This window comes from Mauremys reevesii, linkage group 2 (genome assembly GCF_016161935.1).
Source record: "Mauremys reevesii isolate NIE-2019 linkage group 2, ASM1616193v1, whole genome shotgun sequence".
NCBI classification, from domain to species: domain Eukaryota; kingdom Metazoa; phylum Chordata; order Testudines; family Geoemydidae; genus Mauremys; species Mauremys reevesii.
The window spans coordinates 250,644,497-250,788,675 of NC_052624.1; the positions used below are offsets into that span (position 1 = coordinate 250,644,497).

Consider the following 144,179-nt stretch of genomic DNA (forward strand, 5'->3'; position numbering starts at 1 on the left):
AATAAAATCACTTTTTACTTATTAATTAACTCAGAGTATGTATTAATACCTGGGGGAGCAAACGACTGTGCATATCTCTCTATCGGTGTTATAGAGGACAAACAATTTATGAGTTTACCCTGCCTAAGCTTTATACAGGGTAAAACGGATTTATTTGAGTTTAGACCCCATTGGGAGTTGGGTATCTGAGTGCTAAAGACAAGCACACTTCTGTGGGCTGTTTTCAGGTAAACCTGCAGCTTTGGGGCAAGTAATTCAGACCCTGGGTCTTTATTGGAGCAGATGGGAGTGTCTGGCTCAGCAAGACAGGGTGCTGGAGTCCTGAGCTGGCAGGGAAAACAGAAGCAGAGGTAGTCTTGGCACATCAGGTGGCAGCTCCCAAGGGGGTTTCTGTGAACCAACCTGTCACAGAGTGCATCATAACTTCACGCATAAAATTCTCCTTAGTTCTTCTTGGCTGCTTTCTAATTCTGCTCAGCCATTCTGCCGCTGATAACGAAGAGGGAGGCTGGGCTCCCAAGGTTATATCTGTGATGTTTAAATGCAACATTTTACAGAAGTAGTATTGTTTGCAACAAAGACAACACTGATTCAGTGCTTTAAAACACAGCCAGTACTCACACACCTGTCACTAACTGGCTGACCCCAGGCAAGCACACATGAGCCACAAGACCCCCAAAATGGTGAGTAGCCTCAGGGGCAGGGTAAATCACTGTTCCTGGACACTGCTGTACACTGGGCATGTGGCTCTTGGGCACTTGGGGAGAGCCAGCACTGTAGGTTGCGCCGGATAATCATTCCTGTCCCCACACTTTCCACAGGAGGTGATCATTATGGAAAATATCTCGCTGCTGAGGGTGAGCAGGGAATCAAGGGATGGTCTTCTCCAAGCCTGAGGCTTCTGCCCTGGCGCCTATGCAGCTAGCCTGTGTGCAGCATTGGTCCCCACACCCGTCATGGCAAAGTGGAGCGGGAAAGTTACCATTAATCAGGCAAGAAACAAAGCAGCTCTGCCAAGGAACCTGCGGCAGCGGATTGCCCAGTATGTCCACAAGAGTTTCCTGGAGATCTCTGAGGGAGATTCCCATGAAGTGAGGGAGTCAATCAACATCCTGTTCTGCCGCTCAGGCTACACATGAGGTCGGAGACAAGCCTGCTTTCTGCAACCCTCCTGCCCACAACAACTCACTTCAGCAATTCCCAAAATCAGATCCACTTACCAGGGGTCTCCTCTCCTGTTTGTGCTTTGCCAAGCTCCGATTGCTGTGACTGGCTAGGCTTCTCCAGGGTAGAAAAGAGTTCCTGACTGCATACATCTCTGGCCTCTGAGTGATCCTCTGCCTCTGGGTCCCCCTCCCACTCTTTGTCCAAGATTGCCTCCTTCTGACTCGGTCCACTCTTGACTGGCACGCAAGCCAATGAAGTATCCAGAGGGTCCTTCCAAGTGGAGGTGAGGTCGCCACCGAGTATCGTGTCCAGCTCTTTGTAGAACTGGCAGCTCGTGGGTGCAGCACCAGAGTGGCAGTTTGCCTCCCGCGCTTTGTGGTAGGTATTCCACAGCTCCTTCACTTTGAGTCTGCACTGCAGTATGTCCCGGTCATGGCCCCTTTCTATCATGCATCTAGAAATCTGTCCGTAGGTATCATAATTCCGATGGCTGGAGCGCAGCTGTGTCTGCACTGCCTCCTCTCCCCAAATGCTGATGAGGTCCAGCAACTCGGCATTGCTCCAAGAGAGGGATCACCTGGGGTGTGGAGCAGGCATAGCCACCTGGAAAGATGCGCTGAGACCACTTCATGCATCATCGAGCAAACGGGAAAGGGACTTTCAAAGTTGCAAAGAAATGAACGGAGTGGGGCTGATGATTGGTCACCTGAGGACAGGGCAGTAGAGTCAAACCAATGGCCATAGAGGTAAGAACTGGCATTGTGGGACACCTCCCGGAGACCAATTGCAGCATTGTAATCACCACGGTGTCTACACTGGCACAGAAGCACTGTAGCCCTGGTGGAGAAAGCTCTACGCCTCTCGTCGGGGTGGTTTTTTTAAGAGCGCTGCAACTGCGCAGTTTCTGTGCACTAAGTGGCTTGGCAGTGCACCTCGGGACTTACAGCGCTCAAAGCTGCTTTACTGAGCACAAACTTGCCAGTGTAGACAGGGCCTAAGACACTGCAGGGTCATGTGATCATGTCACCTGGTAGTGGACACCATCTTTGACTACAGGTATTTTTCCACTAGGAGAGGGTGGGGGTCAAACTGGGAACCAAATTATTCCTGCCATATGCAAATCCTATTTAAGGCTGGGGAGTGAGTGAGTTAATCTGGGTTCTTCTCCACTGCCTCCCCACCCAGGAAGGAAGACTGCTGAAAACACCTGAATAAATGAACTAAGCTGGGGTGTGGGGCTGAACCCAGGTGAGAAAGGTCTAGTCTGTGAAAGGAATATCTTGATATTTTAGCTGCATAGTGAACAACAACATAAAGGATGTGTAGAGACTGACACTAAACACTACACAGAAGTCATGAAAGAGAACACGTGGTCTGGGAGTACTAACAGAGACAAACTCTAATATCATAATGTGGGCTGTTCAGGGCTTGTTCCAAAGCCTAGCAAAGTCAATGGGAAGCCATTCTTAAAGAAAACAGAGTGAAGTAACAATCTGAATAACTCAAGAGGAGGGCTGATCAGATGCTGCATTTATATGGTTATGGGAACACAGCAGAGGCAGATTAAGATTTATTGGAGCCCTGGGCACAAAGAACATGTGGGCCTCCCCACAGCTTGGGGGCCTAGGAGCATCAGAACCAGGCAGGGACATGGGTCGGGGCTGCTCTCTGGCATCTGGCCCCCGACCCAGGGCAGGCGGAGGGTCTGAGAATCCCCACAGAAGCCCAGGCTCCCTGGGGGGCTCTTACCATGGCTCGGCTCCAGCTTCTCGCCTGGCCAGGGGCAGAGCCTCAGTGGGAAGAGGAGGAGCATGTTATATCCTTGGGGGCAGCCGGTTTAGGAAGAAATCACTTGAGGCCAGACAGCAGACAGCTAACAAAACTACCATTTTATTTACAGACACAGAGCTCACCCAACCGGACGAAACTGGCTGGGCTATCCCCTAATAATCTAACTCAGTTGCCATAGCAACAAAAACCATGACAACCAAATACACAACATATTGCTCCCCCCCCAATAAGAACATCCCCTAAATAAAACACACACTAGACTAGAGAAGGATGGTAGACTGCCTCCATTCCCGGCTAAACCCTGGGGATTATTTTGCCCCATAACCGTGGGTTTGCCCTAACTAAAGATCCAGCCGATGAGGAGGCCTTCTGTCTCTAGGTGGATTATGGCGAACTTCTGGTGTTGTTGCACCCGAAAGTACCATGGGCTCAGGGTCTGCAGCACGAACAGGTGAAGAGGTGGTATCAGCTCGTGCTGGGCAAAGGGGTATCTCAGCCACCGGCAGTAATGGAGGAGAACAGTCAGGAACAGGTGATTCATGATTCGGTGTCTCACCAGAAGAGGTGAAGTCAGACCCCTCAACTGCAGATGTGTCCTGAGGACTGGCATGACCTGGCAACAGCTGATCTACATGTCGCCGCCAGGTAAGATTCTCTGCAGTCCGGACTGTGTAGGAAACAGGTCCTGTTTGAGTGATGATTGTGGCAGGGACCCATTTAGCTCTGGAAGTATAATTCCGAGCCAAAATTGGCTGTCCCGGGCTAAAGGTTCGCTCTTTTGCTCTGGGTGCCCGTCTGATGACTTGATATTGCTGCTGATGTTGCACAATTTGTTGGGGTTCAGAAGGCTTCAGCAGATCAAAGCAAGTGCGCAGCTGTCGTCCCATCATTAGAAAGGCCGAGGATGCCTGGGTCATAGCATGAGGTGTGTTTCTGTAGGAAAGTAAGAAGGTATCCAGACGCTTTTGAATGGAGTGTTGTCCCCTTGCTGATTTCAAAGCGTGTTTCATTGTCTGCACAAATCTTTCAGCTAATCCATTGGTGGATGGATGATATGGTGCTGACGTGATGTGGTGTATTCTCTACCTGTTCAAAGTAGAAGATTTCCTTTTGGGCACTATCTTGATGTTTGACCGGCAAAGGCAACCTTGAGAGGCCATCTGCATTGCCGTGCAGAGTGGATTTCTGATATTTGATTTCATATGTGTGTGCTGAAAGTAACAATGCCCAACGTTGCATACGACTAGCAGCTAATGGGGGAATGCCTGTGTAGGGTCCAAAAATTGACGTCAGAGGTCGATGGTCTGTGAGAAGAGTAAACTTTCGCCCAAACAGGTACTGATGAAACTTCCGAATTCCAAAAACAATTCCTAATGCCTCACGTTCGAGGTCTCTCTTCTCCCAAAGGCATAATGTGTGACACGACTGCTCCCACTCCATAAGGGGAGGCATCGCAGGCCAATTGTAGGGGTAAGGATGGATCAAAGTGCGTTAGAACTTGAGAATTTAGCAATGCATCCTTAGCTTTGTTAAATGCAACATCACAGGCTTCAGTCCACTTCCAGGCCTTGTTCTGCCCAAGGAGCTCATGAAGTGGTTTTAGCAGTGTGGCTAACTGTGAGATGAACTTTCCATAATAGTTCAGTAGTCCTAGAAACGAGCGCAGCTGGCTTACATTTCGAGGTCGGGGAGCCTCCACAATAGCTTTAACTTTTGCAGGGGCCTTATGAAGACCTGCAGAATCAATGATGTGTCCCAAATATTCAACAGCGGGCTTGAAGAATTCACACTTTTCTTTGCGAACTCGTAAGCCATACTCTTCCAGTCTTTGTAGGGTAGCCTCTAAATTCTTTAAGTGATCCTCTTCATTTCTTCCAGTGACCAGGATATCATCCAGATAGCACTGAACTCCTGACAAGCCACACAAGATCTGGTCCATAGCCCTCTGGAACAGGGCGGGAGCAGACGTTATTCCGAAGGGTAGGCGACAGTATCGATAAAGCCCCTTATGAGTCACAATAGTCAACAGCTCTTGGGACTTTTCATCGACGTGCATCTGTAAATATGCTTGACTCAGATCAATCTTACTGAACTTTTGTCCCCCAGCCAGGCCTGCGAAGAGGTCATCGATGCGGGGAAGCGGGTATTGCTCTGCACACAACACTGGGTTGACAGTGACTTTAAAATCACCGCAAATCCGGAGAGAGCCATCTTTCTTCACTATTGGAACGATAGGAGTGGCCCATGAGCTATGGGTAACTGGTATTAGGACTCCATTGGTGACCAGGCGCTCCAGGTCTGCTTCAACTTTTGGCCTGATGGCATATGGCACAGTTCGGGCTTTCAGATATTTTGGTGGACTGTCAGGTTTAATGTTCAATGTCACAGTGATTCCCTTCATACTTTCCAAATCATCTCCAAAAACAGCAGCATGTTTCCTTAGTATAGGGGTTAGACTGGTTTCTTCTTTAGTCATCCAGTGCACTTCTGCCCAGTTCAGTAGAATCTTCCCAAGCCAAGACCTACCCATTAAGGCTGGATAGTTACCTCTCACCACAAACAGTGGCAATTTAGCAGCCTGTCCATTGAGCTCCACCTTAACATCAATAGTGCCCAACATGGGCACAGCTTCTCCCGTATACGTCTTCAGAACAGTTTTTGTTGCCTTAAGTGGAAGATGCTGTAGCTTTTCTTTATACACAGTCTCGGAGACCAGCGAGACGGCTGCACCGGTGTCCAGTTCCATGCATATAGGTTTGCCATCCAACAACGTGGTTACCCAGTATTCATGTGAGCCCACTGCCAAAGACAAAACATGCAGTGGCACTTCAACTTGCGATGAGGTGTCACCTTGATCATCCTGGGTCTGCTCTAGGGTATTCCTCTTTTTGTCAGCCAGACCACCGGCCTCTTTTTCTTTTGTTTACAGGCACACTCAATGTGTCCTTTTTTGCCACAGTGTCAACACACCAGGTCCTTACACCAGCATTCTGATGCCTGGTGACCCGGCTTACCACAGCGGTAACATTCTTGACTCTGCACAGTTTTGTGGGTCTGTTCTTGTGACACTTTTTGCACCCTAGGGGATGCATCGATGTATTGCACCTCCCTTGTAGCCAGTTCCATGGAGACAGCAATATCAACAGCCTTCTGTAATGTAAGCTGAGCCTCTATCAGTAGGCACTTCCGTATAGCTTCACTGTAGAGGCCGCACACTAACCTGTCACGCAGGGCATCATTTAACATCTCTTTAAATTCACAGTGTTCTGCTAGCTTTTTTAAAATTGCTACAAATTGTACAACTGTTTTATCTTCCTTTTGGTCTCTTTTGTGGAACCTATATCTTTCAGCAATTACCAGTGGTTTTGGGGAAAAATGGGACCCCAGGATTTCCACAATGTCACTGTAAGATTTAGTCTTAGGCTTAACAGGGTGTAGTAAGCTGCATAGCAGGGAGTAGGTTTTAGCCCCTACAACACTTAAGAATATTGGCACCTTCTTCGCTTCTATAATGTCATTTGCAAAAACAAAAAGCTCAAAATGCTCAGTATATACATGCCACTGCTCTATATTCTCATCAAAAGGTTCCAGTGGCCTGGTCAGAGTAGCCATGATTTTTAGTTTCACTTTCACAGTCAGTGCAAAAAAGCAGGTTTTTTGTTTGTTTGTTCTTTACCTTGACTTCTACTTCCTTCTGTTACTGGAGCAGCACCAGAATCCCATCCATCGTCACCACTTGTTATATCCTTGGGGGCAGCCGGTTTAGGAAGAAATCACTTGAGGCCAGACAGCAGACAGCTAACAAAACTACCATTTTATTTACAGACACAGAGCTCACCCAACCGGCCGAAACAGGCTCGGCTATCCCCTAATAATCTAACTCAGTTGCCATAGCAACAAAAAACATGACAACCAAATACACAACAGAGCAGGGTACAGGGATACAGTTCTGGCACTGGTGGGCCCCACACTTCTACCCAGGTTCTGGCACTCCTGAGAGGCCCCCAATTTGGCTGAGGTCCCTGGGCACATGTCCCATGGGTCTGTGCATTAATCCACCACTGGAACATAAAGTTACAGTAGCGAGGTTTAAAAATACCAACAGATTTCATAAGCCAATGGTCTGAGCCACTGTGTTAGTTCCCATGCCCCTAAAAGAGTGTTCGCAGACATAATTTGAATTCCATACTGCCTTTGTGACCTGCTGTTGATCAAGCTGGAGGGGTTACAAGCTCTTTTGGAGCCCAGTATTAGAATTCAAATTGACCTTGACAAATTGGAGAAATGGTCTGAAATCAACAAGATGCCATTCAAAGTGCAAAGTACTTCACTTAGGAAAGAAAAAAAATCGAACGCACAAACTACAAAATGAGGAATAAGTGGCTAGGCTGTAGTACTGCAGAAGAGGATCTGGGGGTTATAGTAGATCAGTGATTGAATATGAGTCAACAGTGATGTGGTTGTGAAAAGGGCAAAATAATTCTGGTGTGTATTAAGAGAAGTGTAATATGTAAGACACGGGAGGTAATGGCCCCACTCTACTTGACAGTGGTTGGGCCTCAGATGGAGTAGTGTGTCCAGTTCTGGGTGCCACACTTTATGAAAGATGTGGATAAATTGGAGAGCCTCCAGAGGACAGCAACAAAAGTGAGAAGTAGTTTAGGAAATACAACCTGTGAGGAAAGGTTGAAAGAACTGGCCATGTTTAGTCTAGACAATGGAAGGCTGAAGGGGGAAATCTGTTAACAGTCTTCAAATATGTAAAAGGTGAGGCTGACCAACTCTTCTTCATGTCAACTTAAAGTAGGACAAGAAGTATTGGGCTTTATCTACAGTAAAGGAGATTTAGGTTAGCTACACCTCTACCCCGATATAACACTGTCCTTGGGAGCCAAAAAATCTTACCACGTTATAGGTGAAACCGCATTATATCCAACTTGCTTTGATCCGCTGTAGCGTGCAGTCCGCCCCCCCCCCCCCCCGTTCCCCCGGAGTGCTGCTTTACTGCGTTATATCCAAATTTGTGTTATATCAGGTCGCGTTATATTGGGGTTGAGGCATATTAGGAAAACCTTGTGTTGATTCCTATTATGGATTTCAGTCACTTTGTCTTACAGTCGTTAATTAAAGTATTGGGTGTCTGTGTGCAAATACATTTTAAAAAAATCCTGGGAATTAATGTAGGGCCTTGACCAGCCAATTAATTTATTTATTCCTCCTTTCCTTTTGAAAATGGAGAGAGATGACACAAGTTTTATATCACATTTTTATATTACACTATGAGGGAAGGCTTCCCAGGGGAAATAAGTAGTTGCATCATGCTTTTTGCGAACATCTCCTGTTTATTAAAATATATTCGTTATGACTAGCTCTGAGGAGTAAATCCATAATTTTATTGCTTAAGGGTCAGAGATTTCATCAGAGTATTGTTAAGTTTAGTGTTGAATAACAATATGACATGAGTATAAGACAGAATTCTTAGTGAAAATATTTTTCCATACACTATCATAGAGCAGGGAAAATATAAAATTTATTATGCTTTTCATGTCTGTGATATGGCTCGGGATGCCCAGGACTGTGAGTCACCTGGTTGCCCTGTCCCTCCAAGGAAAAGGGGAGACTTGCCTGTGCTTAACTGGGTGTCAGCTCCCTGACACCATCAGCCCATTACCCACCCAAACAGTCTCCTCTGGCTTATGCTAGCCCTTACTTTGCTTTGGTTGCAGATCTCGCAAGACTTTTAGACAGACTTCTGTGTAGTGCTGGGGAGGAGCCGGTGGTCACAGTACATGTAGGTACCAATGACATAGGGAAGGATAGGAGAGAGGTCCTAGAGGCCAAATTTAGGCTGCTAGGTAAGAGATTGAAGTCCAAGACCTCCATGGTAGCATTCTCTGAAATGCTTCCAGTTCCACACACTGGGCCAGTTAGACAGGCAGAATTGTGGGGTCTCAATGCATGGATGAGATGATGGTGTAGGGAGGAAGGGGTTAGATTTATTAAGAACTGAGAAACCTTTTGGGAAAGGAGGAGCCTATACAGGAAGGATAGGATCCACCTAAATCAAAATGGAACCAGATTGCTGGCACATAAAATTAAAAAGGTCATACAGGAGTTTTAAAACTAAGGGCTGAGGGAAAGTTAACATGTGGAAGAGCATATAGTTAGGACAGAGACATCTCTTAGGGGAGGATCTATTAATGGAGATTCTTTATATCCTAGTAAGGAGGAGAGGATGAAAGATGATAAAGTACAGGTAGGATCTGACAAGAAATAGTCAAATGAAAAGGAGTCTCATTCAATTACATCACATAATGGCAGACAGCTAAAAAGTGACAAATGTTATAAGTGCTTATATACAAATGATAGAAGATGGGTGAACTTGAGTGCCTCATATTAAATAAGGATATTGATATAATAGGCATCACAGAAACTATATGGATGATGATAATCAATGGGACATGGTAATATCAGGGTACAAAATATATAGGAATGACAGAATAGGTCATGCTGGTGGGGGAGGTGCACTATATGTGAAAGAAAGCATAGAACCAAATATAGTAAAAAATCTTAACTAAACCAAACTGTACCATAGAATCTCTATGGATAGAAATTCCATGCTTGAACAATAAGAATAGGGATATACTACCAACCACCTGACCAGGATGGTGATGGTGACTGTAAAATCCTCAGGGAGATTAGATAGGCTATAAAAATAAAACACTCAGTAATAATGGGGGATTTCAACTGTCCTCATATTGACATGTTGCCTCAGGATAGGATGCAGAGATAAAGTGTTTTGACATCATAAATGACTGCTTCTTGGAGCGGCTAGTCCTGGAACCCACAAGAGGAGAGACAATTCTTGATTTAGTCCAAAATGGAGCATAGGATCTGATCCAAGAGGTGAATATATCTGAACCACTTGATAATAGCGAACATAATATAATTAAATTTAACACCCCTGTGAGGGGAACACCAAAGAAGCTCACCACAGTAGCATTTAACTTCAGAAAAGGGAACTACACAAAAATGAGGAAGCTAGTTAAATGTAAATTAAAAGGTAAAACTGGATGTAGTACTCCAGCTGTGTCCTCACCAGTGTCAAATAGAGGGGAATAATCACTTCCCTCGATCTGCTGGCAATGCTCCTACTAATGCAACCCAATATGCCGTTAGCCTTCTTGGCACTGTTGACTCATATCCAGCTTCTCATCCACTATAATTGCCAGGTCCTTTTCTGCAGAACTGCCCCTTAGCCAGTCAGTCCCCAGCCTGTAGCAGTGCCTGGGATTCTTCCGTCCTAAGTGCAGGACTCTGAACTTGTCCTTGTTGAACCTCAGAGTTCTTTTGGCTCAATCTTCAATTTGTCTAGGTTACTCTGGACCCCATCCCTACCCTCCAGCTTATCTACCTCTCTCTCCAGCTTAGTGTGTGACATTTCACTCCATATTCTTTATGAATATATGCTTATGATATGAATATGACATAACTGAGATGTACTTTATGCAAGATGGCTCATGTAAAGTATCATTGGAAATGTTATAATTTACTGAATGTGTTTATCCAATTTGTATGCATGCATCATTTTTGTACCTGAAACTGGGAATATTGACCATGTCTCTGTATTTCAGATATGCTACATTGGATGAGGCCAAACAATGTTAGTGGCTTATTGACGAAATACACACAAGCATAAGGGTCACCCCAGGAATTGTGTGCAATAGAAACCTCTCAGAGATAGCTCTACACAATGGGAACTGTTTGACCCAGGTCAGATAGCTCTACACAATGGGAACTGTTTGACCCGGGTCAGATAGCTCTACACAATGGGAACTGTTTGGCCCGGGTCAGATAGCTCTATACAGTGGGAACTGTTTGACCCAGGTCACAGCAAAAAAGCTTTTCAGCAAGTGAGGGGAAGATATAAAAGAGGGACAATGACAACATGAGGGGTCCTCACTCTCCCTATGACAACACACCTGATAACACCTGAGGAACAAAGACTGAACTGGGAGAAGTGATGGTTCCACTCTAAGATCTGTAGCCTGTGTAAGAAAACCTGGGAAAGCCAAGGCAACTTCTGCCTTAAGAACCTGCCAGTCTGTTTATCACTCAGGGTGAGAACTGGTTAATTTGTATCCTACCTATCTCGTGTGTTAAGCTCAGTCTTATATTTTGTTTATTTACTAAGATAATCTGCTTTGTTCTGTTTGTTATCCTTTGAACCACTTAAAATCCACCTTTTGTAGTTAATAAACTTATTTTTTGTTTATAATATAACCCAGTTTATGTAATTTCTAACTGGGGGGGGCAAGAAGTTGTGCACATCTCTCTTCACATTGAGGAAGAGGGCAGATTTTTATGAAGCTTGTGCTGTATGGATATTTCTATACAATGCAAGACAGTATTATCTTGGGTTTGTCTCCCAAAAGGGGTGGGCACATGGGAGGGGGGGTGTGCTTAGCTGCCACGGGTGGGCGGGGTTAGCTGGGGAGGGGGGCTCAAGGTGGAAGTTTCACCTAGGGCGCGAAACTCCCTTGCACCGGCCCTGCATTTGTTACTGGCTTGGTGAAATCTAATTGTAGAACACACCAGCAGTTTGGGGTCTCTGCCCTGTTTTTTTTGACCATCTGCCTTGAGGTAGGCACTCACAGACATGAGCCACTTCATACAGTGTGACAACATGTTTACTGCTACCAATAACACCACTCAGCTCCTGGAGGGAAGCTGATTCCTCTAATTAGCTCAGAGAGTCCTGTATCTCCTTGCCACTCTGAGAAGCAGTATAGATATAGTCATTACTTCTCCATCATGTTTAAACTCCAGCAGTATGACTGGACATGCGTTGAAGATTGAGCTAGTCATGCACAGCAGTTCTTTTCCGCAATAAATAAACTGCAAAATTAAATTCTGTTTCTTCACTCTAAAATCCATAATATTTGAAATTTTTTAAAACCTGGATTTTACTTCTCTCTCTAAAATGTCCCTGTCATAAGTCTCACCCCCACTTGAAGCTGTTGGGTTCCAATGTGGGGACCTGCCTTGGTTTCCCTCTAAACTAAAATCCTAGTTTAGATCTGGTTCTCACTGCCACCAGTCAGTTTTTAAGTGTCTGACACACTCCCTGTTCCCCCAAAAACTTCCCCTGGGGAACACAGATCCAAACACCTTGAATCTCACCAGAGAGAGAGAGAAACAGCCAGTTCCCCTCCCCCCTTCCCTCTCTCCAGCCTGCTTTGGAGAGATTACACCGAGTCAAATCCTTGACTCAACACAAAGAGGGACTCACCTCCCCCTCCCCTTCCCTTGAATCTCCACAAAAGAAGGAATTAACCAAATCCAAAGAAAAGAAAAGAATTTATTAAAGAATAAAAAGAAAGTAACTGTCTCTGTGATACCAAGCTGGAACAATACACAGGGTCTAAACATATCAATCTCTGGAGAGAATTCCCCCTCCCCCTTTCTCAGTAAAAGCAATATCAGTACAGACTTAAAGAAATTCTATAGCAAAACACAGAATTGCAAATACAGAAATAAAAGTATAAGAATACTAGTTCCTTGCTAATACTCACTAGCTTGAATAGAAGAATTTATTGTAGAAACCTGGGAGGACTTGATTAAGATGTCTGGACTCTCTTAATTCCCAAGAGAGACACTCTAAGAAAACAAAGAACAGGGGGAAAAAAACTTCCCTCCACAGGGATTTGAAAATATCTTGTTCCTCATTGGTCCTCTGGTCAGGTGTCCACAGGTACTGCTTGTTAACCCTTTACAGGTAGACAAAAACCTTAACCCTTAACTAACTGTTTATGACAGTCCCTGAAATTACTTTGCATTATTTCATACAATTTTTCAATCTGATTTTTAAAAGAATAGGGCTAGATCTTCAGCTGGGGTAAATTGGTGTAGTTTTACTTATCTATACTAGCTGAGGATCTAACCCATTGTTTTCAAATAGCTTGGTATAAAATCTGTTTACTAGTAAATTTTAAATCTACAATATATTAGTGATTTGGGATCTTAGCTATTTATTCAAATAAAATAAATTAAATATTTGCAATTTATCTTTAAGATTATGACACTAACTAATAAAAGTGTGTGTGTGTTAAGGTAGTCTCCCCTCAGCTCACTTCATAGTGCCTAAGTATTGCAGCACATTAGGTACATGAAGCTCACACTTTACTTGGACCCTTACATTACCTAAGCACTAACCTCTTGTGAGTTATCAGTCTCCTCTCTCATAACAATAGATGAGTTATAACCAGGGGTAGGACCAAGCCAGCCTGAGGTAATATGGCATATCAGACGTCTTTTGGGGCCCCCATCAATTTCTGCAAAATCTAAGCTTTCATTTCAAAACAAAAAAGCATCATTTGGTGTTCATTCTGAAGCCTAATGACAGAAATTGGAATACTAGCATTGTCCATTATGTTGTTTTTGCAGAAAGATCCAGTCACTCAGGGAGAGTGGGTAGAGTATAAATAGAATACAAACACGTCTTTTTTTCCTTCTGTGATCCATCTTTATAAAACACTTCACTTGCTTTTGCTCTGTTAGCAAGAGAAATACAAGAGACCATGGCACAATAAGAAATCCTAAAACAAGCTACATGAAAGAAAAGACATAATTAAAGAGAATCTGAAGCAATAAAAAGTGATATTATGATTCAGGCTGCAGAGTTGACAGTTAAAAGAACAAAGTAACATTATTGTGTAACAGACATTGCTGGAATCAAGAAAAGGTCATTGAGCTCATTCCTTTTGGACATCTCATTTCCTTTTGGAAGCCCTCTAACTGGTTCTTTAATTGTGTCTCAAGAATCTTGCTCTGGGGAGCGTGCGGTGGTTCTCATTCGGGGTATTACATGTGGCATAAAGTCTACTCTGCATGTGTCTCTCTTTCATTTCCTCAAATGCATTCATGTTTTTTCTTTGTGCTTAAAATAGCATCTTGACATTCCTTAAACTGTTCTATATTAAACGTTTTAATCAAATAGTCACTTAATTTAAAAAAAACCCAACCTTGTGTGCATCTAGTGCTAGTGAAAGATACTAGGATGGCAGCGCTGGAAACCAGCATCCTCCTTTGAACCACAGAATAGGAACAACACATGCAGGGCTGCACTGCAAACCTCCTCATATTCCCCAGCCAACCTGCCTTAGCCCTGATCTTGAGGCATCATTTCTAGGGATGAGAGAGTTCAGTCTTCACCCTCCTGTTCTTCTCAGAAAACTCGATACGGCCATGTCACAGCTCAGAGCAACTGCACCTGTATTCCCCTCTGTGGTTCACCCAGGGCACCTATGTTTAGGCTTCTGGCTCTCAGCCATCACCTCTCTTGGCTGGAAAACTGTGTGTGAGTCTCTCTCTCTTCTGACAAGACTTCACAGTTCCCTGCCTACACTGTGATATTCCTAGCCAGCCAGATTGTCAAGGCAGGCCAGGGCCTGCACTTTGTTTTCTCCGCGGAGACTATAAACAGCGGAATTGCCCACGGTTATGAGTTACTACACAGCTTTTTTTTTTTTTAAGTACTTTTATTCTTAAGGGGAAAGCATTACAGAGAAAACATATTAGAAACAATAAAAGAACCTATACGCATGCTGAAAAGCTTGTCAGAGATCACCCCCAACTCCAGCAGGGCTCTTGTGGGAGTCAGTCTTTCAAACTCCACCTAGGGTTTCTTATGTGGCTACAAGTTCAGAACCGCCTCAGCTCAGAACATGGACACAGACTGCGCAGGTCAGCCTGTTTCTTTATATAGCTTAGGCCTTTGATCTCCAACCAGCAGATGATGGTTCTCTCCTCAAAGCATAGCTGCAAAAGGCTGGGTTTTTGAATAGTCGAGGACAAGGAATTTCCCTTCACCTCCCCCTAGATATTCCCCAGGAAATCCACTCACATGTTCAAAGATCATTCTTGCCTGCCACATTGTTCAATATAGTCTTAATACAGTGGACTCCAAAGATACTTAAACTTAATTCAAGAAGGTTTATTTCCAGGGTATTGCAGGAAATTGCCACAAGCCAGCTACTGGAGATGTGGATACAAACCCAGTGGGAGCTGAACTGAGACCATCCAGCTCCTTTCATACAGGCCACCAAATGGTAAACATTCATAGTCACTACCAACCTGGACTAGACATGAACCTGCAACCTAGGAGTAAAAGGCTCTCACCTGTCACCAAGCCTCCAAATCCCTCCCATCCCCCTTAATGCATTTTTGCTTTCACCAACTGGATACTGCCGAACAGGGTCAGACCCAGTTCCAGCCTGACTTGGGGACCCTTCCTATGCCTGACTCAGAGATGCTAACAAAATTCTCCAACTTCACTGAAGAGTGGAAAGCTAATGACATGGTGAGCTGGGCCTGTACCCACATAGTGGTTGTCAGTGTGGGAAATGGTGGAATCTCGACTAAAGTCTTCCTTCATTTTGAGATTGAGGGCCACTGCCTATATTGCCTTGGAAAAGACTGCTAGAGCAAGGAAATCTGAACTGAGCTTCTTGGTGCCCAGGCCTTACTGGAGGAAGGTCATGCAGCTGGCCCATGCCATATATGGTTCAGGTCACCTGGGGAGGAACAAAACACTAGCCTGAATACTAGCCCAAGTTTTTTTAGCCTGCAGTCTATAAAGATGCCCCCAATTTTTGTGGCTTATGCCCAGAGTGCCAGTTTATGGCACCCTGACCAATGGAGAAGGCTCCCTGGTTCCCCTCCTGCTCATGAACATCCCCTTTGAATGTATTGGGATGGTCACAGTCGGCCCTGCCAAAAGCCCTTGGTTGGATACGGCTACATTTTTGTGCTTGTGGACAAAGGATACTGGCAGATCCCCTTCATACCTGAATTCTGAGAAAAAACAGCCTTTTCCACCCCCTTTAGCCTTTTTCAATTCCAGACTACGCTGATTGGATTACATGGGGCTCAGCCACATTCCAAAGGTTGATGTACCAGGTCCCTCAGCCCCATAATAGCCATGCTGTCACATACTTGGACTATGTTGTATTCTGTAGTCAGGTCTGGGAAGACTACCTAAAACATGCAACTGCCATACTCCAGTCCCTCAAGGTGGCCAGCCTGACTGTGAACCCTACTAAATGCCACCTGAGCAAATATGAGATGACCTACCTCCAATATACTCCGGGGATGGGTAAGGTACAATTCTTGCTGGATAAAGTCCAGGCCCTACAGACATGCTCCCATGCCAACCGCAAAGAAAGAGGGACACCACTTCTTAGGACTGGCAGTCTACTACTGCCAATTCTCCTTAGCCACTGCCCCACTCCCTGCCACTTACAGATTTCATTAAGAACAATAGCCCAAAGAAAATTCAGTGGACCATTGATTGTGAAAAGGCCTTTCAAACCCTTAAGGCTCACCTCTGCTGAGACTTGTCTTGTATAGCCCCAATTTAACCAGTGCATTCCTGATACAGACCAATGCCTCCGATGCTGGATTAGGGGCCATCTTAACCTAATTGGTGGAAGGCAAAGAATATCCCATCCTCTACTTTAGTCAGAAATTATTTCCAAGGAAGAAGGCCTAGTCCGTAATTGAAAAAGAGGTTTTGGTGATGTGGTGGGCAATGGACTCACTCAGATACTACCTTCCTGGCAGTCATTTCAACTTAGTCACCAACCATGCCTCACTATGTTGTCTCCACACCTTTAAGACACCACCCCACAAATTATGAGGTGGGGTACCTATCTCTCCAGCCCTTCTCCATCTGCATCCAGCACAGGGCCAGGAGAGCTAACTGAATACTGATTTTTTTTATCAGGATGGGGGAGAATCAGCAGGGGAGGGTCATACCCCAAATGGGGTCATGCAGGCGTGTGTGTGAGATGGAGCAGAGGGGCCCCATACGAGCAAAGAAGGAATTAAGGAGAGCCTATGGGCCCAGTTAGCCCCACCTCACTATACCTGCAGCCAGTGCCAAGCCTGGAGGGAGAATAAAAGGAGAGATCCTAGCTCAGTTGAGGGATGGCTGGCCAGGAAGAAGGACTGAGCTCTGCCTCAAGGGTGCTTTGCTTGCAGAGTCGCAGAGGAACAGGCCTGCAAGCTGGAGTAGCCACTTGGGAGAAGCAGTTAAACCCCAGAAGTAAGCAACATGAGTAAGATACTGTTTGGGAAACAAGCCCAAAGGGAAGGATGTAGCACCCCACTGGAAGAATGGAGGATGGCTCAGTACTGAGTTGAGTTTGCTTTTGTTTTGGAACTTTTCGGGGCTTTGCTCCCTCCCAAAGGTAGAGACCTTCCCAGGATGGAGACTTCCCTCCCTTCTGGAGACCCATGGCTGTATTGGAGCAGCTGGAAGGACCACAAGGGGGCACTGTTACCACCATGCTACCACAGCAGATCACATCCTTTTTCTGAGTTCAGTCTCATTGGACTTTCTGGGAGACATTCGTGAGCAAAATATTTGCAGTAGTGATCACAGCCATGAAGATCCCGTCCTAACGAGGTGTCAGTGGCAGGCATTCTGTTTGACTAGCCTAGGCTCCCATACCTGCTAGTTAGAGGCTCCTACAGTTGCTGGACAGGATTTTCAAGCTGCGAACCCATGCTGACTGTAAGTGTTGGTTTGGCCAAACTGTTAGAATTTAAAATATTTGGATCATATATTTTTGCTGCAAGAAGAGATTTATGTCTGTGTTCCCTAAAGTGAATTAGTTTGATCAGTGTGTCAAAGCAGCTGAACTCAGATAGGGAATGTGGAGTTTATAGCATCGCTGCATTAAACAATGTGCAGACTGATCAAAAAACATGCTTACTCTGACAGAAAACTGGGATAGCTTGAGAATCAGGTACTGGACATGCCAGAAATGCAGAGCTTTTGAACTTTCTACAGAACAGTATAGATTACATGGAAGAATACCAAAGAAGTTCATCTCTCTATTGCCCGAAGATATCAAATGCATTGTCAGAGGGAAATGAATAGACAGGATGGTTCTTTGTTACCTTATCTCACCTGTCTTAGAAAGAGATATTGGGGGCAGGGGTGAATTGAAATGTGGAGTTGATAAAATCTGCATTATTCTCTAGTTTTGGTCTCCTCCCTTAACCTTGAAGAAAGGAGCCATAGACTTTGAAGCAAAACTTCTTGGCTGCAACTGGCTTGGCATCTATTTTTTACTCTCAAGCTGCCAGTAATAATTGGGAGGAGAAGGAGATTGTTTAGCAGGAACTGTGGATCTTCAAGCAGATTGTCAGCATAGATGAGCACTCTTGGGTGAGCATGCACACTTGGCACCAAAGTCAGAACCCTTTAGGTCATGACTGTTAAGGCTGCACACACACTCCCTGGCTCTAGCAAATGTTTCTAGAGCCAGAACCCTGATCCCTCTAATTTCCTTTCACTTAATCAGCATCCCTTGCCTCAGTTTCTTCTTCTTCTCCCTGCCTTGTGATACTGAAAGGGAAGCTGGCAGTAAGCTGTTCTGGGCCTTAGACTATTTTATTTTTATGAAAAACAGTAAATGGTGGCTCAGCCATAGGGCATGCAATTCACTTATACGTCTTGCTGAAGTAATAGCTATCAGAAATATGGTCTTACTGGACAGATGGAATGTACAGATTCTCATTGTTTCAAACAGAGGTTTCACCAATTGCTTCTGCCTGTAAAGACTGTGAGTCATGCATAGACATGTGACTTGCCCAGGTGACTCCAGAACTCCATCTTGGAGCTGGACTTTGCATAGGAGTAAGGAGGGGGGGGGTCTCCACCCACAAGAGAAAGTCTGTTTAAATCCCTGGGAGACCCCTCCATTTTGTCTTCAGTTGGCTAAAGAGGGAGCCTCTTCATCCTCCAGGGTACTTGAAAGTAACTGGAACAAAGGACAGTAACTACAGAGGGTGTGAGTGATTGCTGGACCCAGGCTAAAAGGAGATTAGCCTGTAAAAGGGAGCATTCTGGAACTGGTGAGGATCTTTTCTGTATTCAGTTTGATTAGACATAGATTTGCGCATTTTATTTTATTTTGCTTGGTGACTTACTTTGTTCTGTCTGTTACTACTTGGAACCACTTAAATCCTACTTTCTGTATTTAATAAAATCACTTTTTACTTATTAATTAACTCAGAGTATGTATTAATAGCTGGGGGAGCAAACAGACATGCATCTCTCTCTATCAGTGTTATAGACGGCGACAATTTATGAGTTTACCCTGTATAAGCTTTATACAGGGTAAAACAGATTTATTTGAGTTTAGACCCCATTGGGAGTTGGGTATCTGAGTGTTAAAGACAGGAACACTTCTGTTAGCTGCTTTCAGGTAAACCTGCAGGTTTGGGGCAAGTAATTCAGACCCTAGGTCTGTGTTGGAGCAGACAGGAGTGTCTGGCTCAGTAAGACAGGGTGCTGGAGTCCTGAGCTGTCAGGGAAAGCAAGGATAGAAGTAGTCTTTGCACATCAGGTGGCAGCTCCCAAGGGGGTTTCTGTGATCCAACCCATCACAGGAGGACCTAGTACTGCAAATGGTCCTTTCCTACCGTGAAACAGAGATATTTCAGAAGACATGGCTGTACTGAAATGTGGAAATACACATCTTTTAAATCCAGGATTTAAATTAGATTATACAAATTAGAGATAACATGAGGCAACAAAACTTTTTTTTATAAAGATGTTTCATTTCCTGAGATCCAAAATGGGGCAAAGGCCCTCATCTTTTTTTTGGAATTAGAAATTAACATGAATAGAAACCTCTTGCTTGATATTTCCGAGCTACTTCCTCTATCATCCCTGATTTTAATAGGGATTGAACCTCTTCTCTGAGCAAACCCAAATGAACCAGGTCCTTGATTGATGATAGGATAGGGAGGGTGGGACTGGTGAGAGGAAGGGGTTTGAACTGTATCAAACAATAATCTCTAGAATTAATGCAATTATCTCTAGAATCTACCTGTCTGATGTTATTAGTTCCCACTGATGGTAAAAATGGGACAGGTGAGACAACAGAATCTAACAAGACTGGTTTGAAGCTCTGTGTCCTTATGTCAAATATGTGATCTTGGAGGAGTAGCAGCAGAAGATGAAATTGAAGATTTTCCAATTATGGTGAGGTTTAAATGATCTCTTATTTTGCCGCTGCTGTTGTTGAGAGGAATGATTTTTTTTATAATAATATTGGTAATATTATTGGTATTATTTGGTAATAATAATTCCTTCTCTAATAGGAGTAAGGTGCTGATGACAAAGAAGGTGGGTATTGTCTCTGGTATCGGAAAAATAGAACAGAAGATGATCTTATTGCATTAAACATCCCTAAAGATCTAGCTGTAGAGTGACATTCTTCATTTTCTCTAGCATGTTGTCTGGCTGTATACTAAATGAACCATTTCCCTCAAAGGGAAGATCCTCAGTTCTCATCCTTATCTCCCGAGGAAGACCCACTGATTTCAGCCAAGCATGTCTTCTTAATACAATTGCTGCAGCTACTGCTCTAGTTGATACAACTGAAGACTCAAATGCTGCTCTCAACTGGTATTTAGTGACATTTTGCCCTTCCACTAGAAGAGCACTTTTATGCTCCTCCAGTAGAGGATTCAGGAACATTACAATTTACCCCCCTAAATGATATTGCTATCTAGCCACGACAGCTTTGTAATTTGCTATTCGCATACCTAAAGAAGCCAAAGAAAATATTTTCCTCCCAAACACATCCAGTCTTCTTCTTTCTTTATCAGAAGGAGTAGAGTGAACTTGTATACCCTTTGACCTGTGCAGTGCAACCTCTACTGCTAACAGATTAGATGAGGATGAGTATGGAACATAGCAAGACCTTCCTGAGGAAATTGGTACAATTTGCCAGTGTTTTGGACAAAGGCTGAACAGATGAGGTGCATTCCAGATTGTTTTAGGCGGTTAAGACAATCCTTCCACTAAAGGGAGCCTGACCCTCTGTCTAGGAACTGCCCTCAAAATATTGAAACCAGAGTGAAAAGATTCTACAACAGAAACAGAGGGAATAACCAATGTTTTTACCATGAGATCCATGAGCCCATGAAATAATACTGCATCCTCTGATGGCCACAAGGCTGGCGTGATCACCACATTCTCCTCCAGTCATTCCTCCAGAGTCTGGATCCCATTCTTGTACGTCTGCTGATTCTTCCTCTTCTGACAGTACATCTCTTACCACAGGAGGAGATCTACCTTGACTTCAGGGCATTATTGGATCTATGTCTTTCAGATTAGGCACTTGAATATCCTCTTGGTACCACATCAGTGGATATCTATTCCCATTCATAGGGACATCTGACTGAGGAGCTGGAGATGACCAAAATGAGATCATCATACCCAAGGAGGGACTTGCTATTAAAGCCAAAAGCCCATACTCTGCTAGGAATAAGGCTCTGCAGCTGCACCTGTTCAATCTCCTTGTGGCCTAACAAGCACAGCTGGGTCACATCTGCTAGGCCACCTGAGGGATTGCCCTGCTTTATTGACTGAGGAAGCTAGCAGACCTGTTCTTAATCCCAACTGCAGTGGTAGCTCACTGGATGCTCAATGCACATGCCCACAGATTCTCTGTCTGCCTATGTTTGCCTTGCTTCTGCCCTGCTGCAGTCTAGACCCTTCTTGGCATCCAGACTTGTCCAAGTCATGTCCCAGCATTGCTCCTGCCTTGAAACCACCCCTGCTCCTTCCTTTCCTGACTCCATGTAATCCAGTTCTGACCTTCGGTTCTAATTCCTGACTCTGACTCTTATTCTGACCTTTGCCCCCCACTCACTACACCTGCCTCCTGCTCCAACCACTAGGCCAGACCACTCAAGAGCCAGTCTTTTGATAGCTGGAAATATCTTTGTCCATATGGATCCAACGCAAATGCATGAAATTGCTATAATGGTCTTTTTTCCAGATCCAACCTCTAATCTGTACCCATATTCTGCCATCTGAGCCCATTCTTGTTTGGATGGAAATGGAGATATTCTTCTAGGTTGAATAAAGGAGAGTGGAGAAAAACCTTTTTCTGGAGATCCAGAAGGAGGTTTAGGTAACAGGAGTAATGGAGAAATCCTGACATCCTCAACACTACTACTCTTCCCAGGGGATGCATCCAGTTGAATCAGTGCCAAAAAAAGTCTGATTCCTGCTCAGTCGCAACACATAGGTTAATCTCCGATAGAATTGGAGAAGCATTTGATTTATATTCTGCACTATAACTCTGTTGTTTGCAGTGCGGTGTCAGTACTGGTTATCAGATCCTTATATTTCCCTAAAACCATCGATTCCTGAGCTTTAATTTTTGGAACTGGCTCAGCTGGATTCAACAGGATTGGACCCAAAGAAGCAAGTCTCCTGATTCTACCATGAGAATCTGTACTCTCGGTAGATTCCTTGAAGATCCTCTGGTCAGGTGCCTCCTCGCATGGATTGGCTTTTTTCAAAGAGGTTGCAACTGATAAGGATGGAGCTTTTGTACTCCCCAGAACATCTGAGTCCTTTTCTCATGGATTGGCTCTAGAAACAGAAGCTGACGTCATGGTGAGAGGCTTTCGTCTTTGGATCCTTCCTGCTTCTGGATCCTTTAGTGCTGAGTACTGAGGAGGAGGCTTTAGCTTTCTTCCTTGCTGGTTCACTCAGAGCCGAAGTCAGTCTCTGAGATGTGTTTGAACCTTGCACTCACTCGGTTCCAGATAGTTTTGCTGACAGAATTTATAATAAAATCGCTTGAAGCACCGTCTGCCTCTCTTGTTTTGCTCATATTGTAAAGGTTGAGCAACTTGAGCATTTTGACAGTGTGTGTCCCTCACCCAAACATCCCAGGAACCTGGCACATGTGTCAGATGCTGGGAAAAAAGCCAGGCATGAAATGCACCTTTTAAATCTGCGCTTTTCAGTCTTCAGTTCCACCATCTTTTCATCAAAGAACTTATAAGTAACTTGATCAAAATCTAAAACTATTAATGAACTACCAAAATATTAACTAAGATCAAACAAGCTGTGGATCTGGGAACAACGCAGAGTGGTTCCTAATCCATTCAGCTGGTCATTGGCTGGAAGTAACCTAGGTGTCTGGCACACCACGCCTGTTATACCCTCACCCTGGAACATCTGACGTTCACTGAAGGGAGGGGCAAGGGAGGGGCATGAATGCTCCAACAGCTACTACTAGCTAGAGTTTTTTGACACCTTGCTCAGGTCACCAGAAACTGAGTTACCATGTACTGCTCTGCCTCAGCAAAAGTGAGCTTTGCTGCTGCTAAGCTGTGTGCCACTACCCTGACACACCAGCTCATCTGCCTTGCCAGCAAACTGTACAGTCTGGGTTCTCAACCTTTTTTTTTTTTTTTTGAGGACCCCCAACGTGCTATAAAAACTCCACGGCTCACCTGTGCCACAACAACTGTTTTTCTACATATAAAAGCCAGAGCCCACATTAGTGGGTAGCAAGCAGGGCTATTGCCCAGTGTCCCATGCCATAGGGGGACCCACAAAGCTAAGTTGCTTAGGTTTTGGCTTCAGCCCAGATGGCAGGTCTTGGGGCCCTGGGCTTCAGCCCCATGTGCTGGGGCTTCAGCTTTCTGCCCTGGGCCCCAGCAAGTCTAATCCCGGCCCTTCTTGGCTGACCCCATGAAACCTGCTCGCAGTCCCCCAGGGGGGCCCCAGACCCCTGGTTGAGAACCACTGCTCTACAGGACTCTGCCATTCCAAACCTTGCCTTGCACGTAACAATCAGTGAACCCCAGTTCCTGAGTTCACCAGAGATGTCTCCCTGCAGTGTCCAGTCCCTCCCACTGGACACTGAAGCCAGGTCTGCACCACAGACCTACATCGGTATAACTATGTTGCTCGGGGATGTGAAAAATCCAGACCCCGAGTGGTGTAGTTATACCGACCTAACCGCTTGTTTAGACAGCGCTATGGTGACAATTGGAGAGCTTCTCCCGTTGACATAGCTACCACCTCTCAGGGAGGTGGATTAACTACGCCAATGGAAGAAGCTCTCCCATTGGAGTAGTAGTGTCTTGACTAAAGCACTACAGCAGTGCAGCTACACCACTATAGTGCTGAGCATGAAAGCAAGCCCTTACTGAAGTTGTCAAGTTTCCTCCCTCCAAAGAGACAGAGTACACACCAGCCTGTTAGGTTAGCTGAAGACCCAGACTTCAATCCAATATGACAGCACTGAGATGGTTTTGTAATAAAACAAGGACAAGTTTATTAACATAGAACCTAGGATTAAGGGATTTAAAGTAAGCAATATGAAATTTTACAAACAAAACACACTTTCTAGTGACTAACACTTAACTTCAGCAAATTACAATCTTTGTCTAAGCAGGTTTCTCACCTATAGTCAGTTCTGAGAGACTTCAACTCCTTGGTTGAAGGATCCATCTATAAAGTTGCCTGCAGTGACTCAAGAGCCTGAGTACCACCCTCAGGGCAGACTGTTAAGAACCAGGGCACAAATCCCAAACTGGTTGTGAGTTCTATACTTAGATTTCACCAACCACCAAGTGTAAACTCGTCAGGCACTATAACAGACTGAATGTGGACTCACAGACAGTCCCCTTGTGTACTTTGATCTATCTTGCCATCCAGGAGACAATACCTTTGTGATAGTCACTTACACCAAGAATCACAGCAATATTTAGGTTACTCCCTGTCCCAAAGGACTAGTCACTTACGCCAGGTCAATTGCATGTTAGATCTTAAAACAAGGACAATGCTTGTAGCTAATCCTATAATAAACTATATAAAGATTTATTAGTTGGAAATGAAACAAGAGAGTTATTTACAAGGCTAAAGCAGGTACATATATACACACAAATGAATTATAATCTTAAATTTCAGAAAGTACTAGAAACTTCTAGAATAAGCAAGCTCTATATGTCCTTTAAGGCTAACCCTGGCTAAGCACTGGGGATCTCTTGTTTATGCCTAGTAAACCTTGTCCCCCAGAGTCCAAGCAGCACAGATATCCAGTTCCTTCTTATTAGGGGTTTTTAGTCCACTCCTCTCTTTGTGACTCTGTGCTGCAAACTCAGCTGATGGGAGGAATCCACTTGCATGACTCATATTCTTGAGGGGGAGGGCAGAACAACAAAGTCTTTTGCCCTCTGTAGTGTCCCACAATAGGCTGTCTGGTGTGGATAGACCTCTTTTGTTGGGCAGGACATAACACCTTTTGTTGAAGATCAGCACTTCACAGTAATTAATGTCTTTCTCCTGTCTGGTGATTTACAAAGTCACAGAGGCTCACGATACAACCATTCACATATTACCTTGCAGTATGGGATACAGAAGTTATAACTGAGATTAATGCATGCAGCAACACACAAGCATTCAATAAAGTCTAAACACTAACCACATTCATATAATTTTAATACCTATTTTAACAATTTTAACACACAGGTGAGCCAGACTGCTTCCAGCTACGAATTGGTCAGTGTTCAGTTGAGATTGGGCATGCACTGGTCCCTGGTCTGCCAGCATCATACCACCCTTCTCAGATTTCAAGACCTCTGGCCTCAAGTGATAGATGCCAAAATGGTTTTCTGTTTCTGCATAAGTCCATTGTCTCTGTTTCAAGATCCAGGGAGTTTCCTGCAAGTGCAGCCTCCATTTCCCAGCGTGATCACTAAGGCCTGGTCTACACTACAAGTTTATGTCGAATTTAGCAGCGTTAAATCGAATTAACCCTGCATCCGTCCACACAATGAAGCCATTTTTGTTGACATAAAGGGCTCTTAATATCAATATCTGTACTCCTCCCCGATGAGCGGAGTAGCGCTGAAATCGACATTGCCATTTCAAATTAGGGTTAGTGTCGCTGCAATTCGACGGTATTGGCCTCCGGGAGCTATCCCACAGTGCACCATTGTGACCACTCTGGACAGCAATCTGAACTCAGATGCACTGGCCAGGTAGGTGGGAAAAGCCTCGTGAACTTTTGAATGTTATTTCCTGTTTGCCCAGCGTGGAAAGCTGATCAGCACGGGTGACCATGCAGTCCCAGAATCAAAAAAGAGCTCCAGCATGGACCATACGGGAGATACTGAATCTGATCTCTGTATGGGGAGATGAATCTGTTCTATCAGAACTCCGTTCCAAAAGACGAAATGCCAAAACATTTGAAAAAATCTCCAAGGCCATGATGGACAGAGGCCACAACAAGGACTCAACACAGTGCTGCGTGACACTTAAGACACTGAGACAAGTGTACCAGAAAGCCAAAGAATCAAATGGACGCTCACGGAGGGAGAGGTGACTGACGACTATAGCTATCCCACAGTTCCTGCACTCTCCGAAAACCATTTGAATTCTGGGTTGAGCTCCCAATGCCTGAAGGGTCAAAAACATTGTCACGGGTGGTTCAGGGTATATGTCGTCAGCTCCCCCGTAAAAGCAAAGGGAAAAAAAATCATTTCTCGCCTTTTTTCACTGTCACCGTTTGTCTACTGGATGCTGCTGGCAGACACGGTGCTGCAGCGTTACACAGCAGCATCCCTTTGCCTTGCCTTGCCTTGCCTTGCGGATGGCAGACAGTGCCATCTTACCTTTAGATACGGATTATGACAACAGTGAGGTGGGACAATGGGTGTGTCAGGCCTGATGTGGGTTATGGCATAGTGTGCCCTCAGCCAGTTGGCAGTGAACAGCTTCCTGGGTCACAAATTCTACCATTCAGGCCTCACCAGTTGGAGCAACCCAAGAATGGGCATATGCAGAGGATACTCGAAGAAGAATATCTTATCAACGGTTTGTTATAATATTTTACAACACCATAAAGGAGGCCTGATAAGACTTTATTTTTAAAAATTAGACAACAAAAGAGCACAGGTTCTCTCTGCAGGCCACCTTTAAAGATCCCACAGCACTCTTTGCAAGTTTCCTGGTCAATTTCCACTTTTTCATTACATTCTTCCTGATTGAAATCCCCATGAAGTTTCAAATAGATATATTATTTTTTCATTTCATTTCAATAGCCCTCATCATATAGTGTTGCTTATGCACTTTTTAGCAGCTGCTAGACCCCAGAGGTGGATGCATTTCAGTGATGGATGAACCTATTCCCACTTTGGTATAGTTTGTGAAGTACTTTTAGGCCCTTCAAGATACCAGGGGCTTGGATAAATATATTATTACAGTTACCCTAATTAAAGTGTTCAGAATGGTTGTCTTAGAAGCAGTATGGTGTAATCTACTGTGTGCTTTGAGGTTTCATGCTGGCTGCCTAACTTCCCTATCATTCTCAGCATGTTTGCTGATTTCCTGCTTGTTATATTCTTGGTTGTAACCCTTCCCTTACTCACCTCTTCAGCTATTTCAAAGAATAAGTGTTTGTATATTTATTGTCAAAGAATGCATCTTCCAGCATGCATAGTTCTACACACTCATTTTCTAACCCTTAAAAATAAACTTTGTTTCCACATCATACACACTTAAATCATGTTGTAATTACTTGACCCACTGCTAAATCTTCCATTCTGTCTGGTTGGGCTTTAACATGCAATTCCAAGTCCGTCAAGCTAGCACAGCAAAAAATTGATCTTACACACAATTCTTTACTCAAAAATAATATTTTTCTGGCTTGAAGTTCATTGGAGGCCATAAGTGCACTGAAACCTTTCACCCAGGGTAGATCAGGACTCAAGTGCCAGCAATGCTAGAAATAGACTTGCCCCAAGACAGTTAGATCACCTATTGCCAATATTAGCTGCTGTAGATAATACTCCCACCCTTTGCTCTCCTATAACGAACATGGGGACCACTGTCTTTCTCTCAAGTGTGTGATCCTCTCACCCTCTAGTGGCTGTAACCTAGAGAACAAATAGCTCTAATGGTTTTCTGTGAATTTTTTCGTGTGCTCAATTGCATTTCTCTTAATTAAAGTCACATATATGTGTTTCTGAACAATTAAGCATACGCTCCAGGCTCAAACTATAACAAGAGTTGAATCCTTAGTGCTGAAGTGTTCACATTAGTACAAATGCACTTTTCATTATCTTTTAGTGCTGGTGAAATTTCTCCTCCAGCCACCAAGGAATTAAGTTTTCTTTTCATTTAGAAACATACTAGGCCAACCACCAGGGCCGGCTCCAGACCCCAGCGCGCCAAGCGCGCGCGTGGGGCGGCATTTTAACAGGAGGGCGGCAGGCGGGTCCGGCGGACCTTCCGCAGTCATGCCTGCGGGAGGTCCAACGGAGTCGCGGGACGACCGGACCTCCCGCAGGCATGACTGCGGCGGGTGCGCTGGTCCCGCGGCTCGTGTGGACCTCCCGCAGGCATGCCTGCGGATGCTCCACCGGAGCCGCGGGACCAGCGGCACGTCTGCGGGAGGTCCCGCCGAGGCGCGGGACCGGCGCCCGGCAGCGCAAGCGGCGCAGCGCGCCACCCTGCTTGGGGCGGCGGAATTCGTAGAGCCGCCCCTGCCAACCACAGATTGTACAACTGAATTTTAACACGTTTCAACAATTACAGGAGTACCCTTGGGTCTGAAACAGAGTTTCTATAAGCATATTCCAAGTTTTAGTTTGAAGATGATGATGAGGAGGAGGTTGAAGATAGCTCACAGCAAGCAAGCGGAGAAACTGTTTTCCCTGACAGCCAGGAATTGTTTTTCACCCTGGATCTAGTCCCCTCCCAACCCACCGAAGGCGGGCTCCCGGCCCTAGAAGGCAGAGAAGGGACCTCTGGTGAGTGTACCTTTGTAAATATTGTACAGGGTTTAAAAGCAAGTGTGTTTAATGATTAATTTGCCCTGAAGACTTGGGATGCACTCGCAGCCAGTACAGCTACTGGAAAAGTCTGTTAACGTGTATGGGGATGGAGCGTAAATCCTCCAGGGACATGTCCTGGAAAAAGCCCTTGAAAAAGGTTTCTGGGGAGGGCAGCCTTCTTCTGTCCTCTATTACCATGCCAGGCCAGTAGCACATAGTCTGGAATCATTGCATAATAAAGCATGGCAGCATGAGCCATGGCATTAAGGGGTAGGCTGGGTCCCCTAGGATAACTATAAGGATTTCAACATCCCCAATGGTTATTTTCTGGTCTGGAAAGTAAGTCCCTTTCTCCAGCTGTTCAAACAGACCAGAGTTCCTGAAGATGTGAGCGTCATGTACCTTTTCCAGCCATCCCACATTGATGTTGGTGAAACGTCCCTTGTGATCCACCAGTGCTTGCAGCACCATTGAAAAGGACCCCTTTTGGTTTATGTACTGGCTGCCTTGGTGGTCCGGTGCCAAGATAGGGATATGCGTTCTGTCTATCGCCCCGCTGCAGCCATCCACTATAACCTGCACATTTCTCAGAGTCACTACCCTTGATAGCAGCAGCTCAGTGATTGCATTGGCTACTTGGATCACAGCAGCCCCCACAGTAGATTTGCCTACTCCAAATTGATTCCCGACTGACTGGTAGCTGTCTGGCATTGCAAGCTTCCAGAGGGCTATTGCCACTCGCTTCTCAACTGTGAGGGCTGCTCTCATCTTGGTATTCTTGTGCTTCAGGGCAGGGGAAAGCAAGTCACAAAGTTCCATGGAAGTGCCCTTATGCATGCGAAAGTTTCACAGCCACTGTGAATCATCCCAGACCTGCAACACTATGCAGTCTCACCAGTCTGTGCTTGTTTCCTGGGCCCAGAATCAGCGTTCCATGGCATGAGCCTGCCCCATTGCTACCAGGATGGCCAAATTGCCAGGGCCCGCACTTTGAGAGAAGTCTGTGTCCATGTCCTCATCACTGCACTGCCGTCGCCTCCTCACCTGCTTTTGCAGGTTCTGGTGCTGCATACACTGCAGGATAATGTGCATGGTGTTTACAGTGCTCATAACTGCCACGGCGATCTGAGCGGGCTCCATGCTTGCTGTGGTATGGCATCTGTGCGGAAAAAAGGCGCAAAACGATTCTCAGCAATTGCTCTCACTGAGGGGCGACTGGCGACATGGCTTACAGGGTTGGCTTACTCTACTGTTCCTGCAGTCTCCGCTGCCCATTGGAATTCTGGATTGCACGCCCAGTGCCTGATGGGGCAAAAATATTGTCGCGGGTGGTTCTGGGTATATGTCGTCAGTCTCCCTCCCCCCCCCCCCCCATGAAAGCAATGGCAAAAAATCGTTTCTTGCCTTTTTTCCTGGGTTACCTATGCAGACGACATACCACGGCAAGCATGGAGCCTGCTCAGCTCAGTGTCACTGTATGTCTCCTGGGTGCTGCTGGCAGATGCAGTACTGCAGCGCTACACAGCAGCATCCCCTTGCCTTGTTCTGTGGACGGCAGACAGTACAATACGATTGCTAGCCATCGTCGTCGTCCCGTGAGTGCTCCTGGTCGACCTTGGTTATGTTGGTCGGGGGCGCCTGGGCAGACATGGGTGCCCTGACCAGCCTTGGTGAGGTCGGTCGGGGGCGTATGGACAAAAATGGGAATGACTCCAGGTCATTCTTTTCTTTCAGTTTTTCTCATGGAGATTCAGTCCTGCCTGGAATATCATGCCAGCTGGAGGCTTCTGCCTCAGGCTGCTCTCCAGGTTGGCAGCACCGTGCGGATGCGCCTACCCCTTGCTCCCATGACTCATGAAGCCTGGACAGTAGTAAGGAGCAGTTCAGCTATAGGCTGAGCAAGTGCAGAATGGTGGTTCACTCTACTTCCCTGTAAGCTAACCACCCTTCCCTTCCCTCCCCCCTTTGATCTCTGCTTGCAGAGGCAATAAAGTCAGTGTTGTTTCAAATTCATGCATTCTTTATTAATTCATCACACAAATGGGGGGATAACTGCCAAGGTAGCCTGGGAGGGTTGGGGAAGGAGGGAAGCACAGGGGTGGAGTAGTTGTAGGGGGCCCCTCCTAGAATGGCATGCAGCTCATCATAGAAGCGGGACATCTGGGGCTTTGACCCGGAGCGGCCGTTTGCCTCTCTGGTTCTTTGGTAGGCTTGCCTGATATTCCAGGCAGGACTGAATCTCCATTAGACGAAACTTAAAGAAGGGAATGACCTGGAGTCACTCCCATTTATGTCTAGGCGCCCCTGACCGACCTCACCAAGGCCAGCCAAGAGCACCCATGTCTGCCCAGGAGCTCCCGACCAACCTAGGAACTAGGAGACAGTAGCAGACAGTACAATACAGCTGCTAACCATCTTTGCTAACTTGCAAAGGCAAGGAACTGTTGCTGTGTAGCACTGCAGTACCACGTCTGCCAGCAGCACCCAGGAGACGTACAGTGACAGTGAGCTGAGCGGGCTCCATGCTTGCCGTGGTATGTCGTCCTCACAGGTAACCCACGAAAAAAGGTGAGAAACAATTTTTTGCCGTTGCTTTCATGGAGGGAGTGGGGGGGCTGACATGTACCCAGAACCACCCGCGACAATGTTTTTGCCCCATCAGGCACTGGAGCTCAACCCAGAATTCCAATGGACGGCAGAGACTGCGGGAATTGTTGGATAGCTACCCACAGTGCACCGCTCTGAAAGTCGATGCTAGCCTCTGTACTGCGGACGCACCCCGCCGACTTAATGCGCTTAGTGTGGTCATACACAATTGACTATCAAATCGATTTCTAAAAAAATCGACTTGTATTAAATCCACCTAATTTCATAGTGTAGCTATACCCTGAGAAACAGAAAATGGCCAGTAAAAGAAACAAGAAGAAGAGAGTGCAAGGTGAGATGATATGGGGGGGAGAAAGGGATAGTAGAATGGGAAGGAAAGAGGCAGAGAGAAGCAGCAGAAGGGCAATGGGAGGAGGATGTATTGTGCAGCATAACTGCACTCTGGGCCAATGATATGTCAAAGACTTTAAGTGGAAAAAGTCTCATTTACGAAAAGGGGTTGCTGGAACTTTATAGGCAATACTACCTATCTACTTAGACAAGATTCTCCAGTTCCTTTTGGCAGTGGGAGCTGGAATTAAACATACTAGTGCTAAAACATTTAGCATTAGCAGCAAGGCAGCTTAACTGCCCAGTCCCAAAAGGTTAAACTTCAATGAGTCTCTTAAAAAGACAGTTACTTACCTTTGTAACTGTTGTTCTTCGAGATGTGTTGCTCATATTCATTCCAATTAGGTGTGCGCGCACCGCGTGCACGTTCGTCGGAACATTTTTACCCTAGCAACACTCGGTGGGTCGGCTGGGCGCCCCCTGGAGTGGCGCCGCTATGGCACCGGATATATACCCCTGCTGACCCATCCACCCCTCAGTTCCTTCTTGCCGGCTACTCCGACAGTGGGGAAGGAGGGCGGGTTTGGAATGGATATGAGCAACACATCTCGAAGAACAACAGTTACAACGGTGAGTAACCGTCTTTTCTTCTTCGAGTGCTTGCTCATATCGATTCCAATTAGGTGATTCCCAAGCCTTACCTAGGCGGTGGGGTCAGAATGAGATGTTGCAGAATGCAAAACTGCTGCGCCAAAGGCTGCATCATCTCTGGACTGTTGAACCAGAGCATAATGTGAAGCAAAGGTGTGGACCGAAGACCAGGTAGCTGCACGACATATCTCCTGGATAGGTACAAAAGCCAGGAAGGCGGCAGATGAAGCCTGAGCCCTGGTAGAATGTGCGGTGAGGTGGCTCACTATCAGAGTACATGAGCCAAGTCGTAACAAGTACGGATACATGCCGTTACCCATGACGAGATTCTCTGGGATGAGACAGGTAGACCCTTCATTCGGTCTGCCACTGCGACAAAGAGCTGGGGCGTTTTACGAAATGATTTTATCCGCTCGATATAAAAAGCGAGCACTCTACGGACGACCAGGGAGTGCAATTGTTGCTCCCGTCATGATGAGTGTGGCTTTGGGAAGAAGACCGGAAAAGACGGTTACTCACCGTTGTAACTGTTCTTCGAGATGTGTTGCTCATATCCATTCCAGTTAGGTGTGTGCGCGCCGCGTGCACGCTCGTCAGAAGATTTTTACCTTAGCAACACTCGGTAGGTTGGCTGGGCGCCCCCTGGAGTGGCGCCGCTATAGCGCCAGATATATACCCCTGCCGACCCATCCGCCCCTCAGTTCCTTCTTGCCGGCTACTCCGACAGTGGGGAAGGAGGGCGGGTCTGGAATGGATATGAGCAACACATCTCGAAGAACAACAGTTACAACGGTGAGTAACCGTCTTTTCTTCTTAGAGTGATTGCTCATATGCATTCCAGTTAGGTGATTCCCAAGGCTTACCTAGGCAGTGGGGTTGAAGTGAGACGTGGCAGAATGCAAGACTGCTGAGCCGAAGACTGCATTGTCTCTGGATTGTTGGACCAATGCGTAGTGTGAAGCAAAGGTGTGAATTGATGACCAGGTAGTCGCCCGACATATTTCCTGGATGGGGACATGAGCCAGGAAGGCGGCAGAAGAGGCCTGCGCTCTTGTAGAATGGGCAGTGATGTGGCTAGCAGGAACGTGAGCCAGTTCATAGCACGATCTGATGCAGGATGTCACCCAAGATGAGATTCTCTGGGAAGCGACCGGCATGCCCTTCATGCGGTCTGCTACCGCTACAAATAGTTGAGGCGAATGCCGAAAGGGTCTCGTTCTCTCTACATAAAAAGCGAGAGCCCTACGGACATCCAAAGTATGTAGCTGTTATTCCCGGTGCGATAAGTGCGGCTTCGGGAAGAAAACTGGAAGGAAGATGTCCTGATTGACATGGAAAGTAGACACCACCTTAGGGAGGATGGAGGGGTGTGGCCGCAGTTGCACTTTGTCCTTATGGAAGACCGTATAAGGGGGATGAGCCGTTAAGGCACGAAGCTCGGAGACTCGCCTCGCTGAGGTGATAGCGACGAGGAAGGCCATCTTCCAGGAAAGGTATAGCAGGGAACAGGTGGCCATAGGCTCGAAGGGGGCCCCCATAAGCTTGGTCAACACAAGGTTTAAGTCCCAGGTAGGGGTTGGGCGTCGGACCTGCGGGTACAGCCGTTCCAGTCCCTTAAGGAACCTGGAAACCATAGGGTGGGAAAAAATAGAATGGCCACTTTCGCCTGGGTGGAAGGCAGAAATAGCCGCCAGGTGCACCTTTAAAGAAGAGACCACCAGGCCCTGCTCCTTCAGGGATCAGAGGTAATCTAGGACAGTAGGGATAGATACCAGTCCGGGGACCAAGTTGTTCTGATCACACCAGTGTGAGAAACGCTTCCACTTGGTGAGATAAGTCATTCTAGTGGAAGGCTTCCTGCTTCCCAAAAGAACCTGCTGCACCGAGGTGGAGCAACGTAACTCAGCTTGGTTCAACCACATAGGAGCCATGCTGTGAGATGAAGGGACTGCAGGTCCGGGTGGTGAAGCCTGCCGAAGTCCTGCATTATGAGGTTTGGCCACAGTGGCAGGGAAATCAGATCCGCCATTGAGAGGTCGAACAGCAGGGTGTACCAATGCTGCCTCGGCCATGCTGGAGCAATGAGGATGAGGTTGGTTCTGTCCCTCTGGAGCTTGAGCAGCACTCTGTGAATGAGGGGAAATGGCAGAAAGGCATAGAACAGGTGCCTCGTCCACGGGAGGAGAAACGCATCTGAAAGGGAGCCCAGGGAGCATCCCTGGTAGGAGCAGAACATGTGGCATTTCCTGTTCTCTCTGGAGGCAAAGAGGTCTACGCGGGGAAAGCCCCACCTCCGGAAAACGGAATGGACGACGTCGGGACGGATCGACCACTCGTGAGACAGGAATGACCTGCTGAGACGATCTGCCAGAGTGTTCTGTACTCCTGGGAGAAAAGACGCTACTAAATGAATAGAGTGGGCTATGCAAAAGTCCCACAGGCGAATGGCTTCTTGGCAAAGTAGGGAGGAACGCGCCCCGCCCTGTTTGTTTATGTAGAACATTGTTGTTGTGTTGTCCGTGAACACGGATACACAGCGGCCTTGTAGATGGACTCAAAACGCCTGGCACACTAGGCGGACTGCCCTCAGCTCCCTCACGTTGATATGCAAGGCCAGCTCCTGCGGTAACCAGAGGCCTTGAGTGTGTAGGTTCCGGAGATGGGCACCCCAACCCAGAGATGATGCGTCCATAGTCAGCGCCACTGAGGGTTGGGGAGGGTGGAACAGTACCCCTGCGCAGACTACCGCGGGGTCCAACCACCAAGTGAGGGAGTCGAGGATTGGCCTGGGGATCATGACCACTGAGTCTATATTGTCCCTGTGTGGGCGGTATAGTGAAGCGAGCCATGTTTGGAAGTGCTGAAGCCGCAGTCTGGTGTACATGGTCACAAAGGTGCATGATGCCATGTGACCTAAGAGGCCGAGGCAGATGCACACCGACGTTGTTGGGTAGGATTGGAAACTTCGAATGATCGAAGACACTGCCTGAAAGCGTGTCAGAGGGAGGCAGGCCCTGGACAGATTGGAGTCCAGAACTGCTCCAATAAAGTCGGTCCTCTGCGTTGGAGTCAGAGTAGACTTTTCGACGTTGACCATGAGGCCTAGCCTCCTGAAGAGGCCTTTGACTACACGAAGGTGCTGGGATACTTGCAGCTGGGAAGTCCCTCGAATGAGCCAATCGTCGAGGTATGGGTAGACGTATATTCAACGACGGCGGAGGGCGGCAGCGACTACGGCCATGCATTTGGTAAAGAGTCTCGGGGCAGTAGAAAGGCCGAAGGGAAGCACCGTGAACTGGTAGTGCTGTTGGTTGACCACAAAGCGCAGATACCATCTGTGCGGCGGGTAAATGGCAATATGGAAGTACGCGTCCTTCATATCGAGGGCGGCATACCAGTCTCCCGGATCCAGGGATGGGACGAGAAGCTAGGGTTGTGGAGGTCAGCGAAGCCGCTCTCCACAGTTCCAACGACCATCACGGGCGGTAAGAAGGAACTGAGGGGCGGATGGGTCAGCAGGGGTATATATCTGGCGCTATAGCGGCGCCACTCCAGGGGGCGCCCAGCCGACCCACCGAGTGTTGCTAGGGTAAAAATCTTCCGACGAGCGTGCACGCGGCGCGCACACACCTAACTGGAATGCATATGAGCAATCACTTGAAGAAGAAGGAAGATATCCTGGTTGACATGAAATGCCGAAACCACTATAGGGAGGAATGCCGGGTGTGGCCGTTACTGCACCTTGTCCTTGTGGAACACAGTATATGGTGGGTGCACCATTAGAGCACGAAGCTCGGAAACTCGTCTGGCCGATGTAATGGCTATGAGAAAAGCTGTCTTCCAGGACAGGTATAGCAACGAGCATGTTGCCAACGGCTCAAATGGGGGAGACATAAGCCTGGTTAGAACCAGGTTGAGGTCCCATGTTGGGGTGGGGCGTCGTACTTGTGGGTATAGGCGCTCCAGGCCCTTGAGAAATCTAGAGACCATAGGGTGTGAGAACACGGAGCGGCCACTCTCCCCTGGATGGAAGGTAGAGATGACCGCCAAGTGCACCCTCAATGATGATACCGCCAGGCCCTGCTGTTTGAGAAACAAGAGGTAGTCCAAGATGGTAGGGATCGAGGCCTCAGTGGGGGTAACACTGTGTGTCCCGCACCAGCAGGAGAAACGCTTCCATTTGGCCAGATACGTTGACCGGGTGGAAGGCTTCCTGCTACCCAGGAGTACTTGCTGTACTGAGGCAGAGCAACGCAGCTCTGACTGGTTCAGCCATGCAGCAGCCACGCCTTGAGGTGGAGGGCCTGCAGGTCTGGGTGGCGAAGTCTGCCGTGGTCCTGCATTATGAGGTCTGGGTGGAGTGGCAGGGTAATCGGGCTGGCTAGTGACAGGTCGAGCAGCGTGGTGTACCAGTGCTGCCTGGGCCACGCTGGAGCGATCAAGATTAGGTGCGCTCTGTCCCAGCGGAGTTTTAGCAGGACCTTGTGAACCAGCGGGAACGGCGGGAAGGCATAAAGCAGCTGGTTCGTCCACGGCATCAGGAATGCGTCCGAGATTGACCCCAGTGAGAGGCCTTGGAAGGAGCAGAACATCTGGCATTTCCTGTTCTCGCGGGAAGCAAACAGGTCTATGTGGGGAAATCCCCACCTCTGGAAAACCGAATGAATAACATCCGGGCGTATCGACCACTCGTGGTAGAGGAATGACCTGCTCAGTCGATCCGCCAGAGTGTTCTGAACTCCTGGGAGAAAGGACGCTACCAGGTCTATCGAGTGGGCTATACAAAAGTCCCAGAGTCTGATGGTCTCCTGACAAAGGAGGGGGAAGATCGAGTCCCTCCCTGTTTGTTTATATAGTACATGGCGGTTGTGTTGTCCATAAACACTGAGACACCGCGGCCTTGTAAATGTTGCAGGAACGCCTGGCACGCTAGGCGGACTGCTCTCAGTTCTCGGACATTTATGTGTAGCGTCAGCTCCTGAGGTGACCAGAGGCCTTGCGTACGAAGGCTTCCGAGGTGCGCGCCCCAGCCGAGAGAAGACGCGTCCGTCGTCAGGGACACTGAGGGCTGAGGCGGATGGACCGTTAGCCCTGCACACACAAGGGAGGGAGTCAGCCACCAGTCTAGAGAGCCTAGAGTGCTCGGGGGAATGGTGACTATTGTGTCTATTGAGTCCCTGCTCGGGCGGTATACCGAGTTGAGCCAAGTTTGTAACGGACAGAGGCAGAGCCTGGCATGCTTGGTTACGAACGTGCATACAGCTATGTGACCCAAGAGACCGAGACAAGTGCGAACCGAGGTCGTCGGGAAATTCTGCAGACCGCGGATGATTGTTGCCATTGCTTGAAACCGCGGCTGTGGTAAGCAGGCCCTGGCTAGATTGGAGTCTAGGGTCGCTCCTATGAAGCTGTTGTGACCTGCACAGGATGCGCCATGTTCGTCTTCCTTCCACAGGATAGGAGCGACTTTGTCTGTACAAAGGGCAAGCTGATCTCCATATTGGAAGAGAAGATTCAAGGTCTGGAGAAACGAATATCAACCCTGCGTTCCATAAAAGAAAATGAGGATTTCCTGGATAGACGTCAGGATCAGCTTCAGCGGGCACAATGTTCTGAAGATTCAGAGCAGGCTACGCAGAGGGGACAGAAGGCCAGTGAGGATAATTGGCGGCATGTGACTTCCAAGAGGAAAGAGTACCAGAAATGTCCATGTACCAGTAACACAGATGCAGGTGAGCAACCGTTTTCATGTTCTCTCCGCAGGTACTAGTGCAGAGGGTGGAGTGGATGATACATCTGAGGGAACAGAGCAGAAGGAGACTCCACTGATTGGAAGGCATGAGATGCACCGTCCTAGGGATGGGGGTTCCACGACCACCACTCCCAAGAGGAGGAGGAGGGTGGTGGTGGTCGGGGACTCTCTCCTCAGGGGGACTGAGTCATCTATCTGCCGCCCTGACCAGGAAAACCGAGAGGTGTGCTGCTTGCCAGGGGCTAGGATTCACGATCTGACGGAGAGACTGCCGAGACTCATCAAGCCCTCAGATCGCTACCCCTTCCTGCTTCTCCATGTGGGCACCAATGATACTGCCAAGAATCAGGGGCGGCTCTACAAAGTAGGCTGCCCCAAGCAGCGCGGAGCGCTGCGCCGCCCTTCCCCAGTCCCGCGGCGGGTCCCCTGTTCCCGCGGCTCCGGCATCCTGGGGAGGGCGTCATTTGGCTCCGGTGGAGCTCCCGCCGGCATGCCTGCGGCAGGTCCACCGGAGCCCGGGACGAGCGGTGCTGCCGCAGGCATGCCTGCGGGAGCTCAACCGGGGCCGCGGGCAGTCGGGACCCGCCGCAGGCATGACTGCGGCAGGTCCGGTCGTCCCGGGCTCCGGTGGACCTGCCGCAGGCATGCCGGCGGGAGCTCCACCGGAGCCAAATGACGCCCTCCCCAGGATGCCGCCCCAAGCAGGCGCTTGGCCCGCTGGTGCCTAGAGCCGCCCCTGCCAAGAATGACCTTGAGCGTATCACTGCAGACTACGTGGCTCTGGGAAGAAGGATAAAGGAGTTTGAGGCACAAGTGGTGTTCTCGTCTATCCTCCCTGTGGCAGGAAAAGGCCAGGGTAGAGACCGTTGAATCGTGGAAATCAATGAATGGCTACGCAGATGGTGTCGGAGAGAAGGGTTTGGATTCTTTGACCATGGGATGGTCTTCCAAGAAGAAGGATTGCTAGGCAGAGACGGGCTCCACCTCACGAAGAGAGGGAAGAGCATCTTTGCAAGCAGGCTGGCTAACCTAGTGAGGAGGGCTTTAAACTAGGTTCACCGGGGGAAGGAGACCAAAGCCCCGAGGTAAGTGGGGAAGTGGGATATTGGGAGAAAGCACAAGTAGGTGAGTGCAAGAGGGGAGGGCTCCAGCCCCATACTGGGACACTAGGACGATCAGTGAGTTATCTTACATGCCTATACACAAATGCAAGAAGCCTGGGGAACAAGCAGGGAGAATTAGAAGTCCTGGCACAGTCAAGGAATTATGATATAATTGGAATAACAGAGACTTGGTGGGATAACTCACATGATTGGAGTACTGTCATGGATGGATATAAACTGTTCAGGAAGGATAGGCAGGGCAGAAAAGGTGGGGGAGTTGCGTTGTATGTGAGAGAGCAGTATGACTGCTCAGAGCTCCAGTATGAAACTGCAGAAAAACCTGAGAGACTCTGGATTAAATTTAGAAGTATGAACAACAAGGGTGATGTCGTGGTGGGAGTCTGCTACAGACCACCAGACCAGGGGGATGAGGTGGACGAGGCTTTCTTCCAGCAACTAACAGAAGTTGCTAGATCACAGGCCCTGGTTCTCATGGGTGACTTTAATCACCCTGATATCTGCTGGGAGAGCAATACATCAGTGCACAGACAATCCAGGAAGTTTCTGGAAAGTGTAGGGGACAATTTCCTGGTGCAAGTGCTGGAGGAACCAACTAGGGGAAAAGCTCTTCTTGACCTGCTGCTCATAAACAGGGAAGAAATAGTAGAGGAAGCAATAGTGGATGGGAACCTGGGAGGCAGTGACCATGAGATGGTAGAGTTCAGGATCCTGATACAAGGAAGAAAGGAGAGCAGTAGAACAGAGACCCTGGACTTCAGAAAAGCAGACTTCGACTCCCTCAGGGAACTGATGGGCAAGGTCCCCTGGGAGAATAACATGACGGGGAAAGGAGTCGAGGAAAGCTGGCTGTATTTTAAAGAATCCTTATTGAGGTTGCAGAAACAAACCATCCCGATGTGTAGGAAGAAAAGTAAATATGGCAGGTGACCAGCTTGGCTTAACAGTGAAATCCTTGCTCTTCTTAAACACAAAAAAACAGCTTACAAGAAGTGGAAGATTGGACAAATAACCAGGGAGGAGTATAAAAGTATTGCTCAGGCATGCAGGAGTGAAATTAGGAAGGCCAAATCACACTTGGAGTTGCAGCTAGCTGGAGATGTTAGGAGTAACAAGAAGGGTTTCTTCAGGTATGTTAGCAACAAGAAGAAAGTCAAGGAAAGTGTGGGCCCCTTGCTGAATGAGGGAGGGAACCTAGTGACAGAGGATGTGGAGAAAGCTAGCGCTCAATGCTTTTTTTGCCTCTGTCTTCACAGACAAGGTCAGCTCCCAGACAGCTGCACTCTGCAGCACGGTATGGGGAGGAGGTGACCAGCTCTCTGTGGAGAAAGAAGTAGTTCGGGACTATTTAGAAAAGCTGGACGAGCACAAGTCCATGGGGCCGGATGCGCTGCATCCGAGGGTGCTAAAGGAGTTGGCCGATGAGATTGCAGAGCCATTGGCCATTATCTTTGAAAAATCATGGCGATCGGGGGAGGTCCCGGATGACTGGAAAAAAGCTAATGTAGTGCCCATCTTTAAAAAAGGGAAGAAGGAAGATCCAGGGAACTACAGGCCAGTCAGTCTCACTTCAGTCCCTGGAAAAATCATGGAACAGGTCCTCAAGGAATCAATTCTGAGCCACTTAAAGAAGGGGAAAGTGATCAGGAACAGTCAGCATGGATTCACCAAGGGCAAGTATGCCTGACTAACCTAATTGCCTTCTATGATGAGATAACCGGCTCTGTGGATGAGGGGAAAGCAGTGGATGTGCTATTTCTGGACTTTAGCAAAGCTTTTGATACAGTCTCCCACAGTATTCTTGCCAGCAAGTTAAAGAAGTATGGGCTGGATGAATGGATGGTAAGGTGGATAGAAAACTGGCTAGATGGTCGGGCTCAATGGGTAGTGATCAATGGTTCCATGTCTAGTTGGCAGCCGGTATCAAGTGGAGTGCCCCAAGGGTCGTTGCTGGGGCCGGTTTTGTTCAATATCTTCATTAACGATCTGGAGGATGGTGTGGACTGCACCCTTAGCAAGTTTGCAGATGACACTAAACTGGGAGGAGTGGTTGATATGCTGGAGGGTAGGGATAGGATACAGAGGAACCTAGACAAATTAGAGGATTGGGCCAAAAGAGATATGATGAGGTTCAACAAGGACAAGTGCAGAGTCCTGCACTTAGGATGGAAGAATCCCATGCACTGCTACAGACTAGGGACCGAATGGCTGGGCAGCAGTTCTGCAGAAAAGGACCTAGGGGTTATGGTGGATGAAAAGCTGGATATGAGTCAACAGTGTGCCCTTGTTGCCAAGAAGGCTAATGGTATTTTGGGTTGTATAAGTAGGGGCATTTCCAGCAGATCGAGGGATGTGATCATTCCCCTCTATTCAGCACTGGTGAGGCCTCATCTGGAGTACTGTGTCCAGTTTTGGGCCCCACACTACACGAAGGATGTGGATAAATTGGAGAGAGTCCAGCGGAGGGCAACAAAAATAATTAGGGGGCTGGAGCACATGACTTATGAGGAGAGGCTGAGGGAACTGGGATTGTTTAGTCTGCAGAAGAGAAGAATGAGGGGGGGATTTGATAGCTGCTTTCAACTACCTGAAAGGGGGGTCCAAAGAGGATGGATCTAGACTGTTCTCAGTGGTAGAAGATGACAGAACAAGGAGTAATGGTCTCAGGTTGCAGAGGGGGAGGTTTAGGTTGGACATTAGGAAAAAAAATTTCACTAGTAGGGTGGTGAAGCACTGGAATGGGTTACCTAGGGAGGTGGTGGAATCTCCTTCCTTAGAGGTTTTTAAGGTCAGGCTTGACAAAGCCCTGGCTGGGATGATTTAGTTGGGTTTGATCCTGCTTTGAGCAGGGGGTTGGACTAGATGACCTCCTGAGGTCCCTTCCAACCCTGAGATTCTAAGTCTAACCTCTGTGTGGGAACCAGAGAGGACTTCTCCATGTTGATCATCCGGCCTAGACGAGTGAATAGATCCTTGATGATGCCCACATGCTGGGTAACTTGTCTCTCGGAGGTCCCCCGGATAAGCCAATCGTCCAGATACGGAAACACGTGTATCCGACGTCGGCAGAGACATGCGGCGACCACAGCCATGCACTTCGTGAATACCCTTGGGGCTGTGGAAAGTCCGAAGGGTAGGACTGTGAACTGAACTGGAAGTACTGATGGCCGGCTACAAAGTGGAGCTACCTCCTGTGCGGAGGAAAAATGGCGATATGAAAATATGTGTCCTTCATATCGAGGGCGGCATACCAGTCTCCAGGATCCAAGGAGGGGATAATGGTCCCCAGGGATACCATACGGAATTTCAACTTTACCATAAACTGGTTGAGTCCTCGCAGGTCTAGGATGGGTCTGAGACCACCCTTCGACTTGGGGATTAGGAAATAATGGGATTAAAACCCCTTGCCCTTTTCATTCTTTGGCACCTCCTTTATAGCCCCCATGGTGAGGAGCGACCGCACCTCCTGCAAGAGGAATTGCTCATGAGAGGGGCCCCTGAAGAGGGACGGGGTGGGAGGGTGGGGTTGAAACAAATTGGAGGTGGTATCCATATTCCACCGTGCGTAGGACCCAGAGATCTGAAGTCAACTGGGACCATGCAGAGAGGAAGTAGGAGAGACGGTTGGAAAAGGGAGTAGAAGGATCCTGGTCTGTAACTGGTACGCTGTCCTCGGGCGCACCTTCAAAAGTTAGATTTCGGTCCCGCTGGTGGTTTCGAGGGACCTTGATTTTGGCCCCTTTGGGGTCCTGACTGGCGTCTACGCCCACCTCGTCTGTGCCGTCTGTCAAAGTCCTGTCTATGTCTAGGCACAAATTATGGGCAGGGAGGTTGGGGGTGGAAGGGTCTGCGTTGGGTCACTGGCGTGTGCATGCCTAGAGAACGCATTATGACCCTATTGTCCTTCAGGCTTTGCAGCCTAGTGTCAGTCTTCTCCGAGAAGAAGCCTTTACTATTGAACAGCAAGTCCTGGATGGTGTACTGCAGCTCGGGCGGGAGGTTGGAAACCTGAAGTCATGAGATACACCTCATGGCAACACCTGAGGTCAGAGTCCTGGCTGCTGAGTCGGCTGCATCGAGCGAGGCTTAGAGGGAAGTTCTGGCCACCTTTTTTCCTTCCTCCAAGAAGGCTGCGAACTCCTGGCAGGAATCCTGAGGGAGTAGTTCTGTAAATTTCCCCACCTCCGCCCATGTGTTGTAACTATAGTGGCCGAGGAGGGCTTGTTGATTCACCACCCAGAGCTGTAAGGCACCTGCCGAGTACACTTTACGGCCTAGCAGGTCCATTCGCTTAGCCTCCTTCGATTTTGGGGCTGCAGCCTGCTGGCCATGGCGTTCCCTCTCATTAACTGACTGAACAACCAGTGAGCAGGAAGGAGGATGGACATACAAATATTCGTACCCCTTAGAGGGCACCATATATTTACGCTCGACTCCCCTGGCCGTAGGTAGGATGGAGGTCGGCGATTGCCATATAGTGTTGGCATTGGCCTGGATGGTGCGAATAAATGGTAGGGCCACTCTGGTGGGAGCATCTGCCGACAGAATGCTCACTACCGGGTCCTCTACCTCTGGGACCTCCTCCACCTGGAGGTTCATGTTGAGTGCTACCCTCCTGAGGAGGTCCTGGTGGGCCCTCAGGTCGATTGGAGGAGGGCCCAAGGGCCCTCCCTGCCACCGCCTCATCTGGAGAAGAGGAAAAGGAGACACCTGGGACGAGAGGGTCCTGCGTGGCGACTTGCTCCTGAGCAACCTCCTGCTCCAGTGGGACCAGGGAGTCCGGTGGGTGGACTGGAGCGTCCTCCGCACCAGTCGGAGGGGGACAGCTGATTGTCGCCTCTGGCACCCAGTGCTCTGATGGTGCCGAGCGGGACGGGAGTACTGGTGCACCTTGGGCCTGGTGGTATGCCCAGGGTGTCCAGAAGGACCAGTGGTGTGGGCCTAGGTCCTGGGCCTGTGCCTCTTGGAAGACCCCTGTGGGCACATCGGACTCGCGGTCCTGCACATAATAGCTGTCTGCGCGGGACGACACTGAAGCGTGCCTGGATGGCCACGGAGGAGCGGAGAGGCCCTGAACAGAGTCCCTGTTGCTAGCTGGCCTTGCACTACTCGGCACCGGAGACCGGTACCGGGAGGTATACCGGTACCGGGAGCGGTGCCGGGAGGTCGACCGGGTCTCGAGGCTTGACATCAGGAGCGGCTACGGGAATCTCGATGCCTGTAGTGGTGCCGGGAGCTGGAGCGGTGCTGAGAATAGCGGGCCGGCGAACGGGATGCCGACTGGGGCCACGAGTGCGACCGGTACCGAAGAGGAGAACGGTGCCGGAACTGCGAGCGGTGACGGGAGCAGGATCGCTGTCAGGACCTGGAACGTCTGCGGGACCGTGATCTTGAACAGTGCCAGTCCGCTGTGCCGACAGAGGGTGGCTGTATCAAGGCCGGCTTGCCTATAGACTGTATCACCTGCACCGGCGGTGCCGGGGGTGGAGGCAGTGCTGACTCTGTCATTGCAATGAGATCCCTCACCGTTGAGAACGTCTCCGGCGTGGACGGGATAGTAAGCTCTACCACGGGTCTAGCTGGGGAGCTGACAGGCATCGGACTCGACGGCCCTTGTGGGACCGGAATCGACGGTGCCGACGTCGTCGGTGCCGCGGCGGGCGCTGGCGCCGGGCGGTCTGACTTGGACGAGCTCTCTTGCTGCGGTGCCAGTGGCACGGAAACAGCAGGAGTCTTAGTCTTTCTCGACCTCGAGGAGAGGGAGCTGCGTCGAGCCGGCCTCGGTGCCGGTTGGTGCCGAGGAGCCTTGGCCGTACCGGTGCGGTCCGGTGCCGAGTAGGTGCTTCTGCTCGTAGATTGACCAGCGCTCGGTGCTGAAGGCGGAGGGGTGAGAGCCACCTCCATGAGTAGCTGCTTTAGCCTAATGTCCCGCTTCTTTTTTGTTCTTGGCTTAAAAGCCTTGCAAATGTGGCACTTAGCTGTCATGTACGATTCCCCGAGGCACTTCAGACAGGAGTCGTGTGGGTCTCCTGTCGGCATCGGCTTGCGGCAGGCCGAGCACGGTTTGAAACCCGGTGAACCAGGCATGGGCCCTGGCACCGGGTGTGGGGAAGGGGCTATTCCCCGACCCCTCTTAACTATATTATACTAAATATACTATAAAGTGATAACTAAGTTGAACTATATAAAAAGTTTTTAACTATATACACAACAAGGAACGAGAGAACGAGTAGCTAGGGAAGTGGAGGTCAGCTAAGCCGTGCTCCACTGTTCCAACGACCGACACAGGCAGCAAGAAGGAACTGAGGGGCGGATGGGTCAGCAGGGGTATATATCCGATGCCATAGCGGCGCCACTCCAGGGGGCGCCCAGCCGACCCACCGAGTGTTGCTAGGGTAAAAATCTTCCAACGAACATGCACGTGGCGTGCGCACACCTAATTGGAATCGATATGAGCAAGCACTCGAAGAAGAAAAAATAGTGACAATTGAGTTTTGCTGTAAGGTTAGACTGGGGGAAGAGAGGGCAGTTCCTCCTTTTCTCTCAAGGGTCTCATTGTGGGTATCTGCAATACAGCCAGAAACCAGGACTCCAGCTCAGAACATGTTTAAATAGTAAAATTTGACACTAAACTATGAATAGTATCATTTCAACGTGACAACTATTTATGTTTACATATTGCCTCCCTCTGCCCCCCCAAGGATACCAAAGCACTTGGCAAACTTGGGACCTGATTTTTTGCAATTTCTTGTATACAAACAGCTGCAGTTGCACTGAAGTCATCCAAAGCTCACCAGTCTGCCTATGAGCAAGAAGTTGCAGGACTGGGGCCCTGGTGGTGGAAGGGGTGGACTAACGACTCTCAGAGGTCTGTTCTGGTGTGGAGTTCTGGTGCCTGGATTCTACAGCAAACTTCCCAACATTTAAAGTAGCTAAAGCAGGATGGGTGGGTCCTGCCCCTGTGCAGGGGTTGGGGGGGGGGGGGGAAGTCAGGGAGGAAGTTGCAGAGCGAGCCTGCCCCGCACTTTTCTTGCGGAGGCAGCTCCTACGGCTCCAGTCCCCTGGGGCTGGCTGAGTGTGGCTGCCTGCTCTAGATGCTGCAACTGAGGTCACAGTGCTGCTCAGGATTGGCCTGTGCACCTCTAGCCAGAGTGGAAAGCCAAGCCCAGCCAGCCCCACAAGACAGAGTTTTTTATGGATCAAAGCAGAACAGACATGTGAAACTGTTGGGAGATCTGCTATACTGATAGATGCCTTTTAAACAAATGCTTTAAATGTACAGAAATCACTTTGCCCATCACTGAAACGTAGCTCCTTCTGGGGTGAAATGCTACAAATTTTAGAGAGCTGTGTAGGGTTACAGGACACGAAACAGATTAGAAGGGGGAAGAATGGAGCCGGGAAATAGTGGAAAAAGAGGAAAACCAAGATGAAAACAAAACAAGATAGGAAGAATGAATGAAAGTCCCTCCCACCAAAAATATCATTTCCTCCCAGGAAGCATTGTGTAGATTGTTAGGCTGTTTCAGGGGGACACAAGTCCACTTAGGCAGGAAAAATGCAAAAAGGTGATCATAGACATAAAAGGGGCAGTAAAAGGGGAGAGGCCTTCCCTGGTATTAAAACGCTTCCAGTGTGACTAGTTTTCAAGCATTTTTTGGCAGGGCTGCAAGGGACTCCTCTCCTCAGACCAGGAATTCAGAATGTAGCATATTTGACTCTGCCCTTGGAATCTCTGCATCTCCCTACCTTTTGCCTGTGAATCCCAGAGAGCAATAAGGTCTGTGCCAGACTACAGCTCTCCATCACTGTTCTAACAGAGGACTTCAGTATAGGGCCTCAGTGGCTGCCAGCTCCCACGCTCTCCAGGAAAGGCTACTTTCACCCACTATGGGCCTGCAATAACTAGGTTTCCCTGACAAGCTTGGCCACCCCAGTCTAAGCAGTTGCACAAGGAACTGAATTCCCAGTTACTATATATATTTATTTTTTAAACAAACAGTTCTATAGAAAAGGCCTATGAAACATTTTCATAAAAGCAGACCCATTTGTCACAGTTCTAGGGAAAGGTTTTGTAAAATGGAATTCCTTGAGGGCCGACACCAAAGGCAGCTGCTTTTGTGTGTTGCATCTCAACCGGAATGTCACACAGCCTTCCTTTTCCAGCTGTTTAGACTCTTGCTGCTTCTCCCTTGGGAACATTATCTGTAAAGTTGCCCGTTTCCCTCTAGTTTTAAATTAGCTATATAGGCACCTAATATAATTGAGTCAAACTTACTTTACGTCTCATTGTCAGGACACTAGACCATGAAGCTGCTGTGACCATTCTGCGCAGTGCAGACCTCCGTAGTCAATCACAGTGTTGTCACCTCCAGTCTAGACTATTATAGTGCTTTCTACTTTGGGCAAACTCTGAAGACCAACAGGCTTCAACTGGTGAAAAACACAATGGTCTGTCTAATGAGTAGGGTAGATTGCTCTGTGCACATACCACTACGGGGCGCAATTCAAAGTATTGATAATGTAAAATGTTGGTGAAAGTCTTGCTTACCTGACATAAGACCTCTTACTTTAGATCCCATCATAGCACACCAGCTGGGAAGGATGCTTTTGCTTTCAGCTGAGCGCATTGAAGTTTGCAGGACTGGAGACAGGATTTCCAGCAGATTCTTCTGAGTTTTGGGACTATGACCCTTTGATAGCCTGCTAGAAGCAGAGTTTGGGGGCCTTCACGTACAGTGCAAGGCATACAGTATCTGGCTTAGTTTAGAATTCTGAATGATTGTTTTCCAGTGATGTAGCAATATGCAATTTGTGCTCCTAAAATACTTCAATAGCACTTAGTTGCTATGGCGATTGACACTCAGCCCATCCACTGCATGGTTCATGACTGGTGGAGCACCTTAAGTTTTACTCATCAAAATCAGCAGTTGCACCTGAGACTTCTTACTGCTTTTCATCTGAGCAGAGGAATAGGGAGAAAGGGTAGGGCAGATGAAAGGTATTTCCTCCATTTCACCTAGTAGAAGGCAAATTTGAAGGCTTTGAGCACTTGCTCAAACAGTACTGCTCTACATCATTTCTACTACTGTTCAAAATATTTTACACTTCCAGCAACTTCCATACAAGAATCTCAAAGTATTTTGCAAAATTAATCTCACATTGAGCATGGTAGGTGAAAACACCTTTTTAGAGAAAACAGCTTAAATGACCAGATTTTCAAAGGGTGTAGGGCACCCCCATCTCTCACTGATATCAGTTGAAGCTGAGAGTGCTGAGCACTTCTGAAAAAATCAGGCCAACTAAGGTCACAGAATAAAAATCTACAAGAGAGCACAGGTCTCCTGATTTCTAACCTTTTGCCATACTAGAACACCACCTTCCCTACTATTCAGAAGCTGGTCATGTTAACCTGAAGGAAATTTGTCACAAGGGACTAAAAATTATTGCAAACAGGGACATGCACCCAACCAGGAGGTGTCAGCTCTCCAGAAGTAATTTTCTCTCACAGTAGCCTCATCTTCCTACGTGGGAGGATCTGAAATCCAAGGCAAGAGGGGCTATGGGGAGATGCCACTGGCTAGCTTAAAGATGAGCTTCTGATAAGCAGGTACTGAGAGCTGATGCAGAAAGGAACTTAACCAGATTCTTTTCCTAGAAGAGAGAGATGCTTTAATGTGCCTATTGCCATTGTAGGAATCTTTCTGTAGCCTGTCAGTCCCAAACTGTAGCTGATGAATGGCCAGTCCAGCCTGTACTATCTTCATTGCAATGTTTCAACTTAATTTAAGCACCTTGCTCCATAATTAACTTTATAATTACTTTATTTAAATTGAGCTGTCCCATCTGTAATTTAAGCATCCTATTAGCTGTACAGCCTTCACCATAACATGTAGTTAACACACCTCTCTTTGTAGACAATTCTCCCCTTTCATTGTCTTCTCCATGCCCAATTGTTTAGGGACCCTTCTTCACCATGTCCCTCTGCATACACAACAGAACATTCAGCTGATGGGATTCTGGATTCCTGGATGCTGTAGCTGCATGGGTTCTGCTTGTAACACAAGCACCCTTGCAAATTACTGTTCTAATTAGGCAATATGCAGTGAAAATAAAAAATTAAATAGCTAAATAAGAAAAGAGCCTTAGATTGGTGTTAGAATTTACTTGCACTAACAGGCAGGAGACTCATTCCATAAAACCAATTAAATTTTTAATTGAGTGCTGTGGAGAACTCTAGCATCAAGAGTTGGGTGGGGTTGGGGATCAAGACTCCAGGATGAGCAATCTGTGCTAAAGGTATTTAGAAAATAGTTTCACATCTAAAAACATTGGATACAATTTCCTATGAATAATGAACTCTTTTATAAAGCTCTTTGAGATCTATGGATGAAAAACATTATATAAAACCAGGAATATTTACACTGTATTTCCTAAATGATAAAATGGTCTCATTCTAAGTTACTTGTAACTAGAATATTAAACAAGAAATTGAAGGACTTACTAGTTTAGCAGCCTACTTACATTTAACAGGGAGTGGCAACTTTCCTTTGAAAGTTCAATGCAGAGTTAGATGAAAAAAATTTAAAACAACTATTTCAAAGTCTAAATTAATTCTATTTGTATATTGGAAAAAAACCAAAACCCATGCAACTCTGATGTTAAATTCTACTGCTTTCACACCATCTTCATCAAAAGTGGATTCCTGCTCAGAAATAGAGTGACCACATACTGCAGATACCTATCCTTGGTTCATTGTTAAGAACGTGGTTTTGAAAGTCCTCTTAATGTATTAGCCACCATCTGCCAGATATCCAAGTGTGTAAACTGAGCTTTCAGGATAGAATTGGGCCCTTTATTTAGTCACGGCGGGAAGCTTAGCCAATTACTGCCTTTTCCTTTAGACAGGTACTTGGTTTTTATACAGTTAGTCATAATGGTACAGAAAAGAATGGAATTGTAATAAGTTCTCTTGGCAGTGATCTTGGGTGATTTGTCAGCTTTTCCTTTTAATAAGGGAACTTGTTCACACTTACTTTCCCCTGCTGTCTATTTGCTCTCATTTGCATTCTCCCACCTTTGTATGATTTTGTTCTGAACCCTAATTAGAAAAAGTAGATTCTTAACCTGTGAGCCTAGATACTCATAACATTTATAAATTTAACATGGAAATTATCCCTCTCCACCCTCTTCCATTAGTTGTGTTTGTTATACTGTTGGGTGTGTGTCTCAGCTATTTCTAGAGATTTCTCAGGGCATTTTGAATTTGCTATTCAGTTGACTAGGATAGAAGACAACAAAGTAATTTGTAAGAGGGAAAGATGGGAAGATACTTCTACATAGACTCTGTCATTTGATAAAATCCAGTGTATTCTGGAAAGTATATGTCTAATCTAGCAACTCAGTTCACTTCATCCTTCAAGATCTCACTGTTTCTACCACAGTGAGGCATCCATTATTTGTGTAAAAAATGCTACAAAAAGTGAATATAAATAGCAAGTTAAGCTGTGCCTAAAGATACAGTACTGTTGAGTTTTCTGTGTAGTGCAGTTTTCATCCCCATTTGATTTTAGTTTTTACCCAGCTTCACTCTAAAATATTTTCATTTACTCTATAATTCCACAGAATGTTAGAAATGAAATTAATGTGGTTTCTGCCCTCAGTGGAACAGCAAATGTGGATCAAGAGGTGCTCCTCCTGTCTCAATTATGTCAAGTTCAGACTGACATCCCTGAGGGTAATGAAGATACTTGCCAGAGGTATGCTGTCAATGCAGCTCTTACAGGGGGCCTATGCTAGGGGAAGGAAGAGAAAGAATTAGACTCCAGATCCTTTCCCAGAATCAAATAGTAAAGTGCTCTGAGGATTCCGAGTAACTGTCAAGACTCTCCAAGGCTCCATTTAAGAGCGAGAACACAAAAGCAAATGGAGGGATTCAATGTGATGGTCAGATTCTGGATCTGCTCCAAAGATCAGTTCTGGTCATGCCCTGGTGTACATGGAATTTTTGGGTCTTGAAGATAGTGTCCCCACTCCCCCAGGTGTTCTCTGTATTGGTTGTACTTTTGTAATACTCTCTTCCATGGCTTTAAATGCCTTTATGGGCGTACCATCTGGACACTCACAAGCCTTCTGCAGCCCCAGCCACAACCTTTTCAAGTGTGTATTATATATTTTAGCATTTACACCTCTACCCCGATATAACGCGGCCCTTAGGAGCCAAAAAAATCTCACCATGTTATAGGTGAGACCACGTTATATCGGGCTAGGGAGAGGAACCGCTCCCCGCCCCAGCTCACCTCTGCCTCCTCCCTGAGCACGCCGCCGCCGCTTCTCCCTCCCTCAGAGGCTTGCTGTGCCAATCAGCTGTTTGGTGCAGCAAGCCTGGGAGGGAGGAGAAGCAGCACTGCGGCGCGCTTGTGGGAGGAGGCAGAGCAGAGGTGAGCTGGGGCAGGAGGGCCCCGGGAAAGGCTGCAGCAAGTAACAGGTGGGTGCAGAGGAACCACTTGCGATAACATGAATTCGGATATAACGAGGTAAAGCAGCCCCATCCCCCAGAGCGCTGCTTTACCGCATTATATCCAAATTTGCGTTATATCGGACTGTATTATAACAGGGTAAAGGTGTATATAGTTTCAGCTTTCAAGATAGTTAAGACGAGCTCTTAATCTTGCTACTTCATTTCCTGTGGAAAGTGAACCAAAATCTGGATGCAGAGAATCATTTAATCAGGGGAAAACTGACATTGGAATAGTGAAGATATTTCACCATGCCTCTTGTTTTAGTGAAGTTTCTCTAGAATCCCTATTGATACTCTTAAAAAAAATTCAGAGCAGGAAGACAGATTTACATGAAAGCTACAGAGAAGGTAGTTGAAAAGTCCATTCATAAAACTTTTATTCCACTTACATCAACTTAATACACATGTTCTTAACAGTTATGCTTGGATTGTTCATGAAAATTTCATAAGACATTAAACAAAGCTAGCCATCATCTCAAGTTATTTCCCTGTTAACTATTTTTACAGCACATGCATGTTAGGCAAGTATCAAAAAAAATCACAAAAGCAAAAAACCTAAAAAAGTTAAATACATGGGTTTTTGTTTTACTGCTGTGCTCAATATACAGTGTAGTTATGGATATCAAGCATTTCATTTTTACTGCATCTTTACTTGTACATTTGTTCTTAGGTTGCCTAAACCATTTAAATACAAATAAAATGTGTAGCAAAAATAATGAAAGCAACAGCAGGTAACTTTACAAATAATGGAATGTGAACCGTTTCTGCCCTTCTCTAGAGAAAGTTGACTGGGTGATCAAAACTATCTTAAGGAACGCTTTTCAGCTGCAATCAAAGATGTACACTTGATTATATATTCCATAGGATTTCACATGCTTGACATGCAATATCCATGGGACATCTGTTTCCCCACAGCCATGGTATGCTTCAGCTTTGAAGTACTCACACTAACTACACCTGTGGCTGCAACTGATTATCCCTTTTTTCCCCCATCATGACAGACCAATACGCAAGCAGTTTTCTTTGCTCAACATAGGAAGTTGTTTAACCCTGGCCACCTTGTGGGAAGCCACAGTGTACCAAAAGTACTATGCCAAACATGTAAAACTTGTATAAAAATTTCACAACCCTATATTGGCCACCTCAGATGAAAACAGATAAATTCCCCAAATGTTAACTGGCTCTATTCCCCTAATATTAAACATAAAACCACATGGGAAATATAGAAATCCAAATAGAAGTAACATAAACCTGTCATAAATCGTAAACAAAAACTATTTGTGGGACAGCATGAATGACAAATGGTCTACTGTGTAAATTTTAGAATGAGGCAGACGAAAGTTGGAAGGCTGGTTAATTCTCCCCTCCTTCTCCTGCTTCAGCTTCATCTCCTTGGGTATCCGATGTCCACAACTGTTTGAGAGAAAATGGAGTAAAGTGTTTGCATTTGCAAGAATGCTGAAAACCCACTCCGATTCTGGTTTCTTCTACTCATAATATTTAGTAAGAGGATATCAGTAGTATTTCTACTTTTCTTCAAGGGGTAAGCTCTTCCCACCTTGAATGGTATTACTTTTTAAAGGCTTTGTCATTGGGAGTTTGCTGCTCCTCTGGGAGTTTAACTATCGGCTGGTCAGCAAACCCTCCCCCGCAACCCACTGAAACATGTAGCATTAAGCCTGTAACAAACATCCTCTCAAATTCAGTTCAGGCAGAATTATCCCTCCCTTTAAGACCTTTAATTTGAAGTCAGATGTCTTTCCTATTACGGAAGGCCAAGAGGAAAATTAGACTTAAGTTATCACCAGGCCCACATTCAAGACTAAGTGTGGATGTGCTTCCTTATGAGATTCAATGCCACAGACAAACATCCCCTCAAATTGGTCCTTTTCAAGGGAGAAGCAATCAGGTCCTGCCCTGAAAGGAAGTGCCAGGTACAGAAAGTTCTCCTCCTAGTTACAGGATAAAGGAGTAAGCATCACAAATCTACACAGAAATGTCTCTCAGAGTCCAGAATTCAGGACCGTAGCTAGACACCAATGCTTTCAGACATAGAACCAGAACAGAGATCACCAACATATTTTGAGTCACAAAGTTTAAATGCATCTATTTTCCACCAGGGATAAGAGATTATCTCACCCACTCTCTCTCATTTCCTCTACAGGCAGTCTTTCAAAGTCATTGCTAGCGCAATGTGATTTGGAGCATCTCTCTGCCTCAAAAGGTGGAGCTCCAATCACATCCCTTGGTTGCCAAGGCCCTCTCAAGTAGAAAGACCTTAAGGGGTTTAATTCTTCACTGCTTTGCACACATCTTAAATCAACATTCACTCTTGTGCAAAGACAGTATAAAATGCTACAAATTCAGAACAGTAGAAGTTTACACTCTCTTTGCATATGTGTAAGTGGCGCAAGGCAGTGGAGAATCCTATGCAGGATCTGCAGCCTTGTTCCTGGCCTGAATGCTGTGCAGATGCCACACGGTGAATGCTCCTTGCTTAAACTTTAAGCAGCAGGAAAATACCTAAAACTGACCAGAAAATATATAACAGATGTGCTGAGTCATGATATCTACCAGGAAACAATTTCAGAAAACTCGCAAGCCAATCTAGATTCATGCTGTGGATAGCAGTCAGTTTGAGTAACCATGAATTAGAAGTTGCTGTCCTGTGGCTCACCTGAAAATCTTCTGGATAGCATTGAATCTAGAGAAGTTTCAAATCAAAAACCAACATGACCAAAAAAGGAAACAAGCTTATTTATACTGGTCTTAGTACTAAGTTCTAGTATATCTACCTCACAAAATATTTGTTTGCATAAATATCAAGTAAGCGGGGGGACCTTCTGGAACATGAGCAAGAAAGAACTATTTGGTGGATATAAAAAAAAATCTTACTGCTGAGGCAACTGACACTAGATGATATTTAGCCATTTAAAATTACACTAGGGACCCTCTCTTTTTGGGTCCAAGCCTTATGCATGTGATCAGGGTGGACCTATTACACAAAGGTGAAGAGTAGCTCTAAAAAGTTTTTCCAAAAGGATGTAAAGATTGCACTTAGTCAAAGCTAACAATACCATTTTTAGGTGATATAACAAGGGATATAACTTAGTAAGTGAAAGTTAACCTACATTGCAGCTTGTTTTTAAAAATGCTAGATTCCTTACATAAGCCAGAAAGTGTAGTTATTCAATGATGTAGTGGATTTGCCAATTGTGGAGCACAGAAAACTGAAAGTTGTGTCAATTGACCTTGGGAGGCAAAAGTGTGAACAAAATTTAAGTTCAGGAGTATTACAACTTACTACTAACAAACATGATTTACTTACATGTTAGACATAAAATAGTAGCCACCAGCTAACTGTTCATATGCTTTAGTTAGAGTCAAGCAATGAACAAAATGCTCTATTCATGGTGACATGCAATAAAATTCCTTGCTTAACAAGCAAGTTTTAATGGTACTTACTGTCAAGTTGTCTCTCAGTAATTGCATTATTAGCGTGCTGTCTTTGTATGACTCTTCGCTTAACGTATCAAGTTCAGCGATGGCTTCATCAAAAGCCTAGAGGGTTTAAAGAAAAAGTTATTGCCCATATAGTATAGATTACATAAAGCATTTAAGCTTTTGATTCTTTTTAAAAAAAACTTACAGTCTTTGCAAGGGAACAGGCTTTCTCCGGGGAATTCAGAATCTCATAGTAAAACACAGAGAAGTTCAGAGCCAGACCTAATCTGATTGGATGTGTTGGTTGCATCTCCTTTTTACTGATTTCAAAAGCTTCTTGATACGCCTGTTGTGACTGCTCCACTATCCCTTCAAGAAAAACAACATGTAAATAATTTAGATACATTTACACAGCTGTGTTCAAGACTTATGTTTTATCATGTACCTAACATGAGTAATATGGTAGGGTTTAGTTTCCTCATTAATAAGGAGATCTTAGCTTTACAAATATTTTCACAGCATAGTACTGTTTTTAAAACAGTTTTGCAGAATTAGCCAGTTATCAAAGAAACATGGCCAAATAAGCTTTGGCCCAAAATAAGCATTAAAACTTGATGGAGATAGCTGGTCAATATGTAAAGCTGAATTTGCCACCCAAGCATTGCAGCATTTTAATAGTTCTTAGTAAAGAATGAAGAGGCAAGGTACAAAAAGTTTAGCATAAGTTTAAGAATTCTGGTATCTAACCTATATGTATAAGACTACAATTTCATCTGATAGTGTCTCTTTAATGCTGCATTAAATCTACCTTTTATTACAGACAGGGCTGGCAGCATTGCAGATTAATGTTGCTCCCACATTTACCATAAGCCCCTGTTTGCAATTGCTTATAAAACTTTGTGAAACTATTTCTCCTACACAAATAACTAATATGCTACTATTATGTAACGTGGGTACTAATATGTAACTTGGGGAATCTTCTCTTTGTTGAGGGAAGCCAGTCAGTCTCTGGGTACTGTTTTGGTGCCTTTGCACTGGACCCATACACTATTCAGTTAGGGTTCAATGCAAAGTCAGTTCTGAATAGTTTGCAAACAAAGCAGAAGAGACTTACCATGAACTTTTAGGGTACAAGTTTAGAATTAGAAGGACAACCTTTTCTTGGCTAGACTTACTACAATTCTACAGTATTTTAAAAAATAGCTGACAAACTAGGTGTTTGGACCCTCAAGGACTAAGACTAAGCTATAGGGGTACTGCTTACGCTTGCTAATATGTCTACTAGGTTGTTACATGTTATCATCTATATAGATAGAGTAAATAGGTAAAATTAGTTTCTAAAACAATAAGCAATCCAATTTATGGGATCACAATACAATTCCTAGATCTGGACACTTCACTCTGGTGCTGCTACTTGGTTCCCAGTGGTTGAAAGAATTATTTGGAATTCTGAGACTACTAATAGTGTTTGATGGCAATTGATCATGATCATTAAGTTCCCCAGGCTTAATTCTCACAAGTCAACATAATATATGGAGAGCCTGTGACAGATGAAATGAATGTACCTAGGCTTTAAATTTAATTCACAGATGCAAAATTGTCAAACAAGTTTTAACACTGAAGATAAAACTGGTAGGTTCATGAATTGAAGGATACAGAGAAGAATCTGAACATTTTTGTACGTCTGGTAGAAACGGCCAGCTATATGTACAATTCTACAACTTCCAAGGGTGGGACAATCTGATCTGAGCACCCCATCCAAGGAGTCTATGTTGAAATAATCAAAGCAACTCAGGCCTTGTTCTGTCAAGCCTTTAGACCTTTTAGGCAATAGCTCTGGTACCCTTCACAGGTATTTAGTTAATACATTCCAGTGTTTATACTGAAGTTCAGGTGAAGGTAGCCAACTACCTGCAGTTTGAGGGGACAAACCAGTTTCATCTGAAGACTCAAGGTTGCTGAGTCATTAAAGGTGGCCAAATAAATTGGAGGTTAGGTCTGTCTTAGCTCAAGAAGACAATTCTCATTCCAGTATATCATGAGTCTGGGTCATTAGCCCCTTCTATTCCAAGGTGGGTTCCAGCCTCCTTGAGGGTCAATACCTAGTTTCTCTGCTATTTTTTTAAATACTGTAGAAGTGTAGTAAGTCTAGCAATAAAACTAAATATTAAGCCTTGCGGAGAAAGGGTAGGGTACTGACCCTCCACCCAAAGGCAGAAATATGAACAGAGATGGCTGGGGCAAAGGGAACTCATCTCTCAATTCTGAAACTAGGGATAAACACATATAGAAGCATAATGGTTGACTGCTTCAGGAGTGTTCCATAACCAAACACACGTATGCCACAGTGGGGGTCTGCAAAGCACACTTGTAAGGGAGAATCCCTGGTGACACTTGTTTGAGACCTATTGACCTACCACATTTAGGCAATAAACTGGGAATTTCTATAACCACAGAGCTAAACCACCTTTTAATTCTATTTAACATTAATCATCTTCCAGAATCAGAGAAGGGCACTATCCCATTTAAAGCAAGCCCATTTTTTGACAAATTTAACAAGAAGCTGACATACTGTACCTTTCTTGTCATCCCCAGCAGCAACCTCAGCCAAGTAACGGTAGTAGTCTCCTTTCATTTTCAAATAGAAAACTTTACTTTCTGCTTGAGAAGCGTTAGGAATCAAGAACTTTTCCAACAGAGACTAAAATCAAAACAAAGAGTACTCGGTTTTACACAATATTGTAGAGCCATCAAATTAGTTATATTGCAGGTTTTTCAAAAAGTCAAGAAAACTTGGTTCTGATAAGCTTTAGTTAGCCTAGCTTTTATCCACTTCTTTGCTGAATATGCCATGTTGCCATCTACAGAAGGAATTGTTTTAGGTACAGAATGTTCAACAGTACAACACACCTAAATAACTGAAATGTAGGGTAACTGTAATGCTTATTCTTCCAGAAAGTGGAGTGTCATAGGCAAACTGGGAAATTTTTCTTCAGCTACGGTAGTGTTAGCGCTTACATAGCGACAATGTGGCATCTAACTCCCAGGCTACATAACAATTTTACATTTGTTTGAAGTCACTTATTAGAGTACCTAAAACTTATCTGTGTAACATGCCATACTTAATTCTTGACTGTTGTTCTAGCATATTCTTCCTTAACTCTTTGATTTAAAATGGGTTATCTGGGAAGGAATGAGTAACAGTGCCTTGAAGAGGAGCAATATATTTATACTTCACATAAGACAATGATTACAAAAAAATTTTAGTTAATCCTCGGTTTATAATCTCTCTACTTCAATCTGAATACAATTCCATTTAGCTAGTTGTAAATTATTCTCATAATGGAATCTTAAACTGAGGACAGTATGTCTGCATACGCAGCCTAAAATTTTAATAGAAAGATAGAAACAATGTTACAAACATTGGTTCTCAAATGTTGTTCCAGACATCACTAAAACCTCCAAGTTTAGAGTAAATTAGATTTTGATCAGTAGTGGAATAGAAGCACTATTTAAAAACACTACAGTACTTGGCTCAATGCAACTATTCAGCTTGACACTTCTGTACCTAGTAGTATTAACTGTATGTTACACTGGGACATTATTATCCTAGCAATATCTTACATCATTTAATGGTGCATGTTTATAATTATGTTAATAAAACACTGTAGCATGTTTTTGGCTGAAGTGTAGCCACTTTGCTTTTCCACCATAATAAAACTGGCTAAGACAAATTAGTCATCTCTAGTACTTGTCTCTTGACTTTTCAGGACATTTCAGATTTAGCATGGTAGTCAAGTTCCCTCCCCCAAACTGGGTGCTTAAAGTTAGGCACCTACATAAACGACTCAGTTTTCTTCCAAAAGTGAAGCCCACTTCTTTAGGTGTATAACACCCAAGTTGAAAAAGTTGGGCATAGCGTGTGTCTAAAGTGGAGTGAGATTTTAGAGGCAGTTACACATGTTATAATTTAAGGATATCTGTGGTACATAATGTTAAAGTTTGGCAAGAGACTATTCATTAACGGTAACTCTTCTGCTACCTAACTTCTACAAAAAACTAACATTTCAACTTTATCTCACACTGTTCTTAGATTATCCTTTCAAACTCATGATAGAATTGGGTGGGTGTGTGTTCAAGACTCCAGAACTACGGACAGTTTTGCAGCACTTACTACTACATGGCTGCGCTAGGAGATTAGTTGGAGCAGAAGCAACATGCATGTTTCCTTCTTGGGAGGGGCATTAATCCCCATATTCACAACACACTTGTAACAAATTCTTATACTGGCTCCTGTGGTACCAGATTTGGCAAACAGCATGTGAAGTAGCAGGAAAAACCATGCGTGTCATTGAGTAAAGTGATATGGGAAGAGTGAACCAATTAAAGGATGTAGCAATACTCTTAAAAAGGGTCGCTGTTAATTTTCATAAGTCATTTAATACGACTTGAAGACCAACTCCACCCAAATTCAAGATGAAAAACTACTTTAAGCCAAATGTCTCTCCATCCCCCAGTAGATGGGGATAGCCAGGATGTTGGGTGGGTGGGTGGAAGCAAGACTCAGACCAGAAGAAATGTCAATTGTCTATACTCTAACAAAGTTAAAGAAAGCCCAGTAGTATAGTTTTAGTACTGCATACTGCTAGCATCTTTCATAATATTAGTGATTTGCACAGCATCTTAACTCCTGTGAAGTAGGTATCAACTCCTACAGATGCGTAACAAAACACGAGATAACTGATCGGTGGGTTCTTGCCTCTGGCACGAATGGTCGCAGCAGGGCCAATCCTTGGACAGAGACTATCCAAAAGCAAGTTAATGTCACAGCGAGGGAAAACACCCTAATCTTTGTTCTAACCAAGCACCCTTCAAAATTTTAGCCTTATGACCTGCTTTTCACAAGTGCCAAGAATTTGCAGCTTTCATTAAATTCAGTGGCGATTCCAGGTATTCCAAGAACTAAAAAAAAAAAAAAAAATAGCCAGTCCACTCATTCTTAATTATAGCCCTGAAAAGAATGTCTACCAGATTAGTTAGTATGCACATAACCCTTAGGAACAAGTCCTCACCCTCAGATAAGCCATATCTACACATTCTCAGTTACAAATGTCAGGAAATAGAAATTACCCCCCAGAAGTTTTCTGCAACATGGTTCCCGCTATGCAGAAGAATAACTAGCTTCTCTTATGAAGTCTGGCAGTTGGCAACCAGTACCATTCATATCCCTTTATTAACAAATCTCCACTGCCACAGCTCCAGGTGAAATTCTAAATCTATAAAAATACCCATTGCTTAATACAGGCCTGCACAACTTGTAAAGCGGCGAGGGCCACATTACTCCAAAGAAAACAGCTGAGGGCCACCACCCCCCGGCCCTGCAGACCCCCCCCCCCCCCCGCAAGCACCTCCCGGCTCTGCCGAAACACCCCGCTCCAGCACCGCCCAGCCCTGCAAAACAAACCTTCCTTCCCCAGCACCGCCCCACCAAAACAGCTGTGGGCCAAAAAGGAAGATTGGGGGTGGGGAGGTGATGGGGAGCCCTCAGGGGCAAATTAAAGGGCCCGGGGCTCCGGCAGCTGGGGGAACCCCGAGCTTTGCGGGCTGGGGCAGGGATTTAAAGGGCCCAGAGCTCCTGCCCCTGAGAGGAGCCCAAGCCCTTTAAATCCCAGCCCCAGCCCATCCGCTGGAGCTGCGGACCGGATTCAAAGGGCTCTGGGCTGCCCGCAGCCGTGGGGAGCCCTGAGCCCTTTAAATCCCAGCCGTGGCCGGGATTCAAAGGGCTCTGGGCTGCCCGCAAAGCGCCGTGTGCACGGGATTCAAAATCCCCCCCCGCGGGCCGCACAGTGAGCCTCCGCAGGCTGCATGTTGTGCAGACCTGGCTTAGTAGTTTTGTTTGCTGGCTGCCAAGTGAAGGGACATATTTGCACTGGTTGTAGAAAGTATTACTAATTAAGAAAGCCTCTTCTACAGCTGAGATGTTGGCAGCGCAGCCAGCTGCTCGGAAAATGAAAATCCTGTATCATGAAAAAATTACCCAAGTAAGAGAGGATATTGTTCAAACTATTTTTTTAAAAAGAATCTTATGCTAATGAGAGAAGTTATTTAGCTACCAGCGCTCTGGAACAGCACAAGGTTAAAAAGTCTGTCCATGTCTCTAATGGTGAGGTTGAGTGCCTTTCTTAACATCAAGTAGGATGGGCAAAGTATTGCCCAATATACTTCAAGGAAGGCTTCGCTCATGACAAGTACATTAAAGACCACTTAACATACTGATCATTTTCTAAAAATGTTCATAAGTAGCATTTATGGTTAGAAAAACTATTCTCCATTTTAGTAATCTTTCAGTGTTATCAAATGTCTAGGAAGCGTCACTATTTATACACCTCTACCCCGATAAAACGCGACCCGATATAACACAAATTCGGCTATAATGCGGTAAAGCAGCGCTCCTGGAGGGTGGGGCTGCGCGCTCCGGTGGATCAAAGCAAGTTCAATATAACGCGGTTTCACCTATAACGCGGTAAGATTTTTTGGCACCCAAGGACAGCGTTCTATCGGGGTAGAGGTGTAGTCTGTATAGTAAGTGTATCCTGTTTCTGTGGGTCTTTCACAGAAACAAAGGGAGGGAATTTTAAGTTACGTGTTAGTAAAACAGAAGTTAGCAACAGGACTCAGGACAGATATGATATCTAAAGCTTTTTAAAAAACGATTAAGCTTTGAGTTTCTTGCCAGTTGATCTATGCCACCATTTTATGACCATGAAGTAGACCTTGTCCAATCTACTAATGAGGCTCTGATAATGACAGGCCTGGAGAGGCTCTGCCAGGATTATCGAAAATGCCAATGACAAAATTTGCAATTTAAGCATTTGACAGACGAGCCAGCTCACTAACATATACAACAGTCTGCTCAATGAAGAAAGGCTGTTACAGCAGTTTAATAAATATTTAAGTTGCAAAAGCAATGCCTTTTGCCTAGGTTTTTCTCTGTTTAGTGCCTCAACATTAATTGCTCAACATTGTGAACTACCGTCCCTTCAGAATCTCATCTTGTGGCCACAAAATACGTCTGTAATTAAAAGTGCTATTCTTAGGACACAGCAAAGAGTTTGTCTAGCAGCCAGGAGTTTTATGAAAGGCAGGCAGAGAACAGAAGACATTGCACCATTCTTTCGGTTAGCACTGCAAGACCCATGAAAGTTTACCATCCCAGGCTCAAGATCTACTTATATACTCTTACTATGATACAAAATATTGTTTGTCCATGGTGAGTATCTTTAGATAAAAGGAATTCCTTTTTCAAGGCTGAGCTAGGTAGAAGTACAAGATTACACCTCATCAGCCCACTGAACACACAGTTTATCTAAAAGGGATACAATACTCTGGTATGAAAATTCTTTAGTTCTGGTTCAGGACAGTGGCCATTATAAAATGCCTCAGAAGGTGTAATAATTCCCTCAACACACCTTGAACATGAGAGTTATGCATTGCTCCCCAACCCCTGGCAGTTAATGGGCGAGCACATACTGAAGCAAGGTCATTTATCCCTTATAAGTTATCCTAGCTAAATAATTTAGCCATGGAGCTTATTCTGGGTAAAGCAGCTAATCCTTTGGCTTCAATATCTTGGGGCAGTGAGTTCCACATTTAAGTACAGATAGTACTTCCTTCCATCTGTTTTAAATGTGTTGCACTTCAATTTCATTTATGTCCCCTTGTTCTTTTATTATGAGAAGAGAATCAGGTGCTCCACCACTGTTGATTCTGTAGACCTCTAACATGGTCCTTATCAGTCTCCAAGGAAACAACCTAATCTTTCCAATTTCTCATATGACTGGGGTTTGTTCCTGCCTGATGGTTCTGAGATGGTTCCTGGATAACAAAGTAGTATCTTCTGGTTTAGAAATGTCCTTCAAGAGGGCTGCACCAGAGAAGAGTGGAGACTGCAGATAGAAGGAGTAAGATATCCTCCAATACCACGTAGATCTCTTTGCACTCCAGTGTGTGGGGGTCTTGGTGGTCAGCACTGACGGTACAGGAGCATCTTTAGACGTGGTGTCTTCTTTGGGCAGATGAGTTGGTACTTGAGATTCTGGGGCCACATTCATTGACAGGACCAGTGGATCACGGACCTTACGCTTTGGTACCTGCTTCTTCTTCCAGTCTCAGGGGTTGTTTTTTTTTTTGCAGAATGTTCCTTGGGGTCTACAAGTAAGGGGTCATCCGACTTTAGTGGGCTCAGGGAAGGAGCACTTCTCTTATGGGTGGTTTTCAACTAAGTTTGTCCTTGTGCCCATGAAAGTGTCCCTTGCTTTCATGGGAATCCCTGGGGAAAAAAGTCTTTATGCTTAGAAACTGAGGGCTCCACTCTTAAGCATGTGCTCAGAGGGGCACTGCTCAGTTGGTGAGGCTGATGTATTTGGTGTGTGTGCACGCGCACACACGTACTGCCTGGCCCAAATCGGAGACACGCCTCATGGCCTTCTCCACTAAGTGTTTTCTAAGGCTTAGCCAATGGACTTTGAGAGTTCTCAGTGGAAACTGGCAACAAATGCTGCACTTTGTTGAAATATGCATCAGGCAGCAGAGTCAACATTGGTGTTCATCCCTGATGGAGGAGGACACAGGGCAGGAGACAGTTTTTGAAGCCCAGAACTCTGGACATTGCCTCCCCACTGTCAGGGACTATACCCAGTCTGGGGAAACTACACAAGCTATACTGAAAACTAACTATACTACGGTAAAAGAATAACTATTTAAAATCTTATTTACAGGATTTTCTGAAAGGCTGGAGCAGGAGAGGATGCTGGATTCCCAGTCAGGCCATGGGATGGTAAGAAGGAACTGAGCGGGCATCAACCCGCACTGCCTCTTATGCCTGTACTTAGAAATGCAAGGAGATCTACTATGCATGTGAGGCCAATGGACACTGCTTGCCAAAATCTTCAGACTTGGGCACATGGTATGCGTGGGTACCTCACATGTGGAATACACATAGGGACCAGCACTTAAAGAGGTAACTTGGCACATTTCTATCCCAACCCCAGGGAGTTTCATTAACACACGCGCACACACACACAAATTTAAGACAGATTAAAAAAAATACAATATAGACAACTTCAGCACAAGCTTCACTAATCTGCCAGTGAATCTCAGTCCTGATCTACTTCTAGGCTTATGATGAAACAGCCAAGAACATGTGTTATAGTAAGGAGTAATATCCAGTAATCTGCAGTGGCACGCTGTCACTGCATCTTTTTTGCCTATTAGCTTAGGCTAGATTGGAACTAGTGATCTTAAAGATATTTATTGTTCCACTCTGAGAAGTGACCAAAGCAAGAGATTTTTCCACTATTCCAGCTGTTGAGAAACCACCAGATAGTTAGAAGATCAAGGCAAATATGCACATTCAATTTGCACTACTAAAACATCTACACATTGTAAGTTTACATGGTGGTTTACAAATGTAGCAGATATGTTCTTTCCCCTGAGGGACTACAGTCATTTAACGCATTGGTTCCTGTGGTCCAGCAACATGAAGTTTATCCCAGAGATGCTTACTGTTCTTCTTAAATGACTAAATAAAAAACTTACATTTTGCAACGTAAGTGCTTTTCCTTCATGTAGGCAGTGTACATACTGGAGTTATGAAGTTGTGGTCTGGACTTCAACTGAAGACTGGAATGCAATCCATGGAGATTAAAATAGTTCTTTGCTGGCATCTGGTGCCTGAACTACCTTTCTAGAAAAGTGTGTTCATTCACATCTTTTGGTGAAACTAACCTGGTAGGAACAGGTTACTTAATTCAACAGAAGATGTTAAACCAATGTCCTACTTAGGCCAGCTGCTTCTAGTTCCAAGTGTGTACACTGATGAAATTGTTGATGAAGCTTTCAGTAAAAGTGAACGTTGCCACCTGGGGATTCTGAATAATTAATACTGTACCTGAGAAAGGTTACTGCAATACAGTGTTCTATTTAAAAGTATTTCCCTTCTGACAAACAAGGGCAGGTCATTAGGAGTGGGCTCACTTGTCCCAAAGATATCAGCTGCTCATTAACAGCAATATATCTAATTTAAGAAAAAGAATACAGAAGAACTCAGGAAGAATAAAAAAAAAATCAATGATTTAAAAAAAATGGATTTTTTTTTAAATTTAAATAGTTTTTTTCCTCAAAGCATTTTATCAAAAAAATCCAATCTAAAGATAGTTTTAATTAAGATACATTATAGCTCAAAGATATCTCATCATGGAATAGGGATTATAAATTCTAATTCTATAGCATGAGACAATATATTCATGTAATGATTAAGAAAAGTTTTGTGAATGAGTTCCAATAGTTCATAGATTGGGGACCCAATCTATGGTGTTTCAGGGGCTTCTCCATAGGATTATTTAGGTTAATCTTTCTATCTACCCAATGGGACTCAGTGCTCAGTCTAGAAGATACCATCAGAGATGCTTAGTTTTGCAGTTCTCAAACTGTGGATTTGTGTCTCCAGAGATAACATGCTTGTTAACTGAAAAAATGTTCTAAAATAAATTAATATATAGAGGTGAGAAATAACAGACCTCAACCCTATTGTCCCCCTGCAAATTTGTGTTCTCAGAGTCAATCCCTTACCTCTGTCTAAAAGTGCAACATTTCAAAAAGTTCAATGAATAGAAGATTCTTGGGGGTGGAATAGATCTGGACAAGGAGAAGAAGTCTGGAGATAAATGTGGGAAGGGAGGGACAAGCAGTGGAAACAAAGTGAAACTGTTTGAGCAGCATATTCCAGAAGTCTTGAGGTCTTTCTGAGTGTAGCCTTCATTTATTTGAGATCTACCATACCATTGTCTCACTAGAAGGGAAAACCTATAGTGGCAGCAGGCCATAAGAGAGACCCAGTTTAGGAATATTTGAATGAAGTTCCACTACCTGTGGATAAGACAGACATGCGTGCAAAATGCAAACCCTGCAACAAAGAAATGCAAGGCCCAGTTGCCTGAATGAAACATCATGAGAAATGTTCCTTCTCAGGAGGAAGCTGCGTTGATAATGATGAAAGGAACATGTCTGAACATGCAGCATCTTCAGGTTGGTAAACTTTTTTATTTCGTTCTTCTGTCTTAAGGACTGCCTGTCTTCCTTCTAGACTATTCTTGAATTCTCATGTTTGAGCAAAAAATATAGTTTTTACTCTATGGTACTATCATTTTAGATGCAGTTGTGATAAAAAAAATAAATAGCTGAAAAGGACTGATCTTCCTTTTACAATTTCACCTTTAAAGTAATACTGAGTGTCAGTGAATGCAATGAGTAATACTAAATGAGCAGTACAGTAATAATAATTAAATAACTGCATTGACTTATTTTGTTTAGGAGAATCCATCCTCAACATACAGGATTCTGAAGACTATCCACCTCCAAGATCATCATTTTCTATAGTTTCAGAGTTATCTGCCAATGATAGTTTCTCAGTGACATCATGTATGTCAGATGGCCACAGTTATCACCTGTAGCAAAAAGAAAAAAAATCTCCATCATCTAGAAACAACCACAGATAAGAACCAGCAGATTACAAAAAGAGGTAATTGATGAAAAAAATGCCTGGTTTGTTTATGCAACAAACTCGCCTTTTCGTATGATTGAAAACCCACACTTCATTAACATGGTTCAGTCATTAAGACCAGGATACAGTCCACCCAACAGAGCAGATATCGCAGGTGAATTGCTTGATAAAGTGTATGAAAGAGAAATTGAGCAGTGTGCAAAAGGTCTAGAGGGTAAAATTGTTAACCTGAGTCTTGATGGGTGGAGCAATGTCCACAATGATCCTGTTGTACGTGCTTGTGTGAAAACGGAAGAAGGGAACAATTGATACATCAGGAAATGCACACACAGCAGAATATTTACAAGTAGCAGAAGTAAAAGCTATAACAAACTGTGAAAAAAAAAAGCAAATGTCTAGTACACAGCTTGGTCACAGACAATGCTGCAAATGTATCCAAGCTGAGAAGAAATTTAGAAGAGAGAGAAGTGAGTCCCAAGCTAACAACATACAGTTGCAGTGCTCATTTGATGCACCTCCTAGCCAAAGGCTTCAGTGTTCCACAAATAAAGGCTAATGTTGAAATTGCAAAATACTTCCATAACAACCATTTTGCAGCAGCTGCTCTGAAAAAAGTGGGAGGAACCAAGCTAACTCTCCCACAAGACATGTGATGGAACTCAGTAGTGGACTGTTTTGAGCACTATATCGAGCACTGGCCAAATCTGATGACAGTTTGTGAATAAAATTGTGAAAAAAAAATAGATGGCCCGGTCACAGCCAAAGTTCTCAACACTGGGCCTAAGAGAAATGTTGAACACATGCTGAGTACCCTGAAGCCTATTTCTGTAGCCTTGAACAAAATGCTGGGAAATAGCTGTTTTATTGCTGACGCTGTTGAAATTTGGAAGGAACCGAGTGAGATCTTAAAAAGAGAAATATGCAATGACAGAGTTAAATTACAGGCATTAACAAACAAATGGAACAAGCACTATTTCCAGCTCATTTTCTTGCAAATATTCTCAATACTCGGTCAAACCTTAACTGCTGAAAGAAGAGGAGTTGACTATGACATGGACATCCAGCAATCATCCCTCCATAATGCCAACTATAATAAACTTCAGAGCTAAGGGTGAACCATTCAAGAAATATGTTTGCTGATGATGTTTTAAAGAAAGCTTAAGCACTTGTATTCAGAGACTGTTGAAGTGACCATCTCACTTTTAACAAGTATCAGAGGGGTAGCCGTGTTAGTCTGGATCTGTAAAAGCAGCAAAGAGTCCAGTGGCACCTTATAGACTAACAGATGTATTGGAGCATGAGCTTTCATGGGTGAATTCCCACTTCGTCATGCATCCGAAGAAGTGGGTATTCACCCACGAAAGCTCATGCTCCAATACGTCTGTTAATCTATAAGGTGCCACAGGACTCTGTCACTTTTAACAGTAGCTTCTTCCGCCGGTATAAGAAAGAATATTTTCTTCCTTTGGACTAATTCATTCAAAATTGAGAAATCGCTTGAGACCTGAAAAAGCAGGAAAGCTTGTTTTTCTTTTCCAGAAAACAGGAAAATGAAGGTGAAGACGACTGAGTTATCTGCAGAAGCCAGTATTTTAAGTTTCTCATGTTGACCTGGCTGACACAGTAGATTTTTTTTTAATATTTCGTTTAACTATTTTAATTAAAAACAATTTTAACAAAAACAAACCTGATTTTAAAAAATTTGAACGTTTAACTAAATTCAAAAATGTATATGCTTGTTTTGTTAAAATAGTATATGTTTGCTATTGAAGAAAAAAACCCAGACTATAACACGTTGTTGTTTTAGTTAAATAAAACAACGTAAATGTCTGTCTGGTGAGGTTCTTCTCCTAATACAGCATGGCAAGAAAATCCTCCAAATATTAATGATTAACCTGTTGAATTGGAGATTGTTTACCTCCCAATGACTTCATAAATATCTGCTTCAGTTACCTTTGGTAAATTAAATAACCAATCATTCATTTTCTGATATAGCTGTAAAACTAATCTGAAAAGTTTTCAAAATAAATCACTTAAATGCATAGAGTGTACCTTCTAAAAAATGACACCTACCTCTATCTCCAAGTTGTGAAGAATATTTATTAAGGTTATAACCACCAACAAGAATGCACTTTTATGCAGAAATCCATGCTTAAATCGAGTCTTCCTGACTAGTGATTTAAATCAAATCCACCCTGAAAGAACTTATCCTTACTTATGAAAGGTTTCCTAGAAGTACTAAAATAAAACTCAGACCTTATGTTGGAAAGACATCAAACTTTAGGACCAAAAATTTGAAGGCCTGCATCTGTAAATGTGTTGGACTGAAAATAAAAAAAGCTAGTTTAAGAACTCATATCAGTGTCATGTTAGTTTATAGCAAGATCAATGCAATTTTTTTACCATTAATACCAAACTTATTTTATAATGTTATATTCAAAATTAATTTTGCTAAGGAATGAAAGGGATTAAAAGTATCGGAGGATAATTTACTGCATTTTACTGATTAAGTCTTACCAGACTTGTCGTTTATGCAACCTATTTCTGAAATGGACCTCCCTATCCCAGGACACTGCGGTCTCATCTTCAATTAAAGCCCTCTTGAAAACCCATTTCAATAAGGCCTACAGACATTACCACACTTTTCCTTTATATAAACAAGTGCTCTATTACCACCTTCTGAGTCTTATTTGATTCTGTATTATAAACTTCTGCAGGCAGGCAATCAGATCTGTGTCTTGTATAGCATCAAACATTGGTACTTAAAACTGGCTATATTTTGTAGAAACTGCCAAGATTATTTCAGTATTATCTAAGTTGCAGTAGCACTTAAGCCCCAATCAGGATCAGGGCCCTGTTATAAGCGGTACTGTAACAGGAAGAGTGCCTGCCTAAAAAATGCTTTTAGTCTAAAAAGGGATACAAGTAAAACTACCACACTTGATGGTAGACTCTTGTCGTCATATTAATTCCATATGCAAGATATCGTCTACTACAAAGAAGTGTCGTGTTTCTTTAAGTCAGAATAGTAGGGACTGGAGTAAGAAAGGAACATAAAGAGAGACAGGAAAAAGAGCAAGAAACACAGCAGATAGAAAAAATAAGGGTGGCTGGTTGATGGGCGATTAGTGGCTCTCCATTTGCCCTTCTACACTGCAAATCAGTGACAGTCAATCAAATCTTTTATAAGATGTAGCACATTTTGGTCTCATTTAAATTTACTTATGTAGTTTTGAGAGATTACAGTTCAGAGCTGTAAGACACTTCCCCAATTTCCAGTGTTATTTATGTTGCAAAATGTACTTTTTTAATAAGTGCTTTCCCTTCATGTAGACAGTGTACATCAATAACTGGCCATGCATAAGATCAAGTGCAACATTATCCAATCTGCCTGAAAACTGGACTCCTCTGAAAGCAACAGCAACTCGGCATTCTACAATAGGCAAGGGTGCCATTAACTGCCTTGCAGCTTAGTGCAGGTTATATTTTACAGCATTATGGATGTGATGTTTCAAATGCACTGCTTAAGAGGTTTTTCTCCCCACCAATGAAGTTGGGAAAGAACATATGTTAGACAATCTGAGTTGAGTTATTTTTCTGTGCACAAACAGCACAAGGAGAAAAGATCTCGAGCTAGTCTGTGTTCCAAATGGAATTTTATATTAAATCTAAACTTATGAGCATGCCAACAGTGCAGGACTATCCAAGTGATCTCCCATTTTAGGACTGTACATCTACTTTTTCAGGGTCTCACCTTGATCAGATTTTATGATAAAAACTTAGATATTTTCTTCTGCAATATACACTGGATTTGTAGTTTTATGACTGTTTTCCATCCCACAACTATTAAATGTCAGTTATGTCTGTGGAGTACGAAAGCCATCACTTACAAAACACAAGTTTTCTGGCTTCTTCCCATACATTTGTCTTTCTCCCTCTGCATCATGAGAGAGAAAACAATTTACACAATTGGTATAATTTGATAAATGCAAATCAGTGGCAGCTTGATTAATAAAATCATTTAATGCTATCTCAAAAGTTGAAACTATTGCCAATAAAAAGGAATCTTTAAGATGTCAGTTTTCTCCTAGTTTGAGGATCACATGGATACTATGTACTTAGCATTACCTTGCTACAGGAAGCTTCTAGGGAGAAGCCTCTTCAGATGCTCTTGATTACAAGAGTTCTGTCAAGAGCTTTAGGCTACCCTGTCCTTTACTATTAGAGTAAAACACTTCCACCCTTTTCAGACTAGCAATTATAACAAGTTAGCCAAACACCAGTTTTATCAGGACTTACTCATAGAGGGGAGTTTCCCCAATGGTAAAAACCATGAATTAATATGGTTCAGTCCAGCCTAAGCCAGATACATAAACATGTGTGGCAAGTAGAGGGATCTAGTTCTGAGGCACACCTAAGATATGCTGTTCAAATAGAAATTTATCTGAGCTTAATCAAAACTGGTTATTAGAGGTAGTGCGGCCTGGAGGAACGAATAAAGGATTATTAGTAAGGCAACTTTATTACAATAATTTAATCAACAATCCATTGAAAGCTACAAGCAACAGCAGAAGCACCCTTCCCATCCTCTCTGGGCAGGGGGTCAGAGGGAAAAAGACAGTCTTAGTATTAGGCAACTGACCAAATGTGTCATTTTTATTTTGCTGCTGTCAGTTTCCTACTTGTTACTGGCAAGTTCATTTTTAAGTTCTTGCAAAAGTTAAAGATTAGATTTGTTTGGATGCCTTCATATAGTCCCAAGCACTGTGTAGTTCTTGCTATTCAAGCTAGACATTAAAGTCAGGTTGGAATTAAAGAGGGAAAAACAAATGGCTATCAGAAAGGTGTGCTCTCGCTTCCAAATACTGACTGTTCCATGAAACTTGTACTGGCTTTTTTAATGTTCCTGCTAGCACTTAGCCACTATGGTGATTGGGTGCAACAAATACATCTAGCTAGATCAAGGCCAGAACACACAATATTGACAGTTGTCCTTTCCTTTGTCCATACAGCTTTATTGTTAAGAATGAGCCACGCATCTTAACTGTGTGGGAATCCAGACACTTTGCTATCCTGTTAGTGAACCAAAGTTTCATACATTTGCAGAAGAATTAATAGACAAATCAAATGTAGTCATTCTGATTTATATTACACCAAATTGATCTGGGTAGCTAGCAGTCCATCTCAAACTCAAAGCTACCCATGACTGACATGGAGTTTCAGTTCCACTTTGTGATAATGGAACTGTTAGCAGCATATTAATAGTTTGACTAAAAAACTTTTGTTAGAGAATTAAAGGAAAACTCTTGTTATTTTAGGGTATGTCTACACTGGAAACCTCAAAGTGCAGCACTTTGAAGTGCAAGTGTGGTCGTGCACGAGCACAAGGAGTGCTCTCAGTGCTCCTGGTAATCCACCTCCACGAGGGCATTAGCTCCCAGCGCTTGGAGCCTGTCTACACTAGTGCTTTAAAGCGCTCAGACTTGCTGTGCTCATGGAGGTGATTTTTCACACCCCTGAGCCAGCAAGTTAGAGCGCTATAAAATTTAAGTGCATACAAGCCCGTAGCAAGTTCCTACACCTTTGTGACAGAGAAAAGAGTTCAGATAGGTACAGCTACAACCAGGAAGTAATTCTCACAAATTAGCAGTGTGAAGTCAGAAGACGCAGTGAGTTTGCACCTGCCTCCTATTCAATACTTTGACAACTATACACTGAAGCCTAATGGAAAGACTTGTAGACAGTTAAATCAAGGAGACTTCATTTAGAGTCTTAATGGAAAACTAAAAATTGAACAACTATAGCTAGTAATATCTCTGGAATATACTGGTTACCTCCAATGCATCACTTGTAAATCCAAAAGTTTAACAATTTAATTCATGAATTTAGAATTTTTAAAATTCTTTAGCATATAATAGTCTAAACTAATGGTTCTAAAACAGGAAAATAGATATAACTTAGATAATATTTTCACCTCAAGGTCCCAGAGACACAGACAAGGTTTTCATCTCGAGGCCAAAAGACCAGAAACATCAAGACACTTGATCACGGCCTTCGATAGGCCAAGAGACTACTTACACTTGATCTTAGCCATGAGACCGAGAAGCGACTGCTAATGACTAAGATTTTTCAAGAGAGCCTAAGGGGACTAGGCATTCAACTCCCACTGAATTTTAATAATTAGAGCACATAACACTCTTTAGATGCCTTTGAAAATTCAAATCAAGTTCTTGATACAAGTTTTGGCTAAACTCCTGCTGTGTACTCCAAGAAGTTTTGAACACAGGACAAAAAATCTGAACTGACAGGGAGACTAAATATCAAGTCTACATTTAGAAAAGATGCTAAATGGCCATAGAATTACATGCAGTGATAGTACTTCCATGGAAGTACTGAATATCTTTTCCAACAAGTCTTTCACAGTATAGTGAATTATACTGTATCACAAGAGTTAAGCAATGCAGCTGCTGAAAAATCCACTGAACTCAACCAACTGCTTCACTGTTATTACACCATTACAGCCCACCAGTCAACATGCCAGAAAAATTAGTAGGCACCATGGGCTGGAAGTAGGACACTAAAAGTGGGATAGAACATATACAATGAAAATATAGTCATGTATGTCCCTCTGCAAAAGCATTCAGTGGCAACTCACTCCCTAGAAAAGCCAAATAGGGGGTGTTACTTTTGCTAATGTTACTCATTAACAGATGATGCAGAAATATGATTAAGTACAGATGGAATGTGGTAAATATGAATAGGTGATAGCATATTAACCACTTCCACTGATAAAGATATATCTTTATCAGTGGAATATGAAATAGTGTTTCAGAATGGACAATCCTCAGAACTAAGGCAACAAACATCCCTGCTGCAGCACTTTTTGCGAACAAGCAGTCACTTGGGTCTGTTCTGAAGCTACTTATGCTCCTTCACAAATACATAACATTTTGTTTTTTTATATATGCACTTCAGAGAACTGTATGCCAAAAAAATACAGGTGGATGATTAAATTCTGCCCTCTTCCTTCAGTTCTGTTACTAACCAGCTTTAGGTTGCAGTGAATACTTATAGCAAGTGTAAGTAGATGCACTTCCATGAAAAAGTACCACTGTAAACCTTTAACTCTGAAATTAGTAAGAAGCACTGTATTAGACACAGTGAGGAAGAAGGCCTCATTACCTCAATCAAGGACAGACCACTTATCCCTGGATTTTTTGGCTGAGCAAAACAAGGCCCTAAACTCAACTGCATTTTTCTGTCTAACAATAACTTTGGAACATCGCATTGATCAATTCCAAAATTTCAGGGAGTGTTCTAGGCATCAAAAGACAACTCTATTGATTTTGATGTAAACCGAAATACCACAGACATCCGATTCAGAGAATAATCAGGCTTCCTGGTACTGCCTACACATATCAGTGGCAGCAATTTAACTGGCTGTGTGGCAAAGATATTTCTGTGAGAGGCCAGACAAAGTCTTACAGGGAGGTTTTGTGGGAGAAAACTCTAGTGAGTGGACGAAAGGAGGGATATACAAGGGAAGAGATGTGGGAGTGGTGATGAGGGAAATCAAGGACCCGGAAGAGGAAAAGAGGTAGGAGGCATGGAAACAGTGACCTGCAGTCAGCGAAGGATTGGGAAAGGGAAAACAGAGCCCGGGGAGGGAGGTGCAGGGGGAATGGAGAGCACAGACCCAAGCATGGAAGAGCTGCAGGGACTCCCCAAAGCAGAAAAGCAGGGAAGGTGGCACAAAAGGATCTTAAGAGGGCAATGGAGGAATTCAAGGAGCCCCTAGTGTGTGCAATGTGCTAGGCCTATAGAATCTACAAAATATGCATCCCCCAGTACTACTTTCCATTGTAAATTGTCAGCTATTGCTCATGTTTTAAGTGAGCACCTAGCAATTGGCATAGGCCAGTGCTTGTCTGAAGCCCTGCATTGCCTTACACCTGTTAAGTGTTTTGACAATGCCTGTACACATACTATGAAGCATCAAATCCTTTAGAAAGTATTCCATGACCATTTTACCACACTTCCATTTCAGAATAATTCCAGTTTAAATGGAACTCTGGCAATACCAGGGTCACAGCAGGTCAGCAGCAGAGCTGGGAACAGAACCCAGGTGTCCCAAATCCCAACGCAGTGCCCCAACAAATAGACTGTGTTCATGCTATTTATTTTCATCTACCACTTTTATATGTTCCCAGCAAATTACAAACATAGCATCATAAAGCTCCAGCAGAAGCAATAACTGCCACATTCTGGTAATGTCACAAATGCATTAGCCTAAAGGGCTTCCTCCCCCCGCTTTCCTAATCTATCAATTTAGCAATTAGGACATCAATTAAAACATATAATCATAGAATGTCAGTGTTGGAAGGGACCTCTGGAGGTCATCCAGTCCAACCCCCTGCTCAAAGCAGGACCAACCCCCAGACAGATTATTACTTCCACAGTGAATTGTGGTGCAATATTTCATACCTTGCAGTGTTACCTGAATGACCCTGCAAATACTGAGGGAGAGCAGCAGTTTAAAAAATTCATTTATTTAATGACCAAGTAGAGTGTGAAAGAAAAAGCAAATACATTAATTTAAATGGAGCTTGTTAGGGAAACATAGGGAGCCTGAGTAGTTTTTGCATGGAACTTTGTAAGGGCCATGAACTGTATAAATGGAACTTTGTTATCCACATTTAAGATCCAGTTGTCTATATAAAAGCAGAGTCAATAACTATGCTCTCTGGTCAGTCTCATTTCTCTCTGAAGTTATTTAGTTTGCTATGTGAATAGTTATAGGCTAGTATAGAGTCCAACTACAAAAACTTGTAATTACATTAAGTCTCTTTTCATTTTCACTCAGATAGTAATATCATGCAAATCCCTATGTAGAGTATGCTACTAAAATATGCTGTTGTAGGTGAGTCACTCACCTAGTAACATGGGCTAAAATGAATGTGGGCTAGATTTTACTGTTTGCCCATCTCACGTCATTGAATCTGGTACAGAAACTTCTTTGTATATACTAGTTTAATTAATGAGTTGATCTGGGACATCTCATCAGTCAAGAAAGAAGAGTGAGTTTAGCTATAAATGTTAGTTCTTTACCTAAAATTTTAACCTTGATAATTAGGTTGCACCATTGAAAGCATTTTTAAAACCAGTCACTTGGATACATAATATAGTAATAATCAAACTTTTTTTTTTTTTAACCTAGCATTTAGAAGAGCAATTTTCTTAAAAAAGGTCACTGCCCAGGGCATTGTTTCTTCTGGGTGGTGGCTTAGTCCAAACAGGTTTAGTTTTGATTAAGAATAACTGGACTGGCCACACCCAGATGAGTAAGATTTTAGCTGGCTGAAGTCAGTTAAGTATGCTGAGTAGTAATGATCAAAACAGATAATTTATATTTCTGATCACCAAATACAGCAAACAATTTAAAGTCTCTTCTGAAATCTGAAGGATAAAAAAAAGCCTGTCCTTGTGTGTGCTTATTTTTCCACATACAGATACTTTAGATTAAAACATGTTGAAATAGTTTAATATTTTAGCTTCCTGCTTTATTTTTTAGCAGGAACAATTAAAACCTTGTTTCAGAATCTGTTTTTCATACTTGAGAAAAAAAATATTTCAGCACTTGATTGCAAACACTGCTGTCTGCAATAAATCTTTCAGCAGAATTAAGAAATATTTTATGAAGCTGTTGGCCTTAAAGCTTTATGAATCTAGTTTACAAGGCTGAGTTTTGTGTTAAGTCTGCACAAGCAGTGTCCCTTTCAAAAATCCTGTTCTCTCCCACCAATATGAGACCTACTGAAATAAAATTAGGAATTAGCAGCTCTGGGTATTAGTCCTTAAACAGATTGAAGCACACTTCACATTGAGAAAAAGTTGTTTTAATAGTGTTACATCTGTCTAAGCCAGGCAGTTCCATAGGCACTTTAAAGTTATCCTTATATTAATGTTAAGACACATTACAGCCCTGTTTGCATGGGTACTTCTAGTGTGCCAATCACCAAGAAAAATAGACCCTAAATAGAACTAGACAGTCAGGATGATGCTGAAATTGCCATATTCTCTTCTACACCTTTGGAGAAGTTGTATTCCATACATTTCACTTCATTCTAAGGGATGATCACATCACATTTTATCTAGTGACTATCCACCAGGCAAGATTTAAGGTGTCAGTGACCTTAATAGAAGTTTAAAATAAGGGTTCAGCTAAAGTGTGCGCACCATTTTAATCAACACCTGCATGTATCTTGCTGATTTTACAACACTGAGGGAGAGGGATAGCTCAGTGGTGTGCGCATTGGCCTGATAAACCCAGGGTTGTGAGTTCAATCCTTGAGGGGGCCACTTAGGGATCTAGGACAAAAATCAGTACTTGGTCCTGCTAGTGAAGGCAGGGGGCTGGACCCAGTGACCTTTCAGGGTCCCTTCCAGCTCTATGAGATAAATACATACATATATGGAGATGTACCTAACTTGAATTCTTATATCACAAAATTTCAGTGAAGTCCTCGATTTACTGTAGCTGTTACCACCAGCAATAGGATTTCTACCACAGCACACATGCAAAAGGAATCACTAGCGATGAGTTCATTGAATACTAGTATGTGTGTATTATTGTAGAATTTGAAAAATTTAGGTAACTAGATATTTCAAAAAGTGTTTCTGGCACCTGAATTATCATAATTAGAAACTTTAACATTCAGCCCTTATGTTAACAAGTCTTATTCTAAACTGCAAGCCTTAAAAGTAGCCTAATTCTAGAGACCATCTTCTTTGTTCTAGCTTTTTATCACTAAAAGCTGTAACTTGAAGAGGGCATCAGTAGCTTTGCTACTGCCTCCTTGTGCAGACAGTTTTCTGCATGGCTGAGTCATAACTAACATTACATCATCTTACCCAGGGAGGGGCACAATTTCCATAGTGAGAATTACAACCTCATACAAACAGTACAGTATACTGAAGATTCCAGATACAAAAGTAATCTGGGTTATGTGAAAAAAAATATTTCTTTGAAAGAAACCAGGTTCAAAGCCCCTTAATTAGTTCATTCATAGATAAGTATTGTGCCAATATTTTTGCTTATATACAAACACGTGTATAATCAAGAGATCAATGGAATATAAAGTCTATGTACAATAAAGAGTTTCAACAAGTTTGCAAAAATGTTAGAGCTGATGCCAACAAGGACTAATACAAGTTTTGGAATTATGTATTTAAGGAAGAGAAGTCACTCAGTTATCTAATTTTGTTTTTCAGAAGTGGTGGTAGGGGGAGATTTTGGATGCTCTCCATATAATGCCTGTTTTTAGCAAGGGAGTGAAAAATAGTAGTTTAACAAGGCCAAAACTATTTACTCTGCAATATTAAGAAAACACAGATTAAATACAGTTTTATTATCTCTCACCAGCACATCATTGCAGATGTCTCTTAGCTCTGTCTCAATTTTCTCTCTGTATTCTCGGGCCATCTGCTGTTTTTTCTCAGCACCTTCCGTCTTTTGTTCAATACTCGAGACGACTCTCCAAGATGACCTACGGGCTCCTACGACATTTTTGTAAGCAACAGAGAGAAGATTCCTCTCCTCATTGGACAACTCAGCTCCTTGCTCAGTCACAGACTTCATGCAGCCTGCCATGTCATCATATCTCTCAGCCTGCTCAGCCAGTTTGGCCTTTTGCACCAGCTCATTTTTATCCATGCTGATTTTTCTGAAGAGGGAAAATAGGAAGGCATTATTCAAACAATATTCATCAAGGGCAAATTAGCCTCATATGTAGAACATGAGTCTTTTTTAAAATATATAAATATTCTAGCTTGTCAGTTATGCAACTAAGGCTCTCAATGCTTGGACATTTATAAAACCAGTGACTTAAAAGTCTTCAAGCCATGACGTTTCTATAAATTCAAACCTTTATTTAATTAGCACTTCTAATCTTTTATTTCAGAGATCACATAACACTTCGAAGGTGCACCATTTCTGTGCTGTCCCAAGTATGTACACAATTCAAGTGCCTCTTGCCACTGCTCAGAGTTTTCTTCAGACTATTTCCAAGCAGCATCAGCATCATTAAGTTTATCAGTTTTGTTATTCTGATGATTAGAGAACAAACTGGAAGTAGCGTCAGTGGCTGACCATTAAACAGTACAGAGGACCGGCCCAAAAAATAAATGAAAAAGAAATTAAAAAACAAAAATCCAAACAACTTCTAGTAGCACAAAACTCCCAACTCCCTCAAGAAGTTTAGGCTCTAGAATGAAGAAAAATAACTCTGCAGTAGCTAGAAGTAGTTTTTAACATTCAGATACTTACTACCCAGAAGTTGGTATCACAGCTTAGGCCAGGGGTTGGCAACCTACGGCACGCTAGCCGATTTTGCCTGGCACGCGGCTGCTGGCCGGGGTCCTGGCCATCGGCCCCGCTCAGCATCCTGCCGACCTGGGGCTCCATTCACTCAGCTGGCAGGAGGCTGAGCGGGGCCAGCGGCCAGGACCCCAGAGCAGCGGCAGGTGTGCCCCCCCGGCTTCTCCCTCACTGCACTCGGGTTCCACGGCTTCCGGGAGTGTGAGCTGCTGGGGTGCAGGGCCCTGAGCCTGCTGCAGGAGGGGCGGCGGCAGCAGCTCACACTCCTGGGAGCTGAAGAGCCCGAGCGTGGTGAGGGGAGAAAGCCGGGGGGCGCATAGGGACCACTGTCTGCATGCATCTGCTGCAGGAAGCTCACTCCTCCCCCCCCCCCCCCCAATCAGGCTGCAGCCTGGGCAGGCGCACCCCCTGGTTCCCCCCTCACCACGCTCAGGTTCTGCAGCTCCCGGAAGTTTGAGCTGCCGCCACCCCACCTGCAGCTCTCCCCACCCCCCCACCCCAGCCCCGCTGCCTCAGCACTCCATGTGGAGCCAGCCAGCGTCTGATGGGCATGGTAAGGGGAGTCCCAGGGGGCAGTCAGGGAGAGGATTGGATGGGTCAAGAGATCTGGAGGTCCTGTCAGGGGGAGGGGAGTGGTTGGATGGGGCGTGGGAGTCCCGGGGGTCTGTCTGGTGGCAGGGGTGTGGATAAGGGTTGGGGCAGTCAGAGGACAGATAGGGGGTAGCGTCCTAGGGGGGAGCGTCCTAGGGGGGCAGTTAGGGTGTGGGGGGTCTCGGGAGGGGGCAGTCAGGGGACAAGGAGCAGGGAGGCTTAGGTAAGGGGTGAGGTTCTTGGGGGTGGTTAGGGGCAGGGGTCCCAGGAGGGGGCAGTCAGGGGACAAGGAGTGGGGGAGGGGTTCTGACAGGGGCAGTCGGGGTGGGAAATGGGAGGGAGTGGATGGGGGCAGGGTGAGAGGCATGGGGGCTGACACCCACATACATCCACTGCAGCCTGCAGGAGCCCCCTGGGGGGCACCGGGCCGCAGCCTGGGCAGGAGGGGCGGGGGGCACGGCAGATCCCTGCTAGTGGCACCGTCGCCTTTGCAGGGCTCCTCCATGGCTGGGGCTCGCTGCTGCCGCAAGCATGACACTCTGGCTGTCTGGTGCTTCCAGAAGGCAGCTCCTCCCTGATGAGCTGCAGCAGCACCCCAAGCCAGGCAAAGCCAGTGAGTGTTGGGGTGGGGGCTACTGGGGTTGGGTGGGCTTGTGGAGGGGCTGTGCACCCTCCAGTGGAGTTCAGGGGGCAGGGAGGGGGGAACCTGGTCTGGGGAGCAGCCTCTGGGCAGGCTGGCCCCTGGGGGTCTATAAAGGCTCATTGGGATTTGCCCCTCGATGAACCGATGTGGGGGTGGGCGGGGCGGCGCAAGGTGGAAGTTTTGCCTAGGGCGCAAAATATGCTTGCACCGGCCCTCTCCCCCAGGTTAAGAACCACTGCACTAAACTGATAAGATCTGCATTTTAAATTTAATTTTAAATGAATCTTCTTAAACATTTTAAAAAACTTGTTTACTTTACATATAACAATAGCTTATAGACTTAAAGAGACCTTCTAAAAATGTTAAAATGCGAAACCTTAAAATAAGAGTGAATAAATGAAGACTCGGCACAGTACTTCTGAAAGGTTGCCGACCCCTGGCTTAGGCCCTAATCATACACCCACATACACTTGCAGCCCTCCTAGAAGGGGAGGAGCTGAGCTTCTCATCTGCGCATTGCTCTTCTACCTCACTGGTTATGGCTTGATGGGCAGGCATATTGCCCAATTTGAGTGAAAACCCTCATTGAGATGCAAGTGTTAGCTGGGTGCGTTGCAGCCCTTTTGGTCTGCATCTTCACAAGCCCTTTCAATATACTGATCTAACTTGATTAAAAGATACCCTTTTGCATGTCAGGATGGTCAGAGTCCACCACCCCCACACTCATTATGAACCAAAGACTCGTGAAATATCTGGTAATTATTTTAAGCCCTGCAATATGCACTAGCTATGATTCCTTGGTATCTTAACTGATGAAGCTAAAAAGTGAAAACTCATTTTAGCCAAGCATATTGTGTTTTTATATTACTTATTCCAATTGCCATCCCATTGCTTGCCAACAGTTTTGGTTTGGCTTATATAAGTATATTTCACATAAGACTACTGGGAATTGAATTTGCATTTAAACTCCATGAAAAAAAACATTAGATATTCAGAGCTCAGGTCATCTCAAGGGTGAAGGACGTTTCAGTAGCTGTTTGAACCAACACTGGCAGGAGACAGTTGCTCCATTTCTCGGTAATATTTGCTAGGGTGGATTAAGGCCTTGACCACACTGCAAACACTGTTAAGAAGCCATTTTACATGGTTGCAGTTACAGCGATGTTACCACCCAGCATAGATTAGACAGGGCAGTAGTGGGTAAAACATTATCTGAAAGCCAGTTGATCAAACTGCGGTTACTGACTAGCCAACGCCAGCAGACTGGCACGGCAGGATCCTCGACAGCATTGCTGCGCTTTAACAGAAGAGAAGCTACTTTCGAAGCACAGCGAGAGTCGGAAAATGCCAGTCAATTCCTCTGTACACTAGATCGCGTCTTGACAGCATAAAATGGTGCTGCTGGAGCTCTCCGCAGCGCAGGGCCGCGGTGCGCGCTTGCAGCCGGCACTGCTACACCGAGCGCGGGGCGGCTACAACATGAAATCGACACGGCGTGGGCGAGGAGGGACAACCGGGCCAGACTCCTCCCGCCGCCCCTCCCGCGCTGCGTCCGCCGCCGCATCCGCCCGGCTCCGAGACAGGCAGCGTCTCCGCTGGGCTCTTTGTCATGGCGGATCCGTGCCAGAGCCCAGCCCACTGTGCGCGCTAACCCCGCTCACCTCAGCCCAGCGCCAGGGGGAGGAGGCGGCCGCGCCCCCGCCCCGACACAGCGCGACAGAGGGGAAAGCCGCAGCCCGGCGCCGCCGCCGCCGCCACATGGGCGAGTGAGGGGGCGCGGACCCCGCCCCGCGGCGCCAGCGCAGTCACCGCCCTATAGGAGCTGCCGTGGGCGCTCGGGAGCCCGGGCCAAGCGCCCATTACACGCCCCGCGGCCGGGGTCCCCAGCGACGCCCCGGCTCCCTCCGCGCTGGGATCCGGGGCGGGGCCACCGCAGCAAGGCGTTCCGGGAACCCCGCTCGGCCAGGCGGACGCAGCGCTGCCGGCGGGAGACCACACCCAACCAGCGAGTCGCCTGCGCCCCACGCCCTGCCCCAGGCAGGCAGGCGGCCCCCGTGCCGGCAGGGCCCCGCGCGCCCAGGTGGGGAGGGTCGCACCGGCCCCGGCCCCCGCTGCCTCCCCGGCCCGGACGAGCCACCGCCCAGCAGCCTCACCTGCCAGAGGAGCAGCCCCCGCTGACCCGGGTCACACGCTGCTGCCCCCGCCTCCCCCAGCGACTCCATCTTCCCCCTCTCCAAGGCAGCAACCTGGCGGGGGGGGGGACCCGGCCTCACCTGTGCAGCGGCGGAATAGTTACCTGGGGACCAGCTCCCCCGCGCCTCGCCCGCGGAGCCCGGCGCGGGGTGCCGCCCTGCTGCTTACAGAAGAACCGGTGGGGGGGGGGGAGGCCGCCACCCCGCCAGCTCCTTCCCCCCTGGCGGGCACCCCGCAGGGCTGCCTATGCCGTGGGCCCCGTTACCTGTGTGAGGAGGAGGAGGAGGCGGCGGCGCGAGTGTCTCTGGGCGGGTAGCCGGCGCGGACTGTACCTTTCTAGCCCTGCTGCTCTCTCCGCTGCAGCCTCTCTCCCAGCGCCGCACACGGGGTCTCCGCCAATCACAGCGCCGCAACGCACGGGCACCACACTGCCCGTGACGTCAAACGGGGCCATGGCAACCGCGAGGGAGCGAGCGCCTGCGCCCGCGCCTTCCTCTCAGCCCCACAGGGCGGGGGCCGCACCAACCGCCGCTGGCGTCGGCGCGCGCAGCACCGCGGGGGACACGCCTAGCCCCGCCACAGCCCCTGCCGCGGGCGCGCGCCTTTGCCTCCGACTGCAGCGTGTGAGTGAGCAAGCGCCTGCGGGGTCCGCGCCGCTCCCCTGGCGGCGGGGCTGGGAGAGGCCGCGCACCGACTCTCCCTTCCCCCACACAGACCTGCCACAATGGCGCCTCCCGTCGGAGAGGGGCTCCCTCCTGCTGACCTGTTCGAGGTGCTCTCGCTGGGGCGTGGGGGAAACTGCCCCAGTCCCCTACCCTGGCTCGCTAGGGCGGCGCATCTCAGGTCAAATGGCCCCAAATGGGGCTGGCTGGCTGCAGCCCCGGCTCCCATGTGGCACACCACGTTTCAAAGCAGTCTGAGTAACCCAGCAGCAGCAGCTCTTTAGAGCAGCGGGTTTCAAACTTTTTTTCTGGGCATCCAGTTGAAGAAAATTGTTGATGCCCGCGACCCAACGGAGCTGGGGCTGAGGGGTTTGAGGTGGGGGAGGGGCTCAGGGCTGGGGCAGAGTTTTGGGTGTAGGGTTGAGGGTTTCAGGGTGGAGCTGTGAATGAGAGGTTCAGGGTGTGGGGGGGGGTGGGAGGTTTGTGGTATAGAAAGAGATTCTGGGTTTGGGGGGCTCAGGGCTGGGACAGGGGGTTGGGATGTGGGAGGGGGTCTGGGGTGGGGCCAGAGATGAGAGGTTTAGGGTGCACAAAGGTGTTCTAGGTTTAGGGGCGGCTCAAGGCTGGGGCAGGGGGTTGGGGCACAAACTTACCTCCGGTGGCTCCTGGTCAGCGGCGCAGCCAGGGTGCAGAGGCAGGCACTGTGGAGCCCTGTGGCTCCTCTGCCTAGAAGCCAGACCCGCTGCTGGCCACTTCTGGGGTGCAACACTGTATCGGAACAGGTAGGCACTAGCTTACCTTAGCTGGGAAGCATCGCAGCTGGGACTGGCGGTGCTGACCAGAGCGACCCAGTGCCTGACATGCCGCAACCCAGTACTGGGCCGCGACCTGAACTTTGAAAAACGCTGCTTTAGAGCACTTAGGAGAGTTGAGCTTGAAGCACGAAGCTGGTTTTACCCTTCACTGTAGCAAAGCTTGTGCTCTGCTGTCATCCATTGATCTGAGTTTTATGTCGTTGCCCATCACTGAAGGATCTGAGTGCCTTAAACAGAAAATCAATAGCAGTAGTAGAGTCCCTAGCGGCCTTCCTGGAGTCTCTGGCACTTCTCCCTTTATGGGGTCAGACCTCTGCTGGGGATAGGGCTGTGGGTTTCAGGAGGGGTGGGGGAGGGTTGAAAAGGGTTTTGAGAATAAAAGGTGTGTTTGAATTGTGAGCATTACTTATGATGGAAAGGCTTCCTCTGACAGAAAATTGCAACGTTATCTAAAAATGGTCAGACTGGATCCACCCAATCAATTGGTCTACAGCCAGATCACCTTGCCAGAGAATGCTTTGTCCTCCACTTCCCACATTTGTTGTCCTGGGTTATGAGGAAAGGTTAAAAGAATTGGGCATATTTAACTTAGAGAAAAGAATATTGGGGACAACATGATAACAGTCTTCAAATATGTCAAAGGTTATAATACTCCTAAGGGAATTCTGCACCAAAAGAAATTTCTGTGCATAATATTTTAAAATTCTTCACATTCTATTTTTTGTCAATAAATAAACGTGGAGGCTCCAGACTGGCAAGGGGGAGCACAGGCCACTGGCTGCATGGAGGTGAGAGATCACCCTGCAGCCCCTCTCCACCACACTCATCCCCTACCCCCCCGCAGGACACAGACTCAGAGGTGAGATGCCACTGAACCCTGATACACAACAAGGGGACAGGGCCTGCCACAGAATTGCCCGGGGCCCTGCCCCTCCACGCCAGGTGCACCAGGTGTGGCCAGGCAGGCTCAGCCCAGCAGGATCTATGTGGGGGGGTGGAGGATCTAGATGTAGGGTATACAGGTATAGGGTTCTATGTGGGGCAATCTGAGTGCAGGTGGCTCAGTGTGGGATCTGGGGGGCGGGGTCTGGATGCACAGGGCTCATTTGGGGTTTCTAGGTAGAGACAATGGGACTCTGCAGGGGGGTCCAGGTGAAGATGGTTGGGGCTCAGAGGGAGAATCTGGGTGAGGGGGGATGGGGCTCAGCAGGAGGGTCTGGGTGCTGGAGGAATGGAGCTTGGTGGGGTGGGGGTCTGGGTGCACAGGGCTCGTCAGGGCAGGGGTTGGAGTACAGGGGGATCACTGGGAGAGTGGTCTTGATGAAGGGGATGGGATTCAGTGGGGAGGGTCTGATTGTAGGAGGTGAGGCTCGGCAGGGTGGGGATTTGGATGTGGGGGGCTCAGTGTGTCCCTTTCTCTGTCCTGTTGATCCATTCACTCCCTAGACAACTTCTAGGCATGTCCTCTCGCCTTCTCTTTCTTGTCTGGACTGCGGAAATGGCTGTAGACTTGTAAATACAATAAAATCACAGAAGTGAGGATGTTGTCTCTAGATTGTTTAGCTCTTCAAAAGTGTACTCATACCAAGGAACAACATTTGTTCATTTTTAGGTGGTGACATTTCTACAGTAGTTTTGACTTTTTCTGATCTGCCACAGCCCCTTCTTTATCACATGCCCTAAGAACTGTAGTCAGGTTTGTCAGAGGCTAGCTTACATTTTGTTCTATTCTGACCACCACATTTGCCTTCAGACCTTGTTTTAACTTTACATGATACTCTTTCTTGGATTTCCCACAAATTAAAATGTCACCATTTAAAATTTCACTTCCCCCCAGGATTCATAAAACCTCATTCTTTTTCCTTTGGAAGATTTCTGGAGCACTTGAGAGACCAAATGGGAGGTAACAAAAGTAAGGTGTTCAGAATGGTGGGGCAGAACTCACCAGAATTCACTAGTTACATCTGGTGAGGAAAAATTATTGCTCAAAATAAATTTGAAGAATATACCCTTTCCTCTTTACTGCTTCATTGCACCTCTGTAGGACTGTGAAGATAAAGAGGTCTCAATTTTTCTTTGTAGCATACATCATAAAGGAACATCACTTTGTTGGTTCTGTTACACCATTCTTCTCTATCATATCTAGTTCTTGTTTCAATTTTAGAAGCAATGGGATTAGTACCCTTGCAGCTGTGATGATCCAAGGAAATATACATCACTCACCTTTGTTTGTGCTGCCTCCCTGATTCATTTGCTTCAAAAAGATATATTCCCACCACCATCCTTTATTATTACATTTCCTGCATGCTTCCACTGGCTCAGCAAACCTCATCTATCCTGTGTTCTACTTTATCATGCCTGTTACATTTCTGTCCAGGGAACTTGGTATTCTTAAAAGACTTATGTTAGGGGGTGTGATGGGGTATACTTGGCCTTCATGGCCCTCTGCTGGAGGCCCCACGGTCCTACTACACTCCACCCAAGAAAAGGAGCAGTGAAGGTGGGTCTTCCAGGCTTTCCTAGAGAGGCTGCATGGAGCAGCCAATCAGAGCCTACAGAGCTCAGATAAAAGTTGCTACAAGGCCTTAGCAAGTCAGTTCCTGGCTAGGAGTGGAGGGCCTTCTTTGGCCAAAGAAGCCTGAGCTGGTAGCCAGAATCTACTTCTGGCTGCACTTTGCTTAGCTGGGTTTGTAGAGAGATATAGCTATATCTTAAGACCATTAACCCTGAGGTACAGGTGGAGCAGAAAGGGGCAGGTAGGAAGAGGCCCAGGGAAGCAGCAGCAATGAATTGAAGTGAGTGGTACATGGCTGCTGATAATAGGGACCCTGGGTTGGAACTTAGGGTAGTGGGTGGGCCTGGCTTCCCCTGCTGTTCACAGAAAGTGGTGTAAACCCCATGAAGGGGGCAGAACTGAGTTGTGGGCCTAAACAAAGGGCTATATTTAAAGGGGCTCAGAGCTAGGACTGAAGACCCTACTAAAGGTGAATAAATTATTTATCAGAGTTTATAATACCTTGGAAGGGGTTCATTTGGGCTTTGTGACTTGGCTGGAGGGCTGAGCCAGTAAAGAGCTGCCAAGTGAGTTTCACAACCTACAAGGGGTGCCAGGAGCAGGAAAAGGACTGCAGTACTGCATGCAGCAGTAGGAGGTGCTCAAGAAGTATGTATCCCCTGTTACAGGGGGCTTCCTTTTTCCTCAAGAGAATTTTTTTTCTTTGCTGCTTTTTTGCACCATGCTTCAGCAGTTTTCTTGCTGGATGACTTGTGTTTTCACTATCTCAGACTGTCAGGCATACTTGTCAACATCCAGGAAGCAAAAACCAGTAGATCATGAATTTGTAAAATTATAGAAACTTGCATACACTGATACATTTGATAAAAGTACATACAAAGGGAGTAGGTGGGAGGAAAAGGGGGAGGATAGAAAATGACCCCAAAATATCCTTCTCTTTCCCTCATAGAATCATAGAAGATTAGGGTTGGAAGAGACCTCAGGAAGTTCATCTAGTCCAACCCTCTGCTCAAAGCAGGACCAACCCCAACTAAATCATCCCAGCCAGGGCTTTGTCAAGCTGGGCCTTAAAATCCTCTAAGGGTATGTCTACACTACAAGACTATTTCGAATCAACTTAAGTCGAATTTGTGGAATTGACCTTATGAAGTCGAATTTGTGTATCCACACTAAATACACTAATTCGACTGTGTGAGTCCACAGTAACGGGACTCACACGACTTTGGAAGCGGTGCACTGTGGGAAGCTATCCCACAGTTCCCGCACTCCCCGCTGCCCATTGGAATTCTGGGATTTCCCCCCAATGCATGCTGGGGGAAAAATGTGTCGAGGGTGGTTTTGGGTAACTGTCATCATTGAACCGTCAATCACGCCCCCCCTCCCCGAAAGCGCCTGCGGGCAATCTGTTCGTGCACTTTTCTGCTCAGTGGCAGCGCGGGCGCCACAGCACTGCGAGCACGGAGCCCGCTGCAGTTATGGCCGTTGTCAACTCCTCGCACCTTATCGTCCACCTCTTCCACAGTCAGCTGCTGAGAAATAGGGCTACTTTTCAATGGTGCTGCGAGCACTGGTGGACCATGGGGGACGTTTTACCAACATCAACGTCGGGTGGCCAGGCAAAGTTCATGATGCGCGTGTTTTCAGGAACTCTGCTCTGTTTAGACGCCTGCAGGAAATAACTCTGGGGGATGTGCAGATGCCTACAGTGATCCTCGGGGACCCAGCCTACCCGCTAATGCCCTGGCTCATGAAGCCCTATGCAGGCGCCTTGCACAGCGACAAGGAACTCTTCAAGTACCAGCGAGCAGCGTGACCTGTGACTGTTCAGTTTCTTTACAGAGAAGCTGAACCTGCCCCTGTTTCTTTACCAAGTTACTGTTGACTAGCATCTGCAGTTACATACCCCGTCCACCCCGCTTCCCCCACTTCCAACACACGTTTAAAAATAAAATACATGTTCCACTGTAACTTTACAAAGGTTTCTTTATTGATGACTTTGCGTTAAAGGGTTGAAACTGGGATGCGGATTGTGCTGGGTAGGGTGTGCGGTGATGTAAAGACCGCCTCTAAACTCGAGGAATGACAGGCTCCTGCTCCCAGAGCGGTCCGCAGTGCCGGACTGGTTGTTTCAACGGAGCCTGCCATCCCTCCTTTTTGGGACTCTGTGTGCGGGGGCTATGTGGCCTTGCGGCGGGGGAGGACGGATACAGATTCCTCTGCTGCGTGGCTCTGTGGTCTAGGACAGGGACCGTTGCATGAGATCTGTAACCCCCCTCCCCCGCTACAAAGTCACGTACCCCCCCACCCACACAGAACCTGCAAACCACCTCCCATACCGACCAGGGTGCCTACTGACTGCACTGTGTGCGTGACCTGCTGCTGATCCTGCCCCCGTCTCTGTACCCTGGTAAAGGTGATTGTCCTGTCCAATTACCAATCCCCTTCCCCCCCTTCAAACACAGTCTCCTCTAAAAGAACATGACGGAAACAGTAATTAACAGAAAAGTATTTTTTATTATCAACTAGACAGTTAGGGGATGAAACTGGGACGGGGGCTTGGGTGAGGCGGAAAGGAAAGGACTTCTCAAAATTTAGGGTATGAGAGCTTTTGGGTACTTGAGCACTCTGCTGGGGTGCAGTGACAGTTTTCACGGCCCTTGGCGCCCCTCCTTCTGGTTATTTTGGGTGAGGGGGGTCTGGGACTTTGTGGCGGGGGAGGGCGGTTGCAGATACACTGCAGGGGGGCTCTGTCCTGCCTGCGGTCCTGCAGAACATGCACAAGGCGCCGGAGCGTGTCCGTTTGCTCCCTCATTAGTCCAAGCAGCATTTGAGTCGCCTGCTTGTCTTCCTCACGCCACCTCTCCTCCTGTTCGCTGTGTGAGCGCTGGTACAGAGAGAGGGTCTCCCTCCACTGGCTCTGCTGGTCCGCCTCGTCTCGGGAGCACCCCATAAGTTCAGCGAACATCTCGTCCCGTGTCTTTTTCTTTCGCCGCCTAATCTTTGCCAGCCTCTGTGAGGGGGATGCTGTGGCAGGTCTGGAGACAGTCGAAGCTGTGTGATGGGAAAAAGGGAGTGAATTCCTTGCAAAGATACATTTTTGTGAACAATGAACACAGTCTAGTCTGTCTCTGTGAATTCTGGGTTGAGATCCCAGTGCCTGATGGGGCAAAAACCATTTTCGCGGGTGGTTCTGGGTAAATGTCGTCAGTCATCCCTTCCTCAGGGAAAGCAATGGCAGACAATCATTTCGAGCCCATTTTCCCTGGATTGTCCTGGCAGACGCCACAGCGTGGCAACCATGGAGCCTGTTTTGCCTTTTGTGCCTGTCACCGTATGTGTACTAGATGCCGCTGACAGAGGCGGTCCAGCAGCACTACACAGCAGCATGCTTTTGCTTTTGCATGACAGCAGAGATGGTTACCAGCCATACAGTACCATCTACCATACCATAAATTGGTAATAAGATGATCATGGTTACCAGTCCTTTTGCACTGCACCATTTGCTGCTGTCATAAGTGCCCCTGGCTGAGATCAGCCAGGGCGCAAAGTTAAAATTGGGAATGACTCCTGAGTCAATCCCTCCTTTTTGGTATCTAAAAATAGAATCAGTCCTGCCTAGAATATGGGCAAGTGTACTAGAGAACCACTGTATCAGAGAACCAGAGAGCACAGCTGCTCTGTGTCAGATCCTGCATAAATTATGAGCTGTATGCTATTCACAGGGGGTGCTCCTGCAACAACCCCACCTGTTCATTCCGTTCTTCCCCCAGCCTTCCTGGGCTACCATAGAATTGTCCCCCCACTTGTGTGATGAAGTAATAAAGAATGCAGGAATAAGACACAGTGACTTGTTAGTGAGAAATGAGTGGAAGGCAGCCTCCAGCTGCTATGATAGTCCAGACAGGACATTAAGGAGTGTGGAGGAGAGGATCCCAGCATCCCTCTGCTAGTCCAGGGGCAATTGAATCTTTTCTTTACACATGAAGGGTGGGGACTGATGGAGCTCAGCCCCCTGTTGCTATGATGAGGACGGTTATCAGCCATACTACACCATCTACCAGGAAAAATTAGGAGCAGGTGCCCTTGATCGACCTCACTGATGCTAGTTGGCATGGTTACCAGTCCTTTTGCACTGCCCCATGTGCCAATAGGCTGATGATGACAATGGATATCAGTCATATTGTACCGTCAGCCACCCATGGGGGGGGGGGAGCAAGGATATTGGTGTTGAGTGCTGCAGCATTGCATCTGTCTGCAGCATTCAGTAAAGATAGGGTGACATGTAAAAGAGTCAAGAGAGGATTGTTTTCCCTTTCACTTCTGGGGGTGGTTGGGGGAGGGTGCGTAAATTGCCGAGCTATGCCCTGACCCACCGTGGACACTGTGTTTGACCCTAGAAGCATTTGGAGCTCAGCCAAGAATGCAAATGCTTTTCGGAGACAGCAGGAACTGTGGGATACCTTGCGTCCTCAGTCCCCCCTCCCTCCATGAGCGTCCATTTGATTCTTTGGCTTTCCGTTACGCTTGTCACGCAGCAGCGTGCTGAGTCTCTGCTACGCCGTCTGTCTGGAGATTTTTTAAAAATACTTTGGACCAGGCGTAACATTACAGTAATTCCCCTAATTAGATGCAGGAGTCTCCGAGCGAGATCACCCTGAGGACGGTCACTGAAGGAGATAGAGAGCGCATGCTGCGTGAAAGCCAGCAAAAACCAGGGGCCTATGCAGCCGTGCTCGGGGAGGCAATGCTCCCTGAGTACCTCATGAAAGCCTGGCGCAGAAAAGTGTGCTACCACGGAGCACCCAATAAGGCAGCTCTCCCCAGGAACCTCCTGTGGAGGCTTTTCGATTCCCTCCTGGAGAGCTTCGTGGAGATCTCCCAGGAGGATTTCTGTTCTATCCCCATATATATAGAGACCTCCTTTTCACATACTTCAGATTCCTGTAATATTAAGAATAAAAGTTTACATGTTTAAAGCACTTACCGACTGCTCCTTCCCCTGATTCAGGGTCCGGGTTAACGGCCGGGGAGGGTTGGTAGGGGATCTCCGTGAGGGTGATGAAGAGATCCTGGCTGTCAGGGAAACCAACATTGTAAGCGCTGTCACCTGCCTCGTCCTCCACAAACCCTTCCTCATCTTCCCCGTCCGCGAACATCGCCGAGGAACTGGCCGTCGACACTGTCCCATCGTCAGAGTCCACGGTCACTGGTGGGGCAGTGGTGGCAGGCTCCGTAGCGTCCGTTTGCCGCTTTGATTTTTTGGTAGCCTTGTCTGGGGTCCTTGATTTTCACGCGGCGCTGCGTTGCATCCCGCCTGTATCCTCTGTCTCTCATGGCTTTGGAGACCTTCTCGTAGGTCTTTGCATTCTGTTTTTTGGAGCGCAGCTCCGAAAGCACAGACTCCTTGCCCCACACACCGATCAGATCCAAGACTTCCCGGTCAGTCTATGCTGGGGCCCTCTTTCTATTCAGAGATTACATGAACTCCTCTGCTGGAGAGCTCTGCATCGCTGCCGGTGCTGCTGAGCTCGCCCCGATGTCCAACCACGAAATGAGATTCAAACTGTCCAGACAGGAAAAGGAATTCAAATTTTCCCGGGGCTTTTCCTGTGTGGCTGGTCAGAACATCCAAGCTCGGACTGCTGTCCAGAGTGTCAACAGAGTGGTGCACTGTGGGATAGCTCCTGGAGCTACTAAGTTCGATTTGCATCCACACCTAGCCTAATTCGACATAGCCATGTCGAATTTAGCGCTACTCCCTTCGTCGGGGAGGAGTACAGAATTTGAACTAAAGAGCCCTCTATGTCGAATTAAATGGCTTCCTGGTGTGGACGGGTGCACGGTTAATTCGAATTAACGCTGCTAAATTCGAATTAAAGTCCTAGTGTAGACCAGGCCTAAGGATGGAGATTCCACCATCCTCCCTCCACAATACTTAATTATTTCTCCCCTAACATAATTATTACCCCTCCCTCCAACTATAACCTTTTAGAAGGTGGATGGGGAAGCAGGGCAAGACTATTCACCTCCTCACAGGCCTTCTGAGGTGGCCGCAGGGCAGAGTTTTTTTCCAACCCCTCTCTCCCCTGGGGAAGGGGCAATGAATCAGGGAGAAGGCCTTGTACTGGTGTTGACAGCACAAGAAGCCAGTGGGAGCAGCTGTTTGCTAGCTGGCTCTTGAAACGCAGGGGTCCCACCACAGCAACTGGGAGATAGAAGCATTACTTTCTCCCTGTACTAAGGGAGTAAGGAATGCATCAGTCTATGGAGCAGTTTTGATTGACTGCCTTTCTCCAGGGGGCAGGAATATGAAGAATAGCTTATAGCAGCCAATTGGAGGGAATTTCCCCAGAGGATAGGTGTTTTCTCAGCAGTCCCCCAGAAAGGTCTGCAAATCTCTAGTCTAATCTAGTCTAGTCTACAATCCTGTAAAGTATCAGAGGGGTAGCCATGTTAGTCTGGATCTGTAAAAGCAGCAAAGACTCTTTGCTGCTTTTACAATCCTGTAGTTTCAGCAGGTCTGTCATGCTTTTGTAAAGCTTTTGATACGGTTTCACATGAGCTTCTCGTAAACAACCTAGGGAAATACAACCTAGATGGAGGTATAAGGTGGGTGCAAAACTGTTTGGCAAACCATTCTCAGAGAGTAATCATCAGTGGATTACAATCATGCTGGAAGGGCATAACGAGTGGGGTCCCGCAGGGATCAGTTCTGGGTCCGGTTCTGTTCAATATCTTCATCAGTGATTTAGATAATGTCATACAGAGCATACTTATAAAGTTTGCGGATGATATCAAGCTGGGTGGGGTTGAAAGTACTTTGAAGAATGGGATTATAATTCAAAATGATCTGGACAAACTAGAGAAATGGTCTGAAGTAAATAGGATGAAATTCAATAAGGACAAATGCGAAGTACTCCACTTAGGAAGGAACAATCAATTGCACACATACAAAATGGGAAATGACTGCCTAGGAAGGAGTACTGTGGAAAGGGATCTGGGGGTCATAGTGGACCACAAGCTAAATATGAGCCAACAGTGTAACACTGTTGCAAAAAAGGCAAGCATCATTCTGGGATGTATTAGCAGGAGTGTTGTAAGCAAGACACAAGAAGTAATTCTTCCGCTCTACTACGTGCTGATTAGGCCTCAACTGAAGTATTGTGTCCAGTTCTGGGTGCCACATTTCAGGAAAGATGTGGACAAACTGGAGGGAGTCCAGAGAAGAGCAACAAAACTGATTAAAGGTCTAGAAAACATGACGTATGGCAAGATTGAAAAAATTGGGTTTGTTTTCTCTGGAAAAGAGAAGACTGAGAGGGGACATGTTAACAGTTTTTAAGTAGGTAAAAGGTTGTTACAAGGAGGAGAAAGAAAAACTGTTTTTCTTAACCTCTGAGGATAGGACAAGAAACAATGGATTTAAATTGCAGCAAGGGAGGTTTAGGTTGGACTTTAGGAAAAACTTCCTTACTGTCAGGGTGGTTAAGCACTGGAATAAATTGGCTAGGGAGGTTGTAGAGTCTCCATCATTGGAGATTTTTAAGAGCAGGTTAGACAAACACCTGTCAGGGATGGTCTAGATCAGTGTTTCCCAAACTTGGGAGCCGCTTGTGTAAGGAAAGCCCCTGGCGGGCTGGGCCAGTTTGTTTACCTGCCGCATCCACAGGATCAGCCGATCGTGGCTCCCGCTCGCCGCGGTTTGCTGCTCCAGACCAATGGGAGCTGCTGGAAGCAGCGGCCAGTACGTCCCTCGGCCCGCGCCGCTTCCAGCAGCTCCCATTGGCCTGGAGCAGTGAACCGCGGCCAGTGGGAGCTGCGATTGGCTGAACCTGCAGATGCGGCAGGTAAACAAACCGGCCCGGCCCACCAGGGGCTTTCCCTACACAAGTGGCGTCCCAAGTTTGGGAAACACGGGTCTAGATAATACTTAGTCCTGCCACAAGTGCAGGGGACTGGACTAGATGATCTCTCGAGGTCCCTTCCAGTTCTATGATTCTATTCTTATGGCACTGCCTATTGTAGAGTTAAGTCAGACACTAACTGTAATTTTCTGACAGTTCCTTGCTTAAAATCCTAATTACTAGATGGTCTTTTATACATTCTTTATTGACATTAAAGTCACAAGGCTGTACTTGTACATTATAGTACCCTTACAAAGTCTTCCAGGCATCCTTCAGTAACAGCATGTCTGTTTGTGTATTACATTCCTTTTTGGAATTGAACATTCATACTTTTTAAGAAGGTGTCATAGTTATTCCAATCGCCTTCCTCAGCAAAGGCTAATGATTTATAAATATTTTCAGCTTCATTCCTCATGATGTAGATTAATGAGCAGACCTGTATTTCATCACTCTCTGTGGCAAGCTTGGCTGTGCTTTGGAATCTACTCACATGTTCCTTCCTCTCAGGATATTTGGTTAGATGATCAAACAAAAAAACTTCTGGGGCATTCAGTTTTTGAATTTTTTCTTCCTTCTGTTTGTATTGGTCCAAAACTAATCAACTGAAAGCACCATGTCATGTGACAATGGTTTAAAAAAATCACAGAAAGAGCTCCTTCTTTACATTTTCCTTGTTCAGTGATGGATTAGGATAAAGTGAGGCATATTACCCCTAAAGCTATGCATATTCTTGCTCTCTCTGCTTCATTGAAAAGCTTCTGCCTAGGACCCCTTGGGGGGTCCACAAACTAAGATTTCCAAAGGGATCTGCACCTTCATTTGAAATTTTTTAGGGGTCTGCAAACAAAAAAAAGTTGAAAACCACTGGCTTAGAACCTTCTCCAAACCCCTCTTTCCTGCTTGGCTTCCTCCTGAAGTCTTAAAGAAACAATACATATATCCTCCTCAGAAGACACAAAGAACCAGTACAACCTGAAATCCTGTTTAGATAATCCTTGTAGTCATATCTTCAGATGACTTTGGATATGGAGTGATATATTAATGCAGATCTTGGTTGCAGATGTCCACATTGGGGATACTTCAGACATTATCTGATAGAATAGAAGAGATCAATTTATTTGAATATAAGAACAGCCATAGTGGGTCAGACCAAAGGTCCATCTAGCCCAGTATCCTGTTTTCTGACAGTGGCCAATGCCAGGTGCTCCAAAGGGCATGAACAGAACAGGTAATCATCAAGTGATCCATACCCTGTCACCCATTTCCAGCTTCTGGCAAATATAGGCTAGAGACAACATCCCTGACCGTCCTGGCTAATCGCCATTGATGGACCTATCCTCCATGAATTTATGTAGTTCTTTTTTGAACCCAGTTATAGTCTTGGCCTTCACAGCATCCTCAGGCAAAGAAGTCCACAGACTAACTGTGCATTGTGTGAAAAAATATTTCCTTTTGTTTTAAGCCTGCTGCCTATTAATTTCATTTGGTGGCCCCTAGTTCTTGTGTTATGAAAAGGAGTAAATAACACTTCCTTATTTACTTTCTCCACACCAGTCATAATTTTATAGACCTCTATCAGATCCCCCCTTAGTCTTTTTTCCAAGCTGAAAAGTCCCATTCTTATTAATCTCTCCTCATATGGCAGACAGTCCATACCCCTAATCATTTTTGTTGCCCTTTTCTTAACCTTTTCCAATTCCAATATATTTTTTTTGCAATGGGGGACCACATCTGTGCACAGTATTCAAGATGTGGGCGTACCATGGATTTATATAGAGGCAATATGATATTTTCTGTCTTACTATCTATCCCTTTCTTAATGATTCCCAAGATTCTGTTTGCTTTTTTGACTGTCGCTGCACACTGAGTGGATGTTTTCAGAGAATTATCCACAATGACTCCAAGATCTCTTTCTTGAGTGGGAACAGCTAATTTAGACCCCATCATTTTATATGTGTATTTGGGATTGTGTTTTCCAATGTGTATTACAGGTCTGTTGCAACCTACGCGCATTTAACATGCGCAATTTCAACTTTACGCTGTACAGCCGGAGTCGGGGGGCATGGCCTCAAGGAGAAGAGGCCTGGTCTCGAGATTTAAAGGTCCTGGGGCACCAGCTGTGGCTGGGAGTCCCAGGGCCTTTAAATCACCCAGGGGGCTCCCAGCTGCAGAGGTGGCTGGTAGCCCCTGGGGCGAACTAAAGGGCCCAAGGCTCCACCCACTGTGGAGCTCCGAGCCCTTTAAATGACAGCCCCAGCCCAGCTGCCAAAGCTGCGGGCGGAATTTAAAGGGCTCCTCCAGGCTCCCCACCATGGCAGGCAGCCCGGCGGAGTCCTTTAAACCCCACCCGCAGCTCCGGCGGCTGGGTGGGGCAGCATTTAAAGGGCTCCACTGGGCTCCCCACCGCGACAGGAAGCCCAGCGGAGCCCTTTAAATCCCGCCCGCAGCTCCGGCGGCCAGGCCGGGGGGGGGGCATTTAAAGGGCTCCACCCAGCTCCCTGCTGCAGCGGGAAGCCCGGTGGAGCCCTTTAAACCCTGCCCGCAGCTCCGGCGGCTGGGTGGGGCAGCATTTAAAGGGGAGCCCAGAGGAGCACTTTAAATGCCGCTCCGGCCCAGCCACTGGAGCTGCGGGCAGGATTTAAAGGGCTTGGGGATATAATTTTGAGTATACGTGGTTTTTGCTTTACGCAATAACCGCGGAACGGAACCCCCGCGTAAAATAAAACTTGCCTGTACTTTGCATTTATCAACATTAAATTTCATCTGCCATTTTGTTGCCCAGTCACCCAGTTTGGAGAGATCCTTTTGTAGCTCTTCACAGTCTGCCTGGGACTTAACTATCTTGAGTAGTTTTGAATCATCTGCAAATTTTGCCACCTCACTGTTTTACCCCTTTTCCCAGATCATTTATGAATATGTTGAATAAGACTGGACCCAGTACAGACCCCTATGGGACACCACTATTTACCTCTCTCCATTCTGAAAACACCATTTATTCATACCCTTTGTTTCCTATCTTTTAACCACCAGTCCATGAGAGGAAATATCTTACAATTGTTTGTTTGCAAATGATAGAAAGTGATAAAGAAAAACGATAGAATTTTAACATACCATTTGCAAACAAAAACGAGGAGTCCAGTGGCACCTTAAAGACTAACAGATTTATTTGGGCATAAGCTTTCGTGGGTAAAAAAAACCATTTCTTCAGTTACAGAACAAATATTTGCAAACAAATATCATAGAACCCATAAATTGTAACCTTAACATGCAGTTATTTTCTGAAAAGAAATGATGTAAAACAACTTCTTACTCAGCTTATCTAGTTGCCTGAGTGACAAAATTAGGTTTATACTGCTTTTTACTCTTGTTAGAACTGCAGAGCTAACAAAGCTGAGAGAGAAAGCTGGATTCTGTTCTTTCTTGTTTTGTGTGTGAAAAGTTCCAATTGGTTACACCTTTGCAAACCTACTGAAGGCAGTGGGTTTGCAAAGGTGTCACTAAGGGCTTAATTTGATCTGCAGAACCTTTGTTAGTGGTGATAAATATGTGAGATGAATAGAACCTCGCTTGGATGTCTAGGCTGAGTCTGAAGGGCTGCAGGCAAATTTGCAGACTCTGATGAGAAGGAAGAGGAGTCTATAAGGCCTGATCTACACTAGGACTTTAATTTGAATTTAGCAGCGTTAATTCGAATTAACCGCGCACCCGTCCACACCAGGAAGCTATTTAATTCGACATAGAGGGCTCTTTAGTTCGAATTCGGTACTCCACCCCGACGAGGGGAGTAGCGCTAAATTCGACATGGCTATGTCGAATTAGGCTAGGTGTGGATGCAAATCGAACTTATTAGCTCCGGGAGCTATCCCACACTGCACCACTCTGTTGACGCTCTGGACAGCAGTCCGAGCTTGGATGCTCTGACCAGCCACACAGGAAAAGTCCCGGGAAAATTTGAATTCCTTTTCCTGTCTGGACAGTTAGAATCTCATTTCGTGGTTGGACATCGGGGCGAGCTCAGCAGCACCGGCAGCAATGCAGAGCTCTCCAGCAGAGGAGTTCATGTAATCTCTGAATAGAAAGAGGGCCCCAGCATAGACTGACCGGGAAGTCTTGGATCTGATCAGTGTGTGGGGCGAGGAGTCTGTGCTTTCGGAGCTGCGCTCCAAAAAACGGAATGCAAAGACCTACGAGAAGGTCTCCAAAGCCATGAGAGACAGAGGATACAGGCGGGATGCAACGCAGCGCCGTGTGAAAATCAAGGACCCCAGACAAGGCTACCAAAAAATCAAAGCGGCAAACAGACACTATGGAGCCTGCCACCACTGCCCCACCAGTGACCATGGACTCTGACGATGGGACAGTGTCGACGGACAGTTCCTCGGCGATGTTCACGGACGGGGAAGATGAGGAAGGGTTTGTGGAGGACGAGGCAGGCGACAGCGCTTACAACGCTGGTTTCCCTGACAGCCAGGATCTCTTCATCACCGTCACGGAGATCCCCTACCAACCCTCCCCAGTCGTTAACCCGGACCCTGAATCAGGGGAAGGAGCAGTCGGTAAGTGCTTTAAACATGTAAACTTTTATTCTTAATATAACAGGAATCTGAAGTATGTGAAAAGGAGGTCTCTATATATATGGGGATAGAACAGAAATCCTCCTGGGAGATCTCCACGAAGCTCTCCTGGAGGTAATTGAAAAGCCTCCGCAGGAGGTTCCTGGGGAGAGCTGCCTTATTGGGTGCTCCGTGGTAGCACACTTTTCCGCGCCAGGCTTTCATGAGGTACTCAGGGAGCATTGCCTCCCCGAGCAAGGCTGCATAGGCCCCTGGTTTGTGCTGGCTTTCACGCAGCATGCGCTCTCTATCTCCTTCAGTGACCATCCTCAGGGTGATCTCGCTCGGAGACTCCTGCATCTAATTAGGGGAATTACTGTAATGTTACGCCTGGTCCAAAGTATTTTTAAAAAATCTCCAGACAGACGGCGTAGCAGAGACTCAGCACGCTGCTGCGTGACAAGCGTAACGGAAAGCCAAAGAATCAAATGGACGCTCATTGAGGGAGGGGGGACTGAGGACGCAAGGTATCCCACAGTTCCTGCAGTCTCCGAAAAGCATTTGCATTCTTGGCTGAGCTCCCAATACCTGTACGGTCAAACACATTGTCGGGCCGCGTTAAGGGTATAGCTCGTCAGTGTACAACCACCCCCCCCCAGGAGAAGGAAAAAAAGTCTCTGACTCTTTTTTAATGTCACCCTATGTGTACTGAATGCTGCTGGTAGACGCGATGCTGCGGCACTGCACTGTAGCATCCTCCCTCATCATCAGCCTTGCTGTAGATGGTGTAGTTCGCGCAACTGGTACCCCCCCTCGTCATATCAGCCCCATAGTAGGACGGCCTGCTAACCGTCTTCATCATAGCAACAGGGGCTGAGCGATTCTGTACTACCTGGACTGTCATAGCAGCAGGATGCTGTTTTCCTCTCCCACACACTGCTTAATGTCCTGTCTGGACAATCATAGCAGCTGGAGGCTGCCTTCCCCTTATTTCATTTCAGTAACAAGTCACTGTTTCTTATTCCTGCATTCTGTATTACTTCAGCACACAAATCAGGGGACACTGCAACGGTAGCCCGGGAAGGCTGGGGGAGGAGGGAAGCAACAGGTGGGGTTGTTGCAGGAGCACCCCCTGTGAATGCCATGCAGCTCATCATTCCTGAATAATCCGACATGGAACGGCTGTGCTCTCTGGTTCTGTGAAACACTGGATCTCTACTACAGTAGCCCCATATTCTATGCAGGAATTATTCTATTTTTAGATACCATAAAGGAGGGATTGACTCGGGAAGTCATTCCCAGTTTTGTCTTTTGCACCCCCAGCTGATCTCAGCCAGGGGCACCTATGACAGCAGCAGAAGGTATAATGCAATACGACTGGTAACCATCATTACCTTGCCAATTTACAATGGCATGGTAGATGGTACAGTATGGCTGATAACCATCTCTGCTGTCATGCAAAAGCAAATGAATACTGCTGTGTAGCGCTGCTGAATCGCCTCTGTCCGCGGCATCTAGTACACATACGGTGACAGTGACAAAAGGCAAAACAGGCTCCATGGTTGCCACGCTATGGCGTCTGCCAGGGCAATCCAGGGAAAATGGGCTCAAAATGATTGTCTGGCGTTGCTTTCCTGGAGGAAGGAATGACTGACTACATTTACCCAGAACCACCCGCGACAATGAAATTTGCACCATCAGGCACTGGGATCTCAACCCAGAAGTGCAAGGGTTGGGGGACACTGCAATGGGGTAGAACAGGGGCAGAGTTTATGCTTGCAGGATTGCCTGCAGCAGGAGTGCGCACGAGATAGGTGCTGTGCATGGTGTTGTTCACAGACACAGACTAGACTGTGTTCATTGTTCACAAAAATGTATCTTTGCAAGGAATTCACTCCCTTTCTCCCATCACACAGCTTCGACTGTCTCCAGACCTGCCACAGCATTCCCCTCACAGAGGCTGGCAAAGATTAGGCGGCGAAAGATAAAGACACGGGACGAGATGATCGCTGAAGTTATGGGGTGCTCCCGAGCCGAGGCGGACCAGCAGAACCAGTGGAGGGAGACCCTCTCTCTGTACCAGCGCTCACACAACGAACAGGAGAAGAGGTGGCATGAGGAAGACAAGCAGGCGACTCAAACGCTGCTTGGACTAATGAGGGAGCAAACGGACACGCTCCGGCGCCTTGTGGATGTTCTGCAGGACCGCAGCCAGGAGGACAGAGCCCCCCCGCAGTCTATCTGCAACCGCCCTCCCCCACCACAAAGTCCCATACCTCCCGTCACCCAAAGTAACCAGAAGGAGTGGCGCCAAGGGCCATGAAAACTGTCACTGCACCCCAGCAGAGTGCTCAAGTACCCAAAAGCTCTCATACCCTAATTTTTGAGAATTCCTTCCCTTCCTGACTCACCCAGGCCCCAATCCCAGTTTCATCCCCTGACTGTCTGGTTAATTATTAAAAATACTTTGCTGTTAATTACTGTTTCCGTCATGCTTTTTTACACAATGCTGTGTTTGAAGGGGTGGGTGGGTGGGGAAGGGGGTAGGGTATTGCATAGGACAGTCACCTTTAGCAGGGTACAGAGACGGGGGCAGGATCAGCAGCAGGTCTCACACACACAGTGCAGTCAGTAGGCACCCTGGTCGGTATGGGAGGTGGTTTGCAGGTTCTGTGTGGGTGGGGGGGTACGTGATTTTGTAGCGGGGGAGGGGGGTTACAGATCTTATGCAACGGTCCCTGTCCTGGACCACAGAGCCACGCAGCAGAGGAATCTGTATCCGTCCTTCCCCGCCGCAAGGCCACATAGCCCCCGCACACAGAGTCCCAAAAAGGAGGGATGGCAGGCTCCATTGAAACAACCAGTCCGGCACTGCAGACCGCTCTGGGAGCAGGAGCCTGTCATTCCTCGAGTTTAGAGGCGGTCTTTACATCACCGCACACCCTACCCAGCACAGTCTGCATGCCAGTTTCAACCCTTTAACGCAAAGTCATCAATAAAGAAACCTTTGTAAAGTCACAGTGGACCATCTGTTTTATTTTTAAACGTGTGTTGGAAGTGGGGGAAGCGGGGTGGACGGGGTATGTAACTGCAGATGCTAGTCAACAGTAACTTGGTAAAGAAACAGGGGCAGGTTCAGCTTCTCTGTAAAGAAACTGAACAGTCACAGGTCACGCTGCTCGCTGGTACTTGAAGAGTTCCTTGTCGCTGTGCAAGGCGCCTGCACAGAGCTTCACGAGCCAGGGCATTAGCGGGTAGGCTGGGTCCCCGAGGATCACTATAGGCATCTGCACATCCCCAAGAGTTATTCTGTGGTCTGGGAAGAAACTACCTTCCTGCAGGCGTCTAAACAGACGAGATTTCCTGAAAACACGCGCGTCATGAACCTTGTCCGGCCACCCGACGTTGATGTTGGTAAAACGTCCCCCATGGTCCACCAGTGCTCGCAGCACCATTGAAAAGTAGCCCGATTTCTCAGCAGCTGACTGTGGAAGAGGTGGACGATAAGGTGCGAGGAGTTGACAATGGCCATAACTGCAGCGGGCTCCGTGCTCACAGTGCTGTGGCGCCCGCGCTGTCACTGAGCAGAAAAGTGCACGAACAGATTGCCCGCAGGCACTTTCGGGGAGGGAGGGAGGGCGTGATTGACGGTTCAATGATGACAGTTACCCAAAACCACCCTCGACACATTTTTTCCCCCAGCATGCATTGGGGGGAAATCCCAGAATTCCAATGGGCAGCGGGGAGTGCGGGAACTGTGGGATAGCTTCCCACAGTGCACCGCTTTCAAAGTCGACGCTTGCCCCGTTACTGTGTACTCACACAGTCGAATTAGTGTATTTAGTGTGGATACACAAATTCGACTTCATAAGGTCGATTCCACAAATTCGATTAAGTTGATTCGAAATAATCTTGTAGTGTAGACATACCCTAAGTCTCTAATGGGTGTCACATGTGCACTATGTAAATTCATGGATTGCTCTATTATGGCCTCCATTATTGCGGTGTCTGAATACCTGTTATATTAAGTTGGGAATTATGCAGCCTGGTGGCAGGGGTGAAAGTAAGTTAAAGGACTTACCGGTACACCAGAGTCCTGAGCAGGGGCGTGGCCGCAACCGGAAGAGGCAGGACCTTTCAATTAAGATTTAAAGGCCCCAGGGCTCCGGCTGCAGCTGGGACCCCCAGGGCCTTTAAATCACTCCCAAGCTACCAGCTGCAGAGGCGGCTGGGAGCCCCGGGGCTCAGGAGTGATTTAAAGGGCCTGGGGCTCTAGCCGCCTCTACCGCAGCAGAGCTCCGGGCCCTTTAAATCGCCAACGAAGCCCTGCCGCCGCTACCCCAGGGCTTCAGCAGCGGGGCTCAGGAGGCGATTTAAAGGGCCCTGGGCTCCGGCTGCTGCAGGGAGCCCTGGGCCCTTTAAATCGCCAGCCTGGGGAAGCTGGTCCAGTCCAGCACGGCATACTGGCTCTTACCGGTATAGCTTACTTTCACCTCTGCCTGGTAGGTTCTTAGATCCAGTGGTGCTTAGTTTGAAAATCAGGCAGCTTGATTTTGTTTGGGGGTTGTTAACATTCTTGAGGGGGATCAGTTTATTCTTGTGTTTGGAGTTGGTGTGACAACATTAAATGCAAGCTGAGATGCAAAATGGAAGAACAAAGTTCTCTCTCTAGAATTAGATTGACTAAACTAATTAGGCCACTTTGGGGTGTAAACGAAGAACTGGATTTGGGGTGGGTACTGTTACCATTGGAACCATCAAGAAGTCATATAATAGACCTGCCAGTCATAAAACAGGCTTCCAGTAATTTACTGGTGATCTAAGCTGTAATGTTTGAAAACATGGGTCTAGAATAGATCATATCCCTGTGTAGGAACCAGCATGAGGCCTATGTATCACTTAAATCACACTCTTTTATTCTCTTCTGGTTCTTACACCAGGCCTATCACTGTGTTATATCTATGTCCTCCAAAGATACATAAAACAAATACTAACATGTATCACATGAAATTCCTTCTCCATTTCTCCCCACAGGAGGAAACGTGTGGTTTTGTCACTGCTTTTGAAGATGACATACAATGTCCTATCATATATGAAGGTGTGATGGCCATCCTGGTAGCTGACACCAAGGTTTGAACCAGGGACCTCCAGAACTGAAAATATGAGTCCCTACAGCGTAAGTGAGTAGTATACAGCTCTGAGAACCTAATGGTGCATCCATTCCATCCTCAGTTATACTCCAGTGAAATACCTCTGGATTTAGTAACTGAGGATGAACTCTTGCCTATTGTTTCTAAGAAGAAAAAGCATTAGGAATTTGGAACTTGGACTTGTTCAGTGTTCATTGTTAATAAATACAAAGTAATGCACTTTGGAAGGAAAAAAGTAAACTACTTGTACACATTAGAGTTTTAAATGAACGTATCAGCTCAGGAAAGGATCCTAGGCATCACTGTCTACAGCTCAATGAAGACTCTGCTTAATATGCAACTATGCTTAAAAAAAAAAAAAGCAAACGATGTTAGGATGCAAACAGAAGGGGATGAGAATAAGATGGAGAATAATATAATGGCATCATATAAAATCAAAGGCGTGGCCTCTTTCGGAGTACTGTGTGCAGTACAAGTCACCCCATCTCCAAAAGGATATTCTACAATTAGATCGGGTATAATGCTGCCTTCGGTGACTCAATAGCCTGAGTACCAACCTCTGGGCAGACTGTTAAGAACCAGGGCACAAATCCCAAACATGTTGTGAGTTCTATACTTAGATTTCACTAACCAACCATCAATTGTAAACTCCTCAAGTACTAAACTGTCTAAACATAGTCACAGATTATGTACACTTGGGTACTCTGATCTATCTTAGCACCCAGGTGAGTGTACCTTGGTGATAGCTGGTCCCTTACACCAAGAATCACAGCGATATTCCGGTTACTCTCAGTCCCAAAGAACCAGTCACCCCAGATCAATTGCACCTTAGATCTCACACCAGAGACAATGCTTGTAGCCAATCTTATAATAAACTATATAAAGATTTATTAAATAGGAAAAGGAAACAAGTTATTTGCAGGGTTAAAGCAGGTAAAAATATACACACGAGTTACAATCTTAAATTTCAAAAGTTAATAGAAGTTTCTATAATAAGTAATCTGTACATGTCCATTAGGGCTAACCCAGGTTAGGCAGCTGGGGATCTCTTTCTTATGCCTAGGAAACCTTGCCCTCCTCCCCCGAGTCAAAGCAGCACAGAGATCCAGTTCCTTCTTGTTAGGAGTTTCCATCCCTCTCTTTCCTTATGCTCTGAGCTGTAAACTCAGCTGGTGGGAGGAATCCACTTGCATGACTCATCTTCACATGGAGGTCCTCTTCAATGACCCACCATAGACCATCTGGTGTCAATGGACTTTTCCCATTGGGCAGGACATAACACCTTCGGTTGGAGATCTGCACTTCAAACTAGTTTATGTCTCTGTCCTGTCTGTGACTTATACCATCACAGATGCTCACAGTACAACCAATTAAATATTACCTTGCAGTATGGGATACAGGTGTTATAAGTGAGATTAATGCATGCAGCAACTCACAAGCATTCAGTAAAGTCTAAACATGTTTGTATAATTCTAATATCTATTTTAACAATACTTAACACACCAGCCAGATTGCTTCCAGCTATGTATTTGTCCGTGTTCAGTGGACACATGGGAACTTTGGCAAGAGTTGGCACCTGGTCTGCTAATATCACAGAGGGTTCAGAGAAGGGTGCTGAGAATGATTAGGGGCCTGGGAAATTCTCATATGAAGAGAAATGGAAAAGATTGGGATTGTTTACCTCAGAAAAGAAATGAATCAGAGGGAACATGTTAAAAGTATATAAATTTAGTGGTCTAAAGAAGATATATTGGGTTCTCTCTGTCTCATAATACAAGAACATAATTTCAATTAAATGAAAAAGGAGGAATTTCAAAACTGATAAACTCTTTTTCATACAACACCTAATTAAATGGTGGAATTCATTGCCAGGAAAGGCCTTGAGGCCTAGGATTTAGTAAAATTCAAATAGGAATCAGACATTTACATGGGTAACAAGAATATCTCCAGTTATAATAGCTAACGATTACAAAAAATTTGGAATGACTATTAAAGCTCATGCTTCAGTGTTTAATCTTTAGCTATTAAAGATTAGGATGAAACCTAAAGTGGAGGACAGATTAGACCCCAGCTGCCTAATGCAAGGCTCTTACACCTTTCTGTGAAGCATCTGCTCCAGGCCACTGGCAGAGAGAAGATACTAGATTAGATGGACCTGAGGTCTGATCCAATCTGGCAGTTCCTATGCACTGACATAATATCTAAAGAATTTGCTCAGAAATATTATTGTGGAAAATTACATTGATCCCAATTGTGCATCACTAAGGCTGGTGCATGGGTGTGACATAATCAGAAAAGACCAGCTGTCCTCAGAATATGACTTCAAGCAACCAGTGTCCATAACCACACTAATCCACTCCATTTCCCTAACAATAAAGAATTATTCTCTACAGTTCTTTTTCTAGGGTTTTGTTCAGTCACATTTAAAATGTTCTTAGTGATGGGGTTTTCTCCACTTCTTTTGGGAGTCTGTTCCACAGCCAAATTGATCTGTCATGAAATGTATCCTAAATAGGTGCCCTAATATTTCCCTCTCTTAATTTCATTCCTCCTACTGCTGCAAAAATCCACAAGTTCTGCACTAGTGAGTGATTGGTGAACACCTTTGGCATAGCTTATTGCTATTTTACTTTAAAAAAAACAAACCCCTCTTAAGCAGTTTTTGGAATGTATGTCACATTCTTTATTAGAACCTTTTTTCATAGTGTCAGTATAAGAGAAACTGGGGGGGGGGGGACACTAAGTACCCATCACTACTTTTTTGAGTATTTCTTGTTTAATTTTTTTTTTCAATCCCTTTCTGTCAATCTCTCTCTCTTGGTTTGTTTGTGGGTGTCTTTTATTTGTTTGTTTGCTCTGCTACGACACACCCTTACCTGTTGAAGCTCAGCTGTTGTTTGATATCAGTTTGTAGGCCAGCAGCCAATTTTGATTCCTATATACAGATGAAATTTGGTATATTGAGCCATTCCCAATTTAGCTTATATAGCTGATTGTGAGTGGAACAACACTTTCAGGGCCACAAATTGGTGCTGAAATGTTAAAGCAGCTACAGACTTGAAGAGCAACAGAAATTTAAAACTATCATTTCCACCCCCTTCTGCCCCTCATTCTTTCCTCTCACCCCAAACAACCTCTCTTCACTCCTTCCTCCCCACAGGGCATCTTATCCTTTGTTCTTCCCCTGCTAACATCTTCCAGCCCTGTACCAATCCATTGAACATATTGAGAGTAGGGATTTTGTTTGTGTGATTTAGTAAGGCAATCCCAGCAGTGCACTGTTGGGAGCCAGTGTTACAGCCATTCATTATCAGAAAGGTTCAACTGGCCAATTAGAATGTGGCTTTGGATTATCAGTGTTCATTTCTAGTTGTTATAGCCCCCTGTCCCACCCTAAATCTCCTTCTTCACTAGTTACACTCATCAAATATTTGTGGACTCTTATCATGTCCCCCTTAGTCCTCTGGTATTTTAGTGATCTGGTTGGGAGTATCGGTGGCTCTAATTTGGGGGATTATAGGTATCAATGAGAATAATGGATTTGTTAATCTATGTACAAATTTTAAAACTGTTAGTTTCACCACAAGATAAGGAAATCTTCAGAATCTTATATGGAGTGGAGATTTAGAATTGTCTGGAAGTGTCATCTTTATTGCTTTTAAATAATAATATCTGAGTTGTTGGTTTTGTTTTTTGTTTTTGTTTTTTTGCAAGTGAGTTTACTAGTGGAAGATACACAAAGAAATTACTTACTTTTGGCTGTGGGATCCTCGATAAGGTTGAACAGTTTATCCTACAGTGGTGGTTCTTATGGGTGCCATCTCCAGGCCCTGAATTCAGGGGTAGATCAGCTGGGAAGGGATGAAGTCAAAATAAGGAATACATGAACACCATTGTGCCAACAAGTCAAAATCTTGTCTCCCACACCTCCCTCCCAGCCAGCTGAATATGTCTCTGTATGATAAAGTCACGGAAAGTATGAAATTAGTGGGAATGTATGCAGTGTCACCATGTTACAATTTTACTGTTTTTTAGAATTTGAAGTTCAGCAGCAGACTGACAGCTACACCTATACTCCTGTTCTTGGAGGGGGACAAGGAGGAGAATCAAGCCTCATAGTAAACAAGATCTAAGTGACTTGCCCATGTCACACAGAAAATCTGTGACAGAGCCAGGAATTGCCCATGATTCTGTAGGTTCCAGTCCAGTGCTTTAAACACAAAAGCATCTTTACCATATGAACCCCTAGATAATTCTTCTGGGACAGATTTTCAAGACCCAGAGATTAGTGGCAGATTTTTGGAGTAAGAACTGTAGGCTGCAACTCACTGGGCTAGTGCTCTTTCTTTTCTAACTTCTGGCTTCTACTGGCCGTGCTTCATGTTTCAAACTGAAACAGTTTTAAAGGGGATGAAAATTAAGCTATTGGAGGAGACTAACATGCTTATGGACACTATTACCTCTCAAATAGTTAATGACTCACTTCTCAGTTAAACATTTATTTCTTTTCAAATAAGTTAAAGTTGGCAGGATTCTGGCTAGGCTAGTTAGAGCACAAATAGGTAGTAATCATAGGATCACTGCAACTGATAAGCAGTATGCAAGAGAAAATAAGAGCAGTAAATTATTTTCTAAATAAAAAGTGTCTCTGTACTTCACAGGTAGAACTGTCAGATGATCCAGAGTATTTATACAACACAGTCTTTAGTGTACCTCATTCATACAAAAGGATCACAACACGATACATAGCCAATTACAGTCCATATATGCAAATACGAACAATGTGTGAAGATATCAATGTAACATGCAGGAAGACATGATGGGGGTATGATTTTAAAAAGAGTACAAAGGCCAAGGTTTGGGGATGATGCCTGAGCTCAGGAAAACTGGGAGCTTAAAGACCAGGGATTAATTGTTTTGCTAGAGACGGTTTGGCGTTACAGGCCAAAGAGAAGTGAAGCATTGGGACAGGATCTGAAGAGAAAAGCCATAGGTGTAGAGAGTACTCTACCATTCACCGTGAAGAGACAGGAAAAGGTCAAAAAGAAGTCTGATGTTTGAGCAGCTGGGAATTGGGTTAGAGAAAAGGAAGCAATTGGATGGTGTGATGCAAGTCCGTGGAGGGTCGTGAAGAAAGAAAGATTTTTGTACTGGATTCTGAAATGATTAGAAAGCGAGTGGACATTTCTGAGGATGGGATTAATATTTTTATGTACAATTCAGATGACAAGGTGGAGATTTTTCAAATCTTCAGCTAAACCCATGGTTGAAACTCAAGCAAAGAGTACTTGTTAGTATGCACTGAACTCCATGGAGGATATGTGCTAGAATTGAATGGTAATGTAGAGTCATGCTCTCTTCTCAGTGCTATCCAGAATCATTGTTTTCTGATCCCCTCCATCCAGGCAGCAGTTATGAAAAGGCAAGGCTAATTATTAGCTTCTTCTGGTGGGGTATCTGTCCCCCACAAAGCCTGAAGGGGTAAATTAGGTCAATTAACCTTAGGCTGCACCTGGAGGAAACCTAGGGCATGCTATGGCCTAATTACAGATGAAATCCAGCTTGGGGGAGGAGGAGCTGGTCAGGATCTATCAAGAGAGGAAGATGCACTCCCTGATACAAGGGGGAAGAGCAGGAAGTGGTCCAGGGAAGGAACAGTAAGGGTTGGGAGAGTAAAAACCTATAGTTGCTGGGTTGAGGGTCCCTGGAGTGGAATCAGGTGTAGAGGGTGGGCCTGGGTTTCTCTACTAGCCACTGGGGGAATGGCACAGACCAGGCAATGGGGAGCAGACTGCCTGGGGCAGTTTGCCTCAAAGGGCTTGTGATACCCCGGAAGTGGGGAGAAGTTTAACGTGGTTTGGCTGGAGGGCTAAGCTATGAAGAGGACGTTGCTGTTGCTAACAGCGCATTAGAGGCTACGGAGTTAGTGAGTGAAATGATGGACTGAGTAACTGCAGGAAGGAATGTTTGACCAGGTGGCAGAGCTAATTCCCCAGATGAGCCACAAGGAAGTGCCCCAGAGAAGTGAGTGGACCACCCCATCAAACTTCTCTGAAGCCTCTGAGTTTTAAACTTTAAGTGCACATGCACTTGTTTAAAAACACAAAAGTTGCTCCTTACAATAGGTAGGAACAAAACTAGATTAGTTTGTCTCTCCTTTCAGATTTCCCAGAAACAAACTACACCTCTACCCCGATATAATGCTGTCCTCAGGAGCCAAAAAATCTTACGGGGTTATAGGTGAAACCGCATTATATTGAACTTGCTTTGATCCACCGGAGTGCGCAGCCCCGCCCCGCCCTGCTCCCCCGGAGCACTGCTTTACCGTGTTATATCGGCAGTTGTGTTATATCGGGTCGCGTTATATCGGGGTAGAGGTGTACATTAAACATTATCAGACACAGAGGCTCAGATCATAGGTGCCAACTTTCTCCAGCACCGGTGGGTGCCCGTGCACCCCCCCCTGCCTCTTTCACCGCCCCTGGCCCTGCCCTGACTCCACCCTTCCCCCACCCCTAGCCCCGCCCCATTCCAACCACATCCCCAAAGTCCCCGTCCTAACCCCACCCCTCCCTGCCCCTACTGGATCCCTTCCCCAAACCCCACCCCAGCCCCACCTCTTCCCCCCAGCACGCCATGTTCCCCCTCCTCCCTTTCCCTCCCTGCCCCATGAATCAGCTGTTTCATGGTGCAAGGCAAGTACTGGGAGGGAAGGGCGAGAAGCAGGACATGGTGGCACGCTCATGGAGGAGGTGGAGGTGAAGGTAAGCTGGAGCGGGGGGGGGGGGGCGGGGAGCTAGCACCCACCAATTTTTTCCCGTGGGTGCTCCAGCCCTGGAGCCTATGGTTCAGATGTAACTAGGAAAAGCCTTTATTGACATTTGTACAGTGTGCTGCTCCTAGGAACAGTTGGGTGGTAGCTGGGCACACCTTACTTTCCTGCTCATGCAATTCATGACCTCTTTCCCAGCTCCCACAGAACCTTTTAGTTCCAAAATCCCAACTCTCTAAGGTTTGTCTACCCATTAGTGTAGTTGTCTACATTATAAGTTAATGCACAGTAAGCCAGGGTATAAATCTACAGTGCACCAGCTTGCCGTGTGCTACTGTAACCCACACACCTTCTGGGTGTGGTGTTCTGTCCTATCTAGTGGCACTCAGGTTAGGTCTACACTGGGGGGTTTCAACCTAAAATATGCAACTTCAGCTGAAGTCGGCGTGTCTTAGGTCGATTTACCTGGCCGTGAGGACAGCGGCGAGTCGACTGCTGCCGCTCCCCCGTCGACTCCACTTCCGCCTCTCGCCACAGTGGCATTCCGGAGTCGACAGCAGCGCGATCGGGGATTGATTTTATCACATCTACACTAGAGTGTAGATCCTGATAGATTGATCACTACCCGCTGATCCGGCGGGTACTGTAGATGTACCCTCACCACTTAGAGAGATTAACGAGTCTACTCTACAGCAGACGTGCCAAACGTGAAAAAATGCAGAAATCAGGCTTGTTTTTGGCTTAATTGGCTTGTGAGTTGCTCGTTGGCTAGTTTTTGCCTTTCAGCTTGTTGCTTGTTGTAGCTTGTTGCTTTTTTTTTTTTTTTTGGATCGGCTCCTGGCAAACAGGAGAGAGGGTCAGGGGTGCACAGCAGGCCCACCACAGTCCCAGACTGCATGCCAGGGGGATCTAGTCACATAGAGTGTTGGGGTTCTCAGGGATTGGCTTGTTTTGGCCTTGTTTTGAAATGGGATTAGCTTGATTTTTGGCTTATTGTGAAAGGCGGGGCACTTATTTACCATGTGAAAGTTGGCAAGTGTGCTCTACAGCCTTAGCTAACAGCCATATGGCTTTTAGCTCATGCAGTTAGGGTGACCAGATAGCAAATGTGAAAAATCAGGACGGGGGTGGGGGATAATAGGAGCCTATATAAGAAAAAGACCCAAAAATCGGAACTGTCCCTATAAAATCGGGACATCTGGTCACCCTACATGCAGTAGCGGCTCATGTATTAAGCTCCGGAGGCCCCAGGTTCAATCCTGCCTGCTGATGACGAGGGTCTGTCAGTGTTACGCTGTCTCACCATGTGGACAATGCTACAGCACAGTGAAAGTTCCAGAGTGTGGCTTAGCAAACTGCGCTTTAAGCTGGTTCACACCTTGGCTTGCTGTGCACTAATTTGCTGTGTAGATAAACTCTAAATCAATGAAACAAAATAGCTCCAGGGATATAGCAATATTCAGAAAGTTTCCAGACAGAAAGCATTTGTGTGCACAGTATTGAAGTGCACCATTCCCATGCCCTGCTTCTTTTGCCACCCAACCAAACTACGTATGCTACACTTCTCCTACCATTCTCCTCCCCATGTATTCTAGTTCCTGTGGCTTGGTTCCACTTCTGCCTGGCCCTACTCCATGCCTAGAAATTTTGCACTTTTCACTTTGGAACCTAACTATTCCTCCTGTGGCAGCAGTAACCTAGGCAGGGCCCCCACTGATTTGTGGCCCATCAAACATGAATCCTGGCACTATGGCTGCTGGGGTATGATTTATACCGCCAGACACCTCTGTGTCCTTTGAGCTCTGCTACTTTATTGACAATGTAACAAAGAACAAAGTATCTGAACCTCCCATAGGTATTGGTATTAGAGATGGGTGAATTTCATGAAGTCTGGGAAATTGTAAACTTCTCAAATGACTTTTTAGGTTCTCAGGGCTTGAAAACTAGTTCAAGGTCATGGTCCTTTCCTGCTCCTGTAACTTAAAACTATATTATCTTTGGAGGAAAATTCAATTTTTTTAAATTTTTCTACCTAAAGGGGAGTATGTGTGTTGTACTTGGGATACCCTAATTTGCGGAAATTCTTCTACCATGTATACAGTATAGCCTTTTTAAGTACATATGTTACAGGCTTTGAAAAAGATATCTTACAATTTAAATACTGTATTTATTAGATTTTTTTCTCTTCCCCTTTCTACTCCTCTTTCAGTTATTTCTCCTAGGCAAGAAAACAGGGGAGGTTGGACTCTGAGTTCATGAAAATGTTCACTCATTGCACATGCAAAAACCAGCATTTGTAAGTAATGTGCCACTCGTGGAAATTATTCATTTACATTATCATATGGAAGGTTTCGCTGGAACAAGTGCACATGCTCTTTTTGTGTGCACACCTGTTGTGCCTTCCTTTGAACACATGGCCATTAATGTCAGCTACGCAGCATGCCTCACACATTTAGAATTCCGAGGGGAATGTTTTTATGGGGAGGGGGGGAGGGGAAACAATGAGTGCGTTTTTTCCAACAAAGATGAAAATGTCAAGAATGTGCTGGAATGTAGACTTTTTCATGTAAGATCATTTTCTTTGCTTTTGTGATGGAGTTAAGAAGTGTTTTGCTATTTATATGATGTGCCAGGGGTCTTACCGCTACCTTGGTGCTACAAGATAGATACAATAGAAATGTAACAATCTTCACATTGCTAATCTGCACACTTTATAATTTGCACACAAAAATAGTGCTATAGTGAAGTCTCATTCTTTTTACAAAGAACACTACAAAGCATTTACTAGTACATTAGGAAATAATGCTGTCATAAATAATTGACACTAAACTGCAATTGTCAAAATAAATACAGTACATTCTGTGATGCATTAGCCTCCCTATTTTAATGTGTTGGATCGTTTACAAATTTAGACACTATCAGCAGGTTTCCCAGTTACTGGTGTGAATTAGAAGGATTCTTCTGTTAGTTTTAAATATTTCAAATGGGTATAACTTGGGGGATGGGGAGAAAGAGGATATATATATATATATATATATATATATATATATATATATATATATATATATATATATATATATCCTCTATTACTTTTTTTTTAAAATGGCAGCTCTCTGAAGCTCCTTGGGGGGTTGGCATGTGAGACTCAGTCCCAGGGAGTTGGGTTAGTAGTAGGAGCTATAAACATATGTATGGGATAAACTGCATGAAATAGAGTGTATAGGCATGTGAGAAATGTATTTATCACATGCCTATGCAATTTATTTATCACACGATATTTCTATGTGGTAGTATATTAAATAGATGTTGGCATAGAACGTCTTCAGTGGGTTAGGATATTTATAAATGGAAAATTGACATGGGGTGGGGGGAATCAGTCAACATAAGAAACTATGATAAACATTTACAAACTCATTTCTACACTATATTTTTAATAAATTTAAAAAAAACAGTTTGTGAAGTGGTTGCTCTAGAGCCAGCTAGCCTCCTAATATGTGTCTATTCATTTAGTATCTGAGTGCAAATTATATAGTTTCAGGTTACATCAATCCACCTGAGCAATGACCAAACTTTCCTCCTTCTACCTCACTCAGTTTAGAGCCATTTTCTAAAAATAAATCAGTGGGGAAACTATGGCCTATTTAAAATCAATGGCAAAGCTCCAATTGACATCACTGGAGCCAGGATTTCACCCCCAGTCCAGGTGGCTGTCTTAGGGTTTGTCTACACTGTAGTGTAAGCCCAGGGTCCACAGGCTTTTGGTATGAAAGCCTAGAGCTTATGTCCACACTCATTGCTGATCCTGGGTTAAGAATTTCTGAGCTTGGACCCCAGATCAGGACTCCATCATCCAGACTGCAGTTTGTTCAACCATATCACAGACTATATTTCACCCTCCTGAAATGTGGCCACTTTAGCCCTTTGTTCATGGTGCAGTGTGGGAAAACTTGACTTTCCACCCTGCATGTTGCAGGAAGTTGTGGCAGCCTGCCAGCACATCCTGCTGAGCCATCATTTTGGTCTGCATACTCTCTGCAACCAGAGCCAGCAACATGGAGAAGTCACCATTTGAAGAACTTATTTTGCTTGGGCTTTTGCTCCCATTTCAGGAAAGAGGCAAGGCTTCCATGAGGTGCTGGTGGACATTTCAATGGCCTTTTTTGACCCACTAAAGGCACCTGACAGAGCAGGAGGGTGACAATACAGAGATGGAAGACTCAAACTGGCAGCTTCTGCTCATAACTCTTGGTATAGCTGCTGATGCCCTCCATGTAGACTGGTGCTTCTTGATCAGGTCCACAAATGCAGATTGGTGGTGTCACATTATCACGCAGACCTGGGATGACCAGCAGTGGCTCCAGAACTTTTACATGAAGAAAGCTACATGTTTTGTGGGGAGGCTTGTGAGCAGCATGCCCTGACCCTCTGGTGTCATGACACATGTACAAGGACAGCCATATTAGTCCAGAAGCAGGTTGCTAAAACAGTCTGGAAGGTGGCTACCCCACACTGCTACAGATCTGTTGCTAACCAGTTTAGTGTTGGAAAGTCAACTGTGAGTAAAGTGGTGGTGAAAATTTCTGAGGCTATCAGATGTAGGATTTACCCAATGGTGGTGGGTGTAAACAATATTCCTGAGGTGATTGGAAAGCTCATTCTCCCAAAACCAGCAAACTGTGCTGGGGCTATTGATGGGATTCATGTCCACAGTTTGCCCTCCTCAGGGAGCAAATGAGTACATAAACCACAAAGAGCAGTGCTCCATTGTTTATGCAGGCTCTTGTGGACCACAGAGGCCAATTTATGTACCTCAAGATGTGATGTAGTCAAAAGGTTCATGATGCAAGGGTTTTCCATCGGTCAGTAGCCTACTTTTATGGATAGGCTGGGACACTATTTCCACCAATTGACATTGTCATAAATGGAGTAACTGTCCTCACTGTCGTTCTGGGGGACCCTACATTCTTTATCTTGGCTTATGAAACCATATCCAGATCTCAGAGGGCCCCGCCAAAGGTTTATTTACATTCTCAGCAGCTGTAGAATGGTGGCTGAATGTGCATTTGGCAGACAGCACCAGTGGGATTTCACTCTATAGATGCATTTGGATTCCAGTGTCATCAACACTGTCTGTACTATTGCGAAGAGCACAGCAAGCCACAATCTTTATGAAGCCAAAGATGAGCCATTTGCCCTTGAATGGACCTATGACAGTAATGGACTGCTGAACCAATACGCTCAACCAGACAGTGCACCAATCACAGCACAGGATGTTCCTGGGCAACAGAAATCAAGGCTGCTCTGTGCTGCTACATTATGGACTTACACAGGCCTATGGAAAAAGGACAATAGCACATTTCTGACTTTTTGTACAGCAGTGTGTACAGTGAATGAGGTACTATCACATCACAGGGTGCAATGGGAGTGGGTACTGTCATACACAATGAATGGGAGGAGGTATTGATTGTCATTAATTTTTATTTTGGATGACATAACTGTTAATGTAATGGGGGGATTATGTATGTACATTATTGATGTACATAGATATACTGAAATTATTTAGTTATAACTTGTTTATTGTAACTTACCCTGTTTATCTTTATTATTCAAAGTACACATTATAAGATGTCATGGCAATAAAGTTTCTTAGTAAAATAAAAGCCTTTATTTGTCTTACAAAAATAACCATATTAAAATATTGCCAGGAAGGCCAGCTGCCACTAGAACATTGAAGCAGTAATAAAAACCAACACCACAACCACTAATAAAACAACGTGCCTAAGCCAAACACTGAACAATCCAAACAGTGCCATCAAAGAAAAACCCAATGTTGCATGTCCTCCTTTCCCTTTCTTGTGCAGTTAGCACAGGCTTGTCGCCACTGAACAGGAGCCTACAGGGCTGTAGCAGAGTCCAGAGTGCAGGGGGTCTGTGCAGGGCTCACTGCATGCAGTGGTGGTGGTGGTGTGGTATGGTGTGGTGTGGTGTGGTGTGGTGGGGGTGGGAGGGGTGAGCACCATGGAGGTTGAAATGTGCTGCTAGGAGTAGATTTGCCCTGCCCAGCTGCTAAGTCAAGTCACAGTTGCATGGGCCACTCAATCATGAAATTGTCTAAAGTGTTCCTGGTATGCAGCGCATGGGCTCATGGAGGGGACTCAGGCCCCAGCATAGGCACAGCATGAGCGTGCACTCTTTTGGCGTTAGCGAAAGCAGCTGCTCAAACAGGTCTTTCCGCTGTGCTCTCTAACGTCCCTCAACCAATGTTTCTGTTCCAGGAATTGTGATGCAAGTGTCTGCTCCTGCTCTGCAGTTCTGTCCTCAGGGTGTACTGTGTAGGACTTGCTGTGCCTTTCTGCTTGCCATGAATCTTTCTCTCTTTGGTACTGCCACTGCCTGTTGGCCCTGTACAGAATGTCACCATAAGTTGTTCATGGAAATGCTTCATCTTGGAACGGTTCATGAGGGTAGGGAGACCCAAGCTTCTGCTTAGAGGTGCCTGCAAGCAGATACAAAGCTGCATTATTTTCTCAGTGATTCATACATGGTTCAGTGAATGGGCACAGAATAAATCCTTGTGCAATTTCAAGGGCAAAATAGGATTGTCATAGGTTTATTCCCCACTTTGAACTTTAGCGTTCACAAGATGGGGACCTGCATGGACTCCTCTAAACTAAAATCCTAGTTTAGATCTGGTTCTTGCTGCCACCAGTCAAGTTTTAAGTGTCTGACACACTCCCTGTTCGCCCAAAACTCTCCCTGGGGAACACAGATTCAACCTTGAATCTAAACACAAAGGGAAACAACCATTTCCCCCCTCCCCTCTCCTAATGCTTAGGAGAGATACCTTGATTCAAACTCCTTGAATCAAAACAAAGAGGGATTCACTTTTCCCCCTCCCCTTCCCCTGAAAATCCAAACAAGGGAAGAAATCAATCAAGTTCTAAAAGGAAAAGATTTTATTAAAAGAAAGAAAGAAAGAAAGTACACTATCTCTGTAATACCAGGATGGAAAAATATCACAGGGTCTGACTTATAAACCTGGAGAGACTTCCCCCTCCCTCCTCCTCAGAATAATCATTAACAGCAAACAGAAATAAAGAATTTTTCCAGCAAACACACAATTGCAAATGCAGAAATTAATTAGAAGATTAATTCGCCTTTCTAATACTCACTATACTGGATAGTAGGAAATACTCCAGGAGAACTTGGAGACATGTCTGGCCTCTCTTCGATCCAAAGAGAGCATGACAATTCAAAAAAAAGAACACAGACAAAGCCTTCCCTCCACAGAGATTTGAAATTATCCTGTCCCTTGATTGGTCCTCTGGTCAGGTGTTCATCAGGTTACTGAGCTTGTTAACCCTTTACAGGTAAAAGAGATCTTAACCCTTATCTGTTTATGACAAGGATACTTTGTAAAACTGAAATTCAATGTAGTATGTGATAAATGCTTCAGATCCTAGAAGCTCCATGGACACAACTGGGTTAGTAGTGGTGAAAAGAGTATGCAGAGAAGGATAAGTTAAAAAAACATTTTTTTAAATGCAGACCACCTGAGTCTTTGGGGGGAAGGGAGTGGCTGTCGCACACCGTATTTTGGGGGCCATAACAATTCTTGGGGTTCCTGACTGGCAAAGAGATTCTATTCCAAGCTTCCAGTGGCAAGCCAGCTATGTATGTCACCAAAGTATTCAAATTTATGGTGACTGAACAACACATTTACATGTGGAGTGGGCTGGTCAACTACTGAGGTAGCCCTGGAAAATACACCCTGACCCAAAATGTGGCTACCTATCTGGAGTTTCTGCTATAGGAAAAGTTTGCAGCTCTCAGCACTGAAAATTCAGTCAAAATTCATAAGGGAATCAAAAGGACGCTATTAGCATCCACATGGATTACTGCCTCCCCATGACTTCCACTTCAGCCTTTTATGACTGCATGCAAACACATGCGAATACCACAGCCACACCCATGCCCCCTCCAGCACATTTCTGGACTGCATACAACCCCTTCCCCCACTCCAACTGTGTTTTGGACAAATGATTTTTGTAACCCAATGACTCTATTTAGCTTTAATGGACTACATCTGTAAATGGACTACATTTCAGTCTCTTCCACCCCCAACAGTTCACTGTTTACAAGTGTCTCATTACAAGTTGCATTAGTAGAGTGGTGTAACTTAAATTTTATTTTTAAAACACCGACACATCTTAGCAAGAATGCACAAGTTTCTAGTAAAGCATTTTAAAATGCTTGTTTCACTGTTTGCACTTACTGGTCTCCATTTTAAGTGCCATCTGGTGGGGGATGGAGGGGTGCCAAGGTGCTGGCATGCAGTTTGCCATGAGTGTATACCTGCTGCTGCCCGTGGCTTGTAATTTTTGCATTGGTTCATAACACAGAAATCCCTCCCATTCCTATATTAATAAAAACAAACATTCAGCCAGCAACTTACCAGGATCCAGGGCAATTTGTCTTCTGTTTCTGCTGCTATTTCTTTGGCAGGCCATCCTTGATGGGTAGAGGGGTATTAAAAGCTCCTCCAAGTAAGGTCCTGGGATATGCTGCAGCTGCTCCAACGGCAAAGCCTCCTCAGGCACCTGGTTCAGTACCAGAGTCTGGCAGAGCCCAGTGGGGCACCTGCTGGCTCCCCTCTGGTCCTATTTCTGGATATGGGGGTCAGAAGGTAGCCATCTTGGCTGATCAGGCCAGTGTGAAGCACTGTTAGCCCAGCGCTGGATGCAGTATCAAGCACCTGATCAAACTCCTTGTAAAAGCGACAGGATGATAGTGAGTTCCCAGAGGTGCAGTTTTCATCCATGGGTTTCTGGTAGTTAGTCTTGAGCTGCTTAATCCACTGGCAGTAGTCACCCATCCAGTGAATCCCCAGTGCTGCCACCTTCTCTTCTGTCTCTTGGTATGCGTAGTCACTCCTGGTTCTCTTACTAAAACTGAACTTTTTGCTTGCCTCACACCAGAGATCACCACAATCTGGCTGTGCTCCTGTGATCCAGAAACCGCATGTTTGGAAAAGGACTTCTTATGGTTGGTGGCCATTGCAAACGCAGGAGAAGGTTCACTGTGTTTGCAGCTCAGTGGTCAGAATAAAATAGAAGGGTTAAATGCCATTTTTGGAAGTCAGCTGCTTCTGAGCTAGAGAGAATAAAGAACAGTTGCCAATGGGATTGTGGGGTAGTGTTGGTGGACTCTCAGGGCCCAAGTCAGGGATGGCCCAGGCTTGAGCTGCATCTACACTGCAAAATTATGGAGTTTGGGCCTGAGTCTCAGGGGGATCTGGGCTTGAACCCACACCACTTGTGGGGTTATGGGTCCCAGATCCAAGTTAGACAGAATTGTATGTGTAGACAGAAGGAGGTTTAGGCTCAAGTCTGAGTCTGAGCTTGAGCTTACACTGACATGGAGCCATAACCTTAGAGAGTTGCCGGGCTCAGTCTACATCTTTATTACTGGGAAAAGGCCTGCTTAAAGAAAGAAGTAAGCCTTGCATCATGCCCTAAAGTTGTCAAGACTAGGACTCAGCATCGTCTCCTGCAGTTATGAACTCCACAGCTGAAGACCTTCCATTAAGAACGCTGTGCTCGTGACCTCTTTGAGTTCAACTTGTTAGCCAAAATGTCCCAATAATTTTAGTTGGCATGGTGGATATGGAGGAGAGGCACCGATCTGTTAGACAGTTCAGTCTTAACCCATTGAAAGGCATAAGGACTATAACCTTGTATTAAACTCAGAATTGGAACAGGAGCAGATTTCGGAAAGTGAGTGTTATGTGTTTTTGATGGTCAATGTAGTGCATAGAATCATAGAAGATTAGGGTTGGAAGAGCCCTCAGGAGGAGATCTAGTCCAGCCCCCTGCTCAAAGCAGGACCAACCCCAACTAAATCATCCCAGCCAGGGCTTTGTCAAGCCGGGTCTTAAAAACCTCTAAGGATGGAGATTCTACCACCTCCCTAGGTAACCCATTCCAGTGCTTTGCCACCCTCTTAGTGAAATAGTTTTTCCTAATATCCAACGTAAACCTCCCCCACTGCAACTTGAGACCATTGCTCCTTATTCTGTCATCTATCACCACTGGGAACAGCCGAGCTCCATCCTCTTTGGAAACCCCCTTCAGGTAGTTGAAGGCTGCTATCAAATCCCCCCTCACTCTTCTCTTCTGCAGACTAAATAAGCCCAGTTCCCTCAGCCTCTCCTGTTCCCCAACCCCCTAATCATTTTTGTTGCCCTCCACTGGACTTTCTCCAATTTGTCCACTAATTTCTGTAGTGGGGGCCCAAAACTGGATGCAGTACTCCAGATGTGGCCTCACCAGTGTTGAATGAGGGGAATAATCATGTCCCTCAATCTGTTGGCAATGCTCTTACTAATGCAGCCTAATATGCCGTTAGTCTTCTTGGCTACAAGGGCACACGGCTGACTCATATCCAGCTTCTCATCTACTGTAATCCCCAGGTCCTTTTCTGCAGAACTGCCACTTAGCCAGTCGGTCCCCAGCCTGTAGCAGTGCATGGGATTCTTCCGTCCTAAGTGGAGGACTTTGCACCTGTTCTTGTTGAACCTCATCAGATTCTTTTGGTCCAATCCTCCAATTTATCTAGGTAACTATCCCAATCCCTACCCTTCAGCATATCTATCTCTCACCCCAGCTTAGTGTCATCGCAAACTTGCTGAGGGTGCAATCCATCCCATCATTGAGATAATTAATGCGGATATTGAACAAAACTGGCCCCAGGCCCAACAGCTGGGGCACTCCACTTGATACTGGCTGCTAACTAGACATCAAACCATTGAATTTGAGAGTATCCTTTTCTACAGTTTGTGAGCTCTCAACATTTCAGAAACCACCAAAACCCTCCAGAGCATCAGTATGTCTATGTAGTTAGACCTGGCATGTTGTATGTAGTTAGTAAATATGGTTATTTGGACACCACTGTGCCTATCTGGTTCCTTCATATTATGGACACTGTAAAGAGCAAAGACCCCAACAATCAATCCCATCTGGAAGGCAGCTGCATATTGAATCAGCTGTAGATCAGTATTACTCTAGTGCCGTCAACCAATATTAGGGCCTCATTATGTGCGGCAGTGGATAAACACAGTGAGAGACTCCCATTCCTGAAGAGCCCAATATGAAACACCAGCTCATTGATAGACCTAGGTCTAGAACCCAACATGCAGCTCTCTTGATTCCTAGCTGAGTACCCTGTTCACTACACTACACTGCTTCCCAGCATGGCTTTTCCATTTTATGCTTTCCAGGGTTTGCATAGCTCAGAAGGCTGTGAGTATGGTGGGCTGGATATGGAGCTGTCAGCTCTGAAGAGGCCTATAACTATAACATTAAACAACTGCAGTATGAAGAGCAGTTCAATCAAATTTCCAATTGAAGACAAATTTAGCAAGATTGTACTTTAAAAATAGATAGATGCTGCCAGTCATCCTGGAGGACACCTAACATAAATGGTACAATCTCTAGCCAGACAGGGAGACAGGAAACTAGAGGTAAAGCCAGATATTCCCAGCATAAAATATAATGGGGAAAATAAGCTTTAAAAGTACCTTTTTTCTATCATCTTGTTTTATTTTTCAAATAACAGCAAAGTATGGTAGTACAGTATGGAACTATATATACATGAATGATATTTATTAATAGGAAAACCCGTATGGACTGATTTTTCAGAGATGTTGTCCACTCAGGGCTCTTAGTGCAGTGAATTTTAAAATATTATCTCATATTTCCTATTTTTGTTCTTAAGAACTGATGTGTCAGCTATTTTTAGTAAATCTAATGTTCAGGAATGTTGCTTGATTGGCAGCTCTGGAGACTGAAGACTTATTTATCCACAAAGCAGGTGTAGACTTCTGGGAATGAGAGGGGTTTCAGTCTCCGTGTCCAGACATGCTGGTCTCTCTACTGGTAATGGTTTTGTGATGTGAACACTGGTCCTCTAGGAACTGAACCAACTCATTTTCTGTAGGTCACTGAACAGCCATCAGATGGCATCAGTTTTCAGCCACTGACAAACTAGACCTGAAAGGCTACATAGGCCATTCACAATATCTTGAATCACCCAGTCTTGTCAGAATTATTGCACCAGTTGACAAATTCATGTAAGAATATTTTCCTGCAGTATAAGAAAAATGTGATGTTTTGTTTGTACAAAGCTGGTCTCCCTCCAATAATCCTAAATTTATTGACAATTCTGGCTGCCAATCACAAAGCCCCAGGGAATGCTACCAACTAGGCCATCTTGAATCTGGGGTTCACAGACAGGGCATGGGAAAGCCCAAGATATAACAGCTGATAATGCAAAGGCAGTCAGCAGATAATTGTGTCTTTTTAACTGGCCTATAGCTCTTAAGTCAAATGATTCTGCCTGAGAAGGAAAACAAGCTGAAGAACAAAGATGTTCAAGGCATCCTCTGGGAAATAAGGATTTAAATCTAAACTGTGAGCTTTCCTTATATAATCTAACATTTTATTTCCTGATGGAATCTTTTTAGCTGGTTCTTCACTGCTTTGGTTCATGGGTAAGATGTACACCGGTTGCAGCACTGAAACCATAGATAACCAGAAAGAGACAACAGTGTATTGAGAAAATTTAGCTAATAAGTCCTTGAGAGATTGTGTATGACTATGGAGAGTGTGCCAAGTAAAAGAGTAGAAATAGATCCTCCTAATGTCTGAATTTATTAAATGTTACTTTGAATGGACAACAAAATGGCATTGAAAGGAGTTTATCATTTGTTTTGGACTTCATTTTTGGAAAAGCAGGATATGAATATTAGACATGTGAAATTTTCCTCATCTGTGTTGGAGCAAAGACTTCAGTAGGGATGTACCAACATAGCTGAGGAGAATTTGGCCAAATTGATTTAATGGCCTCATGGAAAATTAACAGCTCCAGGAAGTAAAAATAGGAGGAAAATGATTCACTTTCTTTTACAGCAATCCTTATTCTTTCATAGTATTTAGGAGTAGGGGTTCCATTCATCATGAGACAGCACAAACAAACGTTAAAAGGATCTACCATATTTAAAGGGGAGGTGGGAAGGGTGGCATTAGTAGTGATGTTTAACTCCCGTCTCTTTCATTCTGACCCAGGGCAGTGAGCATTTTATACAGCCTCATCTGTGATACTGTCATCTTTTATCTTTTTCCTGTCCTTGTCAGCTGCTGTTACCCAGCAGTATTTATTTATTTTTGCTGAATGCCAGCAGTGCTCTTTGGCTGGATGAATGGTTTGCTCTCACTGATGGCCTATGTCACTTTACATAGCACCCAGCCCTGGCCCTAGTATTCCCAGTACAGGTTTGAACTCAGGTATCCCACTTTCAATACTGAGATATACTCTACTGTTAAGTAGATCTTTTTTAATGTAGTTGCATACTAAAATACATGCATCCCTTTTAAAATGTAATACTTTACTGTGATTAGCTGTTTTTGGCAAATACTTTTTCAAAGTTGCTGGAAGCTTGACAGTCTCTACTGGTGTATTGGCTGTGTGGCTTGCAGACAATCATCACTTTAATTCTCTTCATTAGTTGTCTGCTCATGACCTCAGCCATGACCAGCAGGGAACACCCTCCTGAAGACTAAGGTTATTCAGTGTGTATGCCGATTCTGGTTTGTAAAAGCCTGGCAAGCCTTGCCAAACAGTAGAAATGTTGCTATTAAAAGCATTTACTGGCTAAAATCCATGGGTGATGAAATGACAGCTACAAAAATCACTAGTTTTTTAATAGAAAAAATTATTTGAAAGGTAAAGCTGAGTAGCAAAAATCTCATAAAACATTCACCTGAGGTTAGAGCTGTGGGCAGCTGGGGAAAATTTGAATCACTGTGAATGTTATACAGGATAATACATTACAGAACATGTCTGCTTTGAATGGGAGCTCTTATGCAAAGAAAGTAGGGAGGATAAAGAGTGGATACAGCATCAAAATGGTCACATAAATGCAGACAGATGAACAAATTCTGACCCCCTTCAGCAGGTCTATGGAATCTAAAAAGCGATGGATCATTGTTCTTCTACACAAGGTCAACAGGCTATAAAGAGGTAACGTGGGAAAATTCCACACCCCCTGTGTGCTGCACTGCAATAAAAACTTAAGAACATAAGAATGGCCATACTGGGTCAGACCAAAGGTCCATCCAGCCCAGTATCCTGTCTGCCGACAGTGGCCAATGCCAGGTGCCCCAGAGGGAGTGAACCTAACAGGTGATGATCAAGTGATCTCTCTCCTGCCATCCATCTCCATCTCTGAAAAACAGAGGCTAGGGACATCATTCGTTACCCATCCTGGCTAATAGCCATTAATGGTCTTTATCTAGTTCTCTTTTAAACCCTGTTATAGTCCTAGCCTTGAATTTATCTAGTTCTCTTTTAAACCCTGTTATAGTCCTAGCCTTCACAACCTCCTCAGGCAAGGAGTTCCACAGGTTGACTGTGTGCTGTGTGAAGAAGAACTTCCTTTTATTTGTTTTAAACCTGCTGCCCATTAATTTCATTTGGTGGCCCCTAGTTCTTATATTATGGGAACAAGTAAATAACTTTTCCTTATTCCTTTCTCCACACCTCTCATGATTTTATATACCTCTATCATATCCCCCCTTAGTCTCCTCTTTTCCAAGCTGAAGAGTCCCAACCTCTTTAATCTTTCCTCATATGGGACCCTCTCCAAACCCCTAATCATTTTAGTTGCCCTTTTCTGAACCTTGTCTAATGCCAGTATTTCTTTTTTGAGATGAGGAGACTACATCTGTACACAGTATTCAAGATGTGGGCGTACCATGGATTTATATAAGGGCAATAAGATATTCTCCATCTTATTCTCTATCCCTTTTTTAATGATACCTAACATTCTGTTTGCTTTTTTGACTGCCACTGACACTGCGTGGAGGTCTTCAGAGAACTATCCACTATGACTACAAGATCTTTTTCTTGATTCATTGTAGCTAAATTAGCGCCCATCATATTGTATGTATAGTTGGGGTTATTTTTTCCAATGTGCATTACTTTACATTTATCCACATTAAATTTGATTTGCCATTTTGTTGCCCAATCACTTAGTTTTGTGAAATCTTTTTGAAGTTCTTCACAGTCTGATTTGGTCTTAACTATCTTGAGCAGTTTAGTATCGTTTGCAAACTTTGCAATAGTTGCTGTCTTTGTGTACAAGGGAGGTTAGGGATGAGGCAGGATTGGAGTGGAGTTTGATTAATTGGTTTGTGACTACACCGAACTATTGGCCAATGTCCCCCTGTAGAGGGAGCACAAGAGCAGCAACCACCACTACAGTATATAGGCTATAGTAACAGCTGTGGCGCAGCCAGGGGTCCAAAACTTGCCAAGGGGGAGGATTCCATTCCCCTGACTCCTGTGTGAAGAAATCCCTGTTTAATGCTCATTCACTTGGGCTTGGCACTAGGAATTGTCCCAAACAGAGAAAAAAATTACCTTATTAAAAAGAAAAAAAAGCAGTAGGGCTATATTTGGTCTAGCAAGTAAATGGGTGTTACTTGGCTGAGTTGATTTCACAGAATATTGTGAGAAACAATGACACATTTCTGAGAGGTGATGAATGGCAATATGCTGTAGGGGATACGTACTTCAGTTAAAGGAAAAGAAACCTTTATACAGTGGAGGCCGACACAGGGCAAGCTACTTATGAAAAGACCTAGCAGGGAATGAGTACTTCCTAATAAAGATGGATTGCTACAATGTATGCTGGGTGACTTTAGCTAGTTGATGTTTTACAATAGCTAATTTGCTGATACTTTGGGTGACTGGCATTGTATCTGATGATGAGACAGCTGGCCAGCCAAAGTGACTCTTTGTCCCAAACTCTATAATGCAACATGGAAACATTCACAACCAGGAAGGAGTTACTTGGCAACCATAGCACTGACAGTGTGGAAAAGACATATTTCACATGATGAGTGGGCTGGTTGTACACTCTACTACTAAAGATTATTGAGGAGAAACTGTGACAATAGTGCACTTGGATTTGTAAAAGTCAACAAAGAAATGCAAGAGGTGACAGCAGACTGTGATGCAAGGATCCATGGAACAATACAGGAAAAATATTATACCCTGAAAACATAACAGCTAAATGAACTGATACCAGAATGAGGATCACATACAGAATGATTTTTTTGCATATATGTCTATGCAAAATCGTAGTAATCATAACACTAATCATAGCAACTATTTAGTTTAATCCAGTGAGGACTAGATTTTCAAAATTAGACATAGGCAAATGCTTGAATGAGCCTATTTTATGTGTGCAACTATTATGTGTGTGCACATGCAAGTCCCTGAATTGTGCATGCACATCTGATATTTCTGTTTGCAACTTAGGGCTTGTCTAGATGGGGGTTTAAACCAGATCAAATTGAGTTAATCTAGTTTAAAAATGCTTGTGAACACACAATGCAATCCATCGCTGTCCACTAACTTCACATTTATTGTGAGCTCTGGAATCATCCTGTAAAGTGGACTGGGATTGCTTCAGATTGAATTAGTTTTGTCTATTGTTTGTGTGGATACAATTGCTGAGCACCACTTTTTGCATGCTTCCAATGGCAATCCCACAACGCTTTGCAGGTCAATCGTTACTGACCTGTCCATTTACCTGTGTGAGCTCCCTGCTCTGGGTATCAGGTTCCCAAGATGACCCTTGGTGCGGAGCAAAATTTTGCCCATTTGCTCCTAGATCCTAGTGTACTATTCTTGTAGTACAATCACTCTAGCACTCCAGAAGCCCCACTCCATGCCTTGTGCAGCTGCATGGAGCCATGCTGAGATCCTGGATCTTATCAATGGGGAGAAGCATTTGTTCAGGAAGCTCTTGTGGCCAGCCACTGAAATAAAGACCTCTTTGTGGACATTGCAAAGCAGATGTCTTGACAGGAATCTACACAATTATAGCACAACCTGTCCCAGACATTATTCAGATCCTGCTACCTGCACTCCCCCAGCCCCTCCCCAAGGTGAGCCAGCAAAGCGCATCAGAAGATGAGCAGGAGGATGCAGGAGATGAGCTGTCCCCTGAGAGCCAGGATCTTTTTGGGACTCAGGACCCTGACAGCTAGAAAACCAGCCCCAATCCTGCACTACTGCAATGGAACCTGTGGCAAGGCACCTTCTCAGTCTCCCCAGCCTCTGCTGCTTTTAGCCCTGGTGAGACAGGCTTGGGTAATCTGGTCCCCCTTGGGACCTAGGGGAAGTCTGTTCCCTTCCTCCACCAGTCCTTTTCATAGTATATTTCTCCCTTGTAGAAGAGAATAGTGCCTCTCCTCCTAGTGAGGCTCACCTCCTGGCAGCAGAGCTCCTTCTCTCTTCTCAGGGGAGGGTTTAAAAAGGTCTCAGGCTGCCCTTGGTTGGAGCCAGCTGATCCTAATTAACTTCAGGTAGCTCCCTCTCAGCTGATTCTAATTGATATCTTGGCAACCTCTTCTCAGCTGAACCTGATTGACCTGTAGTTACCCCCCAGTTGCTAGGGAGGAGGGCCTTTTAACCCTCTGAGACTGGTTTCTACCCCTCCCTTGTAGCTGTCTGTCCTGAGTTTATCACAAACCTAATTGCTGCCCTGCATCAGCTGAGCCCAAGTCCCAGCCAGAAACCCTGGATGGGACTGAAGAGGCAGACCTTGTGAAGGGAGCTTCAGCATGTAATTACCTATCTTTACAATTTATTACTATTGTGCTATGCTGCCATTCTGGCTTGGGTTCTGGGAGCCCCATGACCACAGCCATTGTAGATGGACGTGAAATAGGAGCCCTTTGGAGTATCCAGCCCCTGCCTTCCTTGGCCCACACTGTCCATTCAGCCCCTTCCATGCCTGTTTCCAGAATGCTGGTTGCTCCACATGGCAATTGGCCTCTGTGATATACTCAAACCACAGCTATTTGCTGTTTAGAGGGCTACAGCATGGAGCGCACTTGCCTATCTGCCTATTTTCCTATTCCTCATCTGTCTTGAATAGTGAAATACCCCCACCCCCCTTTTGGCTGTCTCAAAATGGCAGCCCTCAGCAGGCACAGCTGCAGTCCTTAGCCCAGTGGTTCTCAAACTTTTGTACTGGTGACCCCTTTCACATAGCAAGCCTCTGAGTGCAACCCTCATTATAAATTAAAACACTTTTTTATATATTTAACACCATTACAAATGCTGGAGGCAAAGTGGGGTTTGGGGTGGAGGCTGACAGCTCACGACCCCCCATGTAATAACTCGTGACCCCCTGAGGAGTCCCAACCCCCACTTTGAGAACCCCTGCTCTAGCCCGTCCTCCCTCCAGTGGCAGATTTGAATAACAAAAGCATTAATTTGTGCAAAATTCAACAGCTTATTGAGACAGGGGTTACTGTGATTAGAGGAAAAGTTTGGCTAGTGCTCAGAGCTTGCATGAGGTGTAAATTAACATTGCATGTCCAGTAAAGGCACAAACAATACTGCTCCCTGCTGAGGTACAGATGCACTGCACCATACATTGTAGCTGACAATCACTGCAGGACCTTATCTGTTTTTCTCTGCACTTTTTCTGTGTTTGCAGGGGAGATATAGCGGAGCTTAAGACTGAGGAATTGCTCTGTTTTGATGGAATAGCCCATTGTTCCTGATGTAGCTTACAAGCTCCTCCCACTTCAGCAGCACTACTCGGGGAACCATCCTGGTGAATAAACTCACAGCCTCTCTTGATGGTCTGCCCTTTGACTTAGACCATTCTCTGCCTCCTAGTCACCCGCCTCAGTGTAAGACAGAGACCACTTCCCATTCTTGGAGGAATCTCAGAGATGGTAAGCGTCTCAGGGAGATAATCACATATACATATGAAAAATGCTATTTTTTTCCAAACTCCCACAGCCATAGGGCTTGCAGTGGCCAGACCAACAAGTGCCTCTATGAACTGCTGAGAGACGGGCCTGAGGGGATGAAAAAAGGAAGACTTGGGATGAGATGTTTTCAGAACTCATGGCAGAGTCCCAGAAGAAAAGCAGACTGACTGGAAGTTGGAGGGTGTACATGAGGACCCAGAAGGAGAAAGAAGTGCAGTGCTCCCAGGAGATCATGGCAGTGACCACAGACAGCATCGCCATGACTAAGGAGAGCATGAAAAAAGGGAGATGCAGAGGCAACTCATAGACGTTATCCTGAGGCATAATGCTCTCCTCCAAAACATTCTTCTGCTCAGCCCTGCCGTCCCGTAATCTGGGACCCAGCCAACTCCTTCAGCCCCTGGACAATACTGGATGCTGGGACCAGCAGCAACTCTTTCCTACCGGACCCCTGCAGCAGTGCTCCCTGTGGTCATTTCCCTCTCAGAACCAATCTCTGGGCACCAAAAACACTGGCATTTGGGAGCACAGCTCCTTTCAGCCCTGCAACATCTATGAAAATGTTGAGCCACAGCACTCAGCCCCAGATCCCACATGCACTAGAGGGAAGTTGTATACGTACCTGTAAATTTAGCCCCTCCCCTCCCCCCCAAAATAATTGTTCTATTTGCAGCGTTCTTACTGTTGCACTTTCTGTTTTGTTTGTGCTGTTGTTTTAATTAAAGGTTGGTTTATAGTTGGTTAGTTGGTTCCATCAAACCTTTATTTGGGTTTTTTTATTATTCTGTCATAATAAAAACCATTTACAAAGCATCAGTTATGTGTCATTGTTGGCTCTAACTGAGAAATTTCTTTAAATAAAGCTGACATAATTCATAGAGTTTCACAAAAGTACATGGGGAATGTTCCATTTCCATCACTCATACATACTACATCAGTGCTCACAATGTATCTATCCCAACATTCCACTCCACAGTCTAACATGTTCAGGCATGAGATTCAAAATATGAACAATAGGCTTCCGTGACAGCATTCCCCCAGGTGTTAGCGTTTTCTATAGGACGCCTATCTGGCTGCTCAAACCACTGAGCAAGTCTCTGCACCTCTGCTTCCCACCCATCCATAAGGCTTTCTCCTTTACTCTCACAAATATTCTGCAGAATGCAACATGCAGTTATAATGGTCAGAACGTTTTTTTTTTGTGACACTTCCATCCCATTCCATAAACAATGCCAAATGCACACTTGACCATCATTCTGAAACTGCTCAGGCAATAGTTAAATCGTTTGTTCCTTCTGCCCAAGCAACCTGTATATGGCTTCATTAGCTAGGGCATGAGAGAATAAGCTGGGTGTCCCAGAATAATTGGAACAACCTCCACACCATTAATGTCCACAGTAGTCTTTGGGGGCAACCATTCTTTCTCCATTAATTTAAAAAAAACAAGTTCCAAAAGATCCTAACATCGAGGACCCTTGCAGACCACCCTGTATTTATGTCTGTAAACCACACTCTGTCCCCATCCCTTCCCCTGTGATGGTCAACCAGTTCACGAAGCACCAAGGCAAAATACACTTTTCTGTTTATAAAGTCTGTGCCCGGGCAGGGAAGCAGTGGGGAGTGAGGATAAGGGGGGCAGTGATAGGTATGTGGATTCCATCAGTAGCCCAAGTACAGTTTGGGAACCCCATATGTGCAAAGCCATCAATCTTCTGAACATTACCCAGCTTTATGAGCCAGTTTAACAGTACCTTACCAATGGCTTAGCTGACCTGCATGAGAATGGAATGGCCCCAAAAGTTGATCTCCCCATGTCAAATTCATTGACTACAGACTGGCAGCAGGTTGGGGTAGCCAGTTTCTTGATGCAATGGTGACCTTTTTCTCCATGGGTATTGGACACCACATGTTAGGACACTGTTGCTGAAACTCCTAAGTCAGTCCTGCATCGATCTCAAACAAGGTAGCCCTTCCTGTCCTGAAGTTCTTTCACCACTGCTGGTTGTCCGAGGTCTTCAGAACAATCCTCTCTCACTACTCCATGCAGGTTTCCTGGGCCCAGAAATGGTGCTGAATGCTGTGTAGGTGAGCCAGGAACCAGTCCTCTTGTTCCAACAGCTCAGCATTGTCCTGTTCTTCCTCCTTGTCCTGCTGCTACCAATGCAGAATATCCCATGCTGCTGGAGGAGCTGCACTGCTGCTGTAGAATGTTCTCCTACGCCAGCATCATCCATTTGGTGGTTTAACAGGAGAAATCCAATGCTGAAGTTTTCCGGCTTTGACTGCTGTAATACAGCTCAAGCAGCCTCTGCATATTCATGCTTATCACCATAGTGGAGCAGGGCATTGTAGGGTCCGTGCTGGCAGACAGCAATTTGAAAATGGCATGAGCCTGCCCAGAAAGGAAGCACCGCTGGATACAACAGAAACATGAAAGCTTTTAAAAACATTTGAACCCACCTGGCTTCCCACAATTCACAGTGAAAACAATCCCAAGATGCACACTGCTCAGCAGTGAAGCAAGGGACCATGCAATACCCCCTGAGAACTTGACGTTCTCAGTTTGCAGCAAAACACCACCATGCGTTCACATGATTCCAAAACAGAGTCAAATTTGGATTTAAATAATACCTTTTCTATACATGTATTCCAAACAATCTTACAATAAACAGGTAGACACTGGAAGTAGTAGTGTAGTGATATAAAAACATGGTGAGCATTATGTGCTCCATTACAACATACACAGCCCCTGGGATATTTGAAAAAGTTTTACTGAAAGAAGATATGCTGTCCAGAACCCTTGGGGTTATCCTCAGCTCTTTTTAAAAAGTGCCAGGAGATCTTTAACTTCCACCTAGATATTCATTAGAGACAGGTAGAAGGAGCCTTAGTTCAATATCTTAGCCAAAGTCAAAAACTGATTAACTGGAGCTGAGATCACCTCCTTTACTCCAGATATCTGCCTTATCACCTAACTCCACTGGATCTCATCACAGCACAAGAGTAAGAATATTTTCATCCATTAGGGACAGATTTTCCTACACAGTATTTGTGTCTTTATTCCCTCAGACTTTTCACATCCTTGTTGGAGAGCTCCAACTTTTTAGCCCTCTCCTCTGAGCTCTCTTCCACATGCAGTAGGCTTTTCTGTGCCTTCCTCTGGCAGGCATGTTGCAAATTCAGGAAGTCATGTAGGTTCTCAGATCCAGCCAAAAAGAAGAAGCCTTGTTCTGAGGTCAGCGGATCACCAGTGAGCAGGTGGTGACAGGGCTGAGTCTGAAATAGTACTCTCCACTCTGCAAACAGAGGCCAAGATTTTCAAAAGTGACTAGCAATTTTGGCACCTTAAAGGGGCCTGATCTTTTAGAGCAACTACCCTCTGGAAATCAGGCCTCTTCAAGGTGTAATAAGTTAGGCACCCAAAATCACCAGTCACTTTTGGAAGTTTTGGCTAAAGAGTGCAGTATCCACTCTGGCCCCACTCCAAGGTTTTTTCCAATAAGCGTCATGCTTTTTTCAGGGCAGAGTGTTATTTGCAATGGTGCATAATGCACATGCATGGGATAGGTGCATGTGCACTGGTAATATGGGTTTTGAGCATTTCAGAGTGGAAGTAAATCCAGAGTCACTAACTGTCTCAGTAGTATTGTGAGTCTCATGATATTTGGTGTTTTTTCTTAAAGCCTCGTCTCCTGCAGCAATGAGACCCTAAATGCATTTTTTTAAATCATCATTTTTAAGCAAATCTCATGATTTTGGGGAGCCTGATTCATGATTTTTGAACATATGGGATTGTCATTATTGTAAATCGCATGCTTTTATTTTTGTTTTCCCTCTAGACTATTAAACACTATCATTTGCCAGAGTGACGTCAGCCATATCTCAAACTCTGCTGTGTCGCTGCGCTGGTTCTGGGCCTGATTAACCCCACAGTGTGCTGAGATAGTCACTCAGCGCTTTACAGCTGGTCAAATCAGACTATGTTACCTAAGTATCCTCTCTGGATCTGCTCTCTCCTGTTTAAAAGCACCTCTCTGCCCCACTGGCATTATAAATGTATTTAAATAAGCTGCTCAAGCCTTTAGCTTTCTTTACAAAGTAGTGAAATTCCATTGTTAGGCAATGGCAAGCATGGCATGTCTTTGAAACCACTTTAAGACTTGCTCAGATCTATTTTTCCCAGTAAGTCTCCTTTGTATACTCTGGCAATTAAGTCTTTCAGACCCTCCCAGCAGCATAGCTAGACAATTATAAATTGTGTTTCTTGTTTAGATTTAAAGTGGAATTGTATCTTCCCTTCACCTCATAGATTAGTAAACCATGAAAATGGCATTTACTCAGTATCCATGAAGGTGGCCATTTAATACCACTTACAAAGCTTTAGAACGAGGTGTTGAGATTTCCACAGTGGTGGGTGGGTGAGTGAGCCATACAAATGGTCTGATTTTCAAATATTTAGTGTGATGTCCAGCTTTCCTATTTACCTGTTCATGTTGGCTCTTTGATGCATAAAACTAACATTTCCATAGTGAAGGGCTGATCAGGATCCTGTTTAGTTACCCAATGTGAAAATTGGGTTTCTTTTCAGTTAGTCTCTGTCAGAAGGAAAGGGCCATATGTAAAAGTTAAGTTATTGTTTTAGCTAAGAACTAAACATACCAGGCATAATAGTTCTTTGTACTTCTCAAACATGTTCCCTCTGATCTCAAAGCACTTGGCAAACAGTAATGAATTTAGCCTCACAGTGGCTTAGTCAGGTAGGTAAATATTATTATTGTCCTTCAGCTACAGGTGGGGAAACTGAGACACAAAGGCCAGATCCTCAAAGGTATTTAGGTGCCTAATTCCCATTAGCTGTTCATTGAGGATCTGGCTCAAAGGCATTAAGTGTCTTACACAAAGTAATACAAAAAAAGGCTTGTAGGAGAGCTAGGAATAGAACCCAGAACCTGGCACCCACTCAGCTACAGAGCCAGCCTTAGAGTGCCTATAACTGCTACTACAATAGTAACTGTAGCATCCTCAGACCACGAAATAAAGAAATGTAATGTAATTTCATTTTATTTAGCTCCTCTAGTTTATCTGCTCATATCATTTCTAGGAGATGTGTGGTAGAATAAAACTAACACCTTTTGTAAGTTAGGGAGGAAAAATTAAAACAAATTTAAAATAGATGGTAAATTTGAATGATATTGAAAAAGTTGCATTGAAACTTGGAGCAGTTTCAAATGTTATTTTTAACCATAGACATTGAGCTCTTATGGGAAACAAAACTTAAAAGGACAATTATAATTAGGTCACATATTGAGAAACGTATTACATTTTACTATAGATGATCCCGGGAGAATGTAACACAAGTGATTTTTTTAAAAATTAAGATTCAGTCATGTTTCTTCACTTTTCTACATAGAATACTGTTCAGAAAATAAAATAAAGTAGGATAGAAATGTGTTTCGTATTACTAAGTACTTCAGACTGTGAAGCAACAAATATTGGACGGAAAACTTGAGGACAGAGAACATGATTTATGTTTCATTTTGTGCAGAAATAGACAATATTATGCTAGCAGCTGTCCTTGAGTTTGCTCACTATGTAGGCAGACCAGATATACTGATTAGCACTGATGTAATGTTTGACATCTTCCAAGCACCACTATTCAAACATTAACCATTTCCATTAACCTCTTCTCTAAAATGGAAATATTAATAATACCTACTTCATAAGGGTGCAGTAGGTATTGATATTTCCATTTTAGAGAAGTTGAAACTGAGACAAAGATGTCAAGTGATCTGCTCAAGGCTACAGAACAAGTCAGTATCAGAAGTGCAATTAGGACTCAGAAGTTTCTGGCTTCTCTCCCATGGTCACTTCAGTAGAACACAGTGCCTCCCACGTATGAGAAGTATACATTTCAAAGATAGCTAAGCAGGAAACTCTTTATCTGTCTATAGAAGAGGCCATCCGGCTGATGTGGACTATTGATTTAGTACTGATCTGGAATTTCTCATTTGATTTATTACTTGATTTGTTACTGTAAGACACACTGTCTTCTGTTTCTAACTTTAGAGCTGCTGGTTTTTGTAGGAAATTCAGTGGTTTGACTGGGACTCTAAGCAAGTTAGACATGTGAACTGTAACTTCCAATTAAATCTAGTAAAGCAGAGGTGGAACTGGGCCTGCACCACTTCGGTAGAATCTGAATCCAAACTTTCACAGAGTTTGGAGTATGTGGACCTGGGGTTTTGTTTGTTTGTTTGTTTTGGTTCAGACCCACCTCTATAATAAAACAGAGTGAATTAAATTGAACAAGTCTCCATTTATATCAGATCAGGTCCAGGCCAGGTGCAATGGGAAGGCATGGCCAAGCCATCCAGGAGCACACAGAGAAGATTAGCAAGACATAGTGGCAAAAACACCATGGTCCCAAATACACAGCTTTTTGGAAGTGGGTGCTTGAAAGCTGATCCAGTCATTCCCCTTCAAAATATAACAGGTGTAGATTTGGAGCAAGATCCCGTACTTCTTTGCTGCTCTCAGATACTGCAAGAGATACACAAGGTAAGTCAGAGACGAAAGGAGAATGAGATTTCCCATTTGTCAGCCAAAATGCCTGTGTTTCCTGTGTTTGAAAAAATAGGTGGAACGACATACATTCCTGAGGTGAACAAATAGCCTGTGCTTGGAGCGTAAGACAATTTGCTCAAGATTAAGTAGTCTGAATCAATCTACTCCGCCTATATCATATAGTAAAAAGTGGATCTGTGTTACCATGAAAGTTACCATCCATGTTATAGCTACCCATGCTCATGAGCAGACATCCTTTCTGCATTTGTACAACTTATATGACACAGAAGTGCTGCTACAAGTTCTTTCTGTCAGTCCTAGGAGGATTTATGGCCATTAGATTGTTCATAATTCACTGTAAATGACTATCAGTTAGTGAAACTGTCCTCCACTTTCACACCAATAATTGGTATCCACCCATGGCAATAGATTCCTACAATAAACCATGTAACCTGAATTCCCAATGTAAATTATGTTATTATTTATGTAATTCATAGAATCATAGATTCCAAGACCAAAAGGGACCATTGTGATTATCTAAGCTGACCTCCTGTATTACACAGGCCATAGAAATTACCTGAAATAATTTCTGCTTGAATCATAGGACTGGAAGGGACCTCAAGAGGTCATCTAGTCCAGTCCCCTGCACTCATGGCAAGGCTAAGTATTACTTAGACCAGGTGTGGGCAAACTTTTTGGCCCGAGGGCCGCATTGGGGTTGCAAAATTGTATGGAGGGCTGAATAGGGAAGGCTGTGCCTCCCCAAACAGCCTGGCCCCCACTCCCTATCCTCCCCCTCCCACTTCCCACTCCCTGACTGCCCCCCTCAGAAACCCTGACCCATCCAACCCCCACTGTTCCTTGTCCCCTGACAGCCCCCTCCTGGGACCCCCCCCCAACCACTCTCCCTGGGACCCCACACCCATCCAACACCACTTGCTCCCTGTCCCCAGACCCCAATCCACACCCCCACCCCCTGACAGGCTCCCTGGGACCCACACACCCATCCAACCCCCCTGTTCCCCATCCCCTGACTGCCCCTCCAGAACCTCCACCCCTTATCCAACCCCCCGGCCCAGGCCCCGGCCCCGGCCCCGTTACCATGCTGTTCAGAGCAGCATGTCTGGCAGCTGCGCCACCTGGCCAGAGCTAGACATGCTGCCACTCTGCTTGGCAGGAGTGCGCCGCTCCGCCGCCCAGAGCGCTGCCCGCGCAGCGGCATGACCACGAGGGAGGAGGGACAGCAGGGGAGGGTCTGGGGGCTAGCTCCCTGGCCGGGAGCTCAAGGGCCAGGCAGGATGTTCCAGTTGGCTAGATGTGGCTCACGGGCCGTAGTTTGCCCACCTCTGACTTAGACCGTCCCTGACAGGTGTTTGTCTAACCTGATCTTAAAAATCTCCAATGATGGAGATTCCACAACCTCCCTAGCCAATTTATTCCAGTGCTTAGCCACCCTGACAGTTAGGAAGCTTTTCCTAATGACCAACCTAAACCTCCCTTGCAGCAATCTTTTTGAAAAATATGCAGTCTTGATTTAAAAATTGCCAGTGATGTAGAATCCCTTGGTAAATTGTTCCAGTGGTTAACTACCTACTCTCACTGTTGAAAATTTATGCCAGTCAGAATTTGTCTAGCTTCATCTTCCAGCCTTTGGATCATGTTATACCTTTGTCTGCGAGATTGAAGAGCCAATTATCAAATTGTTGTTCCCCCTATAAGTACTTACAGATTGTGATTAAATCATCCCTTAACCTTCTCTTTGTTAAACTAAATAGATTGAGCTATTTGAGTCTTTCACTATATAACACATGTTTTCTAACCTTTTAATCATTCTCATGGCTCTTCTCTGAACTCTCTCAATTTATCAACATCCTGATTGAATTGTGATCACCAGAACTGGACACAGTATTCCAGCAATGGTCGTACCAGTGCCAGAGGTAAAATAACCTCTCTACTCCTATTCGAGGTTCCTCTGTTTGTGTATGCAAGAATCCAGTTAGCCCTTTTGACTACAGTGTTGCACTGGGAGCTCATGTTCAGCTAATTGTCCACCATGACCCCCTAATCTTTCTCAGAGTCACTGCTTTTTAGGACAGAGTCCTCCATCTTGTAAGTGTGGCCTACATTCTTTGGTGAATTGCAGCTGTTTTTCCAAGCTGTGTAAACACTTCTAATAGGCTCTAATTCCTAGTAGTGCTTTGCCTACAAAGCTTCCAGTTCACAGTGAACAAAGGGGACAAATCCCCACAGTGTTTCAAGTGCACAGTAAGTTCTTTGTTAAATGTGGTTCAAACCATCACTTGTTAATGCCTTAACATATGCATTTTCCTACTAACTCAGTTTATTAATATACAGGTATGCAATGGATAGCAAACAGTCACTGCAGGCCATGTCTTAAGCTAAAGATCTACTCATGGACATCTCCCCTCCCAGCTTCCCCGATCCAGTCCCTTACCTTGTCTCCTGTAGCTATAAAGCTGGTTACATTAAGAAGTATTATTGAGACGAAAAATATTTAATGAGATAAATGAAAAGAAATTCATTATAACATGATGAGTGTGACTACTTAGCTGAATCCCTCTCCCCCATACTTGTTGTTATAGCTGTGCTGCTTAGTTCCTCTGGGTGTGGAGATTTACGTTTATTACAGTTGAGGCCCTGTGTACACTACAAACTTTGGTCAATGCAAATTATATTGGCCTAAAGTATTGTATCGCTCGTGTGTGTGCATATTTGGCTGCTTGAATTGGCGTTGCATGAACTCACCAGGAGTACTTCTGGCCAGGGGCGGCTCTACGTTTTTGGCCGCCCCAAGCAGTCATGCGCGGGAGGCGCCCCGGAGCCGCGGGAGCAGCGGACCTCCCGCGGGCATGACTGCTGGTCCCGCGTGGCTCGGCTGGACCTCCCGCGGCTGCGGACGGTTCGCGGGTCCGGCGGCTCTGCTTGAGCTGCCGCAGTCATGCCTGTGGGAGGTCCAGCCGAGCTGCGGACGAGCGCCTCCGCAGTCATGCCTGCGGCAGGTCTGGACCTCCCGCAGGCATGACTGCGGCAGGTCCGCTGGCCCAGCCTGCCGCCCCCTAGATTTGGCCGCCCTAGGCACCAGCTTGTTTTGCTGGTGCCTAGAGCCGCCCCTGCTTCTGGCAATACAAAGTGCAGTGCACCGTGGGTAAGTATACCAGTGCATCACATGCCGTTGTCCAGCACAAAGCCTTCTGGGCAGTTGTTGCAATATGTTGTGGAATAGAAATGATTTGCCCAGAGATCTCTGGGAGCTAGGGGTTAAGTTTCAGCATGCCATTTTCTCCATCCCATCCATATCCCATCATTTTCACACTTTTTCTTAAATCCCACAAAGCCACACAGCTTCACTGTCAGCTGTTTTACAGAAGCACAGAGCCCTCACAGCTCTGCACTATTCTCATGAATGTTGCAAACACAGGATGAACGATCCTCTGGTATTTGCAGACCTGCAGGAAGACCTGTAACAATGGGGGACATGAGGATTTCTTTGAAGACAGATTGTTAAGCAGGGGCTGGTTGATCCCTGTCATACCCCTTCACCTGCATCCCCTGTCCAATGTGTTCGTAGATGTCCACATTTCTACAGCTGGTCTATAGCTGTGCCTGCACAGCCTCATCACCCACAGTCCTAGGAGACCCAATACCCCCTGTCTACTCCAGGCAGGAGCACATCTAGTGCATGGAGCTAGCATGATCAGTAGCACACAAGGGAGAGCTGCTAGGTGTGCTCGTCAAGCTGGAAAAGCATTTCTAACATGCAAGAGGTGTTTTAAGGAGGGCGATGGCTTCCGGTCTTCATCCCCGCAGGCAGTGGAGTTCACAACTGTGACCAGAACAGTCAGTGTCAGGCATTGTGGGACAGCTGCTGGAGATCTGTAAGGATCGACATAGGTCACACAGTGTCTCCACTTGCACTATGTTGGCATTTGTTGATTGACCTCAGTGCCATTTGAGGAGAAGGTTTTACTGTGTTGCTTTACATGGGGCACTTACATTGGCCAGAGACAAATTTGAGTGTAGATACGTGCACAAATAGGTTGATGCAAGGCAATTTACATCAACTGTAACCTAATTGGATCCACCCCACTGATCTCTCGCACCAGTCACTTTGCTATTTACTTCTGACGTCCAGTGTGTTTGCTTGCCTCTCCTTCAGTTCCAGGGATCTCAGAAAATGTGATCTGTTGCAGACTGAGCTGAGCCAAAGATGGTTAAGTTCTGCATTCAGCTCAACAAATGATTTGTAAAGGAGGATAATTGGTGGTCAGGAAAATCCACAGTACTGTGCTGTAGGGTGAAATAAACAAAACAAAACAAGAGCACAATATGTGCAGAACTTCTACCAAATGCTTAAATCCCATTGACTTTAATTGGCAATGGATGAGGCACTAGCTGCTAAAAGGTCCAGGTTACTGAGTCACAAATAACTATTTTTAAAAAGTGTTCTTCTTTTTGGAATATTCTATACTTTACCTGGTTTAAATTTAACTCTGTTTTATGGAAGTTGTTTCTACTCCATTGTTAATATTTGTAATGTTTGGTATTAGTATATCTGCCTTATGTTCTGCAGCAAGAGTGTTGTGTGTAGGTAAATACAGAAAAGTGGACACAGAGCCTCATTGGTCCATCTTTGAAACTTGCTTGATTAAAGCACCAGGCACAGGAAGGATATAATTTTAGTATGTATTGGTTTTTACGGTGTCATGGCATTGTATAGAGAAATAAAAGACAGACTGTAAATTCTTCTAGGCATAGACCAAGGATCCTAATTCACCCAACTGGAAAAATGGGGATTACAGCGGTGTACGTCTTTCCGAGCTAGGCCCTAATTCAGTACCCAGCCCGAGCTGGGAAAGCTAATGATCCAACCAGTGGACCAAATTCGGTTGTGAATCCTGGTCACATGCCTCTTGAGGCACATGGTACATATGCTAAGAAGAAGAAGAAGTGATGTCATAGAACTCTACTGGCCTGAGGGAAAAAAAATAGGCAAAGTGGTGATGGTAGCATAAGTTCAGAAATAAACCCTCCAAAAATATGCTTGTTGATGATGTCTGTGACAGCCCCTTTAGCGAAACTTTAATCAGAAATCTTGATTATGTTTTTACTTAAAAATAAACAATATTTAAAACACATGTGCCTTCCTAACGAGAGTAACCGCACAATAGTATTTCCATAACTGATGCTTTCCTTCTGCTGACCCTCCTCCCTGGTGTATGTGATACTCTCAATTATCTGTCAAGTCCACCATTTAGGCTCTAAGCTCTTTGGGCCAGAAGTTAATCTTCCATGTCTTTTTCATGAAGTACCTAGCACAGTTTTGGGCCCTATAATAAATAACAATAATTAATTGAGTGTTACCATCGTAAACATTCGTGACTCTGCAGAGAGAGGGGTGAAAAGCAGTTCTCTTTTTGTATATCTGCTAGACCCTAGATTCAGGGTTCTGAGTTTCCCCTGCGATAGCTAATCATATTGTGGTGGGGCAGTGCCCCACTCCCTGAGGAAAAGGGCTGAACCAGGCCTGAGAGGCTGCACAGACCAGCAGCCAATCAGCCAAGGCCTGGGGAGAGCTAATCAGGGAAGGGAAAGAGGCAGCCAATCAGGGCCAGGCTAGGTCCTATATAAAGGCTGCCTAGCAGAGGAGAAGTCAGTCACTCCCTGACTAGTGAGGGAGAAGGAATGGCACCTGAGCTGAGGAGCAGCATCTTGGACAGAGCAGTGCTGGGCAGGCTTGGGGGAGCAGAGCGGAGCTCCAGCCCAGATAACTGCCAGGGTGCAGCCCATGCTAGAAGGGGTTGAGAAGGTGCACAGAGTCAAAGGGGAAGTGGCCCAGGGAAACTAGGCAGATGAGAAGGGGGACAGAAGAAGGCTTTTGCTAGAGAGTCCCTGGGTTGGGACCCAGAGTAGTGGGTGGGCCTGGGTCCTCCCCTTCCCCCCTTGCATTGCCCCTGGCCACCGAGGAGAGGGGCCAAGACAGACCGTGACCTGCTCTTGAGATGGGGGGCTAGACTCTAAAGTTGTGGTTGGCCACTGAGGCAGGGGCAAACAGAAGTACTGCTGTTAACAACCCCCCGACCCCCCGGAAGGGGGTGAGACCAGACTATTGGGCACTGCTGGAGGGCAGTGTCCTGAAGTGGATGAAGACTGTCCTAAAGGGGACACTGCTGAGCAGGGACCAACGTGGGTCCCAGGGCAGCAGAATGGAGACAAGAGGCGAGCTACCACTTGGTGAGAACACCCTGAAATGGTCAAGAGCTAATTCCCAGATCAATCAGCAGGGGGCACCAGCGGTGGTGAGTCGAACCATGTTACACATACCAACAGCCAAAGTGGCAGGAGTGCAGAAGTCAGGCTCTGTTTTAGGTTTTTTTGTAACATCAGCATAAAGTTTGCCATCGGACAAACTCCAAATGTATGTTTTGGCAGATAAAATCCTCCTCCTGTTCACCACAAAAACACCATAGCTCTCAACAGAGTCAGGAAAACACAACAGACAACAGCAGGGGAAAAGGAGGAGCAGCTGACAGATTCTAGCGCTTCATTGCAGCACCTTGTGGGTTTGTCTACTTTTGACCACAAGTTAAGTGATTGGTTTACACTAGGGCTATGTCTTCATTGCAAAAATTTAACTTATTTTTAAACACTGAATTAGTCACCTTGATATAAAATCCTAGTGGAGACAAGGCACAGGTAGTTTTTACTTTGATGTAGCTAATTGGGGGTGACCCCTGGTAGGTTTACTAGCTACACTGAGGTAGAAAGTACAGTGCTTTGTCTCCACTAGGGTTTTACACTCAGATGGCTATTTCAGTGTAAAACCAAAACAGAAGCACTTTTTGCAGTGAAGACATAGCCTAGAATTGGGTCTTTGCTAGGAAAAAAAGATGTATTTTAAAAACGGGTTAAACTAACCCATGTGAGTCCTAGTGAAGACCAAGGAGTTTGTAGTTTTGATGTGTTAGATAATCATGGTAAACCCTATTGGGGGAGCCTAGGGTTTACCTGGACAAGCTAACACATGTTAAAACTACAACCTGCCTTGTCTTCACTAGGACTAACATGGGTTAAAAAAACGCCTTTTTTCTTGTGCTCAGCATAGGTAAGCCACAAAAGTTTGTATCCTGGAGTAGATGTTTAGGGAGTGTCCAGACTAGATTTTAGGAGCCTATTAAATACCTCAGGTTAATCAGCAATGATTGTAAAAAACTCAACTGTAGGCCAGGGATGCTGGAACAGGGGGGTCTGGGGACCATGGCCCCAGCACTTAGAACGAGCAACAGTGGGGAGGAGGTGGAGATGAATGAGTGGGGGGTGAGGTCTCAGGGGGAATGGGTGGTGCGAAGGCAGGGTCTTGGGGAGAAGGGGTGGCATGAGGTGAGGCCTCAGGGGAAGGGTGGCACAGGGGCGGGGCCACAGTTTGGGTGCTGGTGGGGGCCCCCCAATTTTAGGGAGCTTCTGCCACTCCTGCTGTAGGCAAATCTATGAAGTGCAGCCAGAGGCAGGTGGGGCTGGTAGACATCTGCCCCTAAAATTCCTCCTTCCTCCTCTGAAAGTATGGAGCAGGACTGAGAGATGCACATGCTGCTCACAGGCTGCTTCTCCAGTGCTCTTGGGGGCAGTCAGGATAGTCCCAGAGTGTGAATGCAGGGCAGGCACAGACACTCTCCATGAAAGGCTCCACCTCAGGAGCAGTGCTGGGGAGAGCTGAGACAGCAGGTAAGGGCCTGTGACCAAAGAGGAACCTGTGGTTTAACAATGGAGGGTGAAAACAGGTAGCAGAGTGAAGGGGGGCTGACTGTTCTTTCAGAAGGGGTAGGGGAGCACTGCTGTGTCTCTCAGAGGAGCTATTGGAGCAGGGGGAGATCAGAAATGATCTGGGGTATGGAGTAAAATATTTGGGTGAGGAGGGGCAGGTTTGAAGTGTCTCTAATTCCCAC

General features: G+C 45.5%; 1 protein-coding gene and 2 long non-coding RNA genes across 6 annotated transcripts; 1 reads left to right on the forward strand and 2 right to left on the reverse strand.

Annotated features, from left to right (window-relative positions):
• The first annotated feature begins 26,559 nt into the window (after positions 1-26,559).
• Positions 26,560-64,074, forward strand: LOC120397531. The gene is made up of 4 exons (XR_005593846.1): positions 26,560-26,674; positions 28,397-28,611; positions 50,760-50,855; positions 63,838-64,074. It is a non-coding gene; the product is annotated as an uncharacterized LOC120397531 (long non-coding RNA).
• Positions 51,969-82,889, reverse strand: YWHAZ (tyrosine 3-monooxygenase/tryptophan 5-monooxygenase activation protein zeta). Of its 4 annotated transcripts, XM_039523495.1 has the most exons (7): positions 82,756-82,889; positions 78,040-78,343; positions 57,638-57,761; positions 55,266-55,429; positions 55,082-55,177; positions 54,784-54,867; positions 51,969-53,029 (listed from the first exon to the last, which is right to left on the reverse strand). In XM_039523495.1, the coding sequence occupies exons 1-6, from the start codon at positions 82,875-82,877 to the stop codon at positions 54,859-54,861; spliced, it is 819 nt and encodes a 272-aa protein (XP_039379429.1). In that variant the 5' UTR covers positions 82,878-82,889; the 3' UTR covers positions 51,969-53,029; positions 54,784-54,858. The 4 variants fall into 4 exon arrangements, with proteins under 4 accessions (XP_039379429.1, XP_039379428.1, XP_039379430.1 ...); XM_039523494.1 differs by lacking the exon at positions 54,784-54,867 and having other exon boundaries at positions 82,756-82,885; XM_039523496.1 differs by lacking the exon at positions 54,784-54,867 and having other exon boundaries at positions 82,689-82,836.
• A 33,547-nt stretch (positions 82,890-116,436) lies between these two features.
• LOC120397532 lies at positions 116,437-118,054 on the reverse strand. Its single transcript, XR_005593847.1, has 2 exons — positions 117,967-118,054; positions 116,437-117,290 (listed from the first exon to the last, which is right to left on the reverse strand). It is a non-coding gene; the product is annotated as an uncharacterized LOC120397532 (long non-coding RNA).
• Positions 118,055-144,179: the final 26,125 nt, after the last annotated feature.

Bases quoted from the DNA above. Each gene is read 5' to 3' on its own strand.
- YWHAZ (XM_039523494.1), bottom strand. From the start codon at position 82,877: ATGGCCCCGTTTGACGTCACGGGCAGTGTGGTGCCCGTGCGTTGCGGC. The intron at 55,430-57,637 runs GTACAGTATGTC...TTTTTCTTGAAG, and splicing joins TGCTGGGGATGACAAGAAAG to GGATAGTGGAGCAGTCACAA. The intron at 53,030-55,081 runs GTAAGTACCATT...TCTCTCAAACAG, and splicing joins TACTGAGAGACAACTTGACA to TTGTGGACATCGGATACCCA.